The sequence below is a fragment of the Halichoeres trimaculatus genome, unplaced genomic scaffold (assembly GCF_033239565.1).
Source record: "Halichoeres trimaculatus isolate MK-OKI-2021-1 unplaced genomic scaffold, fHalTri1.1 fHalTri1_scaffold_17, whole genome shotgun sequence".
In the NCBI taxonomy this organism is placed as follows: domain Eukaryota; kingdom Metazoa; phylum Chordata; class Actinopteri; order Labriformes; family Labridae; genus Halichoeres; species Halichoeres trimaculatus.
Genome location: NW_027437195.1, coordinates 25758296 through 25891499, shown reverse-complemented (window position 1 = coordinate 25891499; position 133204 = coordinate 25758296). Strand labels below are relative to the sequence as shown.

Here is a 133204-nt window from a genome sequence, read left to right as displayed (position 1 = left end):
TCCCTGTGATCCTCCATGTGCAGTCACAACACATGTTAGTCTATGTCTACAATGTCACACCTCTGTGTAGGGTATATGCACCTGATCCAGTCTCTCAAGTGCAAATAAAGATGCTCAAGTCCACAAGGCCAAAATGTGGTTCATTTTACAGGGTGTCTGATTTCACACTTATGCAGGGATCACATAACACAATCGAGTAATCACCTTACTCACTCACTGTGTAAGATTAAATGATTAGTCTTAAACACCTGCTGCAGCTTGGCCAAAGACCACTGGAGATTAATCAAGGATGTGGTCCTCGGAAGTGGTTTGGAAAAATGACAACTGGGCGTTTTGGTTTCTATTTGTAGTCTATCTGTGTTTCAGTAAAGGTGAAGAAATCAACATTTGGAACCTGGGAACCCATCATACAGAGATTTGGCACCAAGATCATAACAGAAAGTCTGTATGAGACAAGTTCTAGTTGTTTTATGATAGTTACATGGTTAATGTTCATTTGTTGAGATTGTACTCTGCGTACCTTTAGAATCATTATTTTTCTGTCAGAAGGATAGATTATTTTGCTGCAGCTGAAATTTTATGCAACATAGAGTTTAATTTAAATTTGGACTTAGGTGAGTTGTTGAGGCTTTCAAGGTCCCATATTCTGCTCCTTTTCTGCAGTTTAATATGAATCATTGATGTCTTTATGAAAAGGTAGTAACATGTTTTGGTCCAAAAAGGCAATAAATCAAGCACAGCAGCATTGTTTCCAGGCTCTCATAGCCCCTCTGTTCAGAACGCTCTGATTTAGTGGGCGTGGCCTTCATATGTAAATGAGCCACCGCTGATACCGCCCCGCTCTTCAGCGTCACTGAGAGCGGCGCCACGAGCTCCGAGTGCACAATGTTTAGAAAACAGCGAAGCTCGTTTACCGTAACATTACAGGCTAAAACAACAGGCTAACTGCAGCTAAAGTTAGCATCCTGAAGCTAACACAGAGACAGGGGGGACACAGAGGAAAAGCTCTTCCATCTGCTCCACAGCACACAGCATTTAAAATACTCACATTTCCAGGGTCCCAGGTTTGTTGGTGGATGGTTGGTAATGCACCCGGATTCAGGACCAGTCTATTGGCTAGCCCTCTGTTGGACTGTCCAAAGTTGGAAAAGCAGTCGGCCGTGAAGTGAGTAGCACACACATGCACAGTTTTACTGAGTGTGGCTGGAACATCACCTTGATAAATGAACTCTAGCCACTTAGTCTTGTCTTCTTAGTACTCTGGTAGACATACATTTGTGATACACTGCCCCCTGCAGTTTGGAAATGGACACCAACAGACACCGGGGTGTAAAAATGTATAAAGCCTCACACGTTCTCTTGCCCGGATCTCGTGCGTCCCTCGTGTGTCCCATTTCTGTGCGTCACGTTTGTGCAGAAAGCATAACACAGCCTTAAGACTAACAGCTTGCCAAAACAGTTATGACTCATAGAAAGCCCTTTATCACCAGTGGCAAAATAGGTTAGGGACATCTTTGTGCTGGTGAAAGAGCTTTTCAGACTGAAGTTATTTTAGAACCAGGCTTTCAACGTGTTTATTTCTGCTACAAAAGTTAGCTACCTTAATGTGTGTATATGTGGTTTCCAGTCTTCCCACAGCCAGCCTCAAGTGGACACTTAAGGAACTGCAGTTTTTCACACATCAGCTCTATGTTTAGGTTGCTGTTTGCCTCTGTTGTGTCTCTTGTTTACACATCCCTCAAAACCACAGAGCTAGCTTACATTCATGATGCATCTGGTTGTGAATGCATAAACAAGGTTATTCAGAAAGTTTTCCTCCGGCCATGGCCTCAGGACTCTTCATCCTGACCTCGATCTATCAGCTCTGCAGCTCTGGTCATTGTTGGAGTTCAGGGTCGGCTTGGTTATGTTACTGCTACCTGTGTGTGGGTATACAGGTGGATCAGACAGCAGGAATCCAGCTTGGCTAGCTCCCAGCATGCAGCTGGTAAAATGAGGAGGGTGAGGATTGAGGGAGGAATGTAACCAGAGTGAGGGTGCACATTTTAAAAAGGCATTCAGAGTATTAAATAATAACGATAATGCTGATCTCTGTGTGCGGTTTAGAGTTTGTTTCACACAAACATTTTAAGACACATTTGTGAGAGTTTCACTCCTCAGGCGTGGTTGTTGTTCCTCTGTGTGTGTCTGTTTTTTAATTCAGCTCTCAGTAACACTAATAATCTTCTCCCTGTGATTGAAGCATCAGTCAAAACATTTTTGTTGCCAGGCAGATTTCTCCCAGCTGATCTCTATCAGGAGCTCTTTGTCCGGGAGCTCGACAGCTCTCTGAAGCTCAGAGGTGCTGCCGTATGAGGATATTAGACGGAACACTGGATAATTGTTTTTTCTTAGGGGGTGACGTGAACCATGCTGGCTCCTCTTCCTAGAAGGAAGGAAGTTATAATCTTCATTAATAACATCCTGTGCTCCTCTTTGTAAGCCTGGGTTAAGGGACGTATGAAAGTCTGCACTGAACAACAGGAGCCTGTAGGAAGTAAACAAGCTACTAAACAATTAACTGTTAGCATGTTGACGTAAAGTAGCTGCTGCTGCTGGCTGGATTTGAAAGTGTTTTTCTGGGATGAAGATGCTGTGATCAGAGCTATAACTTGTGTAAATTAAAAGTTTAGAGGTTAAAATCTGCATACCTGTGAATATCAAGATGATAAAAATGTCTGACAGCACAGACGGTTAAACAGAGTTTCTTTCTCCGATTAAACAAAGTTAATGGATGTGTTTTGAGTGGACTGACATCTTCTTATTACCTTTATGTAACTTGTTCTCAGCTTTCTAATTGAGACCCAGAGCAGATGTTTGGTTTCTTTGGAAATCTTTTATCAGATGGGCGTCCTGTGTGATGAGCAGGAATGTGATCTGTGGTGGGACGCTGATCTCCCACAGAGCTGCTCTCCCAGACTGACACAAGTTTGGTGTTGGATCGGACCAGCATGCCAGTGGACGGTCTGTCTCTAATTTTGACATTTTGTCATTATTTGAGATATGATACAAATAGGGGCCAGTCTCTTAGCCAGAAAACAAGTCTGTATGTAGTTGATATTCTTCATTCTCATTCATTATTTATGATTGTAAGATGAAGCTACCACTTTTCAATGCTTTTATTCTGAATGTTTTCTACTATTATAAGATGGCATTTTTTTTTGACCCTTCATCAGGGATGGGTACCAAATTAGGCCTTTTTATAGGTACCGACTGAATTCTGTCAAAAGTACCTGGTACAGATTCGCGTAAAACCAAAAGGTTCCATGTTTAGGTACCTAAATGCATCCTTGTGACAGTGAGGGAGTGGAAGAGTAGGTGATTTTCCAGACCGGACATAAACACAACATTGCAAGGTTATATATTAAAGAATAAATATGTTAAATTGAAAAACTTTGATATTTTATTATTGAACAAATGGATATAGTTTACCACATAGAGACAAAAAAAAGTAAAATAAATGGGAACCGTTGAGTACCGGCACCAATTGCCAGGTACCTGGCATCAGTGCCAAATTGTTTCAAATGTGAAAGGTACCCATCTCTACCCTTCATACTGCCTATACCAGAGCCGTCTTAACAACATCACAAACCACTGGGCAGATCAGTCGTTGGGGCCCCTTGCATGCTGCCTTTTTAAAAACTTAAAAAATAATTAGATAAATAAATGAATATATAAATAAAAACCTTTTTCATTGATCTGTGGGTTTCTCTGAAATACTGGTTCAAATGAAAATGAAGAACATCAACCAAATCAAAACTAATTTTCTGACAATGGGCTCCTCATAAGATACAGTACAGCACTGTATAGGATACTACAATAAAAGAAAGGCCGTGAGACAGTTTGTACCATACCATAAAATATCATACAAGCCACTTGAATGGCAGCTTAATGCTGCAGCTTTCTCTTTGTTGTTCTTTTTCCTCCTTTTCATTCTTTTCTCTGAGTTCTCTTTGGAGCCTGTGAGTACTTTTATATGTGTATTTGTTTGTCATTGACATCAAACTGGTTCCTTTTGTAGCAGTGTTTTACTTTTTCTGCTCCTGTGTGTGTCCTGAGATACTTCATGTTACCATTATTGCATTGTTTACACACAAAACTTCAGTTATTAGCAGTCTGTAGCATGCTGATGCTAACTGGTGCTAGGCCCAATGTTCCCTGTGGGAGGCACAGGAGGAAGGATGACATGCTGGTACTGTGGTGAGAGCTAAGAAAAGATGGTATTGCCCTGTCCTTCCACTTTGTGATGGGGATGGTAAGATCTATCTCCAACAAGATGGATGAGCTAGCTGTGCTAACCCAGCAATAGAGGGAATACCAGAGAGCAGAGTAGCATCATGCTACTCACCGACTGCTACTTGTATATTCCTGAATTTTTTGCACTATACAGTTTCTTGCACTGCTGCTGTGACTGACTTTCCTTTGGGGATTAATAAAGCTCATTCTATTCTATTCTATTCTATTCTATTCTATTCTATTCTATTCTATTCTATTAAGAAATACTGCACCCAACTGTGAACCTTTTTGAGTTGTGGTATGACTGTAATGATTGTTCAGCACATCAGTTGTGTTTTATTGGAAGACGTCAATACTGGTTTTGAAACAACCCTAAAAACAACAACAAAAAACAACACGTCTCAGGAATGTACAACTTTCAGCAGCCAAATCTCAAATCCTGTTGGTCACAGTGTCCTTGAACGCACCAACAACACTCAGTCGTTAAGAGCAGCAAAACAGACTGCAGCTCTGTCAAGAGAAACCAGACGGGTTCACCTTCCCCACAGGTCGATGCTGAACTGAGACCTGAGACCAGCAGCTGCCTGTAGGGAACGTAATCGACCTGATGGATTACTGAAGCCAGTCCCAGCATTTTTCTCAGAGTGAGACCTCTGAACACCTGTATCATCTTCCACCTGGATTAGTGTAAATGCTCCAAATATCTTCCCCTGATAGAAGAAGTCTCTTTCAGAGCTGCAGACACCTGATCGGTGTGTGTGTCGCAGAGTCCTCTCAGAACAATCCGCTCTTTGTGTGATCCTCTACAGGAGGACCGGACACCCTGTTATCTGGGTTCTGCAGAGACCAGGTACAGATGGGTCAGACTGTTGGGTCTCTGTGGGCTGTAACGCTGCACGCTGACATGGTTTCTGTGAGCCATCAGATCAGGACGACATGTTCAAGCATTTCAGATTGAACATCTGATGGTCAGTTGAGGTCACAGGACGGGAGCCAATCAGATCTCTTACTTTCAGGTTTGTGCAGAGGTGTGAATGATGAATGGTTGCAGTGGCTCATTAAGAACAGGTCTCTAACCTCTTTATTTGCTGTGCTTTCTGTCATGTTACAAACTGGAGGATAAACATCATCATCATCGTCTAACATGTCATTTTTTAGTATTCGGTGGCGCCTCGCTGACTGCAGAGGAACAACACAGGACAGGTTTTAAATGTCTTCTCTTTTCTCTTTCTGGTGTCTTGTCCTTTTCTTTCTGTCCTCCTTGTCTTCCTCTCTTTTACCTGAACCTCTCCTGAGAGCTTCAGACCTTGAGAAAACGAACACTCAAGAGAAGAAACAAGACAAGGAGTTTCATGGAAAGCAAATGCTGGGTCAACTTTTCAAATCTTCCTGTTCACACACATTCAAAAACAGAAACCAAACCCTTTACTCATAGTTTTTAAATTAGTATGACAGATATGACTGTTGGCAATAATAAATTTAAAACCAATAATTTCTTCTTCTATATGGAATAATCCTTCAATATGTATAGGGAAAAAGACATGTTTCTGGGGTATATGGTTGGTAAAAGGGATACGTGTCGTTAATCATCTCTACAGGGACCAGTCGTTCATATCATTTCAGGACCTTAAAGAACAATATGAGTTAACCGATAAAGGAGATTTCTGGAAATATCTACAGCTGAGGAGTAGTGTGAGTTCTACTTTTGGATTAGAATGGGCAGAGGAAGGAGAAAATAAAGTTCAAGAATTTCTAAATTGTCGTCACACTCTGCACTCCGCCTCACTGTTTTACAGAAATATGTCAAATATCCAAACAAGACTGTGTGAAAGCTTGAGACTAGTATGGCAGAAAGATTTTGGTAGAGAGATTAGTGAAAACACATGGCAGGATGTGATTTCAAATGTTGGCTGGGCTACAAGGGATGCAAGAAGTAAATTCATCCACTATAAGATTGTGCACAGATATTATTTTACACCAATGAAACTGTTTAAAATGGGACTGTCTCAGGACAGAAAATGTTGGAAGTGTCATAAAGACTTGGGCACATTCCTCCATGCCATATGGGACTGTCCTATGGTACTGCCTTTCTGGGAAGTGGTGCTTAAAAACATTGAGGGATGGCTTAAACGACCCCTACCAGCATCCCCACAACTATGTCTCTTAATGGATAAGGCCCTAATGCCATCAGGTCTTACTAAAGCAGAGCTTCGGCTGACAGTAACCGGTTTTATTGTTGCAGCTCGGCTCATACTACGCAACTGGAAGAGCCCATATAAACCAGACCTTGTGGAATGGTTCAAACTTATGTCAGAGACTGCTGCCTTTGAAAAGATGATTGCCAGGGTTAATAATGTTACATGTAAGACAAGTCAGGTATGGGAAATCTTTATGGATTATATAAGGGATGCCACACCTTAGAGGGGTACAGGATATGATATGATAGGAAGGAAGGATTGATATTGTTGTACAGGAGATTATATTCATGTATGCTCTGAATGTATTTGAGTTTGGAGGGTGCTGGGGGAAGGGGCTGCCTTGAAGTTGTAAGGTGAATGTTGATTCTACCTTTGTTTATGTTTGGCTTTTATTTTACTACTTTTCTTTATTTTATTTTCAATTATTATTATTATTTTTTTTTTTATTTATTATTATTATTTATTTATCTTTCTTACCCAGACTGCCACTTTACTTGTTTCATACGCGTCAAATGTGAAACTTGTTTAAAATATGTTAAAACCATTAAAAAAATTTGAATTAAAAAAAAAAAAAAAAACCAATAATTTTATAATGCTTACCCATAGCTTGTTTACTCCGATTTTGAAAATGAATCGATGCATTGTTGTATTTTTCTCTTTACTCTGTGCTCATCAAGCTGCAACCTTCAGAAATGAAGAAAATGTTGCAGTTCCTCAAGTGTCCACTTGAGGCTGGCTCCAAAAGCTCTGCAAACCACATACACACCCATATAAAAACAGCAATTATTAACATGTTTGCAGCCTGGAATTTCTTCTTTTACAAGTCATTAGTTAAAACGAATTAGAGGTTTGACATAATCAGAGAAACAGCTGATTTGACCAACAGGTGAGCACACTGTAGCTGTTAGCGATGAAGCTAAAGAGCTGCCTCAACTCTGCTTCTTTGCTTCTTTTTTGACTGACAGAAACTTGAGTTCAGCATTTTTAAATATGGTGACTGTTAACAATAGGCTACAAAACTCTACTTAAAAAACAAATTGGTGATGTCACAACGTTTACATCATAGGCACCAATTCATGTTTGAGTTGGTGGGTGCTCAAAACTTTCATGATTGCTGTATTTTTTTTTGTGTTGTTTGTTTTGTTTTGAATCAATGATCTTTAATCAATGCAACAAAAAGTATACAGTATAATCTATAGCAAATCTAAAATCCGACTTCCTACAGACTAGGAGCTGAACAATGCACTGTACTTTAGACCATCAAGAACAGAGCTGTGGGCGGGTTTGACAGTTAATGTCGTAAATCAAGACATGCTGCTCACCTAGGAGCTTATAGGAGACAGATATGATTACAAAAGTTTACAGGGACAAACTAGAAAAGTAACAACAAGTAACAACTACTGCATTGGTATGATTGCCACACGTTGGTGAACAGCACTATCGGTGGTTGCTCGGGCCCCTAAGCACCCACGAAACTGGCACCAATGGTCTTCATCCATGTTTTAAACAGATTATGGTTCACACTGTAAGACCCCTTTTTCGCGACAATGTTTAATCTGAAAACACAAGAAAGCAGTGAAAAAAATCTGCCTTTAAATGGAAACGCCAAGGGACTGAAAACGCCGTAGTAAGCATGCCAGGCCTGCAGGTGGTGCTATAACTGTCTTGTTCAGAAGCCGCTTTTGGGAGATCGTCACCTTAGTAGAGTTGAGCCGGTCATCTGGTGTATTTGGGAATACTAAGTTCAAAAGTGGAGCAACAGATGCACATTGTTTTGAAAGACAGTCATCAGATTCAGCAGCACAAGCACAACATGGTAGTCTGTGATGATCTTAACAACGGTATTGTTGTCCTGTTGGACCGTTGTATGCGCTTGCACAAAGTGGAACATGACATCAGTGTTTCCACCAAAAACGCTGGTTATCTGTTTACACGGCAACGGTGTCGGCAGCGTTTCAGAAAAATCCCACTCTGGAGGCCGTTTTCAAAAGTTTGCATTTTGGGTCAGCTGAAACACCATTTCCATGTAACCCCAAAACCGTTGTCGTGTAAACAGCCCCTAAAATGAGCTGTGTCCAAATTCTTTGTGGCCTGCATAGACCACAATGACCAAACTAGTTGCAATAGTTTGATTGACTAATGAGTACTGCATTATATAACACTGATATTGTTCTCTAGCAATGGGTAGCTAGTTGGCTAATGTGGCTAGCAACTTGGCTAGTGCTGCTAGCTAGTACAACCATCACCAAACCTCCTCAAGGATCAGTGAGTTTGTTTATCATTACAGCCTTGGAAAGAGTCACACCTTTACGACAAGAGGTGATGGTGCTCATGGGAAACAATGTCTTAACTACTTATTCCAGCCAATGGATGGTCATCACAGCGCCCATTAAGACTGGATGCAGCATTAGCATGCAAATACCTTTATAGCTGTGGGCAATTTTGTGAAGGTGTCATCATCCTTAGCTGTAAAAAAAAAAAAAAACTGACACAAACTTTCCTTCCAAGTGTATTTCAGTGAATCACAGTGCATCTCATTGGTCACTTGTTTTGAAAACGATGACATTGTCTGTAATGACCCACACGCCGCATCCCACATCAAAGGTATAGGCAAGTAAATGTTGCATTCGGCCTAAACAGGCTAAGCATTCATGGAAATTTGAATTTGTCTTCAGGCCCTACAGACCGGCTAATTCATCATCTCTGTAAGTTTCTTAGAGGTGAAATTCGAAAGATTCAGCTTGTAACTTTAATTGTTGTTGGTCAGGTTTTCATCATTCGGCTGCCTCTCTAATAAAAATAGACCAACAGTGAAGTTTAATGAGTGTTGGTTTAAGATTATAATCTCATGTTGTTGCTCACAGAGAGTCAGATTAATGTTGTTCCTGCTAATGAAGGAGAAGAGGCATGAAAACATCCAGAGCTGGTTTTAATCTGACAGGTTTGTTCTGTGAGGAGAAAACAAATGAAAGTGAATGTCTCCGAGCTGGAGGTAAATATTATCCTGAGGAAGACAAACTGTTCTTTGTGTTTCAGGCTGTAGTAGACATGTCAGCCTCCGGGGGCAGCGCTGTGGCTTCAGACTCTTAATCTGTGTTTCTTTAACCCTGAGGGACCTTTTTATAAATCTGTGTTATGTAAGAGAATTATGATTATCACAGTTAATTAACCCTGAACACTGGCAGCTTTAACGGGGAATTAAAGAGTTTCTGATTTTGTTCTCGGCTGAGCTGCGGCTTCAACAGGCTGAAAGAAGAACATCAGAGTGTTCCTGAACACTTCCTCTCACCCTGCAGACAAAAATGAGCCCCCCACGTCGAGCAGCGGGCGGCTGACTGTCACGAGAAGGAGGAAAACCTGGACTGATGCGTGTGTGAGTCCGTCTGCACGTGTAGACACCAGTGAGTGAGAGTAAGGAGGCTACTGAAGTTTCTGGAGGATGTCTTTACCCTAGTTCAGCACAAGCAGGTAGGAAGTGTGAGTATAGCTCTGTAAAAATAGAAATAATCCACACGCCTGCACATGCATGATGGGTTTCTGTTGTGAACACAGTGAAAGGAGAGAAAGTGAGACTGTGACCCTCAGACCTCCTTCTAGGAACTCAGCAGGAGGAGATCTGCTCCTATAGACTCATCTGATCCTCCCTCTGAAACACGTGCTCTCACTGATAACATCAGCCAGAGTAGTTCATCTAGACCAGGGGTCTGCAACTTTTACGTTCATAAGAGCCATTAAGCCTCAGCTTACCTGGACTAAAGTCATTCTGGAGCCACGAAATCTACTTATTCTTCACATTTAAGACAAAAAAGTGCATAAAATTCTAAACATAAGAAAATATAGCGAACATTCATCCAAAAAAGATGTATTTTGTGTTTATAAAATTTTTGATGTAATATAACTTTTTTTGTTTTGAAATATTTGTGATTTTTTTAAGGTTAAAAAATTGTAACAGCATGAATTTCATAAATTAGCAAAAATGTATAAAGTTTCAATGGCTTGCAATTAAAAAAAATGGGAAAAAAAGGAAATAAAAATCTGCAATAATACAAAAGATTTTGAGATTTAAGAAATTTGGAGAAAAAAATAGAAACTTTGCTAAGTTTAAAAAAAAATGTTGAAAAATTTTTAAAAAATTTGCTTAAAAAAATTAAATTCTCAAAAAAATGAAAATGTGCAATAATTCAATACATTTTGAGATTTAAACAATTTAAAAAAAAAATTCAATAACTTTTCCGAGTTAAATTTTTTTTAAAAATTGCAAAAATTTGCCTAATTTAGAAAAAAAACTCTTCAAAAATGAAATTGTGCAATAACTCAAAAGATTTCGAGATTTAATGAATAAAAAAAAAAAAATCAAAAAAATTGCCAAGTTTTTTGAAAAAATGGTTAACATTTAAAAAATTTGCTAAACTGTAAAAAAAAAAAAGCTTCCTTGCATGAATAAGTGAAATGGCAAACATTTTAAAAACATGCAATTTTTTTCTTAACTTGAAAACATTTCAGAAAATTGAAATTCAAAAAATTTTCAAAAATCTTTTTAAAAAATTGGAGAACTTTATTTCAAGAGGTGATGCTTATTAAGTTTAACAAAATATTAACCAATTATTTATTTTGTGTAAACGTCTTTAAGCATTAACTCCCTTTGTAAGAAAAACATTTTTTAAATTTCAGTAATATTTTTTAAAGCAAAAGAGCCACTGCAAAAGAGTCAAAGAGCTGCATGAGGCACCAGAGTCACAGGTTGCAGACCCTTGATCTAGATGCTTATTTTGTCCTATTTTTGGGTCTGACCGATGGTAAGACTCCAAAATGTTTGGAATGCTCTGGATCTCAGCAGTAAAACCAAACCCCGACCTCCTGGCTTTTCAGCTGAAGTATTAAAACCTGCAGTTCCCTGATTGTCCACTATAGTCTGTCTCAATGAATGCCAGTTCTTTAAGAGCCCAGAGTTAAAATAAACCACTATTATCTGAGTGTGTGAAGGTGTGTATGAATTCTCAATGTGTGTTTGTATCTGAATCAGAGGACAGCGTTCCTTCTTCCCAAAGGGAGGAGAGTGATCCCTCATTTCTCCTCTTCCTCCGTCCCCTCCCTCCTGTTTTTGCTCCTCATTATTTCAGCTCTCGGGTCATTAAGTCAACATAACAGAGTCGACATCAGCGACACTGAGCTGGGATTAACTCTGTGTGCGTGGAAGTGTGTGTGTGTGTGTGTGTGTGTGTGTGTGTGAGAGAGAGAAGGAGGGCGGGTGGTCTCTGCAGTAGAAATAATAGAAACAGGAGCACGTGTTTTCTCACACAGAGCTGAACTAACAGAAATAAAACCACACTGGCTTCATGTCACGTTTTTTAGCCGAGACAAAAAATTCTGACACCTGAGAGTTTATCAGCCATGATTTTACATCCCCTCTTTTTTTTTTTTTTTTTTATAACATCAAATAACTAATTCAAAGTAAACTTTATGGAAAAATAAAACCCAGTTTGACAAACATTTGTTTAACCTGTGGGGATATTTAAAAGCTAAACGTCCATTAAACTAAACTAACTAAACTGTTAGGAGCATAATTTGGTCATTTTATCACAAACCACTGAACTGTTATATTTCCCAGACTTGTCACAACACATAGAGCACAGACACAGAGAGATTAAAATACCTTGATGACATAATCCTCAGGTACGTCCCTTTGTTTTTGGAGGAACCCAGGAGCAGGTCTGTACCACACTGTGCCAGCCCTGCTTTAAAGTGATGGATGATGTGTGTGTGTTACGCACAGTTCCCCCGCTCCTCTGATCCGTTGGGAAACTTAAATCCACAGGACCACAGTGAAACTGATCAGTCACAGAGAGAGTTTAATGCAACCACAGAAGTTCATAGTTTTTAATTTTTAAATGAAAATCAGATAGGAAAAAAACAAAACAATGGTGTTTTCTAAATTAGACGATGTAGATGCTGATCATCAGATGTGTCCAGGTCAAGCAGCAACATCTGGTCTTAACCTTTTAACTTTCACTCTTAAAATACGAGGAATAATTGATTTTTTAAATCTCTGACGTTTCATCCAAGAAAAAAATGTGTTTTTTTTTTTGTTGCTGGAGCTCTAAGATTAGGAATCCAAAAAAAAAATATTTCAAGCTGTAGAGATGATCCAAATAGTTGAGCAACAAGTTTAAGGGTAAAGGGTTGAAATATGGAGCCAACATGAAAGGGCTAAAAAAAAACTGCAGTTCCTCAAGTGTCCACTGGAGGTTGGCTGAAGAAGCACCAGAAACCACATACACACCTATTCAAAGGCAAGTCTTTGGAGCAGAAATGAACACATTACAGTTTGGTTTGGTTTAAACTAAACATTTAAGCTGGACGTTTCTTTTTACAACCAGTCATTTAATAGGGTTGGGACGATTTGCTATTCTCGTGATTCGATTCTTTTACGATTTTTGCGATTTTTACTATGCTTTTTAAACACCAGACCCTGGGAAACAGTTAAATGAAGATGATAATGTCTACACACTATACCAGGAGCCATATTTTCCCATAAAACGCACATCACGTGACTCAGAGAGAAACATTTCACCCTCTGCTGGAGACATGTGGTAACTTTTTTCCAATCCAGTTTATAAACAAACAAAAAAAAAATTGACAAGGAATCCTAAATTTGGTTTTGTCAAACAAAAAATCCAGATATATCGATTTACCCCATTTAAATTGTTAAAATTATGAGTTTTGCCCATATAAGGGCATGGCTGATTTGACCAACAGGTGGGCACGCTGTAGCTGCCAAAGAGGCTAAAATCCCGCCTCTTTACTTCATTTACACAATAGACTGTATTGGCTATAATCTCTTCCACATCCTCCATCTGTTTCTGAAACAGAGTTTTGAAGCAACAGGAAATGGAAATGAGGCAGGATTTAAGCCTCCTCGCTAACATTCACGCTGCAAAAAACTGTGATCTAGTCAAGTGCTTTTGTCTTATCTTAAGTAAAAATCGTCATGTTATTCTTGTAATGAGTCACATTCTACTTATCCGTCCGGAAAAACGTCATTTCAAGTTGTTTAAAGACAAAAATGAGGTCTGAATTGCTTGTAACAAGTAAAAAAAATCTGCCAATGGAACAAAAGATAATTGCTTGAAAATTTGCTTAAAACTACGATAATGTCTTGATATAGGTAACTTTTCTCTTGTTCCTTTGGCAGATTTTTTTAACCTGTTACAAACAATTCAGACCTCATTTTTTTCTTCAGATAACTTGAAACAAAACTTTTTTTCTGAGGTAATAACAAAAGATTAAAGGAGAACAGAAAAATCTGTTTCTGACGTGAAGCTGTTTGATTGATGACATCTGTGTGTGTCAGGAGTCAGTAAATGAAGAGTGAGGCTGCTGTGAGTTTAGACTTTAGCTTTATTAGTGCTTAGAGACAGGAAGTACAGTGAAGACAGGAAATGTTTTAGTCCATTTACAGTTTCATATAAAACAACTGGAATAAAGAGATCAGCTGAGAGACAGAGAGAAAGAGGAAGAGAAGAAAGGGGTTCACATGTTGTCGGTGTCCTCTTCACTTTTGGCCGAGTTGGGAGAGCTGTGGAGAAAAATTCAACATGTTAACGAAGAGAAACAATGCAGATGTATTTCCAACTGGAGGAGGAGGAGGACAGGTGTTTGATCTCACCTGTTGGATGAATTGAGCAGCGTTGAAGAGTTCACTGCATCCATAAATAACCTTCCTCCCCTGTTTAATCTGAAACACACACACAAATGAAATAAAAAATAAAGTCTGTGACAGTGACAGAAACTTTTGTAACAGCGGTGTAGGGGTACCTTAGCGTAGTCTGCAAGGTTCTGATACTCGATGTAGTTTCCTCCTCCAACCACGAACACGATAGCCTGAAACACAGCATCAGTCACATGATCACACACTTTCATACTGGAGTGTCTGGAAACTGAGGAGTGCGCCATCGTTTCCTTTCCCTCCTTGTTTCTGTTTGTTCCCGGAAAAACTCATACATCAAAGTTCAGTCCAGAGAAACTCACCTCCTGAAACGGGTTCTTGTTCCTGGGGATGGAGCTGAGGAGGAGAAAAAGAGAAGAGATGATGGTGAGACACTCCTGAAGCTGGTTCAGCTTGTGAAGTGATTAGAAATGTGCGTCAGAGTGATACCTCTCACTGCCTCGCAGCATCTTTGGATCGAAGTATCTGTAATCGTCTGTTTCCTGCAGGAGTCAAAGACAAACTGTCATCAGACAACTGAAATATCACTCAGGAGTTAATTATTATCAGTTTAATATTTTTCTACTTTTCCACGTTTGATGCTAAGCTAGGCTAACTTCACGCTGACACGCTGACGATGTGTGTACACATCGCTTCACTCCTCACTGACGGGTTCAACTTTTCTCTGAATCTCTGTGAAAGCATCTCTTCAAATAACTCAACATCGTGCGCTGTCATACCTCCTCTACACACACACACACACACACACACACACACACACACACACACACACACACACACACACACACACACACACACACACACACACACACACACACACACACACACACATGCTCACAGATCTGATATAGGGAGAATGTGAATGTTTCTATTTCTTTCATCCTCGTCCCAGTCCTTCCTCCTCCTCCTCCTCCGCCCTCCAACACAACAGGATCTTTGTTTGTCGTCTGAAACTCCAGACGCTGAGAAACATGCAGTGTGAGTGTGAGTGTGTGTGTGTGTGTGTGTGTGTGTGTGTGTAGAGTCAAACCACTGCACAAGATGAAAAGCAATATAACATTTTCACTCTGACATCCTCGCTGATCTGTGTGTTAAACTGAGCACGAGTTTACATGTGTGTTACATTACATAATAACACTTTACCTCAACATCAGCACCTCTGTGTATTAATGTGATCTCCCAGAATGCACTGCAGTGTGTGTTAAACTCACAGCAGGAGGAAAATACTGTTTTAAAAAAGTCACCTTAGGTTCACTAACAGTGTAAGCAGAGTTTTTCTTTCATGTCAGTATTCATCCGCTGCAGAAAATAGTCCCCTGAAATTTAAGTGTGTTTCTTCAAGTTGGCTCAATCTTAGACTTTTCTGAGGAACCTGCTGAGCCTTTTTAATCTGAAATCTAAAATTAGGAGTTGGTCTAAAGATTTTCAGAGAAAGTTTGAGGGGAAGTGAGTCAGAATACCAGATTTACTGAAAGTAAGAGGAGCAGAAAGAAGAGCTGTGGGTTCAACTTCTCTTCTTACATTAATATTAGACAATGTTAATCAATGTTTCTCAGTGAAAGGTAATGGAAAGTGGTTCATATGTTTTTTTTTAATTTATTTGATGAATAATGGGAAAAGTGACAAAACAATAATGAAACTCACAGGATGAGACTTCATCTCCATCAGGTTGTCCAGGATCCGAGTGACGGGAAGGTTCTGGAAGAGACGAGGGAAGAAGAGACGAGAGGATTACATCTGTGAAGTTTTAATCATTTGTCTTCCAGGAGAAACTCAGCCAAAAGTGATGCCTGAGTTGCCTCGAAAGAGGACGAATGAAAAGTACATTTTGTTTTTTGTATCGAAATGTTTTCTTCTTTAAAAAACACCTCATACCACATCTGTGGTATGAGACACTTTTGTCCAATGGGACATACAACAGTAGCAAGAATTTAGACCAAAGGACAAACCTTGTTAGTGCAACAACAGTGCTACAAGTTATTTAGCTGCAGGTGCTGCCATTAAGTGAAATATTTTAAAAAAGTATAGAATAATGTAGCCATTGCTGCAACAATATACTTCAACCTTTAACAACATTCAGTAATTAGTGCTGAAAATTCACTAAAAGCTGAGTCTGAGACCTACTGACTCATTCTACCCCTGAGGACAAAGAGGAAAAGGGTCAGATTAAGGGTCTAAGTGTTCCCTGAACAGATGAGTCTTCAAACATCTCTTAAAGTAGAAAGGGACTCTGTGGATCGTATAGAGTTAGGTAATTCATTCCACCATTTGGGAACAACAGAGGAGAAGAGTCTGGCTAGAGATTTGGAGCCGCACTGGGCTGGGAGCACCAGGCGTCTTCCACAAGCAGAGCGTAGTGGGCCAGAAGGAGTGTAGACCTGGAAGAGGGACCCCAGGTGGGCAGGAGCTGTAATTATCAATGTTTTGTAAGCCAAAAAAAGAGCTTTGAATTTGATTGGAGCTGCCACTGGAAGCCAGTGAAGAGAGATTAACAGCGAGGTGACATGTGCTGCTTTGGGCTGGTTAAAGACCACATGTGCTGCTGCATTCTGGGTAATCTGCAGAGGTTTAAACATCTTGCACTTTTAAGGTGAATGAGCCCCAAATTATGTTTAATCAAGCAGATTTTACTACTTTTTTCATCTGAGTATTCTCATGAAATGCTTGAAGAAGAGAGACCTCTGGGTTTTGTGCCAAAATGTTTCAGTCTTTCACTTTTTCAGTTTGCTTTTTTTGAGTTTCTGTTTAAATCTTTTTGTTATTTTTGGACTCTCCAAAATATGGTGAAGATTCTATTTTTCCATCGCTGGAGACGTGAGCGAGGAAGAAATCTGTAAATCTGTGTCATCGCCTCCATCCAGTCCACTCGGAGAGTTTGTGATGTTTTGACTTCAGCTGGTCTCCGTTCAGCTCCTGGATGAAGAAAACAGACTGTGTGTGTGTGTGTGTGTGTGTGTGTGTGTGTGTGAGTGAGTGTGTGTCTGACTGTTATAAATGACTACATGTTGGTGCCAGTTTCACCCTGAAACACCCCTTCATCATCCTCCCTCGCTGTCATCATCACCGTCATAGCTGGAGTCCAGGAATGAAGAGTTTGCTGTCACATTAGGAGCGCTTCATTTAACCTTCTAGCAGAGGCAGGCGGGTGGAGTGTGGTGTTTTGATGGAGCAGCAGGTTAAATAAAGCATGCAGAGGTTTTAGACTTTAGAGTCTGTCAGAGAAAACCCTGAGAGTTTTGTTGGAGCTTAACATCGACTCATCTCTCCGATCAGAGCGGCTCTGTGGAGTCTGGAGGATGTTTACATGAAGTGATGCTGCAGAACTCACATGCTGTTTGAGCACCAGGTTCTTCACTCCCTCCATCACAAACTGAGAGCCTGTGTTCATCACTCTGGAAAACAACCTGAGGGGAGGAGAGGAGGAGGAAGAGGCAGAGGGAGGGGAGAGTGGGGAGGAGGAGGAGGAGGAGGAGGAGGAGGAGGACAGGGTTAGGCTGGTAATCTTGTATGAAATATTGCGAAGAGGTGAGCAGCAGTCTTACTTAGATCACAACCAAAAGTTTTATTAATCTGTGATAAAAAGAAACAGTTGAATCTAAATGTGTCATGAAAACATTTAACAACAGGCTTTATGACAGATTACCCCATGGGTTTGACTCCACTGTTGCCGTAGTTTGCTGGGGTGGCAGCCATCTTTGTAAACGCCCTGCAAAGTACAAGAGAAGAACAAACATGTGATGACTTTTCTTGTGTCTTGTATAATGTACCTGTGAGGAGACGTTATTAAGGATGAAACAGACTCACTTCCACTGCCTGATGTAGTTTAGAGGTGAAAGGTCGCAGCCTGCATCTGACAGCGCCTTCTTATACTGCTCCAAATCGGTCTGAAACACACACAGAAAATCTGTTAACCCCAGGCGGTCAGCACAGAAAACAAGATCATATAGATTTTTTTGCTTTTAAAACCTCAGATTTGGTGTTTTGGTGTTCGCTAAAATATTGGGAATTTGTTAGCATGTCACATCGCTAGCTGATCTTCATGCTAGTCAGATTATTTGTCTGATATTTACAATAAAAATCTCCAAAAGGCTCCAAAACTATGAACACAGTTGAGTTCAGGGACTGAATTAGCTGAGGAGGACACCGAGCAGCTCCCACCTGTCAGTCAAAGAGGCCACGCCTCCAATTCTCCCTCCCTTTAATCTTCAATCTGCTGTAAACAGGTGAGTTGTTTACAAATTCAGCCGTAGAGTTGTCAAGAATAGAAAAAAGAACTTTAGAGACATAAACTGTTTTTCTACCAGGTTGTATCATTGACTGTATATAGTATGTATGTATTGTCTGTTTGTCTGTGAACAACATAACTCAAAATGTGACCAACAGATCTTGATTAAATTTTCAGGAAATGCTCAAAATGGGATAAGGAAGAATTGATTCAATTTTGGAGGTGATCTGGATCATCATCTGGATCCAGGACTTTTTTAAACGATTCTCTATCATTGTGAGATAGGGCTGTTTTCACCATATGTGTAAATAACTCCACCATAAATGGTCAGATTGCTTTGCAAAACAATACAAGACAAGGTCACCATAATTTCTGACAGATGTAAAAATATGATCCAGATCCTGGAAATCTTCTGGATACTAAGATCTGGAATATGAAATATGTACTGGGTCATCATAATTTACAACACTGTTAGGAAACAAATTATCGTACAAACCTGCAACTAACACCAAATTGTAGCAGACAGTCTGCTGAAAGGCAGTGTAACATTAAAGTAGGACTAAAGTGTTGGAGACACTCACAATATACTTGGTGGGGGTCTGCACTCTCTGAGTGCTTTTCTAGTTTTCTTTTTTTTTTTTTTACTTTAGAGAGTCTAATCTCTTCATGGCTTTCCACTTCTGACATATTTTTACTCCCCGAAAAAAATTCTCAAAAACGGCAGCTGTCAATCGTTAAACGTGACGTAGGAAACTTTTCAGAAAAAAAGATGACTTGAATTCAAGGTAGCCAAATGATATCTTCAAATCACCACAACAATCGGATCTGAGAAAAGTTTCTATGAGGTGTATTAATTTTTCAAAGTGTGACCGCGGCCCATCTGGAATGACTGGAGAGACAGAGTTTTTGACCTATACTGCAGCCAGCCACCAGGGGGGGCAGTTTTTGTGGCGACCCTACTTTGAGCCAAGGAAGATGATGTCCATTTTTTTTACAGCCTATGGGCAGTAAAGACATTTATTTCTGCTCCTACAGTAGAACATGGGTTTCTATGGGGACTGACTCACTGCTGGAGGCAGCATCTAGTGGACACTCAGGGAACTGCAGCTTTTAGCATTTCTTCTTGCATTCTATCTGAGGTTAGTTGTGGTGCTGCTCAAAGACTTTATCTCAGCTCATTTCCAGCAGGATGAAAAATTCCCCCTTCAACTGTTTCCGACCTACAACCAGCAAAGGTGATGTAGGGTGTACTGTTTTCTCTTCAGCGGTCTCCTCCTGACGGGACTCTCAGTAGGAGCCGCTGAAAGATTACGCAACACCCGAGCCACGTGAGAAAGAGTCAGTGAAAGAGCGTGTGTGGTTGTTTTTCGTAGGCCTGAAATCCCACCACATCGCTCAGAAACTCCCACAGCGCTCTGGAGACTCTGAAGCAGATACAGCCGGGAGAAAAGGGTGAGAGGGAGGTCTGATAAGGGGGAGAGAGATCAAAGAAAAGGGAGGGAAAGGAACAGAGAGGAGGCCAGGAGGAAAGAGATGACCACAGATGACAGGAAGAAAGGGGGAGAAAGAGAGAGTGGGTGGTGATGAAGGGTGAGGAGGTAAATCCAGGGTGATCCATCATTCAGGTGGATGAAAAGAAACAGGGAGACTCATTTCTTGGCGGAGGGGAGAGCTGTCACACTGCCTGTCAGCGGGGGAAGCTGAGAACGAGCTGAAACGCTGGACTAACACTGAGAATCAGAGTTTACAGCGAAGGTCTCACAGTGTCTGAAACGTGTGTTCTCTTTACTGAATCAACCATCACCTGTTACTTGTCAGTCATCGCCTGTCAGAGCAGTTACACAAGTGGACGTGGGTGGTGAAGCAATAGATTTAGAAGAGGCGTAAAAATATGCTAAACTCCCCTCAACATTAGATATGATATAAGAAACTTTTCATGATGCTAGACTTGAGATTTTTAAAACTTTTATTTTTGATAATCTAATTGTGGATTTTTTCCTAACCCCTTAAACTTAAAAGTCATTTTTCAACCAGAAATATGGAGGGTATGCACGTGATGTCACAGCAAGTGGAAGTTGCGGCGGTCACACCCACTGAGTGGCAGAAAGAAGGAGATGAGTTGCAGGGTCTAATCTCTCGAACAACATCAAAAACTGGGGAAGAGCTGCTGCACAACTGATTGGACAAACATGTTTGAAAAACAATCAGAGCTTTACTCTGACAGGTGAATGAACTGATGGATCACTGCAATTTTCAGAAACAGTCCAGGCAACGAAAGCTGGATTTGGGGTTCCCATTTTGTGTCAGTTAAGGTTAATTTATGTTGTGTTTTTGGGTTAAATCATTCCTTAAATTACAAAGTCTCTAAATGTTAGAGTTTTTTTGATTCAGCTATATTTTTCATAACTAAAACAGATTTGTCTTTGTGTGATTATGAACATTATGCTTGACATGATTTGTAAATGGAGGCTAACCCAGTTTTCCAAGTAAGGGGGAACTCCAGCACAAGCAGCTGTATACTTAAATACTGTCGGGAAGACTATATGTCTATTAATTTCTACAGTCTATGTTAAATACCAAAAGTATGAATAGATAATACACTGTATACTGTAAATTGAATCATATAGAGGCTTTTGTAGCTTTCAGGATTTACATTAAGTGTTTTCCTGGCGTTGTAATCAGGTACAAATAAAAGCCAGGATATGATTTCTGGCCACATGCCGATGTTGGTGGACCCCTGGTTCTTTGGTAGCTTCAACAAATCAATGTCGAGTCCAACTTTCTCTAATTTCATGTCATATTCCACAGTTTTCCCTGAGGTTTGTTTTGCCACTCAGTCCAACTGAAGTGGGCGTATCCCTGAGGGGAAGTGACGTGAACCCATACCCTCTATAAAGAGCTTTAAGTACCAGGAACTTCTCTTCAAGGAATTTAATGGTTCCCACTGTTGCCGGGGTTTACACTTCACCCAGAGTCTTGTGAAGATTTTACAAATCAGGTCGGTGACAAATGGAGGAGTAATAACAGTAACTGCACTACACCTCCAGACCAGCAGAGGGCATTAAGACAATACTTTTCAAAAGAGATGATGACAAAGAAAGTGGCGACAGGCTGACATTATCATGTGTGATTTTACAGTTAGGTTGTAAGCATGGAGGAGAATCACTGTGTGCTGGTTTTGATCGTGCTACATTGCACCGGTGTTTCAGTTGGAAGAGCGACCCTGTTAACGAGAGACTTTCCCTCTCAGATGTCACTAGATGATCTTTAAACGCTTATCGAATCAAAAACTGTGTGGGATGCATTCTCACAAAACTTCTTTGTTTCAACAGCTGTTGTAAACTCGACATCCACTGACACATTCAGCTGAAGGTCTCCAGTTTACAGGGTCACTCTTTAAACTGGAACATCGGGAACTGATATAAAGACGACCAATGTTTCAGAGTTACTAAACCCCAACCAGAAGGTTCCTGGACCTTTGGAAAGTTCCCCCCTCCAAAAAAATGAGGAAATTTTACCAGGATATCAACTATCCTGGAACTAAATTTAGACCCTGGTTCCTGCTGCCATCTCACAAGCTACAGTTACAGCCTTCATTGAATTTTCACCTAAAATTTTACATTAATCAGTAACTTTTCCATACCATACCATACCCACTTTTAAAAATAACCACAGCTGTAAGCAAAGTGCTGCACAGGTAGGTTAATGCCCACTGAACTTTAAATATTTTATTTTTCTGTAAGTATTCCTATTTTTTACATTTTTATGTTTATTTTTATTTTATTCTATTTATTATTATTATTAATTTTCCCCAAATATATTTTTTGTATATATGTATAATTTATATCTAAACTTTTTCTATATTCTATCTGCATTTTCTTTATCTTCTTGTTAACTGTTGGCACCAACACACCAAGACAGCACCAACACACCAAGACAAATTCCTCGTATGTGCAAATGTACTTGACAATAAAACTTGATTCTGTTTCTGATAAAAATAAAAAGATAAAAACTGATAAGAAAACCAGCCACATAAAAGAAAACATACTAAAAAACTAAAAACATTTAAAAGCAAATAAAAGGGAATAAGATCAGGCAAGGAAACTAAGTCTCACAGAGGTTAAAAGCCAAAGAATAAACTGAACCTGTCCCACCCAGAACTCATAACCTCATCAGGTGACATCACTGGAGAAGTTTAACAGCATCAGCGCAGAGTTATTTCATTTTATTATTTTTTTTACCTCTGTTGCATGATCTATGTATGAGTAATAGGGACAGACGTAACAATTATTTCTGCAGGTGTTTCAGCAGAGATCTCTGCCCACAGCAGCTGCTGGATACCTGGACTCAGACACCGACCGACCGCCTCCTCTGAAGAGCATCTGACTCAAACTCTTCCTGCAGATTCGAGACTTCTGAAACCTGCCGACTTCTTCAATGAACAAAGCCGATCGTGGAATATGTTTGATGGATGGAAAGAGCGAAGTCCGGGTGTCTTTACGGTCACACTAAGACAAATAACAGTCACAGTCTCTGTCACTTCATGAAGGATGTGTTACCTTTTCTGCCAAGCTAAACCTCATCCAGCTGTGTTCCTGTTACAGGGACTCTAACAGGCCTCTCTGTTCTCGGAGGAACTTGGCGCTGACTGGGCTATCTTTGTTCTACTTCTGGCTCATGATGAAATTATGGATGTTGAAGAGCCAAGATGATGCTTCTCGTTAATAAAAACGAAGCCATTCATATGTATGGAGCGGTTTTGTGGACCCGAGTGTACGGCGGACTCTTAACCATCTCTAAAAACCATTTCTGCTGTCTGCCAATCCACAGTTGGTGATGTAAGCTTCCCCTGAGCTGCTCTGGTTTCAGTGTTGGTAAAGAAGCCAGGCGAGGATGATGGAAGGAAATGGAGGACAGTTACCACAAAACTTCGGTCTGATTGAATTCATCCAAAGATGAAAATCTCACAGGGGAACTTTGAGATCTTCCTGCACAAATCCTGCCAAAGAGAAGCCACCAAAACCTGATGTTCTGCTGCCGGCTGACATGGTGTTCTTGTTGGCTCTTTCTGTTTGCTCTTACTCCAAATCCGTCTTGATAAATCCCATTAGCTGTGCCGACCATCGTCGAAATAAATCTCCTGTACAGATGGTTTCTGACTATTCTTAGCCGTTTTTCCACCTTTGTCAGTGCTGGAGGTCTGAAATGTTTTTGGGGAAAGTTGCTTCATCTCGTCACGACTGAAGAGAATGAGGGGCTTTGTCTTGTCTTTAATTCCCTTGTCCCCACAGATCGTCATCCATCCTCTTTGTCTCTAATTTGTGCCTGAAGTAAACACTGAACCCACAGGAGAGTCACACAAAGTTCCCTCAACAGTCACAGTTTTATTCTTTGGTGTGAGGTTTTGTTTTGGCAGCACTGAGACGCAGTAAGACAGCGACCACAACCCCCAGGTCCTTGTATCATCTCTGCTTTTCATATAGCTCAGATAACTCTCATCATTCCCATCACAATACCTCATCCTGCAACAGCTAAACTCAGCTTAATGACTGAAGTATCGTGGACAATTGGGCAATTTTTTTACCTTTATTATCTGAAGAGAGACAGATGATATGGGGCAGAGAGTGGGGAGAACTATGGCTTTGCATCAGCCAAAACCACCAGACTAATGGCGCCTCTTTTACAGTGAATACTTTAATCCTAAATTTTACTGGTCTTCAAAATCTGATCACAATTGATTAGGGTAACCATACTTCCTCTTTTGCCCAGACATGTCCTTTTTGGTTTTACAAATATGCCCAGAGTACAGTAGTCAGTAGGTGTAAGCCAGTTTACTAAAGCAATAACACAAATTCCATTGTGTTGCCGCTTCTGCATTTGTCTTGTGGATTTTGCATTTGTTTTTTTGCTCTTGCAATCATGTAACAACTTTTGCATTTGTGTAGTGGCCCTTGCATTGTGTTCTACCTTTTGCGTTCATGTTTTGGCTTTTGCATTTGTTTTTTTGCTCTTGCAATCATGTTGCAACTTTTGCATTTGTGTTGTACCTTTTGCATTTGTGTTCTGGCTTTTGCATTCGTGTTGTAGCTGTTGTATTTGTGTTGTGGCTTTTGCATTCCTGTCGTGGCCTTGCATTTGTGTTGTGGTTTTTGTGTTCATGTTGTGGCTTTTGTATTTGTGTTTTTGGTCTTGCAATCATGTTGCAACTTTTGCATTTGTGTTTTTGCTTTTGCATTGGTGTTGTAACTTTAACATCTATGTTGTAGCTTTTGCATTCTTGTGTAGCTTTTGTATTCATGTTTTTGCTCTTGTTTGTGTTGTAGCTTTGCATTTCTGTTCTGGCTTTTGCATTTGTGTTGTAGCTTTTGCATTCGTGTTGTGGCTTTTGCATTCATGTTTTTGCTCTTGTTTGTGTTGTACCTTTTGCATTTGTGTTCTGGCTTTTGGATTCATGTTTTGGCTTTTGCATTTGTGCTTTTGCTCTTGCAATCATGTCGCAACTTTTGCATTTGTGTTGTAGATTTTGCATTCTTATGTAGCTTTTGCATTCATGTTTTTGCTCTTGTTTGTGTTGTACCTTTTGCATTTGTGTTCTGGCTTTTGGATTCGTGTTGTAGCTTTTAGCATTCTTGTTGTAACTTTTGCATTTGTGATGCAGCTGTTGTATTTGTGCTGTGGCTTTTGCATTTATGTTGTAGGTTTTTGCATTCGTGTTTTTGCTCTTGCATTGGTCTTGTGGCCTTTGTAGTTGTGTTGTAGCCTTTGCACATGTGTTTTTACTCTTGCATCTATGTTGTAACTTTTGCATTTTTGTTGTGCGTTTTGCATACATATTGTCATGTTTTGTTTGACACAAAATGCAGATTATTTGACCTGTCAGCTGAGCTGTCAGGGAGGTTGTGAAAGGAAATGTGTCAACTAAAGACAGAGGGGTGTTTCTGTATTCTGTCACAGCTGCGGTAGACGTGATGGCTTAACTACGGCATACTAAAAGGGTCAAAGTAGCGCTTGATTAAAGTGTGAATTTCTGATCTTGACTGCACATTAACAAACATTCTCCAGTTTCAAAGCAAGCGCTGTGTTTGTCTTTGAAAAATGTCTCTCCACAGACTGAAATTGAATGTTTTCAAACTGGCTGACAGACAAGTTTAAAAACCCAAACAAAATGAAAGTCAAATTCTCGGATCTTAAATCGATTCTGCTCGGTGCGTAGTGTTTGGTGGTTTGTGTAGTTGTCGTGTGTCAGGTTGAGTGTCGGTCGTCTCCTGAGGTGATCTAAATCACATTCAACAGAACAATTGAGACGTCAGAGCCAAGTGGTGACGGTTAGGGTAAAGCTGGCGCGGTGACTCATAATAAAATACGATGACAGCTCCAACAGCACACATCTGAAGACCACATCCATCAGAGCCGCGGCTTGGAAACCAACTTTTGTTTTTGAGCCTTTGGAGATGCAAAGTGGATCAGAAGTGAAAACATGTTCTTTAACTTGGAAAATATTTGAAGCTGAGTTCTGAAAGAGCCAGACTTTACTCATGGATGTTATTAGTTACACTTACTTAGCCTGCTGTGAAAGGAATCATTGTTTGGGCTGCACAATAGAAACCAAAGCACCACCAGAACAGTCTGCAGGTCTTTTGCTGCATCATGAAGTACGACACACCTGGGAAAACCTTCTCGAAATCTCAAAGATTCAACATGGGAGAGATTTGTTGGAGGCAATTGTGTTTCGGCAGAAATCCAGAGCTTTAAGGGAACAGTTGATGCATCACATGTTGAAATTTAAGCTTGAAATCTTATCGGTTTTAAGCCATTTTGTGTCAGTGTGTTTACCTGCAGTGCATGTGCAGAAGACAAGAGAAATAATGTAATTCACACAGAGTAAGGAAGAGTGTGTGTGAGTGTGTTTTACCTCTGAAGGAGCCTGTGGCGCAGTGATGTAGAAGATAAGGAACAGTCTCATTTTGTCTTCAGGGGTACCGGCTGATAAACACAGACATTTGCACACATTAGTTTAATCTGTGAAAGCAAATGAGGCTCTTTCTGTGTGTGTGAGTGTGTGTGTGTGTGTACCATCTGGATCACTGATGATGTCCAGGAGTGATTTGTCTAAAGTCGACTTGCTCATTAGTTTCTCTTCGTACTCAAAGTAAACGTCCAGTTTCCGGCTCTGAAGACACAAAAAGCATCGAGTCAGTTTACTTTCATTTCGTCCTCCAGTGCACTTTATCGTAACATAACATGTATCTGTACCTTGATGTGGTTGAGGACAGCTGTGGCCACGTTGGTGTGCAGATCGATCAGTCTTTTCTTCTCCAGCAGCTCCGGCAGAGAGCTGCAGCAGATACATTCAACATATTATTACCAAACAAATCCAGTGTGTTTTACGCCGAGAGCATCTGCAGTAAGAGGCTGTGATGTTCTGGGTTGAATGGAGTTGTGCAGACCTGACAGCAGAGGTGAGCTTGGCTGTGTTGTCTGACAGCATGCTGATGGCTCCTTCATCTTCTCCTTCTAAACCCTGTAGAGACACACAGAGCAGGGATTAACACATGGATAAAAACTGGACTTGTGGTTTGGACAACGGTCAGACTGCCACCATCTTCAATTGTTTGTGTTTTTCTGTGTGAATGTCTCACCATGATACTCTTCAGGCGTTTGACTTCGTCCTCCTGGGCCCTGTAGGTGTCCAGCTCCTCCTGGACTGACTCGGCCACCTCTGGGAAGGGACTGTGACAATAACACACCATGTTACGCCACATTTCAAACCAAATAATCTCTTATTTTATGTCTCATGATTAGAAATAAAAGAATCTTAACACAGGAAGCTCAAGTTAGTGACTCTGTCATGCTGTTATTTTAGTCTTTTTCCTGTGTAACACAAATTCACAAAGGCCATGTAGGATCCTTTAACTTTTTGTAAGAAGAGTACTTGGGACTAAAAGTTTCTGGTACTTTCAAGAAGCTTCAAGTCCCTGTGAGAACTTTCCGTTAGGTGTTGATTGCAGTGACACCGATTGCTGACATTGGCATCATCACCCACTATCTTAACTCAGAAGTAAATTATATTTTTCAGTAGGGTCTGGTGGAGGTTGTGGCTGCCTGTTGCTCTCTTTGTCTGTTTCTCGTAATTTTTTTTGTCTCTTTTTCGTCGTCTTTGTCTTTAGAGTGGGTCATTACTTTGTATGGTTCGTTTGTTTTTACTACTTTTGCTCCTGTGTTTGTCTGGAGATCCTACATGTAACCATGGCTGCATTGTTTACATGTGAACTCAGCTGTTAGCAGCCTGTAGCATGTCAATGCTAACTGGTGCAAGGCCTGATGTTTCCTCACAAGGTGAGGAGAAGGAGGTGAGGACGACGTGCTGGTTCTAAGGTGTGAGCTAAGAAGTGACGACATTGATCGTTATTGGGAACGTAAGATCTATCTCCAATAAGATGGACGGGCTAGCTGTGCTAATCCAGCAACAGAGGGGATACCAGAAGGCAGAGCAGCATTATGCTATTCACAGACATGGCTAACAAAGCTAACATCAGACACCAACGCCACATTGGAAGAGCTTCACCTGCTGTGAGCAGACAGGATCCAGGAGACAGAGACTGAACAGACTGCTGAAGAAGCTCAGTCCTGGACCCTGTGGAGGTGGAGGCTGGCTGACTGGACAATGATGGACAAACTGTCAGCATCTTTTTTCTTATGGACATTTTTACACTTTCTATACACTTTCTTACTTTTGTTATCTTGATTGCTGCTGTGACTCCTGAATTCCCCCTCTGGGATAAATAAAGTATTTTCTATTCTATTCTTTTCTATTCCATTCTAATAACAGGGTCGTAAACTACTGTGGGTGAGAGCGGTGTGCTCTTTGGATGGGAGCTCAGCATGAATGTGAGGAGAAGATGTGAGATGACAGAGACATAGCGAGACGCTGCGGTTCAGAAAAGTTCAGGCAACTCATGCTCCAACTGAGGATGTGCTGTGGTAGTTCAGAGAGAAAGAGCAGCGTAATTGTGAGAAAAGAGGATGGAGATCATGGAGAGGATCAAAGGATAGAGATGAACGCGATTGAAATAAGTGTTTTCTCTGTTTTTTTTTTTAAATCAAAAACAGGAAGAGAGACATGAAAGATGAGAGTCTGCTCTTCTTAGATTGTTTTGGTGTTTTCATGTAACAAGCATATTTTGAGATTCTGCACAAACCTGGATAGAAAACGAACTCATGGCAGAATAAATGTTTATAAAGACACAACATAAAAACCTGGACCAAAACTCTGGTGTGTGAAATTGTCTGAAAGTAAACCGTGTCCATTTCTCTGACCTGCCCTTGTGTTTCTGCCAGAACCTGTCAGCGGCAGTCAGGTCGTAGGTCTTTCTGTTCTTCTTCTTTGGTCTGGCACCGGCAGGAGATGGCTCTGTCCCCTCCTCCTCCATCACCACCCTGTTTAACTGGAAGTCCTGATGAAGAAAATTGAACAAACATGATCTTCAGTATTGGATTTCTTGCGCAGGATGGTTGTTTTGGTGAGTAAAACTGTCTGTATCTGCTTGTACCAGTGAGCCATCTCCTGTCAAATAATTGGATTTTCCTGTCAGTCAACCCTTAAAATCTTTACTGAATCTCGCATGAAACCACCAATAAAAAAACAAAGTCATCATCCTGCACATTTATGCTTCTGATTTTCCAAAGTGGAGTCTGATAAATCAACATAAAACCTGATCCGAGACCAGCAGAGGGCACACACACAGGGCTAAAGCCTCACCTGGGATGAAGTCCAGACCAAAGACAGGCTGAACAACAGCTCATCGCTGTGAATAACACCAAAGTAAATCCTGACAGAAGCCGAAAGGGAGCAGGAACCTGAATCATAATATTAGCGCTGCTATGGGAACAGAAGACGGATGAGGGCTGAGATTTAGTGCTGGGATCCTGTACCCTGCTGAGTTTGTGCTGGCCGAGCTTTTTCGACATATTTGAAGGGAAGAGAGCAGAAAGCTGGAGAGTGTGCAGCCAGTGCTTGGCCGCGGTGATATTTGGATTGACATCACCACAACAAAAACTAGATCCTGGTCGAGATTCTGGATCTTTGGATCTGGACGTTTTTCATCTGTCACTTAGGAGAAATGAAAACGGAGGAGGATGTTTCGCAGCTGTTTCCAAGAGAAATCAACAAATCTGGAGTCTGACTTCTGACTTTCTCAATGTGTTGACAGTCAACGAATTACACTACAACCTGGACAGGGAAATGTTTGTGCGATACCACTCCATATCAAATGATCCCAGTCACTGTAAAGGTCTACAAATCCCTTACAAGGACTTGATCAGAAAGAAAAAATCAGGGTCTTGTGTTTCATCAAAACTGAGCATCACTTTAAGTCGTTATAGCATAAAATATCAAATATTGGCTGTCAGTAATTAATGTTCACTTAAAGAGAAACAGGAACAGGACTAATCTGAAGTTTTGTGATGTCTGATTTAGGCGCTGTCTACTCAGCCAAAGATCCTCACTGAAAGAAGAAGCTCCACTCTGTTATACTAAACCAGAGTGGACAGATCTTAACAGTTTTGGATGAAGCGATGTCAGTTATGTCTGATTTTATGTCGACAGTTTTTATTTCACTGCAGCAGATTTTCTCCATCATAACTCAGGCTGCAGATAAACCTCAACACACACTGAATTTTCCTCCACAGAAGAAATAAAATCAGTCCTGGAGGATAAATAAAAGCTTTATGGACTTTAGAGGAGACGTGTTTTCACACTGGATTTGCCAGGTGTTATGGTGGCAGAGTGTGTGTGCGAATGTGTGTGTGCTGATGATGTATTACATAATACACCCATGTGGCTCTACATTCCAGTGCTGTCAGTATTAACCTCAGCACCGCAGTAGCTGACAGCATCCTGGCTCTGCATGAAAAAATGTGAGACGGTGTGTGTAAATGTGTGTGAGTGTACAGTGGGAATCCCTGCACACACACACACACACACACACACACACACACACACACACACACACACACACACACACACACACACACACACACACACACACACACACACACACACACACACACACACACACACACACACACACATCCTGTTGAAAAGTGAGAATGCTAAACAAAAAGGTTTGTGTCCTTATAGAGGATCTTTGTCTCTGAAAATCCTTCCTGAACAAATTTAACTGAAAATGAAGCTTGTCAAAAAATACCAAAATTTTTTTTAGCAGGAAACATTTGTGACTATGTTTATATTTTCTGAAAATTAGAAAACAACACTGTTGTTCTGTTTTTCTGCTTTGCTTGCATTAGCAGTGGACGCTCCCCTTGCTTCCATTCAATTGCTGTGTTTCCATTACAGCTGGAAGTTTGCAAAAGCCTCAATATCGCAATTAAACGTTTTTATGCTTTCGTGAGGTGGCTTTTCAGAAGTTTCAATAATGTAGTTAATCCCAAAAGTGCAATGTGAACACCTTTTTTCGCAAAAACATTTTGCGTTGTCATGACAACGGACATACCCCACCTTCTCATGTGTGTCCACTGCCACACATACAGACTCCTGAGTTCATATTGTAACAGCTCTGCTGTTAGTTGTATTCAGTGCACATGTTGATGTTTTTATCCGCCAGTAGTGAAGGCATCGGGACGGGCAGCTGTGAGCTGATCAGAGTCAAAGTGCAGCAGGAAGGAGGGGCAGAGATGTGTGTGTGTGTGTGTGTGTGTATGATGAGAGAGCAGACGAGCTGGAGATGATCATTTTCATTTAGTGTTTCGTTTATATCTGTTTTGAGTTGGTGTGATCAGAGCAGACGTCAGGACAGACGTTACGTATTATTTATTAGAACTGTGCGCAATTCTAGTCGTAATGGAAACAACGGCAAGGCACCATTGTTCCCTATCAAAACTTCTGATATATTGATTTTATTTTGCGAAAATGTTGGCGAAAACGGAAACACACCTTATGTCTCTCAATCACCGCCCTCCATCTTTTACTCCCTTCAGCTTTAGACTGAGATATGACTGAGCAGAGCATCTTTATGTTTTGATTCTCTCAAAGGTAAGAAAAAAACAGATTCCACTGTATTAAATCATGTGGTGTCACTGTGAGCTCACCAGGACGTCATGGATCAGAGCCTGATAGGTCCAGGTGTGGTGGAGGGGTGTGGCCATGTCCACGTTACGGTCGGCCAGAACAAACAAAGGCCTCTGGAAGCTAAACAGAAGAACAGACTTTAAATCAAACAATGACACAAAGAGTCCACATCAGACCTTTGAGTATTCCTGATAAAACTGCAGTGGATTGTGGTAAAATGAGTTTGATATCACTTGAGTGGGTTTGTTTACCTGAACTGTCCGGCTGCCATGTTGTCTCCAGTGAACAGACTGTTTCTGGCGTCCCGAAGGTTCTCCCGGAGTTTCTTATCCAACTTCTACAACACACACAAAACAATTTAAGACAGGCATGAAGCACAGTGAGCAGTGCGGAGGCAGGTGAGTACGTTTGAAGGAAATCAGAGAGGTAAGCAGGACACAAGACTTACCACAGCGACCATTTCTGCAGCGTTTCCTCGGGGACAGCGAATAATCGGCACGGCACCTGATCAAAAATAACAGCAACAAAAACTGTTTTAAAAAACAGATTTTCTGATTCCTCACCCTGCTTTGTGTCATCTCATAGAAAACAGTTCAGGGAATCAGTCTGATCATCCAGAACAACACTCTGAGGGTTTGCTAAATGCTTCCATCTAGTGGACAGAAATAGAACAACAGTGCCTCATCAAGGGGCTTACAATCAGAATCAGGAAAAAGACTCACTAAATTAAAAATCTCTTTTCCAAGAGTGTCCTGGCCAAGACAGCAGCAGCAAAGTTACATTTCCACCACAGACACAAATACACACTATACACAACACAGCATGAAAATGTGACAAATACCTCCAGGAATTATAAACATCATCTAGTGACAGTGACATAGGGAGTACAAGAATGAGAGAACTAACAGTTGCATGATGAGCAGGGTGTGCACATAGATCCATCAGTCTGCTGAAGACACTGTAGACACAAACAGACTCACCGAGTGTGACGAAGAAACAGAAGAGAGAGTCTACAATGGTGTCCATGATGGCCTCCATGTCTGTGTCCTTGATGTCTGCTCTGTTGATGGCTGCAGGGAGACATGGACAGATTTAATACTTTTTGTTTCTCACAGAAAACACTTTATGTTTGGCCTTTTAGCCGATTGTTTATGTTTGTGTGTTACCGTGGTAGGAAATGAGCTCCTTGTTTTGATGGCAGAGCACAAACATGTCGTCCTCCAGAGTGATGAAATTCAGGTACTGATCATACACCTAAAAATACACACACACATTCATTGTTTAATTTCCAAACGACTTCTTCTGCAAATGTGTTGAATATGAATTCAGTATTAAGAAAAACACGATAATGTTCATCAAGTAGACGTTCTCTGGTGAATGAACAGTAGTAACCTTGGTGACTTGGCTGACGGCGTTAGCAGCCAGAGCAGCGTTGGCGATGTCTTCCAGTTTACTTCTACTGATGGCAGAGATGAAGTTCAGATAATACGACTCATAGAGCTGGCTCCTCAGGTCCTAAAACTCACACACACATGTACAAATCCATCATGCAATCATAGTAAAAATTCATTGAAGGACAAGCCTATGGATGTTGTTGTGATTAAATAAGACTGTTAATGATGGTTTTTGTAAACAGTGTCAGTGTGTGTAAGTACCTGACATATCCTGGCAATGTTCTCCTCTGTGGGCATGACGAAGTAGATGGCTGGAACGTCTGGGATAGGATCTCTGTCTGAGCCAAGCAGACTGAAAAAAAAATGATGTTAAAGTTTGATTTGATAAGAACTGAAGATTCATTCAACATACAAACAGAAAAAAAAGCACAAACAAGCTACAGCCTCTGAGATGTAAAGTTGAATTTAATATGAGAGAAGAAGGGAAGGAGTGTAGGAGTATGTGTCTCTTACAGGTGCAGGGTGATGCCCATGTCTCTAAGCTCTTTGACAGACAGGAGCGGGGAGATGATGTCCTGGCCAAACCGGTCGTATACCAACACCTGGACACACAGGAAAAAAAAACAGACAACATTAAATATTTAATCACAGATGAGACAAATGACTCAATTTGGTGCCCGCAGTAGATTGCCATCGGCCCAAAGTGCAGTTTACAGACAAAGCCACAACTCTATTTAACTTTATGGAGCGTAGCTGCGTTATAAGGACAAAATACAAAAACTGTCAAACAGGAAAAAAATTACAAAGGTCAGAAATTCAGAGCAAACACTGAGATGCTTTTTAGCGAATCAAGATACAGACATCTGCAGGACATTAGGTATTTTCTTATGTTGACACAGTCCAGTTTGGACAAACATTGGTTGTATAAGTGTGTGTTTAAGTGTGTATTTTACCTTCCATACTGGCTCAGCTGTTGTGTTCTTCAGAGGAGGAGCGTTGAAGTCAAGCATTCGCTTCAGAGCGACTGCAGGAGCAAAAACACAGATGGTTAATCAAATAGTCCCTTTCTCTTACATGCAAGAATTCAATAAATGAGTGCAAAGATGTTGTAGACTGGTTAATTTTTATACAAGAATACATATGGTCTAGGTTTATATTCTAGTTTCATTATTTGTTTAAATTTTACTAGAAGTTTTTCCCAGAAGTCTTTGGTGCTGCAGAAATCTGTTTTTCTCTACTACTGAACCTCTCAGTGCTGCATCTTCTGTACTGATGGTTTGTCATGTTATTGAGTTGTTATTATAATATTAAAGAGGTTAAGGTAATGGTGAAGTACTGTGTAACTATTCAGACATAATAATTTTCAAATATGTTACATTATGATTACTTTTTAAGAAAATAAACCATCCCGTTCTACTTTTTTTCTTTTCTTTTTGGCTTGTTTTTTTTCTTCTGGGATTTTGGTTAAAGTAAATACTTCAGTAATTATTGTGTATTATCACAACACAAACAGATTAGTCTGAAACGACACATATTTATGAATGTGATATGAATTGGGTATTATTTGATGTTTTTATAATAAGAAAGGTTGAGAAAATACAACATCTATCAGATATTAAATGGTATCTTCACTAGCAGCAGCATGCTAGCTTCGCCTAGCCAGTACAGGCATTGGAAAGCTAGCAGGACCAATAGCTGATGAGCTCAACAACTGGTCAACTCTTTGGTTAACTGGTCAACACCCTTCTTAGTTCATAATTCTCCAAACTTAATATCAGTAAAAACAGTTTCTGTTTCTGTACTGACACTGAAACGTCAGCTCATCACTTGAACTGACGGCTGCTTAGACTGAGGATTGGTTAGTTAGCTGGTTAAACGGTCTAACCAGCTAACCAACTATCTGCTGTCAAACTAAGGGTTACTGTAGAACCAAGCAGTCCGTTAGCACAGCTGTCTTTCGCGAAAATGAATCTTTACAGAAGAAAAGAAGAGTTTGACAAACCGATCTGCTTCTCCCGGACGGACGCCGCCATGTTTGATGTTGTTGGTGATGACGGAGCGTCCGATGACGTGGCAACAGTACGACGTGAGCAAAACGTCAGAGAGAAGCCAAAAAATAAGACGTCTTACTCGAACTTTTTTTTCTCGATGAATCAAAGTCTCTTTCAAGATTTTTTTTTTTTAATTTAATGAGCTATTTCGGAAAGTTTTGCTTTGTAACGAATGGCAAATCTTACCCTAGAGTACTATGACTGTACCACTGTACCTAAACGAAGAAAAACGTACAGCTGTAGTATTAACAGAGGGAATCAAAGATCTATTGAGGTCTCACTCTGCTGAGTTTTCTGAAGGCAAAAAATAAACAACACAAAAAACAGCTTAACCAGAGCCAGTTGTATTCCTACTTTAATTTACAGATTGGTGACTTTCTACATTGCACTTTTTAACCTAAACATTTACATATTTCTAAGAAAGTTTTTTTTTTCTCTTATTTTAAACTCCCCTGTAATTTTGATATTTACTGTATATTTATTCATGTTGAACAGAGATTATTTGTATTCTTTTGGAAGATACTTGGTGAATAAAAAAATGATCCTGATTCTGATATGCTGGAGATATATTTACGGGTTTTGCCATGGTTCTCTAACTGCGGTCCCTGGGTCAGATATATTTCTCTGCAGCAGCTGGCATATAGTAACATTATATATATAAAAATATTTCGATACTTTTATCAATAAAAAGTGATTGCATCATAAAAGAAAAAAGGTTCTGATATATAATAATATGCAATTAAAAAAAAAATACATTACATTTTAAAACTGAAGAAATCTGGACAACAAGAGAGTATTTTTGTGTTTTTTTTATCATAAACAAGAAGAACATAGAAATTTCATACACAGCACAAAACTTTAAGCAACTGATAAATAAAGTGTAATGAAAGTAAAGGGTCTACACAGAATCATCCATTCAAGAAAATAAGTAATCTGATAAAAAGTGGCTGGGAGGACATGAAGGATGATGTGTTGGGACTGATAAATCTAATGTAACCAAGAATAGAGAGGAAAACTCTTATCAGTGTTCTGTATGAGATATGCATACTGAAAAATCTGGTTGTTTCATGGACAAAACTTGAAATCCTTTTAATCTTTTTTCAATTTTCTTTTCATTGAACATTTTAAATTTTTTACTGACTAAATAGAAAAAAAACAAAAAAAAAAACAAGAGAAATGCATGAAAACCTCAGCATCATCAACTATGTACAAGTAAAACACAACAAAGCAGCTTTTAAGGCAACGTTAAAGAATCAGCACCATTACGTCTGAGAAAAAAATGAGCAAAGATATGAAGTGGAGGAAATAATTAAGGGTTAAAGGAAACCTGCAAATCAGAGGATTTGAATGTGACCAAGAGATGAATTTAAAAGGTTTATAGATTTTTAAATTTGTTCACTGGTGACAGTAAAAAAATCTGAAGGAATAATTTGTGAAAGTTTAAAACAAAATAGTGTATTTTTTTCTGAGGAGCTTAACATATATCTGTATCTGTTCCTAACCTAGACTTCCCCTGCTCCTCCTCTAACTCTCTGTTGGGAGGAGGTGCATGTGGTGGCTGACCGCTTGCTCCATGGAGCTCTTGAAAGCCTGGTATGAGGAGGTGACGGGCAGGAGGAGGCGTTTGGAGTCAGGCTCGCTCTGAGGGAAGAGCCCACAGTCTTTCATCACTGTCTCCTTCTCTCCTTGTCTTCTTCTTTTCCGGGTCCCCTTCTTTTCAGCTCCCATTGAGGAGGAGGAAGAGACGATGGGGTGGAGGAAGGAAATGGAGGGAGCAGGGAGGAGGCCAGCTGCTGGGAGCTCCTCAGCTCCTGTGGAGAAACGGAGGAGGTCCTGAAGGGAGATGGAAGCCTTCCCAACTGAGGAGGGGAGAGGAGAGGAGCAGGAGAAGAAGAGAGAGTAAAAGAGAAGATAGGAAAAAAGAATGAGGAAAGTAGAGGACAATAGGATGCAAAGTAGGAGAGAAGGATGCAAAAAAGGAGGGTAGAAGTCAGGGGCATATAAAAAAGAAAAATAAAGAATGGTGAGAAGGAAATGAAGAAGAATAGTTGAGTAGAGATAAAAGGAGGAAGTAAGAGAGGAGAGGAGAGGAAAGGAGAGTAGGGGAAGAGAGGGGAATTAGGGAGCAGGAGAAGAAAAGAGAGTAAAAGAGAAGAAAAGAGAAAAGAAAGTGGAAAGTAGAGGGCGGTAGGATGCAAAGTAGGAGAGAAGGATGCAACGAAGAAAGGGAGAGGACAGGAGGATATAAAAAAAGAAAAGGAAGGAAAGAATCAGTAAGGAGAGAAAGGCACAAGGGAAAAGAAAGATGTGGAAAGAAGAAGTGACAATTGAGAGAAGAGAGAACATTAAGGACACAGAAGAGGAGAGATGAGTTAGGGTTTGGGACGCTTACAGACATCTTTGACCCAGTATTCATGATCAGACTGATGATATTATTCATTCATCATCTTATCCAGTGGATTATTTCATGACTGCGTACCTTCACACTCGAGCAGGAAGTGCTTCCAGAAGGTGATAACAGCTTTCTCCATTTTCAGTTTCTCCGTCTCTGTGGAGAAGCTGACAGTGAACAGCTGACCGAGCGTCTGAGCCGTGAGCTGAACCATTGCTTCACAGAAAACACGGCAGAACACTGACGGGAAGAGCTGCACCTGGATCAGAGAACAAGGACTGTCACTGTGAGAGCTGCAAAGGATGTTAAGAGTTTACAAACCATGTCTAGTAAGACTTTAAAGTTATGCCCTGCTGAACGAACCTGATTAAAGATGCCAAAAGTCTGCAGGCCCTCCCGGAACCTGGGGGGGGGTCACACAACCAGGCAATGCAGTTAATTCAGAGTCATGGATGAAAAAGAAGTAATGTAATGGATCTGAGCAGGTTAGTGTTTCTCTGTACCTCTGCAAAGGAAGCTGCATCCTGGTGATCAACATGAAGCTGATCAGATTCTCCACCAGAGCGTCTTTCTCCTCCAGGCTTCTGATTGGCTGATTGCAGCCGGCCAGCTCCAGGTACTCCCAGCTCTCCTCCATCACCGCTTTCAGCTCATGTAAAGACTCCGCCTCCGCCATCTGAAATCATCCGATTAATCATTTCATTTATATTTGTATTTCATGTATATTTGTCAGTAGAGTTAATGCTGTAAAAATGTGTTTATTTTTTACTCACCCTGCTGATTTGGCGGGTGAAGTGTGTGTCAGGGCTCATGTGTGTGACAGTGAGCGGGCGGTTAGCTGGGTAGTTGAACAGACACTGGTAGAGAGCAGGGGAGAAGAAGCCGACAGACGGACCGCCATGGACCAGAGAGAGCGCAAGCAGGCAGCCCACGTCAAAGTAGACATCATCACGAAGAGCTGCAAAAAACACACACAAGGTTGGAGAATTTTTGGATCTTTTTTTGTTTGTTTGTTTTTATGTTTGTTTGTTGGAGAGTCTGTAGGAGAGTAAATGATTTAACCAGACACAGCTGTTACATCACTCTCTGTAAAGCCGCCAAACTCCATTGAGAAAATCAGTTATTTCAGTTTAAAGCAGAGGTTCTCAAACTTTTTAGCCCATGGACCCCATTCAGGTTAGACATTTTTTCAAGGACCACCTCATTATCATAATGATGATAAGCATAATATTGATTAGAGATAGACCGATATGGATTTTTTGGGGCTTATACTGATACTGATTATTAGTAGGCAAGGTGGCTGATAACCGATATTTGAAGCTGAAATTCATTTACAGTCAAAGTGAAAATACTGGCGTAAAAAATTTTAATCAATACAAACTCTAACACTTAACTTCATTCAAATGCCTTCAAGCATTTGTTTATCAAACAGCTCCCAGGCTCAGCAGAATATTTTATACAGTTAACTGAAAACTTTAAAAAAATAAATAAATAGCCAAAGTTTTCTACATTAAATAAAATTTTCCAAAATTTCAATGTAACTGCAATAAAAACTGGACAGAATTTAGTTTTTGCTGCCTATTACAGGCATGTTGTGCAGTTAAATTAGTTTTCTGTTTGGTTTTACATGACTGATTTTAAATGAGCATCTAGGGCTTCCGTAGTGTAGACAGGGAGGAATTCTGTGCAGAGAAGCATCAGAGCCAAAACAACACAGTTTTGAATGGGTTTCATATCAGTGGTCGTATTAAAATAAAGGTTGATGCTGATATGCCCCAAAATGCCCAATATTGGCCCGATAATCGGCCCGGCCGATAATCCGTCTATACCTAATATTGATACTATTTAATAATTTACTAACAATAGAACTAACATTAATACTTTCTAAGGGATTCGTTCTGTAAACTTTGAGGGAATGTTGACTCTGAGGCAGTGCTGAAAAACATACAGTGAGGTGCCCTCTTGGGAGCAAAAAAGCATGCTTCAGTGACCTCTCAGGAGCCAAATCGATGACTGCCCTTTTGGGTGGTTAAAATATAATAAACTGCCCTCTTGGGCGGCAAAAATGAATGCTGTATGCAAAGCTATGGTTCGCGGACCCTTGGGGGTCCTGGGACCCCACTTTAAGAAACACTGGTTAAAGAACACAGGAGTCTTTGGTCCACCTCTGTCTCTTCTGGTATGTTTTTGTGCTTCTGTGTCACAGAAATATAATGTTGAATAAAAAAAAATACTCAGAGTTTAACTTGATAAATAACAAAGGAAGAGGGCAAAATGTGCAGCAGTAGATCAGCAGAATTAAAAAGTTATATTACTCATTTTGTTAAAAGCTTTTTGTGTCTTTAAAGAGCACAGCAGAACAGCTGTTTATTCTCTTTATTCACTCTTTCTAGTGATCCTTTCTGTAACGCACTTAGAGTAACAACCTGAGCCTGTCACGGAAAAACACAAGAGCTTTAAATGGACACATTTGTAAGATGTTTGACATTTGGGTCTAAATAAAGATTTATTCAAAGATAAACAATGATTCCTACCTCGGGAATCCAGTGCCAGATTCTTGGATCCCTCTGGTCCCTCAAACACTACGGAGTCCTGGATCTGTTGCACCAGAAGCTTCAAGAAGTACTGCCTCGTTGCATCGCTGTCCTGGAGGCTGCTGGGAAATACAGTTGCTTGGTCGTTTCTGAAACTGGATCAAGACAACGAAGAGGTGAACATAAAATCATATGGAGTTGTTAAAGTTTTCTTATTCCTGTGGTTGTGTTCAGCAGCTTCTCACCTCACAGTCAGAGTGTGTGTGGGGTCAAAGTCAGCCCGCCTCACCAGCTCCAGACCTGCAAACAGAGCCTGGTCCCCGTCCACCTCCACATGGACTGTTACAGCGCTGAGTTGAGGGGCCAATGCCCGCAGTAGGTCCTCAGGCGATCCACATCCAACAGGTAGAGATGGTCTGAGAGATGCAAGGGAGGGAAATATCTTAACAACACTTCTCTATAAACACATATGAACACACGGGAGATGTGTTTGTTTCATGTACCTCTTACGGCTGATGGAAGAGTGGATCGAGGACATGCGACGTTTGGACACTAGACTTCTCCTCTGACCTCCCTGAGGAGATGAAACCAATGAAGCTGCGGGAAAAATCAAATTCTATTTTAAAGTTTTAAAACAAAAAGGTACAGATTCTAAAATACCATTGAATACCTAAAGTATAATTTCTCTAACAATTCTGGAATGCAGAAGATCAATAAATAAGAGCTTGAAAGTAAATATCTTAGATTTTGGTCCATCAGAGACTCAGACCTCTCCCATCAGTGTTCTGAGTGCAGTCACTGCAGGCCCAGTCTGTGGCGTCCAACTGCAGCCCTGAACATTTCCTGTGAGTCCCTCCAGATCCACACAGCCGGCAGCGGATCACCTCAAACCACCTAAAACAAAAGCAGCGACAGTGAGGTAAAAGGAGGCACAGCTGGACTGGATGTGCAGACGATAGAACGCTAGAAAGTGTTTAACTACCCAGTCTTTGCAGAGTGTGTGCGTCCATTGGTGCACAGACAGGCGAGAGCGTCACAGCGTGTGTAAACCTCCAGCAGCTCTGAAAATGCATTTGCCTCCAACTCCCATGATGCATCCCTGCAGATAAAAGAACAGTTAAAAAGAAAACACTTTTCTTTCCTTGCACCCACAGTTTGTTGGGTTTTTTTTTTCCACTTATGGAGGCATCATGTGATATTTCCCTGACATGTTACCTCTCCGGGATGTAGATTCCCATCCGCAGCATCTCCTCCTGGAAGTTTTCTTTGTTGTTACACAGAGTGCATCTGAAGAAGAAAAGACCGGCGCTGTGGGCCTGACGCTGGCACACACACACATGGATAAAGAATGATCAGTCAAAAGAGGCAGCCAAATGAAAAATGCTGATTGTTGCAGCTCTTAAGACAAAAGAAGCAGCAGATATTTATTTTGTTCCTTTAACATCCTTGATAAAGCATCAGGATTAAATAAGTTAATGAAATAAAACACAGACAGTTTGATGATACCTGCACACAGTCCCTGTGGAACCAGCTGGTGTGGCAGGACGGGCATTTGAGGACTGAGTAGCTGAGGACTGGCTCGATGGAGTCCAGACAGATGGAGCAGGACTGAGGCAAACTGAGGTCTGAGCTCACACACACCGACTGAGAGGGACTGTGATCCAGACAGTAGGACCTGAACACAAACAGCATAAAAATCATATATATAGAGAAAATAAACTGAGAAAGGAGCAGTCTTAGTGTTACGTCTTATCATCTTATCACACCTTAAAGCTTGCCTGTATAATGAAATAAAATCTGTTCAATGTTTGGTTAGCACTCACGGGAACTCTTCAGTAAACTGTGAAATGAAGCCCAGTTTCCTCCCACAGGGGAAGTGGACCATCTTCCTGCAGCTTACAACGTTGCAGCCGACACATGCGCCCTTTTTCTTACAGTAGCAACATGACTGAAACACAGGAGTAACATAAGATAAATGCAGTACACTCAATATAACATCGTAAGGGATCAAGACAGAAAAGGAATCCCACAAGTTTTATCTTGGTTCTGAAAGTAAAAGAAAATGCCTAACCAGTCGAGACGCTCGGCGGATCTCCTGTTTGATGTCATTAATCAGGAAACCAAATACGCCTTCGTCCTCCTCTCCTCGTTGGTAAACGCCACAGGATGTCAGCTAAATTATGAAATATACTGAGGGTTATTAACACAGACACCCACGCAACCAAACACACTTTAAAGAAAAGTAGAAAGCTGAAGGTTTTAATTTTTAAAACCCTAAATTCTGGAGTACATGCTCATGAGAACACACACAGACTCACCAAGCAGAAGTAATGAACAGAGAGTTTGTGCTCTTTCAAAGTGACTTTTTCTCCAAACATAGCCGGGTCATCGTCACTGAGCTTGCAGAGAGCACAACCTGCAAAAACAAAAAGAAATATTTGCTGAATATGTGGGGTAACTTGATTTTTCCCAGAGCTGATGCAAGAAAGAAAACTTTAATACTCTTTCCAACAATAGCAGAAAAACATCCCTCATGAGATGTGACTGCAGAATTAACACCTCTGTAATCCCAAGTTTTGCTCCTTTAAAGAGAATAATGCATGACAGTAAAATATCAGTCAGATGTAGATCTGTGTGTTTCACTCACACTCCTGCTCGTTGCCAGCATCTTCAGCTTGCAGCTTCCTCCTCCTTGTCTTCTTCTTCATGTTGGTGTGAAATGAGCCTGGAGGGACAGACACAAACCAGAGGTCAGAGGTCAAACACTTTGTTCGTGCATCGGCTGCTTGTGTAGAGCTAATGCTCTGTATATTCTGCGGAAACTGAAGAACTCATACAGCAGACGCCTTTAAATTAATGTTTTTATCATGATGTGGAAATCTGCTTCATGAACAACCAGAGTTTGAAAACATTAAATTAATGAAACAGTGTAGAAAAATTGTTCAGAAGACAAGGCAGGGTTGGCAATATTTTGGACTAAAAATGTTGTTTGCAGGTCAAAATACTCTTTCAATAAGTTTTAAAAACAACCATGATAAAATCCAGATTCTGCAATAAAAAAAAGTCTTGACATATTTTCCACATATCCCTTACTAATGGAGAACATTTTGCTGGATGCAGAGTTTCCTAATGTTTACACAGCATGCAACACTGCAGAAAACTGACCACTTATTTTCTGGTATCAAAAGACAATTGAGGGACAGGTGAGGCTTTTATTAAAAAATCTGTAATGATAACACAAGTATGTCCAACATTTAGTGACTGATTTTTGTTAACATATGGAGCATTTAATGTTACTTACATGGTTAATAGATATGTTAGTAAGAGCAGCAATGAAGGCATATGGTCATTTTCACAAAATCAATCACAAACAGAAGCCTGCAGCAGCACCTGGTCCAGTGTTGTCTGTTTTTTCACAAAGGGAAAGGGGCGTCGTAGATCTGACACTGTGTATTAAAGAGTGCATAGACTCTCTGAGATAATCTGATACACTCCTGAGACTCAGAAAGTTAAAACAAAAATGTTTAAAAATCTTTCTTTCTATATATTAAGTTTTAAAATGTAAAACGTAACACTCAGTCGTAATCGTAAAGTACACATTTGGTGGCTCGGGTACCTCAGAGGAGACGTTAAATGACAACACAATGACATTTAACAGATAAAGCGATAAGGCGTTTGAAGAAAAGCTGTAAATAAAACCTACTTTATATTCAGGGTTGAAGAATATCACAATGAGGCCATTTTCGCTTCGTTTTAGGGGTGTATTCCGCTGTTTTGTGTTTACTTCTGTCTAACGCCGTCGAGTTTTTAAATTTCCCTCGTTCAAAAGTCTTCTTCGCGTTCTTTCTACACCTGATGCGCACTTTTCCGCCACAGCGCCCCCGCGCGGTATGTTGAATACAGGCTCCCAGTAGAATCTGCGTCCCTGAAATCTACCTGAAGTCATTGTGACACATGTTTATGCTCATTTTCAATTATTTCGTAACTCTGTGTCTGCTGAAATTTTATATTAGGGTAAACAGTAAATATTCATAATGATAAATCAAACTGTATTCCACTGGACAGGTTACATGTTAGAAGCTTAGTATGGATATATACAGGGCTTGACATTAACTTTTTTTGCTCACCAGCCACTGTTGCTAGTGGTATCCCTGAGTTACTGGCCACTCAGTATTTTCACTGGCCACAATTTGTTGTTGGATAATTATGTTCAATATGATTAAAGCTGATGATGACATGCTAAAGTTTACTTAAAAAGATTTACAACCTCTTTAAATGTAAATGACCCCAGTGCACACTCAAAACAAGACTACATCAATGTTAAAATCCACAGTTCCTTAATCAGGTATTCAGCTCTGATAATGTTGTGTGTAACATTGTGCTCCGTTCATATGAAAATATGCAGTCTATTAAGACATAGTAGTTAAAATAGTAGTTTGTTATTGCTTATAATAAAATGGTAAAGGGGATTAATTGAACTGATAAAAACTCAGCAAGAGACACTGTCTGCTTAAATATTTATTAACGATTGTAATCAGAAAATCATTTCTTTTTTCATGAGAACGACAATGAAGGAGAGGTAAATTAAATTTCCTCAGAGCTTTCATCATCAGTCATCTTTTTGCTTGTCTCTCTGCTCCATGTTTGAGATAAAATTCACCCCGCCAAAGTGGCCAGTGGGAGCGGCGGTGTTACCAGCCACTGCCGAAATCCACCCCCATTTGGCCGGTTGGCCGGTGTTAATGTCAAGCCCTGGATATATTTTTTTTAGTGTGTTTATTATTTAGGAAAACAAGATCTGACCAAAGCATTCACATATATTTTATTGAATGGACTGTTTTTCTTTATTAACAAATAATTGGCTCATAGCTCATCACTGTTTAACTTGTCCCCCAAAGCACCATCCTTCGTCAGACAAAGATGACTTAGTTTTCTTACATGCCTGTGGTGTTGAAACCTATATTTTCAAAAGCTGTTGTATTTAATTGCATTTTACTTAATTGCATTACATTGCATTGGATGTCCCTTTGCTGACACCTCTTGGATTCAGATAATGTAACTCTCATACATGACAAACAGGGGGCTCTACAGGACAGAGAGACATTAGAATTGTTGCTGGAACTCCAAGTGACTGCACATAGGCAGCTATAATTGATTATTTTTTAAATGTGTTAATATTTCTTCATTTTGTATTACTTAATTTGATGAAATAACGATACCTTTTCAATGAATTGATGACTATTTAGATGTGAGTTAAGGAAGAAAAATGTCTCCAAGGCTTTGTTAGCTTTGAGTTATCTTTTCAGTAGAAAATGTTTGACTTTGTTTTATAATATCTCGTGCTATTTCTTAAGAAAAGCCACTAGAAGTAATACAATTATAAAAAAAAGCCTGTAAAGTTGTTAAAACAGCCAATACAACACAAATATACAGTTCAATACGATGTGATCCAATGCAATACAATACCATACAATAGGTTATACAGGTATATGTTACAACAAGTAACAATATAAAATGCTACTTACAATATATGAAATATCATATAACATAACACAACATAATACGATATGACACAATATAACAAGACATATCACTTTAGGTTACGATATGATAGGATACATTAGATCCAGTACATCCAGTAAACTCAATTATGCAACACATAAAATATTGTATAATACAATGCGATATTATATGATACCTGCATAATATATGACATGACCTGATACCACATGGAATGACATGATATGATAAAATAGGACAACACAGGATACAACATGATGACTATATATGACACAATGCATTAGGTTACAATTTGATAGGATACAGTCAGATCCATTGGTAGGTCAGATAATGGTATTTTATGTTCGGTACAAGATATGTTACAATACTGTTACAATACATTATATGATACAATACAATACAATACAAAGTAATTACAAGATAATAAGTGGTAGAACAGGATACAATACCCTGGTTTATGATATGATGCTACAACAAGATTTCATCTGCTGGGATATGATATCATACAACAAGTTGAAATATCATAAATGAAATATCTTATAATATTTCATATATGTTAATATTTTTGTCCACTTGGAAATTTCTATTTTGGGCTCAGTTGCTGCCTCAAACTTCATACTAAGATAGAAAGTTGAACAAAAGTCAAAATGAAAACAGATAAATCATGATTTGCTTCTAATCCCCTTCATGATTTGTTTTATGCGAGTTTTTATGTTCAGATGAAAAACATTTGTTGAGAAGTTTTTGCTTTTAAAATGTAGAGTAAATTAGAATTAGAAAGTTTTTCACACACAAAAACTCATTACTTTTCTTCATAAGCCACTGTCTGTTTCTCAGAATAAAGTAATGTGTGTGTTTTGAGTGTGCGCTAATGTGTGCTTTCCCTCCTTGCTGCGTCACTGGGGGAAGGGCGGTGCCCCCAGGTAGACGCACCATCAGCGGTCACATCATCACAAACACTCACAGTCACACAGAGGAGGCAGTGTGCACACAGCCACGGAGACTCCCCGGTGCCAAACACACACACACTTACACACTCACACTCTGACACACACACATTGAAGGGCGAAGTGAACGAGCAGAAGCGCAGAGCAGCCGGAACATTTGGAAATATCGAAACAGGGAAGTTGGAGAGGAGCGCGTGAGTGTGGAAAGAAATCCGCTCGTCGGCATGTTCACCTGGGTCAAACAGGAGCAGGGAGGCCGCAATAAAGAAGGAGAGATGTACCAGACTGTGACCGAGGGGCTGCAGACCCTCTACACCAAGAAGCTGCTGCCTCTGGAGGAACACTACCTCTTCCATGACTTCCACTCTCCGGCGCTGGAGGCCGCCGACTTCCAGAGCAAGCCCATGGTGCTGCTGGTCGGCCAGTACTCCACCGGGAAGACCACCTTCATCAGGTACGAAGCATGTCCAGGAAAACCTGTCTGGGTGGGCTGAAGTGAGACATCAAAGTTTAGAGTCATCCCGGAAGGTTTGGAGTCAGTCCACATGAGGCAGAGTCACCTTTATCAGGTGTTGGGTCAGATTACAACCACTTAATTTTATCCGAACCAAACCTCTTAGGGATATCAGCGTCATTGAAGCTTTCCTGTAAACACATTGGCACACAGAAGCGGGAGGGTCTATTTTAGGAAGTAAAACAAAGGTTTCATACTCAGAGGCAAATTCGGCTCAAATGAAACCTACCACAAGTGACCTGATGTGGAGGAAAAGACCTCAGATAAGATTTGTCTTTCTGGGTCTTATCAGTGCATCCTGTTTCAAGATTTAGATGAGAGCAATGCAAAATACTTAGTTTAACTGAAAGATGTCATGTGTTTGGGGATCATATCCATACCAAACTTGTGCTATCTTGATCTGTTTTTATAAAAAGCTTCTGCAATTTTACTATGACATGTAAGAACTTGTGAAGCAGTAAAAGGTGCTAAATGAAACAAATTTTGAATGAAGTATGGATTATTATTCCTTGCAGAGTTTTGAAATTATTTAAACTTGTAAATTTGTGTCCACAGATGGGAAACAGTATAGTTGTCATTCACTTTATTGTGAAATTCTGTTACGACAGCAAGTGTCAGATTACTGTGAAAAGAGTTGCGTTTAAAAAAAGTTTTATTTTCTTCTGTTTTAAACTGGAACATGAGGGTTTGCTGGTTTTAACCTCGTGGGTCTTCTGGGAATTGAACCACTAACTTGTGTGTCACAGTCCTGCAGCTCTTTGGCCACATGAGCTCCACCCTGACATCGTGTATGGTGTGTGTAAATCTGTTGTGACTCAGACTGCCAGGGTTGGCACATCAATGGGCACCAGCTGAGGCTTATGGGTAATGTAGTTATGATGAACTCCTCAGGCTGCTAGATGAATGGGATCAAAGCTTCATGTTTGTGTTTCCATGTGTAATTTATTGCCCATTGTTGTGTGTAACCCCGTGGTGTGACCCTTTTATTCTGTAGCTCCGGCGGAGAGTCGTAATGTTTCCTGAGTTTTTGTTGCTGTTGAATCAGCTCTGAAAGTCTGACCCTGAAGCTGACTGAGGATAACTTTGAAAGCTGTTCATTTTGAGTCACCCTGAGCCCTCAGATGACACCTGGAGGTAGAAACTGAGTGTGTGTTTAACGATAAAAGGTAAATAGTCTTATTGAATCCATTAAAGTCTAAATGTCTTGTCTTGAGCTCATGAGCTCACTTTTTTTTTGCCCTGAAGGCTGGCAGTTTGTCACGAGGTTAGAAGCTGATCCTCACACTGCTAGATACCACCCTCACACACACACACTCACACACTTCACAAAGCTGCTCAACATACACACAGACTCAGTGAAACCTGCACAGAAATGCACACAAATCCCATAAACACTCACACAGGTCATGAATGTTCTCTTTAATCCTGCGTGTGTTTAATCACTGTTGTGCTGAGCAGCGTCGCTCCCAATGACTGTTTGCTTAAAGCTCAATAACTCCTCATTACCTCAATCAGACATGTGACATCACTTCCTGTTATTCTGCTGAGGCTGAGGTGATGTGATTAGCCTGCAGAAGCTGATGAGTGGAAGAGGACAAATAAGATGCACTCTGTGTTATTTATAATTCATGCATGCTAACAGAATCAGCACTAAGAGTCAGATTCAAGGATATTGTTAAATTGTTCGGAGAAAAGAACCTCAGTTAACACCATTTATTTATAAGATTTAATGAGAGATTAACAGTTTTTTCTCCGGATTCCCCGGACATCTTATACAAAGTTTATGCTGGACTCCGTATTCAAATCCATGCAAATCTTAAAGCTCAGCAGCAAACATAAAGAGCAGGCAGACACCCCCAGTTCAGACAAGTCACAGCTTTGGTTTTCTAGTGATTATTTTTTGCGGGCTTGCCTTATTTTACATTTTTCTGCTGTACACAAAGCAAAACTCTAGAGCTGAAAAACAAAGCCAAAATTGTATCTAACTGCTTGGTGGTAAATCCTTTTGTATATTGTGTCTGCAAATAGCATAAAAACAAACAGTTTTCTGATGCCAAAGTTAACTTAAACTGAGATGAGAGCTCAGGTTGGAGTCCTTCAGTATTACCTTAGGTATGTGGCAGACTGGGCCCTGAAAACTGTAGCCTAGCTTGTGTGTTTTTTTGAAGGAGCCAATTGACAAATTTGTTGTTAGTACAACTAGGGATGGGTTCCAAATTAGGTACTTTTATAGGCAACAACCAAATTCTGTCAAAAGTACCGGTTACAGATTCAGGTAAAATCAAAAGGTATCATGTTTAGGTACCTTAATGCATCCTTGTGATGGTGAGGGAGTGGAACAGTAGGTAATATTCCATGCTGGACATGAAAACAGCATTTAAAGGTAATATATTGAAGAATAAATATTTTAAATTGATGGAACAAATTGATATTTTTTACCGTATAAACACAAAAAAGTACCAAAAATGGGCACTGTTGAGTACCAGTACCGATTGCCAGGTACCAGGTATATGTATTGTATCGTTATAATGTGAAAGGTACCCATCCCTAAGTACTAGTGACAAGTTACTCATGTAACCCTGATGTGAAAAACCTTAAATAGTAAGTATTCTGTGTTTTTATAAACATGGATATAATATGGGGTGTGTATCTATCTATCTATCTATCTATCTATCTATCTATCTATCTATCTATCTATCTATCTATCTATCTATCTATCTATCTATCTATCTATCTATCTATCTATCTATATATATATATATATATATATATATATATATATATATATATATATATATGGTACTAGGGATGGGAACCTTTCACGTTTTAAACAATATAGTACTGATGCCCTGATGCCCAGTACCTGGCAAGTGGTATCGGTACTCAATGGTATCAATTTTCTGTACTTTTATGTGTCTTTATGTGGTAATAAATATCAATTTGTTTAATTATAAAATCTCAAAGTTTTTCAGTGTAACATCTTTATTCTTCAATATATAACTTTGCAATGCTGTGTTCATGTCCAGTATGGAAAATTACCTACTCTTCCACTCCTGCACAGTCCCAAGGGCGCGTTTAGGTACCTAAACATGGTACCTTTAGATTTAACGTGAATCAGTACTTGGTGCTACAGACAGAATTCAGTCAGTACCTATAAAAATACCTAATTCGGGACCCATCCCTATATGGGGTGGCAGTGACTTAGTCCATAGGACGTTGGTTTAGTGATGGGATGGTCACTGGTTCAAGTCCCAGGGCAGACAGAGATAAGGAATTGGTTTGATAGCTGGGGAGGTGTTTGCCTAAATTCCTGAGCACTGTCGGGGTGCCCTCGAGCAAGGCGCCAAACCCCCCAACTGCTCAGGTGTGTACTAAGAGGGCAGCATCATCACTCTGTCCTCTCTACACATGTTTCATCAGTGCTGTTTGTGCATGTATGTGTATATATATATATGGCATGACTCAGAGTGTAAAAAAACAGAATTTTCCCGAGCGGATAATAAAGTATATCTTAATCCTAATCCTAATCTTAATCTTAATGAAGCGATAATGCTGGATGTTCAGATTAAACATGCAGATTTTCAAACTGCTGCACAGGTATGTTGTAGTATGTTGTGAATCTGTCTGAAAACTTTTGTCTGCTCCAAAAACTAGCACGAGATCCCCACAAGATCTTCATGAGACTTGCTGAAATGATGAGATCATTGCATAAAGATCTTGGAGCTTGTTTTATGACACGTTGCAGGGTTGTTGCAAGGTCTGCCCATAGCTCAGCTGCCGACTGGCCTCTAGAGGACTGTCCAGTTCGAGGGAAGAGGGTTTGTGGAGCGGGGAGCCTTAAAGAGACAGCAGCTTAAACCTAGGCTTTCAGACAGAGGCTGAAATAAGTGTTTTCTTAAACACAAGTGTGAGAAATCAGGGATTTTGCTAAAACTGTAAACTTTTAGACAACAAGTACTACTATTATTTCTTTTTTAATTTGGTCTGTAAAACTTCCTCACGATCCTGTGTATAACTTGAAATTAGTGATACAAGCAAAAACAATCAAATCCCTAAATCTGTTATAAACTAGAGGTGTTAATTCAGGAATATTAGTGGGGTTTTAACAGGCTGATATCCTGCTGAGTTTGGCAAAGCTTTTGGTAAAGGTCTTAACATTGTGAACTGTAATCCTCTAATCGCTGATATGTTTTAACAAGCAGCTTCCAGCTTATGAAACGAGGGGTGGTGCTGTTCTTTGTTTCAGACCTTTGTAAACTGATTATCTCACTGTGTTGGGCTGTAGTGGCTGAGTAACCAACACCAGACCTAATAAAAAAATCTGTTATTTTAAACTCACTCATAAGGAAAACACAACCCACAAAGATTCAATGAAATTTCACTGATACCTAACGTCTCTGGGTGAATTTGGCTGATAGAGATCAAATCTAACAGGTTGTTTTTTTTTTATCAGTGCAGCTTTTTTACACCGCCTGCATTTTTGGACACGCTCCGTCACCTGAAGCTGCTGATAACTCCCCACACCTGTCAGACAGACCGCCAAAGCTACAGGTGACGGTGTGTGAGGATTCACTGCAGTGAGAGGAGGGTGAATTAACAGTGAGTTTTTGACCTAGATCTCAGAGAGACGAGCTGAGACCTGCAAACTGTGTCAGTCTGCAGCTCTGAGCCACAAGAGCCTCAGGTACAAGAAGTAGCAGAGGTATATGTAGCTGAAATAGGCTACTTGCATAGCATTGAAGTGTCTCTGCTGTTTACCTGGAGATGTGGGAAAGTTTGGCTTTCTTTTAGGGTTAACATTTTCCTAATACTTGATCCCATTTTATTGCTTTGGTTGAAAAATGCTGAACGTGACACATTTTAAGTTTTCCTGAACAAAACAAAGAGTGGAAGTTGCAGAGTTGAGCTAACAGAAATATCAAAGTGATGTAATGCAGATTTCAATTGAGTATTTTTCTTCTAAAATGCTGGATTGTCTTTGAGAGGGTTGGATAATTCATAACCTGAGCTGTATGGTGGCCTGGAAGGAAAGGAAAATCAACAACGGTCAGACTGACTTTGGGCTGAGGTCATTACACTTCACTAACAGTCCATTGGGCTTATCTCCTGTCTGCAGACTCTCTGTGAGTGTGTGTGCGCCTGTGAGTGTGTGTGTGTGTGTGTGTGTGTGTGTGTGTGTGTGTTGAGTACAAACTGTCGCAGGTTTTGGCAGCACACCGGCAGAAATGACCTGCAGTCAGTTTACATCCAACACAAGCTGCAGAGTGATTGTTGCTGCTGCTGCTGCTATTTGTGTGTAAATGTGTGTGTAAATTTGTGTGTGTGTGTGTGTGTTCCACTACTTCAGACCCACCCTGCCCTGAGGAATGCTATGAATCATGGGAACTAAAAAGAATGCTATGAATCATGGGAGCAGGTTGCCAGTAAAATGCAGAATCGACACATTTCTTTCTTTCTCTTCTTCAACTTTTTTCCCGGCTTTTCTTCTTCTTCTCTTCTTTAAAATGTAGCTGTTTCCAAATTTAGGGTGGTATCTTTGGATGTACTCGGTGTGAATTTCCTAAATAAACATCTCACCTATTTTAAGTATTATTTTAAGTTTGAAACGGTCTGTTTTAACATTTATTTTTTTTTGTGGTGTTTGATGGAGATAAATCCAAATAGGGATGGGTACTTCTCACATTTGAAACCTGTCAATCGAGACTCAATGGTACCAGTTTTTGGTACTTTTTTGTGTTTATGTGGTAAAAACATCAATTTCATCATTTAAAAAAAGTATTATTTTTTCCGTTCCGTATGTTTATTCTCAAAATATAAACTTGCAATACTGTTTTCAAGTCCAGCATGGAAACACAGTCACAAGGATGCATTAAGGTACCTAAACATGGCACCTTTCAGCTGCGTTTCCACCAAGCAGACCGGTTCAATTCGTCTTGGTATGGTGCGCATTTTGTGGCGTTTCCACTAATTAATCCCGGGACAGATCCTCAAATAACCGAGACGAGCCGTCCCATTTTTTGGGACCCTTTCGTATGGGTGCCAGACTGAACCGATCCGCTCTGGGAAGGTGGAGCTACAACACTGCAAGCCGTTGATTGGTCAAAAGAATCGTCACTTATCATGTGACAGCAGCCGTATTTCTCCTGGCATATCAAAGAGCTACATAGCTACAGAGAGGCGAAATGCTTCATGTCTTCCATCTATGCTCTTTGTTTACTGTGTCGCGTTTTTCTTCTTCGTTGGATTTATTAGCTGGGTAAACTGTGCCGCGCTGCTACGGCGTCACGCTATTGTTTAACAGCTGCGGCTTTCGGCATCCGGCTTACACGCCGCCTACCATGAGAGGGCACAGTTTTGCTGTGGAAACGCAGACGGGATCAGGCTTAACTGTACCAAACTGTGCCAAACCGCACTGAACCGAACCGGACTGCTCGGTGGAAACGCAGCTTTTGATTTTGATTGAAAGTACCTAATTCGGTGCCCATCCCTGAACCCAAATGTTGATATTTGAAGATGCATTACTCACTCAGCTGTCTTCTTGTCTGAATCCTGAAATATTTGGGCCGCTAAGGTTGCAAAGTGTAAATCCATGGTAGTGAGGGGAAAGAGGGAGGCACCTGTGAGCCACATTTAAAGGAGCATTTTTAACTTACAGCTTTGAAACAGTTGCTTTTTTAAAATGTGCCCTTGGAAGGATACAGCTTCCTTCCTTCTTTCTTGTTCCTCTTTCTGATTGAGATGATTTCGATCCTCCTCCTGGATCATAGACCCAGCTCAAACATGATGAGTGTTGACATGTGACATCGAGTCTCTGTGTCCGTCTCAGTCACTCTTTGATGTTCTCGTCTGGCTGCGACAAACAGGAAGACAGCAGACAGAGACTCTCTGCAGCCGTCTTCCGTCTCTTCCTTCCTTTCTCACTTTTCTTAAACCAGAGAAACCGCGTGAGAGGTCGACGAGGTCACGGCGACGATGAAAGGATGGAGGAAAGTTAGGAAGGTCATCCTCTAATCCTTGCTCTGTCTTTGTGTCTCTTCCCAGGTATCTGTTGGAGCAGGATTTTCCAGGGATGCGGATTGGTCCAGAGCCAACCACAGATGGGTTCATCGCAGTGATGTATGGAGAGAATGAAGGCGTTGTTCCTGGGAATGCTTTGGTGGTCGACCCTAAAAAACCGTTTAGGAAACTCAACGCCTTCGGAAACTCCTTCCTTAACAGGTGACAACACAGTCAAGTTTGCTACATTTATTTGTCCAAAACATGCTCGACCAGGTGCCAAGTTTTCTAACTTCTCTGCTTCAGATGCGTAAAACCTTGACACCATCTGAGTGTTAAATATTTTTTGTGTTGAACGTGTTTTGATGACAGGATTTCACATTTAAAATCAGGTAACTGAGGCACAGACGAAGTAAAACTGCTTTTTAGACGGATCCCTCTCTGCACATGCATACACACACCAACACACACACAAATCTTGGCAGCTTGTCTCACTGCTGTCACTGCTTTCCTCAAAACAATCCCAACCTGGGAAACAACCCTTTCACCCCTCACTGACATGCAAACGGACACAAAGAGACACGTTTCTTGGCTGTCAGAGTTCAGTTTAAATTTAGCGAAAAACACTGCCCTCCAAACGTATTTCCTCTGTCCAGAGATATTTCTAAAAGTGGCAACAGGAAAGGAACAGACAGTCGACCCTCAAACTCTGTGTGTGTGTCTGTGTGTGTGTGTGTGATAATGTGTACCTGAGACATTCCTTTAACCAGGAATCTCGTCTCGATGTGATGGAGGAACCAAAATAAGTTATTGTTTCCAGGGGAAGCGTGTGTGCGTCACCACGTGCCGGCGTGGCGGTTTGTTTTTTCCCGCCCGTAGCTGCTCAGAGGACTGTCCGCTAAATTTAACCCCTCACGTTTGTCCATCAAGAGGTGACAGCAGGGAGGTCTCACTCTGATGCTTTTTCACAGCCTGAAAACAAAAACATCGTCCAGATTTTAAACTTCTCCTGTGTCTCCCTGAGTGTAAAAAGTGTCCTCTACTTAAACACACACTGTTTACACACACACAGTGATCACACCCAGTTCACTTTATTACACAACAGCGTCTGCACTCTGACAGATCTTGAACTACCCGGATCCTTCCTGCCTGGAACAATAGAGCAGGCAGAGAGAGCAGCATCATTAATCACATCACCAGGTCACAAACACAACATTACAAGAATATGATGTAAATTTACAAAGGTCGGACTCTGACTGCTCACGAGTATAGATACTCAGGTATGGAGAGCAACAGCAGGAGTGACATCACAGCAGCAATAAAATCCAAATAGTTTGTAAAGAGTAAAAATATCTGCCAATAGGGAAAGACTGCTCTACTTGTCGAGTTTTTTGAACAGGAATAATGTCTTGATAGAAGAAACTAAACAAGTATATTTTTCTTACTCCACTGGCATTTTTTTTTTTTCAAACAACTCAGGCGTCGTTTTTGTCTTTTAATATCTTGAAATAAGACTTTTTTCTGGACTTGTCTGGTGAATGTGGCTCATATTAAAGAGGCTCTGAGGACTGTACTTCTTTTCAACTCTACTTTTTGTTTGCAACAGACAACTTTTTACTAGACACAATGGCCCTCATTTATCAAACAAGCGTACGCTTGAAAAGTGGGTGTACGCTCCCTTCCACGCTCAGATCAGCATTTATCAACAGCTGATCAGGCGTACGCCGTGATTGACCCTGGTACGCATGTTTTATAAATCACACGTGAACGTTGCTGTAGGATCGTTTTTACACCCAGATCTGTGCCACAAATCATGACATCATCAAGTCAAAGTTGCAGCTGTCATGTATTACAGCACTTAACATGTTACATGTTCAGGACAAATTGTTATAAAGAAATTGAATTATTTTTTTCCCCTTGCCTCCAGTTTTCTGAGGCCCCCCTGGTGGCTTCTGGCGGCCCCCACTTTAATAACCACTGCTCTAAGACATGTCAGTAACATGTAACGTTAGTGAATCCTGGTTAGCTATGTCCTGCCAGTCATCTACCAATCAGAGCTAACGTAACCTCACTCTTCATTTTATTGATAGACTCTCAAGTTTGAACAGACCACTGCAGAATAACTGCTGACTGTGGGTTGGAATGAACATTACCACAAACAGTTTAGCTCGTGTGTTAGCCTTTAGCTCGTGCTCTATCTCTAGACAGTTAGGCTCCAGTGTCCACCATCACTACAAAATTAATCACAGAAATAATTTTTAGCAGAGAAAAACACAAATCTCTCTTCTCACTACCAAACTTTGTCTGGTGGTGTGGTGTTGCCATAGAGATTTCAACATGCTGTAAACCAATCCAGTCCTGTCCGAGCCAAGAGGGAGTTGAGAAACAGCATTTAGGGATAGCCTGAAGTGGCGCTGATAATCTCATTTTAAAGTGTGGATTACGATCCTAGAAGGAAGACTTTTGCAAGATCTCTTAGAAACTCCTCACAGCCCCTTTAAGTCTTTTACAAAAACTTGGAAAGAAACACCCAGGTGTTAAAGGTGTGTAATAAACTCATACAAACTTACAGCCCAACTACTTTGCTCTGGATTTTAATCAACCAAACATCTTGGAAAATGTGCATCTTTAGTTAACTTTTCCCAACAAGATGACAAGTGGACAGCGACACAACAATACAACAGACTTCTTAAGTCCTGATGCAGTCAGTGCTCAAGGCTAGCCAGTGCAACATCATGTAAAAACATTTCAACTTCTGGATGAACTTCTGACAGTAGAAATAAGTGATATATTTGTTTCTCCTTTTTTGGTAATAAACTGAGTTTTCCTGGGTGTTGATGAAACAGGACATGTATCAACGTCATGGAAAACAGCAAAACACCAATTAACTGCAGCTCTAATCCGTAAATACTGGTGCTGACGAAATGCTCCTTAGCTATAATCACCAGAAACACACAACATACAAATAAGCTGATAAACAAACGACTGCTTTCTGTTTGGTGAGAATATTTGCAGTTAAAATATTGAGTACGTGTGGAAATATGAGGAGATTTGGGAAGCTGAGACAAGCCGAGTGAAGACTTATAAGACTTTTACCTTAGTCATGTTATTGTTCTGAAACCTGTCTTTCTCTCTTCTGTGTGTGTGTGTGTGTGTGTGTGTGTGTGTGTGCAGGTTTATCTGCTCCCAGATGCCCAATCAGGTCCTTCAGAGCATCAGTATCATCGACACGCCTGGTATCCTGTCAGGAGAGAAACAGCGAATCAGCAGAGGTATGATCTGTGTGTGTGTGTGTGTGTGTGTGTGTGTGTGTGTGTGTGTGTGTGTGTGTGTGTGTGTGTTAGCTGACTAAGCTAGCCTGCTGTTGTTTCACCGTCGTCCTTGAGCTTCTCTGACTTCCTCACGCTGAATGAATAGCGCGGTTCTCCTGAGATCCACACACTTAGAAAGCAGAGGTCAAAGGTCACGGCATCCTGTAACAGACCACTGAGCACACTGACATCATGTGAGCCTGAACAATATAAAATGAAGACAGTTGTCTGAATATCCTGATGCCAGACCTGCTCTCCTGAGGACGAACCCCTCAGGTCGAACTTTAGCACAATAACGCGTCCAACTGTTTCTTGTGAAACTATTTTCTCTCACTTCCCGTTCAGCTGTCAGTCTGTTTCCTCTGATGAATCATCGCTGCAGATTTTTAACCACAGAGGGTTTAAAGGCAGATCTGAAACCAAGGAACGACTTTCACACACAAACCAAAAGCTGCTTCCTGAGAACCAAACCGTTCCACATCTGTGGTGAGCTGCAGGATCAGTCATTCATTCACATCTCAATCTACAAACAAAACTACATTTGGACTGTGCAGAGGCTGTCTGTATAAAGCTGAAGCTCTGTTAATTCTTCAGAAACTAATCAACTCGTACAGATAACGTCTTTAAACAAATGTATTAATCATGATACAAAGATGTGAGAGTTCAAAAAAACACATGAGAGGACACAAGACTAGATTCAAGATAAGCAATGAAGCAGAAAAGTCAAGATCAAATGCAGAATGAGAAATAATTGGGACTGAATATGAAAAACAATCCTAGTCCTGATTCTGCCATTAAGAAATAGTTTTGATGTGATGTCATGTGAGTGATATTTAGAATATTTATTGATTCATTTCCTACATTGTGCTGTTGCACAACAGTTCTAACAAAGAAGCTCTTTGTCAAACGTTGAGATCACACAAATGCAGCTGTTAATGAAACTCTTGAATCTCAGGCTTTCTCCAAAGATGAACAAAAAGTGCTGCAAAGAAACTGACCCAAATGCAAAATGAGGGTAGCACCGAGTGCAGAGCTGCTATTGAATCACCCTCTATGCAGACGATACTGTCCTGTGTCGTAATCAATTTGGAAGCTTTTAAGGATGCCATTTACAGGGTGGGCCAGAAAGATTTACCCATCGTATATCTCTATTTTGTTTGCTTAGCTTTTGTCCTAGAAACTTCAAATTATGGATAGTTTCTCTTAAAAAGCATAGCTTTTGATGTACCTGAGTTCATTTGTTTACTCCTAATGATTGTCGAGTATGGCATCGAAGGGTAAGAGCGAACAGATTGTGGCCTTGAAGGAGGCTCGACTGACAACAATATCTACAATGTCATGAAAACGATACAAGGAAACTGGCAATACCACCAGCAAGCCAATCCCTGGAAGAAAACGTTCAGTCCGGACCAAAAGGGTTGTTGAGATGGTGAGGAAGAGAGTCCAAAGGAATCCTCGCAGGAGCATGAGGGCAACAGCAAAGGAAGTGGACATCTCAAGACCTTCACTGAGAAGAATCGTCAAACAGGATCTCGGACTGAAAGCACTAAAAATGCAACACAGATAACTGATGAAAAATGATGCTACAGGAGATCCAGAGTGCCGCAGAAAAAGTCTTGGTTTGGTCCGAAGTGAACAGCCAGGTGTACCTTCAAATGCTTGAAGAAAAAGTGTTGCCTTGGTGTACCAATGCTTTTGGAAACCAGTATGTCTTCACACAAGATGGAGCACCAGCTCACACATCCAATGTCACACAGGCCTGGTGCAAACAGCACTTTCCTGGCTTCTGGAACAGGAACATGTGGCCTCCGTCAAGTCCGGACATCAATCCAATGGACTTTGCGATCTGGTCTATCCTGGAGAGGGAGGTCTCAAGAGTATCTCACAGCAGTGTCACCGCTTTGAAGACAGCTCTGATGAAGTCATGGTCAAAACTTGATCCAGAGACAGTGTGGCGTTCATGCCAGGCAGTGCCAGGTTGTCTCCAGGCTATGATAAAGGCAAAGGGCGGCCATATTGAGATGTAAATCTTTTTGGTGACAGAGAATAAAGTATAGAAACTGTATTCAATGTTTGTTATGTTTGTCTGCAAGCATTTTAGGATAGTGTGGAAAAAATGATGGGTAAATCTTTCTGGCTCACCCCCCGAACACCCTGCAGAGAAAAAAAAAGACAGGTGCAGCAGGTTATTTTACGTTCCTCTCATCCCTACACTAACTAAACTATTCAAACCCAAAACTAGTTTTCCTGCTGAACTGGGTCTCTGTTGCTCCCGTGTTGAGTCAGCCGGGATGACAGCATCAGTTGAACGGACGGGAGGAGAGAAGGAGTGAAGGAGAAGGAGGGAGGATTATAGAGAGCCACAGGAAGCAGTGATGGGGCGTTCCCTCCATCTGGAAGCGTTTAGAGCTGCTCAGCTGAGCCTGAATTCCTCCTGAAGACATTCAACAGGCCACAACACACACACTTACACACACATATGCACATACTTACATTCACACACACGGAGAAGCAGGCTGACGTCAGCAGCATCTCTGACGCTTTAAACTCCATCACACACACTCAGAGTGTTCAGTCAGATCACAGCTCCTGGCACACTTCACCTTCATTACTATTCGGCAGTTTGAGCCTGTCTAATTTTTAACCTGCAGCTTCTTTACACACACACACTAACACACACATGCACACCAACTGCTGTGTGAGAGTGTTGACCAACATGTTTTTGTTTTGTAAATATGAACAAGCTGCAGAGCGGGAGTGTTTTGTGTAACTTTTTTGCATTTTCACAGTTTAGAGGGCCAGGAATGAATCTGCCTGAAGCCTGTTCAAAGCTCCCATTGCAGCGTGTGCAGTGGTATCAGCTCTTTAATGTGCATCCTGGTTAGTTTTGAAAAGGAGAACAGGAGTTTTTCCTGCCCCAGATGACAGTGGTAAACCTTGAGGTTCATAAAAGGTTTGGATGAGTGACTATTGACAGAAATAAAGTGGTCAGCACATGCAGGGTGGATTCAGTAGATGGAGGGATGGAGGTCGGAGCGTGAAGGGCAGTGGTCTGCAACCATTTTGCCTCAGCTCAACTGGTTTTAAGTCATTCATTAGCCACGAAATCTACTTTAGCTTAAAAAAAAGACAAAAAAATTAAGCAAATAATTATCCAAACCAGATTTTTTTTGGAAAAATGAGATTGTAAATGTGATGTATAGGTTTTTTTTATTTTCAATATATTTGCAAAAAAATTTAAAAATGTGGAAATTTAATTTACTCTTTTTTGCAAAATAATTTCAAACTTAATAAATTTACAAAAAAATCAAGCAATTGTGAAATATTGAAAAAATTGCAAAAAAAAACAGTTTTGACAATTAAAAAATATGCAAAAAAATTTAACATCTAAAAACTTGCTAGATTTTGAATTCAAAATTTTTTAAAAAATTTGAATTTAAAAAATCTTAAGGCTTAGGAAATATAGACATTTCTCAAACTTGCAAAATTTCAGGCATTTTTTAGAATTTCAAAAAAATTGCAAAAGTTTCTGATAATTTTGAAATTTGAAAAATAAAAAAAAATGGCTTGAATTAAAAAAAAAGAAATAAAAAATAGAATGTAAGAATTTTGCTAAAGTTAAAAAAATGACAAAATGTCGATAATTTGCAAAAATTTCTAAATTTTTGGATAGATTTTTTAATTTTATAACACATATTGACAATATTAGACAACTCATCATTTTTTTGGTTTCAATGTATTTTAATTCAGCATGTTGGCTGTTAAATGAATTTATCCACACAGGATTAAAGTCTGTGTTTTCTTTCAGATTGTTTTATTAAAACTTTTTTTTTTTTTTTAAGCTAAAAGGAGCCTCAGCAAAGGAGTCAAAGAGCCGCATGAGGCTCCAGAGCCACAGGATTCACATACTTGGTGTAGGGAGAGAGGATGGATCATGTATGTGGTTGTCAGAGTGAGAGCTGCTCAGAGTAAAGAAGCTAACAGCTCATCTCGGCCACATTTAGACACAAAACAAGAGCAAACTGCACAAAGCTGCAGGACATCTGAGTGTTTTTGTCTTTGAATGTCGTAAGAGCAGTTTGTGAATCAGACTTTGATGCAAAATTCTTGGTGCTATTAGCTTTGCTATTAGCTTCTATGATCCCTCAGTGCTCTCTATCTCTGCCCGTGTTTGTATCCTGTCATCCCTGTGTCATATTCACACACACAGAGGGTTAGAAGAAGTCCAGACCTCAAACATTAAATGTCTCCGGTGGACCTTTGGCCTTACTAAGGTAGTTAGGAATGCTGCTTTGGATGAAACGTGGGACCTTACGTCAGAATCTGGATGAAATTCTACTCTTAGATCAGCGGTTTGTTTGATACTTGGATCAAGTTTAAAAAGCTCATGAAGATGAAATGTTTTAGTGTTAATTTGTGTTTTTATAAATCCAGTTCAAAGTGTAGGTGCAGACAAATCAAATACCTTCTGCGTTCGTTAGATGTATGTTTCTCATGTCGCAGATAGAGAATCATGTTTGCTGTGCAGCTGAATCTCTGAGCCGTTAAAGAGTTTTTGTAATCTGCTGAGTTTTAAGAAAAAGAGCAAACTTACATGTCCCCTTTTCTTCTTCTTCTTCTTCTGGGGTTGAAATGTCAAAATTTCAGTGACTCACCGTTGGCTGCGAGCCTCACTTTAATTCCTTAATCCGTCTGCTTGTCCTCCTGGGCGTCCTCCCAATAATCCCTCCCTTCTTCTTGGTCCCACCAAGTCCACCAGTCTGGTCCAGGCTGGTCCTGGTTTCTGTTTTCATCAGTCCTGATTCAGTCATGAACCCAGTGACCAACATTACATCACAGCAGGATGACGTCTGCTTCATCGGGGCTGATATTTGTTTCCAAAACGTGTGAAGTGTTTCGGGTTTTAAAGGAGTAATTCAACATTTCTGCTTCCCAACCCTGTCCTTTGTTCAGGGGTTAGCTTAGCTTCACAGCCTGAATGTTTCTTATAGTGAATGCAGCTGTTTTTGGTATTTCAGTGCGTGTAATTACTCTGTTCCCTGTAAGCCGCACATTCACTTCAGCCTCCATTCATCCCTTTTAATGCTTCCTCGATGAACACATTTTTCCAAGATCTAAGCACAATAAGTAATGACACCTCAGAGGAAGTAGTATTGTTAGACTGAAGGCGTTTCCTCTCTAACAGGAGGTGGAACATGTGAGGTCATCTGTTGACCTGTAATAAGGGAACAGTGCCGCCTCATGCCAGAGAAACTCCTCCTGTTAAACCAGGAGGAGAGTCTTTCTGCCTTTCCATATATAAAGACAGCTTCAGACTTTATTTACCTCTAACCCACACTGTGTTTCGTCTCCTGGGACAAACCACCTGAGCCTGAAGGTGTAACCTGAAACTGCGAGGACTGGCCTTGTTCTCAGTGCTCACACCATCAGACCATCACATCATTTATTCATGAGGAGACGATTCCAGGCTTTAAAAACATTAACGCAGCTAATTCTGTCAGTTGGACTGTTATGAAAAGGTAGATGCAGTCTCAGGAGAGATGCTTTTTTGCAGCCTTGCTGTTTTGCTTTCACATCTTGTTGTGGAGCCTGATCACAGGTAGCTCCACCCTAATTCCTCCTCTGCTTCCTGGCCTGTGTGACGTTGAAGAAGTCTTGAAACTAGAGACTGTGAATAAATCAGCTGAGATGGAGAAACATTTTCCATACACTCACCGTCCACTTTATTAGGCACATCTGTCTAACTGCTCGTTAACACAAATTACTAATCAGCCAATCACATGGCAGCAACTCAATGCATTTAGGCATGAAGACATGGTCAAGACGATCTGCTGCAGTTCAAACTAAGCATCAGAATGAGGAAAAAAGGTGATTTAAGAGACTTTGAATGTAGCATGATTGTTGGTGCCAGATGGAAACTGCTGATCTACTGGTATTTTAACCCTCAACCATCTCCAGGGTTTACAGAGAATGGTCCCAAAAAGAGAAAATATCCAGTGAGCAGCAGTTCTGTGGGACAAAATGCCTTGTTGATGCCAGAGGTCAGAGGAGAATGGACAGACTGGTTGGAGCTGATAGAAAGGCAACAGTAACTCAAATAACCACTGGTTACAACCGAGGTCTGCAGAAGAGCATCTCTGAACACACAACACGTCCAACCTTGAGGCAGATGGGCTACAGCAGCAGAAGACCAATTTTGCCTGGTCTGATGAGTCTGGATTTCTGCTCCACATTCAGATGGTAGGGTCAGAATTTGGCCTCAACAACATGAAAGCATGGATCCATCCTGCCTTGTATCAACGGTTCAGGCTGCTGCTGCTGGTGTAATGGTGTGGGGGATATCTTCTTGGCTCACTTTGGGCCCCTTAGTACCAACTGAGCATGGTTTAAAGTCCACAGCCTACCTGAGTATTGTTGCTGACCATGTCCATCCCTTTATGAGCACAGTGTACCCATCTTCTGATGGCTACTTCCAGCAGGATAACGCTCCATGTCATAAAGCTGGAATTATCTCAGACTGCTTTCTTCAACATGACAATGAGTTCCCTGTACTCAAATGGCCTCCACAGTCCCCAGATCTCAATCCAATAGAGCAGCTTTGGGATGTGGTGGAACGGGAGATTCTCATCATGGATGTTCAGACGACAAATCTGCAGCAACTGTGTGATGCTATCATGTCAATATGGACCAAACTCTCTGAGGAATGTTTCCAGGATCTTGTTGAAGCTATGACACCAAGGATTAAGGCAGTTCTGAAGGCAAAAAGGGGGTCCAACCCAGTACTAGCAAGGTGTATCTAATAAAGTGGCTGGTGTGTTTGGCTTTGGATACAACCAGAGAAGTCGCCCCCTGCTGGACATGTGAAACATTCTGGTTTAAATGAGTCAAAGAAGATAGAGACATGGTGACAGGTGTTTAGGAGGAAGGCCTTTTGAGTTTGGAGCCTTCACATTTATAGTCAGCATGTGTGTTTGTGTGTGTGTTGAGTCCACAAACACAGAAGTGTGTGTTGCCCTGCTGTGGTGTTGTGTTTGTGAACAACAGCGCCTCAGTGGTAAAGGTTGAAACCTGATACGGGAGATGAACTGGTACAATGAGAGCAAGAGGAAGTGGTGAGGGAATATTTATTCAGACAGGTGTGTTTGTTTTTGTGTGTGTGTAATAAAATAGTGCGCCAGAGTATTTAACACTTAATATTTGTTTGGCTCTGGTACAAGCAGCTGAATTTGGGCTCGCTCTTCATTTTATTCATGCAACAAATTTAGGTTCAATCCCACCTGCCATCTGCAGTTTTTCTGTGAAAGCGTAAAAGCTTTTGTCTCAGCTCAGAGTGTCACCCAGCTTTACAGGGCCCACACCCTCAGATCATTTTACACACATTCGGAGACTTGGTGCAGCAGCAGCTGTGACGTCCTCAAAGCGGTCCTCTCTGAAACAGATTCCTCTGTGCTGGAAATAACAGATTGGGACGGAAATGTAGCGTTCGTATTTAGGTTTCAGGCTTATGTTCATCCTCCACTTCCTCTTTTGATGCAAGAGAAACCAAAGGCAGAGACAGTGATGCAGAGTTACACAAAGCTCATCTGTGAGGAGGCTGTTTTCAATTTATAAAACACAGAAGATGAAACGCGTTACTGAAAGTGTGATGAAATATTCCAGGAAAGCTTTTGAATGTGCAATTGTTTGCTTCTCTATTAATGAACATTTGGCGCAACATTTTTTGAGCTAACTCATCCAAAACTGGGTGCTCTTGGTCAACATGAGGAAGCAGGATCAAAGCTGCAACCAGGCCTGGTGCTAAAACAAAGATAACTGGCGCTTGAGACTAGCATTTCTGGTAAAAGCACATTTCTGTAATTACTAGCTATTTGAAGATTGTTGGAATAGTCTTATTCCTCTCAGAAATGTAACAACTGTCTCTGCTCTATTTCACTTCTCATAAAGGGCTGTTACGCAAAGCAAAAATAAACATGAAGAGAAACTGTCAGTTGATAAAACAAACATCACTTTTAGCCTACAGGGCAAAAACCAAGTAAGCCCTAACAGCAACAAACAACTTATTAAGAGACTGATGTCAGAAAATGTCTGGATTCAAACTTGCAAATATCCACTTTGCTTGCTTGTAAACAATGAAAGGCTTCAGGATTTAGGTTTTACAGTTCGACTCATGTCCCATCTGTTAACATGGAGGCAGCTGACTTTGGGATGGAGGGGCGATGCTGACTGTAGATTAAGTTTTTTTGATGATCCTGTGTGTGTTTTTAGGTTATGACTTCGCCGAGGTCCTGCGGTGGTTCGGAGAGCGCGTGGACCGCATCATTCTGCTGTTCGACGCCCACAAACTCGACATCTCTGACGAGTTCTCGGAGGCCATCAGAGCCTTCAAAGGACAAGACGACAAGATCCGAGTCGTCCTCAACAAGGCCGACCAGGTGAGATGAGTTTAGAGCAGACACCTTCAGGATGCTCGATGAGGCACACTGACCTTCTCTTCTTCCTCACCTGTGCTCTCAGGTGGACACGCAGCAGCTGATGAGGGTGTACGGCGCCCTCATGTGGTCATTAGGGAAAGTGATCAACACTCCAGAGGTGGTGAGGGTTTACCTGGGGTCATTCTGGGCCAAACCTCTGCAGAACACAGAGAACAGGTAGGTACTAGTCAGTCAATCACCTGGTCACTTTATTTATTCATCCATTCACTCATTCCCTCATTCCTTGATCCCACCTCAGGCGCCTGTTTGAGGCAGAGTCTCAGGACCTCTTCAGGGACATCCAGAGTCTCCCGAGGAACGCAGCGCTCCGTAAACTCAACGACCTCATCAAGAGAGCTCGGCTCGCTAAGGTGAGACAGGAAATGACACGTTATGATTGGAGTTGACCTCATGGTTTAAACCTCTCTGCCGTGTCGACGTCTGTTTGTGCAGGAATTCTGGGAATTTCATGGGATGTAAAGTGTCAGGAAATTTAAGAGAAACATTCAGAAAGAGTAGGATCAGCTTCACCTTCAGGCTCTGGATGCCTTTAGCGTAGATATCTTTGTCCTCATTAACAAATAATCTCTGTCCACACCACAGAAATATATCTGTCCACACTAAGAGGCAAAACTGAAAACAATCACCTCTGAAGCCTGCAATGCCATGCCTGGCCGATAAGTGGCAGGTTAGCAAATTGTGAAAACCACAGAAGAAGAACATTATGAGCATGCACAGTCAAAACAGGGAGAAGAAGCTGTCAACAGAGTAAGGGGATGGGGATTAAACAAAATTGAGTCGTTTGTGTGGACTTGTAACTACTTCATGAACATCATGTAAAGAACACAGAAATAGTGCGGTAAATGTCGGCCATCGTTCTTGTTGTTGGCAACCGTTGCTACAGTGACTTGTTGCTAGGCGCTTGACGTCATCTCATCAACACCGCTACTCGGATCCACTCAACCTGATATTTTTTTTATTTCTTCACTTTTTTATCCATTTCCAGGCCTTAAAGTCAAAGAAAACTGTAGCTACTGATGTTTTATTCTGAAAGGGAAACTGCACAGACCCCGAGCAGTTTTTGTTTCCTAAGAACCAGAAAGCAGAAGTGAGACTAAATTCAAAGATGAAGCGGAATAAAACCCCTGAGTCAGACTCAAACTGGATCCTATTCTGGACCTTGAACATCACTGAGCTGAAGAAACCTTGAAAGAGGGAAACTTCCTGTGAGGTTTCAGAAAACACACCAGAAGTGTGTGAAAGCTGGAGGTTGTCCGTCAGGTTGGAGGCCGTTAATGTGTTTGAAGTGTTTACGGCAGCGCTACATGTTTCTGCTGTTTGTGTGAAACATGAAAGAGACAGGAAGTTGTCCTCTTCAGGAAACAAACTTAGGACTGACGGTCATCCCTGGCGTCATTTTAGCTGTTTGGAGATAAATAGATGAAGCCATTTTTAGTCAAACGCGAAGATTTAATTCAAGCCGTGGTGCTAAGTGAGAAGAAAAGAAGATTACATCATGAAACTGACAGCGATTGGTCAGCAAAGGTTGATACTTCATGACGGCAGACTTAAGTCCACTGGAGTGAACAGGAATTTGCTAACTCTTTTTTTCACACAAACCTGGTCATGTGGGATTACCCAGCATTCCTAGCTGAGTGACCCTTAGTGGCCTCTGCTCCTTTTAACGCTCAGCTTCTCAGTTTAATCCTGGATAGTTTGGGGTAAATGCACTTGACTGCAATGGTTTCTGGGTTGAATTCACTAAAAATAGATTGCAACTGACATGAGCTGCAGATGCCTGGTTCTGCGTGAGGTCTCTGCCTGTTTGAGTTAATTTTTCTGTTTCGAGGTGGAAAAATAACTTTTTGCTTGGTTGGGTGTGGACGTTTTTATTAAAAGAATGTCAAAGTCAAGATGAACTGGGGACAAAAGAGGTAAAACTGCTCAACAGGAGACTGAGCGGCGCCGGGTCACGGGATGAACTACACCTCTGCTGAGGGATGGAGAGGAGGAGGAAGGTATGCAGGAGGGCAGGGAGGCGTCAATCCTTCATACACACCCAAAGCATTATGGGGGGTGGAAGGAAGGAAGGGAGGAAGGGAGGAAGGGCGCACAGAGGAGGGAGTGAGGTCAGTGTATTTCTGAGTCCATTAGAGCCATTTATCAATGAGGAGGAGGAGGAGGAGGAAGAACAACACCCTGCAACAGATGATAAAAGTTGCAGTGAGACAGCTCATTCATCCAGGAGGGCTCACACTTACAGAAACCATCAATATTAATAAACATAGTTCATAAACAGATGTACTACAACCTCTACATGACTGTAGGAGCGTCCATTTATAACAACAGATTAGTCTCTGCTCTGAGCTGCTTCAGGCTGTGAGAGACAAACGTTTACGTCTTATGGGAAGGAAAACGTCTGCTTCCTTTCAACAGTGTCAACATAACTTGACTAAACATTGTTTTGTCTTCTACTTTATGGTCCAAGGCAGAGGTGTCCAAATTCTTTTCAGTGAAGGGCCAAAAACAAATCAGGGTGGAGGGTCACGGGCCTAAACTAAACATTCATGTCGCAGGACATGATACTGAATATGCCCTACAGCATTGTTGCGCAAAATAAATACTCATTCAAGTAATTTTGAAAATGAAAACAGTTTTCTTTACTATATTTCATGAAACCAAAATAGGACATTTTACATCCTTTTAAAATAAAGAATAGTAATAAAACTGGACACCTATTTTAGACTTTTTTTTCCTATGGATGACTGCTATATCTACATTAATTTACATGCAAAATATGTGAAAATCGAAAAGCACTCAGAGAGCACAGACCTCCGCCAAGTATATTGTGATTGTCACCAACACTTTAGTCCGACTTTAATGTTATACTCCCTTTCAGCAGACTGTCTGCTACAATTTGGTGATAGTTGCAGGTTTGTACGATAATTCGTTTCCTGACAGTGTTGAAAATTATGATGACCCAGCACATATTTCATATTTCAGATCTTAGTATCAAGAATATTGCCAGAATCTGGATCATACTTTTACATATGTCAGAAATTATGGTGACCTTGTCTTGTATTGTTTTGCAAAGCAATCTGACCATTCATCACAGAGTTATATACACACATGGTGAAAACGGCCCTATCTCACGATGATAAAGAATCCTTCAAAAAAAATCCTGGATCCAGATCAACTCCAAAATTTAACCACTTCTTCCTTATCCTGTTTTTAACATTTGCTGAAAATTGTATCAAGATCCGTTTGTTACTTTTTGAGTTATGTAGTTCACAGACAAACAGACAAACTCCCCCAAAAATCATAACCTCCATGGTAATAGAGGTAATAAATGGGCCCCAAATTAGACAGCCCTGATCTATGGGGTTTTGATACATCCTCTATTTGTGACAGTAACTGTTTCGAAAATCAGACTCTGACAGAAAGTGACGGAGAATTTATGAGTGATCGCTTGACATATAGAAGTCCTGAGAACATAAACAAATGTATGTAAAGTTTATGTTATTGTACTGTAGTTTGTTTGTCCTCTGTCTCTGTCAGGGTTCAGTGTGCACAGAGGTTTTCCTGTTTCAGTCTGTGATCGAGGAAACTGTTACATAAACACTGATGTTGTTGAACGCAGCTCAGCTGAGGTCTGACTGCAGGGGGGCTCAGGAAGAACCCTTTGTCAAACTGGTGGACTTTGAGATGTGTGTGTGTGTGACTCTAGCGTAAATCTTTCTGTCTGTTCCCTAAAGGTGCACGCTTACATCATCAGCTACCTGAAGAAGGAGATGCCGTCTCTGTTCGGCAGGGAGAAGAAGAAGGAGGAGCTGATCATGAGGCTGCCGGAGATCTACACCACCCTGCAGAGGGAACACCACATCAGCCCCGGAGACTTCCCCAACGTCTCCAAGATGCAGGTACTAACAGAGTGACATCACAGCTGCATGATGCTAGAGAGGATTTGATCCCATGATTCACTCAGACAGAAATGTTCAAACAATATGTCATGCCGATTTGCGTCACGTTTGTACGTCTGAAACACTGTCTGAGAACAAACTGTGATTAAAGACAGCAGTAAACACATTTTTGGAGGTTTACTGATGTGAAAGTGTTTTAAAAAGGTGACTGAACTCTGTCACAGATTGAAAACACTCTGCAGCTGCTCTGAGAGGCCTGCAGAGATGCTGCACTGCAGGTGTGTGTGTGTGTGTGTGTGAGTTTCCCCAGCTACACTAGTATTTATTGGACTAGTGACGAGAGGAAGATGTTTGGGATTCTTGAGTTCCCCGGTGAGATCTGGACTCCGAGGACACACACACACACACATACTACACACGTGCTGTGTAGTGTGTGTGCTCTTCTGTGAGCAGTGTTCCTGCTCAGGGGTCAGAGGTCACAGAGGACACTGAGTCCAGCTGCAGAGAGGTTATAGTCTAAGATCTGATCACATGATCGCTCAGGTTCATCCAGCTGTGAGACATTATTAATGAACATGAAGATCCGTCAGTTTTTTGTTTTATCTTTGGTTTTTGTCGCCCCCTGTTGGTGACAAATAGGCAAAAAGTAGTTCGAATCTGTAGAATGAACCTCAAATAACTTCTCTTCTTATTAGGTCACACACAGAGTATCTCCATAAATGAAAAAGAAAGAGGATCTGTATTTTTTCTTACTGGTTTAGTGAGTCTTACAGTCTCAGAGTTTAGAGGGGGCTGTTTTTTGTGAACAGGATGGCCGCAGATCCTTGAAAAGTCTTGAAAAGACTTAAATTCATGTATCTAAAATTAAGGCCTTAAAGTATCTTCAATTTAATAAAAATGCCATGTGCTGGTCTTAAAACCTCAGCGGTCTTACATTTTACAGGGCAGGACTAGTTAATGTTATATCTTTTTTTCTATGTAGGCTGCAGCCTGAACTTTTATCTGCTACATGGACCGCCCTGTGTACGGGACTTTTATTGTGGTAGTGAGCATCAGCATGCACTGCCTGTCCTGTTTGGACTTTACTTTCGGCTCTGGTGTGCAATTTATTTACCAGACCTAAGAAAGAAGTGCCAGAGAATATCAATCTGTAACATATGGATTGGGCCATTTCCGCAAGTTAAGAAAATATAAATAAATGAAGAAAATTTTATATATATATATATATATATATGTGTGTGTGTGTGTGTGTGTGTGTGTGTGTATTTATATCAAATAAATATTAATTTATAAAAAAATAATAATAATAAATTTTATAATATAAACAAATAAAATATAAATTATGAATATATAAACATAAAAAAATATAAATAATAAATTTAGAAAAAGTTCAAATTATGAGATAAAGAGTCGTAATTATGGGTTGAAAATTCATAATTGTGAGATAAAAAGTCATAATGTAGCTTCAAAAAGGACAACGTGCCAGTTTTATTTCTAAAACAGCTCTGTTTTTTTTCTCCTTGCGGGATATAATTAGCAGTCCTTTTTTTGGCTTTTATCCCTGTGATGCAATATGTAAGACCCTTATTGCATAATGTGGCAGCTCATTACATATTGTGTTCAAGAATGTTATCACAAAATGCAGCAGATTATTACGAAATGGAGCGTTATTACATAATGAAGTGAAAATTACTTTCTGTGACGTTACAAACCTGTTTCTTAAACCATCTTCATGTGTCTCCTCCTGCAGGACATGCTGCAACACTACGACTTCAGCAAGTTCCCGTCTCTGAAGATGAAGCTGATTGAATCAGTGGATAAGATGTTGGCCACAAAGATCGCCGTTCTCATGGCGATGATCAGAGAGGAGGAATCCAAGGCGCCACCTGCGATGGTGTCAGGCGGCGCCTTTGAGGGCTCCCAGGACGGGCCCTTCGGCCATGGCTACGGCGAAGGAATCAGCGCCGGTGCCGACACTGAGGACTGGATCGTCAGCCGTGAGAAACACCGCTACGACGAGATCTTCTACATGCTGATGCCCGTCAATGGAAAGATCACCGGCGTCAACGCCAAGAAGGAGATGATGAACTCACGGCTGCCCAACACCGTGCTCGGAAAGATCTGGAAGCTAGCAGACTGCGACAAAGACGGTATGCTGGACGATGAGGAGTTTGCACTCGCCCAGCACCTCATTAGGATCAAACTGGAGGGTTACGAGCTGCCCACTGAGCTGCCCGACCACCTGGTGCCCCCATCCCACCGCAAAGACCCCACTGCTGAAACCCTGTACAACCACAGCGAGGACTAGAGCCCCAGCAGAGACTGTCCGAGCTGAGAGGAAGTCCAAATGTAAAAAAAAAAAAAAAAACAGCTGAAGGTCGTGATTCCTGCTGTGGATGTTCAGACTTCGAGGAAAACCAATCAGCTGCTGAAGTTAAACTTTTAGCGGAGCTTGTCATCATCTCCAAACATCGCTAACTCACGTCTAAGTATCAGGACAGCAGACCAAACTGACTGAAGGGAAGTCAAGATATTATGATTTTATTTTTACAAGATTTTATATATTCATTTATTTTACATATACAGCTGATCACAAATCACCAAAGAAGACAGATGAAAATTCATCCTCTTATTTTACTGCCTTGATTTGAACACTTTTATTCTGAAAGAGGACAATGTGTGAGATAAAGTATCTTGATATTTAACCAGCTTCCTGCCTTAATATCTCTAATACTGTGCTACTCCTCTGTATATCTAATCGTGGATGGGATATGTGAGATTAATTGAAACAAATAGCCTTACTTTGTTATCTCACTGCATATAGCTTGAAGCACTCTTGAAACTGACTTCCTTTCCAAAAAGTATCAAAGTTTTAAAACAGAAAAAGTTTTTGTCCAACAGAAATGAAGGTGCTTCAGTTATCAGCCCAGGCCTTTATTTGAAATAAGTATAAAAAAAAAAATCTCAGTTTGTTGCACAGACTGCCAAAAGGATACAGACTAAAGGATACAGGATAAAGCTCTCCGTTTAGCCCCTGAAATGCTCAGATAATTTTCCTTGGTGGTTTAAACATTTCTCTGCCATACATTTCATTATTTAACTTTTTGACCTTGTTAAAAAAAGAAGACAAGCTTTGCTTCTGCAGGTGTACTGACTCTTTAAACCCTTACAACCCTGATACCAGAAGGTCAGAAACTCAAAACATCCATCTTAATATCTAGATAAGGGAGCAGTTACTTTTTGTCCTCTGCAGACTTACTTCTAAAACCAGGAAGCAGTTTTTCGCTCAGAGGTCAAAGGTCAAAGTCTGTCCTGTTTAAACAGCCCGCAGTCAGGAGGAGATGACAGTGGAAATGACCGCTCGCTCTGCCACTGCAGCGCATGTTAACGTGTCCTCTGGGATGGGCAACGTCCTGAAACATGTTTAAATGGACAGTCAGTGTCTGTTGGCTTCAGTTTCCTCGCATTGTAAACAGCAGCAGAGAGATGGTGACCTTTGACCTTGCTGACTGCACACTTTCTTCCTTATGGAAACCGTATGAGCTCCTTTGCTTGTTTGTTTTTAGAGTATTTTTCCCCAGCATGGTCTCAATATTTGTAAAACTGAGGAGGGAACAAAAACAGCCAAAGTACACGGACATGTGACCAGTCAAAATCTACGACATAAACTGTTGTTTAAACAGTTAAACCTCATCGAAAGCATTAAAGATTAAAACAACTTTACTTAGCAGAGCTTCAGGGGCTTTTTACTTTTTGCCAGTGGATTTTTTCAGCTGTAGCTTCAAGGCTAAAAACATTAGCTTTACTTCGACTAAAATAAAGCTAACAAAGATAAAACAGCAAAGAGCAGGATAAAGCAGCAGACATTTGCCTTACCTCCAGCACAGTGATGTGCTAACCCCCTATCTCTAAGAAACTTCATATTTGATTCTGTATATTGTTAGCCAGTTAGCTGGACATGCTAACATCTTCTGCCTCTGTTATAGCACATAAGGATGAGATACAGATGAGTTTTATCTTCTATTGTTGCTTTAGTTTTTATTTTTTAATTCTGAAAAATTTGGAAATGACAACACTGAAATGTCCAGATTATAAACAGGTGGTAAGTCCTGCAGGCTAATGAAAGCGCTACTCCTTGTTAGCATAGCTAAGCTGTTCAAACAGGCACAGAAGAGCAACATTTTAGTGGTTAAGAGTTCAAATTCTCAAAGTTTCTCTTAAAATGTACAGATTCAACAAATGGCATATTGCTTTTCACAACAGCAGAGAGTTTAATGAAAATAAATGTGAGGCTCACATTTTTTAGATGCAATAAAACAGGACATTAGCTGCAGGGAAGCAAGTTTATGACCCTTTAAATCACATTGAGACAAAGTTTGAAGCATTTTTTATATCATTTTTATTCAGGTTAATTTTTATCATTGTTGCTATTCAACCCAAACTTGAGCTGTTGGATGTTAGCTGTAGCTTGCTGTTAAGACTAGCATGGCACAAACTATGCTATTCTTGTTCATTTTCTTGATATTTTTCCCTTTTTGTCCTTTTGTTCTGTCTGTATAATAAATCTGAGTTTTAAAAACATATTACTCCTACATATTCTCAGCTTCATCTGAGCTTTAGTACCAAAACTAATAATGCTAATGCAACATTAGCTTCCAAAGATACTCAGATTTTGTTGCTACATTTGCACTTACTCTCCATCAGTGCCTGTTTTCATTTCAGCTTTTATAAGTTGAGGAGCGTATTTAAGGTTGAGTTTGTCTAAAAATGCTCAAAGCAGTGCCTTTCCATTTTAGTACGCCTTCATCAGACGTGTTTCTGACGCCCCCTGTTCCTATGACGGGACGATTGTTGTGCTTGAGGAGTCAGCAGCTGGGCGGCCTCTGTTCAGTGCCTTTAAAACTGCAAAGAAAGACATATATAAAATAAAATATCAAATTTAAACATTACTGGTCAAAATGTCTATGTATTTCATCTCTCTAATAACTAAAGTTATTATTCCCCATCTGTGAGTTATTGTCTGTAAAATACATTTACAATCATTTGTCTGTTAGGTTGAGGAACATTGGCAGGGTGGGAAATTTGTGTTCTGTGTAAAGATACTCTTCTAAGTTACTCTGTACATTCAATGAAAATGTTTTAATTAAATCTCAATTTATCGAAATGTAAAGGATTTTTTTTTTTGATGGATTTTATATTCTTGTTTGAATTTCCTAGTGCTAAACAGTCTGTTACTCTTTCTTTCTCTCTGTTCTGTCATCAGATATGGAGACTAATAAAGTTTATTCCATTTACCAGATGTAATCTACATTTTCTGGTGTAAGAAGTGTGTTAAATTATAGGTGATATTTTTTGTTTCCTTTACAATAAATAAAGAAATTCAAAAAATAATTTAAAAGATTACAGTCCGTTCTTTCTCTTTAAAACATTTATGTAGCAAAAAGAGTGAAAACAGTTTGCCTGGTTCCCTCAAATTATCAATCTTACACACACAATCATATAAAAACACTTGCTGATAAACTCAGTTTAGATGCACAAAAAATCTGCTGGGACTATTTCTTGATAAACAACTCTGTATCCATCCGCCCTGGGAGAAAATTCAACTTTATTCTTTGATAAAAAATTGAAACTAAACAGCAATTTCCAGCTGAATGAAGATGTCAAAAAAAAAAAAACAGTTAAGCATTTAAATTATGAATTGATAAAATCTTAAAGAGGTAGACTTATCATATATTGGTGGAAGTAAAAATTGAATATTTATCAATCAGATTTGTTGGAATTAAAGGTTAGTACAGTAAAAGTGCCTTCACCAAATGAAACCTAAGACTAGAGTTTAAAAAATTGTTATGTGTCTTAAATAATCACTTCACAAACATGACTCTCGTTTAAAAATAAAAACAGGAATTATTTTTCAGAAAGCATTTCCAGTGAAAAAAGCCTCCTGTGTGTTTGTTACATAACGTCCTGTTCTCCTCAGAGCTGCAGTCAGGTGGTGCTGGCAGGACGAAGGATGGACGTGTGTCATTGCACAGGAAACACACATACACACACACACTTCTCTCTGTTTTCTTTGTATCTTGAACTGTTTCCTTCTTCCTCTCCTCTCCTGCAGCTTTGTTTTCACTCCTATATTACCTTCCTGTGAAAATAAACAATGAATACATCATTTAATGTCATCTGTCAGACCCAGCATGGAGCGTGTGCTTTGCAAAAATGAATCTAGAGAACTTAGCCAGTTTTTAATTCAATTGACGCTAATATTTCCTGCAGAAAGTGAACTCAGCTTTTCCAGGAATCCCAAACTGATACTTGACCTGCTGAATCACTTAATTTGGCTGACTCTGTGTGTGTGTGTGTCAGAGTGAACTTTGACCCCTACACCTGCTGTCAGGTGAGCAGAGCTGTTCATGCTGTAAATCCAATGGCTTCAAAGTTCACACACATGAACATGAACACACCACATGAAAACGCTTTTTCTCTTTCTGGTGACACCCTGTTCAGACCCCATCCGATCTCTCAGACTCAATGTTTGATCTCAGGTGGATTTTAAGTTTTGACCCATCTCTGTCACAGATTCTGCAACTAAAGGAATAAAGAAAGAGGAAGGTAAGACAAAAAAAAAATCTGTCTCCTGTTGGTAGGGACATCTTTCTTTTTTCCTTAATGTGTTTTGTTCTCTCTCTGTTTGTAACTCTGAGGGATTTATAGTTTTCAGGTTATTTTGGTCGTGTGTGACTCTGAGCCTCTGTTTCCCGCTCATGACATGATGTATGGACACGGGAGGATGTATAGAGTCTGTTTAAAGTGTTTGTATTGTGTCAGAAAGTGGTGTTATCTAAAGTTCACTGGCATGCTTGAAATGTGCATATCAGCAGAGACAATGGTGCTACAGCAACTTAGCTTTGCATAAAATAACAGCTGGAAATGTGAGATGATTTATCCTAATTTGGTGTCTTTGATCCAATCCCTGCTTTTTACCAAGCTCCAATACTCCAACTCATGTTACAACTTTAAGATACAATAGTGCTTTTTACTCTCTTTCTTTTTTAAGAAGACTTCACAAAATTAAGATTCAGCATTCAACAGCTCCATATGTCCATCCTTTACTACATACATTCATCTATCTACCCAGTAATCCATCCATTTATCCAAGGAGACTGAAGTTTGAACACACACACAGATTATGACAGCAGAGGAATTTTTACAGCAGTATTTTACCAAAGCTGTTTGCTCATGTCAGCACAAAGACGTATTTTAATATGGACTCAATGAGCTGACGGTAGATGACTTTCTATCTCAACATTTACAGGACTCACCTCATGTCTTTTTGAATATTTGTTAAGCTTTGATTTTTAAACAAACCTTAAAATTTTCATTCCCCATGTCATGCAGCTTAACTGCTAAGTCCTGAGTTCTTGATCCTCGTTAAAATACTCTGAAAGACAAAGGTTTAGTAGATAATAAATGTCGTAAAACTTATCTGTACTTTGTCACCCAAGACTCGTTAATTTTACAGGGTTTAGAGAAAACGTGTGGGAGCAGAAGGAAGTGGCATCGACATAAAATGTGTCAGAAGCATAAAAAGTTATCTCACACACTCACAGCAGGAGCTGGTGTCAGGATTGCAGAGTAACGCCAGAGTTCATTCAAATTTTGCATTTCTTTGAGACACATTGAATTAAATGTTGAGTTTTTTTTGTCTCTCAAAGGTTATGTATCCAAAACATGAATAGACTAATACAGACTGATGTGTTATTGTGCAGATTTACCCCCTGCAGGACATGAAGTCATTACAGTGACTCACAACTTAACCAGCTACAACTTTAATCAGTTTTTTCAATCTTATCTCAAGATTCTTTAGGTCAAACCCTGCTCACCCTAAATAAGACCCAACATCCGACAAGATAAGGAATCTTATCTCAGCTTAACCCACTATGATTATCAAGGTGGTCTAAAAAAAAAAGAAAAAGAAAAGAAAAACAGGGGATTACAACAGTCATTGCCACACATTGTTCCGAGTAAGGATGTTTTTAATTTTTTGATACTGGGAAGGTGAAGAAATGTCTGTCCTTTCAATTTTGATTGATGTTGGGGTCGGGGGCACCGCCAGGGATTTTGGGCCCCATGAAAAGAAATATTACTCCTGTATAATTTTATTAGGGACCTTTCTGGGCCCCTGTCAATGATGGGCCCCTAGAATCCACCACCTCTACCAGCTGCCCGTTTTCGGCATCCATGGTTTGGGTTAAAGAAAAAAACCTGATCGAATAGAAATGGGTTCGATTGGTCAAAGTCAGTGAGCCTGAGCCAATCACAGGAAGAGTTTCAGACTCTTTAATCTGACAATGACCATCTTAGAAAACTAAATCAGTGCAGCCTGATCCCCCCCAAAAAAAAAGCTCATAGGAAAAAATAGTATTTTTGTTGCCTTGGTGCCTGCTATTTTAACAAATTTGGTGCAATTTCATTTCCTGTTTGATGTCATACAGAACTCAAATTGACTTTCTCTGCTCTTCTTATCTTTTATGAGTCAAACACATGTTTGTGTGTGTTGTCGCCTGAATATCTTGCACTCAAACCGATATTTGAAACTTTTCTTTGTGAATTTTTTTTTTAGGATGGATCCCGACGAGGATGGGGCCGGGCGGGTCAGGGAGCTGCAGGAGCAGAGGATGACGGTCCAGAAGAAAACTTTCACCAAGTGGATGAACAGTGTCTTCTACAAAAATGGGGTGAGGCAGGAAGAGTAGAGGAAGAAAGAAGGGATATAATCTGATGTGTCACTACTTTAAATGTCCTGAACACAGTGTTCAGTGTGTCCAATCCAGCTGTGTTTCCATGCCGGCTCTCTGTCTGTGTTTGTTGTTAAGTCTACAGACAGATGCAGGCGGTGTCTTTAGTGTTATTTTGACTGTAACCAACATGAGTGCAGTGAACAGTGACTCAGCACTTTGCTTTTTCTTTCCTGCACCATGACTCTGGAGTTTTTTTTCTCCTTTTTACTTTTAGACTATCTTAGAATAAAGGATCTGAATTCAGATCTCACAGCTGTTCTTCACAAAGATTCATTATCATGACTGTGTTTCTGTCTGCTTCATTGCTCTTAGCTTTTTATGAGTCAGACAAATGATAAGTTTAGTGCCTGCAGACTTGATGTCAGCCTCATTCCCACTGTTATCAATCACGTTCTGCCTGATAACCTGCAGTCCTCCAGTTGGTAACACACTTCAAAACACACATTAATCACCAGTCATGATAACATACACAGAAAAAAAGCACACGGAGCATAAATACAAATGCAGTTCTGTCTCATGTTCTGTGGACAGCTGTGAGATTCCAGACGGTTCTTGTAGATCTGGGTTTGATTTCATGTCTTTTCTCTGATAACTGGATGACTGATGAAGCTCTGGCTGAACATGCTGCTGCTTTTCATTCCCAGAATTCCTCAGGGATTTCTGAAGGATGGCAGCATAGGAAAAAAAAAATGCTGTAAAGCTTTTAAACACATACTTACTTCACATGCTTATCCTGCACAAGGTCTGACGTGGTTTGTTTTCTATCATTCCCTATGGTCATGTTCTCTGTTATATTTAACTGCAGTAATTATTATGATCTGATCACAGAAGGGGTTGACTTCAGGAATAATGGATATAATTGACATTACATTTAGACAACAAAACAAAACAACCAAAAATAAAAAATAAAAATAAAATAAGATTAAAAAAAAAAAAAAAAAAAAAAAAAACTCAACTTCATTTTTTAAATTATACATTAAAGCATACATTGTTTGAGTAAATTTATTATATATGCTAATGTAATATATCTATATAACATAAGAAATTAGATAGGTATGAAATTATAAAGACTTCGTGATACTGAGATAGTTATCAAATAGAGCATTCATTTGTTACTTTACCATATACTGTCGCTGGTCCATTGTAACCGTACCTGCACTGGCCACCGGTGGCAGCACTGAGCACTTTGCTACTGGACACCTACACAGATACGACAACCGAGGAAGAATTTAAATTTTTTTTTACCACACCTGCGTTTTAATTGCAGGATACACTTAGTCGAGAAAATTATGAATTTTATTAGTGTAAACTCACCTAAATTCACATTTCCCACCATTATGAGTCGAAAGAGACGTTTATTTACCTCCGGTGAGTGTGACATATCATCGTTTTCACGTACATCGACGTTACGAATACTTTGGTGACCTAGCCGTTGTGGTTTGGTGTTTAACGGTCGTACGTACTCAGACGTTAACAGAAGCGAAGTCGTCGGATGAGCATTATTAACCGGCTCCTGGAAAAAACGTTGATGTTTTTTGTAACATTATTGGTGATAACTTAAAAAAATGATCCATTTACTCATATCACCTCGGTTAAAGGATAAGATATCTCTTATTATGTTCGCTTATTAACATAATTAAGGTAGCATTATATGCATTACCGTTTGTTTACTCCACAGCTAATTACTTTTTCTGATGTTAAGATATTATTCAATTTATCACGTATGAAATATATGATCATGCTATTGAAGATTAAGTAAAATATCGTTTCAACAACCCAATGTTATTATTTTAAAATATTAGTTTAATACCTAGTATTTATTGTATTTGTGAGCTTGGTAATATATATAATTTCATCATCGATGAATGAGACATGTGTGAAAATTATAATAGGTTAATATTTTCCTCACCAACACTGTATAATTCCACCTTTAAAGCTTCCTGCAGAATATTTTTAAAGTTATCTCAATCTTTTGTGATTTAAAAGTAATGTTGTGACATTTTTTTGGTCATTCTCAGGATGTGATAAACTCTGGTATCTTCATGTTGACAGGAAATCAAACCAAGGTGATCCTATAAAAACCTGCTTTGATAGCTCTGCTTCCTTTTTCAATTGTTAGGCACACACTATCAGGAGCACAGTTCCCAGAAACAGAACACCCAAACACATCACCCAACTTACTGTGTTTTGGTAAAAGTCCGAAGTACATCTCTGTGTTTGTAAAATAATTTTTTAAAGATATTTCTTCTAAGTAACAGAGTAACAGGAACTTTTCAGGACTTCAAACCAGACTAAAAGCTTTTAGGTCTGGAGCTAGCTTCATACATTTACTGAGGAGTCGTGTTGAAAATCTGCTGGACTCGCTCCGAGGCATCTCAAATCAGGAGACATTCCTTCTCAGATATGTACAGTCTAAAACAAAACACATCCAAAATTAGAATGATGCTTGTGTTATTTCTAAGAGCGTCTCCACTAGATGATGTAGCTGTGGGAGGGTGTTACCTGACCTGCAGATGAGCAGGATGTCCTGATGCAGAGTGGACGGAGACGTTATGTAACACACTTCAGGGGGAAGAAGCTCTCGACTCTTGGAATGATTTATGAGAAATTAGCTTTTTTGAAAGTGAACTTCCCACCGCGCACACACAGTGCAAAGTTCAGTCAGAGGTCTCTGTATATGGTTATGGCTCATATTATATAACATGCAGAGCTAGAAGTTGTCAAATTATTTACCCACACCTTTAAATCTCACACTTGTACATTCCTATATAAAAAAAACTTGTGTGTCAAGTTTAAGTTGTTTTTCATGTGTATCTGTACTTACAATGATGATTTCAGGTCCCAAAGAATAGTCTTAAACTTTCTTCATCTCCTACAGGAGCGTGTGGAGCTAACGGATGTTTACACCGAGCTAAAAACCGGAGTCGTTCTGATTCGTCTACTAGAGCTCATATCCAGGGAGACGCTGCCAACGCCCAGCCGTCGAAAACTGAGAGTCCACTGTCTGGAGAACAACAGCATCGCTATTGGCTTCCTCAAGACAAAGGTAGCACACCTAATTCATGGTGTAAAAATGTAGGAATCTGGCTGGTTTGAGGCATGTTTTGTAGATTTAAAACAAGTTATCTCACCTTTTCAAGTCACTTAAAGTCTAAAACAAAAGAAACTCACCTGTTGAAGCCATTCAGAATCTGTAAACTAATCAGCCAAAAATACCTCACCTTTTAAAGTCCTTTTTTAGTGCCTTTTTAAATCATTCAGAGTTTTAAATCCCCAAGAAACTTACCTTTTTAAGTCATTTGGATTCATCAAAATCAAAACACTTTACTTTTCCAAGACATTTGGGGTCTGAAACCAAAGGAATTTACATGTACAGCCATTGAAAGTCCAAAAGAAGTTTTAAAACTCTCCTTTTCAAGTCAGTCTGATAGTATAAAACTAAAGCTGACTTGCCTGCCCAAGACATTTTAAGTCTAGACCCAGAGACACTCACCATTCATGTGGTTGGTTTGGATGGGTACCAAATTAAGTCCTTTTATAGGTACCAACCAAATTCTTTAAAAAGCACCAGGTACCCCTTCACATAAAATCAAAAAGTACCATGTTTAGGTACCTAAATACATCCTTCTGACTGTGAGGAAGTGGAATAGTAGGTGATTTTCCATGCTTGACATGAACACAGCATTACAAGGTTATGTATTGAAGAACAAATTGAAAAGAATTTCCATTCTATTATCAAACAAATTGATATTTCATACCACATAAGCACACAAAAGTACAGAAATTTGGTACTGTGGAGTACCGATTCCAATTGCCATGTAACGGGAATCGGAACTGTATTGTTTCAAATGTGAAAGGTACCCATCCCTAGTGGTTGGTTTCACTCAAACTTGACACTTTTTTTTCTGTCAGATTCGTGTGGATCTAATTGGTCCAGAGAATGTGGTAGATGGGGACCGTACACTGATCCTAGGTCTTCTGTGGATCATTATCCTCAGGTTCCAGATCGGACCCATAAATCTTGACGAGGTAGGCACACAAACTTGTTTTTTTTTGCAGTTAAAGTATTGAGGCTTTACGCTAAAGTTCTCTTTACTCATGGATCCTTTGCTCAGGGGGCTGGAGGTGGAGGTAGCGTGGCTCATCGCTCGGCAAAGGAAGCTCTGCTGATCTGGTGTCAGAGAAAAACTGCTGGCTACGATGGCGTTGACGTTCAGGATTTCTCGTCAAGCTGGAGGAGCGGACTTGCCTTCAACGCTCTTATCCATGCACACAGGTAACTCCACACAGACACACACATGCACATTTTCAGCTCTTCATCTTCATATCTCACCATCCTGTCCCTCTTTCTCCATTCCAGGCCAGATTTGTTTGACTACCGCCGTCTTCACAGCGATGATCCCCGTCGTAACCTGGAGCACGCCTTCTCTTTGGCTGAGCGGGAGTTTGGCATCATGCAGCTGCTGGAAGTGGACGACATTGTGGTTCCTCACCCTGATGAGAAGTCCATCATGACCTACGTGTCCCTGTACTATCACTACTTCTCCAAAATGAAGCAGGGGCAGACCATCCAGAAGAGACTCGCTAAGGTCTGAATCACCACTTATACAACAGCGCACAGATCACGTCACATGTAGGGCAGTGTAGGTACATCTTACAGGTACAGGCAGCCATTACAATAACATATTAAATGAAAAAAGAAATTGAATGCATCATATCACATACCAACACAATGATTTCTGCTTTAGGTTTGTATAAATTAATAAGTAGGAGAAATAAAAGCTTATCTGTTTGCCAGATTGTGATGAAAAAATGTGCTGAACTAATGTCAGACCATGAGACAAGCTAATAATCCAAACAGTGGTGTCTTGCTCCCTCTGCAGGCAGCTTTAGGGACTACAGCAACACTCTGTAAAAAGCATGCATGGTCCGCACACTTCAGGTACCTGTAGAAACCTTCACTTCCTGCTTCTCCTCTGTTGGTTCACACACTCTTACACACTCAGTGCCGCTAATCCTCCAGGTCCCTCCTCCTACCTGTCAGTCAGTGGATTACTGCTGGATTAGATTCAGGACTGACAGGAGAGGAAGCTCCCTGCTGGTAGAGCTGGAATACACAGAACACATACACAAATACTGTGCTTGACTTTATAACCAAACCCCATCAGAAAACTCCAAAGAGAAACCACACAAATGTTAGGAGATGCTGGATGGCAGCACTAACTAGGAAGCTGTGATTAAAGAACACCAGCAGACAGCTTCACAAACACATGAACTGTTTTTGTTTAGAGCTGGATAGTGACTTGTGAGGTTGCTGTCGGGGGATGTTTCATGTCAGCTGTTACAGCTCCAGAGCAGCACTGTGTAGGTGAAAGTGGGCGGGGCAGCGGACGCTAAGCTAATCAGAGCAGATCACATTGAGAATAGTCAGGGCAGTCATTCACCAGGCAAACAGCTACTGAGCTAACATGGAGCTACACGCCTGTACCTGCTGTCTGCACCTGCACAGAGAGAATGGATGAGGGTAAAGCTTTGAGTTGTTTTGGTTCAGTGGAGCCTAACTACTGAGGAAAAGATTTCAGGTGATATTAAAGCAGTACAGGTGCTCCTATTTTATGTTCACAGAGCTGTTGTTGCATTAGCTCTTCTGCTTTCTTGGTTTTGTTATTGATTTGTTATTTAGGGCTTTGGGTTGACAGTACCAGATATTTTCTGAGCTGTAAAGTTCCCTTTGCCACTTTCTTTGTGGTGTAGTTTGGGAAGAATTAAATTAGCATTATGGTCTCATGGTGAAATGACATCATTACATGATTTTTTGACTGTTGTTTTCATCTTGTTGTATCCACCAGAGAAGTCAAAAACAGATAGTCTTGTGTCTTCTAATGGTTTGTATTTTTAGCTTCCTGACTTTCTGATGGGCAGATCTTCAGGGATGTTGGCTTTTTATGTATATTCATCAGGTAAACCAGGTATGCCCAGCTTCAGTGATGTACCTGGAGTCACATAATGATCGTGAACTTGCTCTAGCTAGATTCAGGTGAAAGCTGTCAGCCTCATTTCACAGCAGGTTTGTTTGAGGTGTGAACAAGCTATTTAGAAGAAACTGTCCACATTTTTTTCACTTAAGTTAAGGTTTGAGTTGATTTTTTTAAAAAATATGATTAATTTTGAGGTAATGAGGATGTATTCTTTGTGTGGCCTTGTTGGAGTAATTAAAGCTTTGCAGCAGTTATTTGTGACAAAAGGTGTGATGTTACATTAAAGGCTGAAAATTAAGATTTTGCACATTAGATGTTTCATTGTGCATTTGGAGCATGTTGATGAGGTGTTTCCAAATATGCAGGTAAAAGTTTACAGGTATCCAGCTGTGTGTCATACTGTAGCTGTATATGTTCAGGGTTAACAGCATGTCAGTTGGAGGGAGTCTGAGTGGTCAGTGGGTGAAGAAGCAGTACAGGAGCGAGTCTTCAGCCATGTCCTACCACAAGGTTTGTCTCCACAGTGTTCTGTGTTTTGTTCATTTATGATACAGAAACATGATTACTTATTAACCTCCCCTCCCCAAAACAAAAACAACAAAAAAGACAAAACAAAAAAAAACTTATTAGATCCTTCAGGTGAGATCTTTAGGCTGTGCCTTTTTTTACTAAACTCTTCTTTGAGTTCAGTAAAAAGAATAGAATAGAAAAGAAAATACTTTATTTATCCCTGAGGAGAAATTCACAAGGAGGCACTGCAGCAATCAAGAAAAAGAAAGTAAGAAAGTGTATAGAAGGTGCAAAAAGGTCCATAAGAAAATAGATGCTGACAGCTTGTCCATCATTGTCCAGTCAGCCAGCCTCCACCTCCACAGGGTCCAGGACTGAGCTTCTTCAGCAGTCTGTTCAGTCTCTGTCTCCTGGATCCTGTCTGCTCACAGCAGGTGAAGCTCTTCCAATGTGGCATTAGCTCCGTCAGCCGTCTCTTTAAAAAGCATGATGCTACTCTGCCTTCTGGTATTCTCTCTCTTGCTGGGTTAGCATGGCTAGCTCGTCCATCTTATCGGAGATAGATCTCACATTACCGATGGATGGAAGGACAGGTCAATGTCATCACTTCTTAGCTCACACCTGAGAACCAGCACGTCATCCTCACCTCCTTCTCCTCACCTTGTAGGGAAACATCCAGCCTTGCACCAGTTAGCATTGATATGCTACAGGCTGCTAACAGCTAATTTCACATGTAAACAATGTGGCTTTGGTTACATGTAGGATCTCCAGACAAACACAGGAGAAAAAGTAGTAAAAATATTACTGAAGACAAAACCAGTTTGGTGTCCACGACCAACAAATGAACCATACAAAGTAATGATCCACTCCAAATGCAAAAATGACGAAAATGAGGAAAAAATTAACAGAAAAGGAAGAGAGAGCTGCTGTAACAGCCTAGCTGATTTAGATATAGATAGAAATATAAGAGTGATTGCAAATGTTAAACATTTCTGTATCACTAAAGAACATAGTGTTTATTAAAGCAATCTTAAATCACTTGTGATGTCCCTCAAGGATCAACCCTTGGGCATCTCACTTCTATTATTACATTTTTTCCCTGATGCCTTTTTATCTGTCCTGTAACCCTGATGATATTTAGCTTTAAAACTAAACACAAAATTTAGACATTGGTTTCATGTGGTTTCATGTGTCCTTCATGTTGTCCTCAGATTGTCGGGATGCTGATGGAGCTGGATGCCATGAAGGCTCAGTATGAGAGGATGGTCTCAGATCTGCTTCATTGGATCAAAACAAAGGTACCAACCATTATTTATACACTCTGAATATGAGGTGACAGAGGTGAAGTTTGTCGGAGCTGAAATGACTGATTTTGACTGAAGGTGGTGCAGCTGAATGACAGACGGTTCCCCAACTCTGTGAGGGAGATGCAGAAGCTGATGACGGCTTTTAAGACCTACAGGACGGTGGAGAAACCTCCAAAATATCAGGTGAGATGACATCATGACAGGAAGAAGCTCTTTCACCCACCAGTTTAATTAATATATATTGCATGGTTTAGCTGACTGGATTTTCCTTTTTCTTTGTTTTACTCGTCAATTAACAATAGAGAAGAGGTGGAAAATAATATGTTTTACTTTCTTCTGCTCCTTTTTGAAAATGTGAATGAGCTTAGATCGATGATTTAACAACTTGTTTTTGGTTAGGTCTCACAGCGTTTGCAAAATTGAAAGGTTTCTATATTCCAACTTCTGTTTGATGAGTTTTTTCATGCTTATCATTTTCAAAACATTTTTTAAAAAATAAACATTTTCATTTATCCAATCAGTCAAACTGAATGTGTCTCTCATTCTGCGTCTCATAAGTATGATTACCAAACCATTTGTTTAACAAAGGCCTTTTTGTTTATCCAGTAGATGTTTATCCAATCAGTGTAATGTAATTACAGCAAAGAACCATCAGCTGTTTCCTATTGTGTTGTAATCTGTTTGTGGTTATTCACTTGTGTCTGTTGGTAGACCTTTCTTTGAACGAATGTAATCATTTTAATGTTCTTAAGACAATTACAAAGTCGGCCTACTACAATACAGGATTAAAGGGCTTATCCATCAGCAAGACCTTGAAAAACTAGTCCATGTAACAGAGTCTTTACAGGTCTCACTAAAAAATTAATCAGACAGCTGGAGCTGATTCCAAGAGCCCTAAGACCAGGAAGGTGGATCACATCAGTCCAGCTCTGTGGTCTCTTCGTTGACTGTTTGGTCATCAGTAAATACGATGTGTTGCGCTTTAGTGTCATTATAAAAATCAGGCCTTCTCTAACGCAGACTGCTGTGTAAGGAGACCCTGCCTTTGAATGAGACAGGCTTTTATTTGAGGTCATTATTTTTCTCCTAAGTAAAGTGTAAGAAATTTTGGGTTTCTTTTTTCATAGCCCCAACAGTCCATTGACAATATGTAATGGAATTTCCACTCTTCTGGGATATATTAAATGTCAACCAAAAGTTGAGAAAAAACAAAACAAAAAAAGAAAAAAACTAAACAATAATAGTGGATGCTTTTAACCTTATAAAGAAAAATATTAGTTTATTCTGGAAGAAATCTATCAGATAAAGCTCAAAAGCTCAAATAAAGAGAACTCTTACTTCTTTAGTGAAGATAAAACAGTTTGGATGGAACAACAATCCATTAGTTTCTCACAGTTTCAGAAAATTTTTTACATTTTTGTGAACTTTTCCTCTTTCTTTCTTCATTAGGAGCGTGGGACTATTGAAGCTCACCTGTTCAGTCTGAAGACTCAGCTGGCTGCAAACAACCAGAGAGCTTACAATCCTCCAGAAGGTGAGTATCACACATGCATCAAAACACAATAAGATGTATGATTTATCCTCCTTTAAATGTGTGTTAACATCTTAACAGGTAAAACCCTGAGTGACATCGAGAGGAGCTGGGTTCTGTTGGAGAGAGCTGAACACGAGCGGGAACGAGCCCTGCAGGGGGCGCTGCTCCGCCTGGAGAACCTGGAGCAGCTTGCCCAGAAGTTTGAGAGGAAGGTAAAACAGAAGCTTTTTTTTAGTCTAAGAAATACGAAGTTTGAAAGTTAAAGTCACCTCCTTGCTTTGAATCTTTAAAGGTAAGGAGTTGGTTTGTTGTCTGTCTCTCAGGCAGCACTCAGGGAGGGTTATCTGGAGGACACGCTGCGTCTGATCCGCAGACAAGACATCAGAGGACTCTCCACTCTGGAGGACGCTCAAGCGGCTGGCCGGCGCCTGGAAGCTCTGTCCACTGACGCTCTGGCCAGAGAGCCCCGCTTTGCTGCCCTGAGAGACATGGCCAAGACCATCGAGAGAGAAAACTACCACAGCAAGGAGCAGATCATCAGGAGGTGAGGGACACACTGTTCTCTACAACATCTGCATGTACATGAATCATTCACTGAATATTTGTGTGTCTGTTAGAGAGGAGAGCATCAGTCATCGGTGGAAAGACCTCCTGCAGCAGCTTCAGGACCAAAGAGGGCTGCTGGGAAATGCAGTTGAAAATCTCAGTGTTCTCAGAGACGTCGAGCTTGTCTCCCAGGAGCTGAAGGAGCTGCAGGTGAGTGTAACCCACAGACTAACAGGTATTAAAGTGTTGCTTATTCTAAAACTGTTTTACCCTCCTCTCCTTCTCTAGTCCCAGGCCAGCTCCTCTGAACTTGGCAAACAGCTCACAGAGGTGGAGTCTCTCCTCCAGAAACAGGATCTCCTGGAGGCTCAGATCTCAGCTCACGGTGAAACCATCAGCACCATCAGCAGCAGGGTGTTGAAAGTACGACTGATTCTCCTCCTTGTCTTATTTCACTGAAGTCAAAGGTCTGAGTTCCTCTTCCTCATGATGGACAACTTTTCTCTGATCTCCTTCTGTTCTCAGGTGAAAGTGAGAGATGGTCAGCAGATTCAGAGCAGAGTGAGAGCTCTTGACTCTCAGTATAAATCTCTGGTGTCCCTCAGCAGCAGCAGGTTCTGATCATTTTTCACCTGCAGCAGATTTGCAACATTTGTCTTCACTCTACACACAGATGTCCTAAATTAAATGTCTTTTTGCTGTCCTCATTTTTCTTCAACCTTCCCCTCCTCATCGTTTCCTTGACCTCCTCTCCTCCATTCCTCCCTTTTCTTCTTTTTTCCATCTCTTTCTTGGCTTCACCTTTCTACTACTGTCTTATTCTCATCTTTTTTTTTGGTTCTTCCTCTCCTACTTTTTTCTCTCCCTTTTGCTTTCCTCCTTCCCTTTGTCCTCCTCTTTTCTTATTTTCTGCTTTGTTTCTTTATCCCTTCTTTTATCTCGTCTCCTCTTCCATCTTCCTTTCCTTCTTCATTTCCTTCTTCATTTCTCCTTTCTCCCGTCCTTTCCTTCCTTCTCCTACATCACTTATTCATCTTTTTATCCCTCTTTTCTTGCTTGTTTGTCCTCTGGCCTGTCCTCTGGCCTGTCCTCTTTTCTTCTCTTAACCTTTTTTCTCCCTCTGTTTTTCCTCCGCTCCATCAGGAGGAAACAGTTGGAGGCTCAGCTGAGGTTGTTTGAATTCTTCCATGACTGTGTGGAGTTGGAGGCGTGGCTTTATGAACGCTGGTTAAAGCTCCAGACAGCCGGACTGGGGCGAGACCTGAACCACATCCAGTTGGCCCAACACAAACACAAGGTGTTCATTGATTTTCATTCATAGCCGTTGTGTGATTTTGCACCAGTGGCAACAAAAAAATCATCAACAAGAATTAAAAAATGACCCAAAGTGCAGCACACAGAAAGCAAATATACCCTAAATTTGAATAATATTCCATCAGGTTTTGGAGGCGGAGCTTCAGGCCCAGGAGACCCTGTACCAGGGGGTCCTGAGTCGAGGTCAGGATTTGCTGTCCAAACCAAACCAGCAAAACCAGCGAGCCATCCAGAAGTGGATCCAGACCCTGAAGAAGCAATGGAGCAACCTGAGAGACGAGGCAGCTGAACGCCGCAACAGACTGCAGGCAGCCGCCACGATAAAACAGGTAAAGATGGACTGACTTCAACAGACAGAAGGAAAAGAGTCCAGAGTCCTGTCATCTTTCACCTTAAGGACTTTCCCCCCCTTCATTCACCTCCTTTTCTATTTCCAACAACACTCCTGACTTCTTTCACTCTCCCCAGTACTTTGCAGATGTAGCGGAGGCTGAGTCCTGGCTAGGCGACAGGAAACCCCTGCTTACCAGCGAGGATTATGGGAAGGATGAGTCAAGCACGGCGGCTCTGCTGCAGCGTCACCTGCGTTTGGAGAAGGAGATGGCGGCCTACGGTTCAGAGATAAAGAGGCTGTCGGAGCAGGCGAGGAGCGCGGCGCAGCTGACTGCTGTGACTGTGAGTGCTGACTCCATCTTCTGTTAAATGATCTGAATAATAAACCATGCTCCTTTTGTTTTACATATTTATTTTTTATGTGCTCTATTTTAATATTTTTGTTGATTTTTTAACCCAACTTAACCAGATAAGAGTTGTACCTAGTTACCTTGCTGCAGTGATATACAGTAGATGCTCAGATTTCTTAAGAATCAACCCTTTTATTCAGGTGGAGCCTCAGCAGAAAACTATGATACAATACAGCGATTCCTCCGAAGAGGAGGAGGGGCCAGTAGCTCCTAAACCTCGTCCCAGAGGTGGTAGAGGCTCTGAAAGCTCCGCCCCTCAGAGTGAGGCTAGCAAGGCGAAAGTCCGCTTCAGATACAGCCGAGGTACACCTGTCTTCTCATGATAGTGATCCAAACTTGTAATCTCACCCCAATCAGACATGTCCTTTAATAACGTCTCATTTCAGGTCAGTTTCAGTGGGATCGTAATGAGATTGTGACCATCATCAGCACTGATCTGGATGACGACCGAGTCACGGCTAGAGACAGCCGAGGAAACCAGCAATACATCCCCAAAACCTACCTGACTGTCCTGTCGACCTCTGTACGATCACAGTTTTACAGCAGTTATCAGTAGCTGTTAAATCACTGCGCCAACTTCCTGAACTAGAAATATCCTCACTATGCACAGGCTCCACCCCCCACCCCGCCTGCCTCCACCAATGGGGATCCAGAAAGCCCGAAGAGAAAGGTGAGTCGCCCGAGGAGAAGCCGCTCGATGCGTCGCAGCACGACTGAGATCCAGACATCATGGCTGCCGGACTCGCAGTACCAGAGAGAGACTGTGGAGAGCACACAGGCCGGCCTGGACCAGGACTACAACTCCCTCTACAACCTGGTTAAAGTAAGATTTGGGTTATGTAGTTTTCCTTGTCTTTGTAGGGAGGTGGGGTCTGGCAGAGCTTGTCAATCAAAACCATGATTGTAAACTACTGTGGGTGAGAGCGGTGCGCTCTTCGGATGAGATCTCAGTATGGATATGAGGAGAAGATGTGAGATGACAGAGGCATAGAGAGACGCTGCAAGTCAGAAAAGTTTGGGCCGCTTACGCTCAAACTGAGGATGTGTCGCTGTAGTTCAGAGAGAAAGAGCCGCGTGGTCATGAGAAGAGACAACAGAGGTCAATCGTGTTAGTCTAATTAATGCGTTAAAGTGACAGCCCTAGTGCTAACATAAAAAACCCTAGTGAGAAATGTGGAGAATCTGAAGTTAAACATCAGTGTTTTTGTGTTTTTGTAGTCAAAGGCGAGGAGTTTGGAAGAGACGCTGCGTCTGCACCGATTCTACAACAGCTGCCAGGAGTTTGAGTCGTGGATGGAGGACAAGGAGAATATCCTGAACACCTTCAGCACCGACACTGACAACCTGGGAGTGGTTCAGGCCAAATATGAGGTGAAGAATAAGATATAAGAAGAGGAATTAAACATCTGAGGGTTGTACGTCACTGAAATCTCAATCGCTTTTACTCAGATTTTTGGAAAATGAGAATCTTTTAATTTTGCCTGATTTCAGAACTTCTTGACCGAGTTGGTGAGTGGGCGTGAGCGGCTGGATGACATCATCAGAACAGCAGAGCAGCTGGTGAAGAGCCGACACAGCAAACAGAGAGAGATCCAGGCCAGGCAGAGGAAGGTTTCCAACAGGTAGAAACACCAGACCAAGAGGCTCAGTCCACATACTTGAAAATCTACCAGACTTGTGATGCTGCAGCGGATAACAGCTAATTAGCCTCATCACCCAGCCACATTTAAAGACCCTGGGTCTTGATGCCAGTCTGGTTTCTGGTGTCTGCAGGTGGGATCGGATCCAGCAGCTGAAGGATGAGAAGGGACATGAGCTGCTGAGCACAGCCGATGTTCAGACGTTCCTGAAGAGCTGCGAGGAGGCAAAGGTTCAGCTGCAGGGTCAGCTGGACCGCCTCGACACTGTGGACGTGGGCTGCAGCTCGTTCACCCTGCGGACCCAGGAGGAGAACCAGGCTCAGGCCCTCAAAGACATCCAGATCCTGGAGGGCAAGATCGCTTACTTAAAGAGCATCGCTAAGATGTATGGGTCTGAATTACACAGAAAACAAACTCTCCAGAAGAAAAATGTCAACATCTTAAGGTTTGTGATGTTGTTTTCTTTCGCAGGAAGCAGGACTGCAGTCCAGCGGAGAGTGCAGCCATTGAAGAGGAGGTTCAGGCTCTGGAGGCTCTGCTTCATCAGGTTTTTGTTACAGTCTCATGCAAAATGAACTTGATTCATAAAAAATGTTGCAGTTTTATTTTCTGACGCTGTCTCCTGTTACTGTTGTGAACCAGCTGAAGCGTCAAGCTGGAGACAGACAGCTGCTCCTGGAAGTGGCCCGTCGGCTGCAGAGCTTTCAGCAGCAGGCCAAAGAGCTGCAACGCTGGGCGGGCTCTGTGCAAGACCGCCTCCTGCAGGAAGAGACGGCCACTGACGTAGCCTCAGCTGTAGCCCTGCTGGAGCAGCACCAGGAGCTCCGACTGGAGATGGAGGAGCAGAGGAGGAGGTATGGATGAACGGAGATGGATATGTTTGAGTCATTCTGTTCCCTGTGGTCTAAAAACAACTTTTACTTTATTGTTTAAAATTCTTTAAAGTTTTTTTTTCCTGTGCTCTCTCAGGCTGAAGGAGATGGGGAAGTTGGGGAAATCTCTTCAACAGGGGTCAGCAGGGGCTGTTGACATCCAGCAAACACTGGACAAACTAAGCACTGATTGGTCCAAGCTTGACAAGATGTGGAACAGTAGAAAGGAGCGTTTGGAGCAGGGGGTGGAGCTCCAGAGGCTAAACCAGGAAGGAGACAGGATTGAGGCGACGCTGTCTGGTCACGAAGCCAGACTGAGGGTCAAAGATGTTGGGGTGAGGATGCTCTACTCTGATCTCTTCCCTTGAAATCAAAATTCCTCACAGTTTTGACCCAGCAGTGAAGATTTTATGTCTCATAGAACGTGACAGACATGCTGTTTAACAATGTGTGCATTTCATTTTCTGCAGGACTCAGTGGACAGTGTTCACAGTCTGCTGGGTCGACAGGACGAGCTGGAAAGTCTCCTGAAAGCTTTGGACCAGCGGGTTTATAATTTCACTGAGCGTAGTCAGGAGCTCATCAACAAACAACACTACGCAGCAAAACAGTAAGAGCAGAGAAAGCTTAGCCTCCAAAAGACAGACCCCTGAAAGTAACTCTGATGTTTGTATAAATATTACCAACATGATCCTTCTTTTTACAAGAATCAGCATAGTGTCGTATATCGAACTTTTTATACTCTCAAATATCAGTACAAACCTCAATAATAAATATAATAATAATTATGTTTGTCTTTTAGCATTAAGGAGAGGAGCAGGAGCATCCAGAAGGCCAATAAGAAGCTAAAAGAGAGCAGCAGGCAGAGGAGGAGTCAGCTGCTGGCCTCAAAGAAATATCAGGTATCATCATTAAAGACCTTTTACAACCTTTGTCGTTGTAAAGATGCACATGAATTTGGTGACAGAAGCTGCATCTAGTTCCATTTATTCAGTTAAGTAAAACATCTTGATGTAAAACTAGAAAGCTATTATAATGTAAGAGGATTTAAAATGTTGGAAAAAACAAGATTCCCAACCAAGTTGAAGGAACGGTATGTCACAGTAAGAGGGATAAACTTATGTAAAATCTGGAAAAACACACCAAAGAGGCAAAAGTATGCAGATAAAACATGGGGATAAGAGTTGAAATAAGAGTTACTTTTTGTTTTGTGAAATTAGGGAAGTCTACATAGAAAGCTTTTATGAATCTTTGTGTTTTTTGTTGGTTGTTTCCCTTTTTTTTGATGGGGGGACAAACAAAATGTAATATGGCATGTTGGCCTGCAGCTCTTTTAAATTTTTGCACAAGGTGTTTTGTAAATAATATTTTGTGTGGGGAGCAGACATAACAAAAACATTTCCTCTTTCTGGTCCCTTTTCATTTCTATGCATAATTTCTATTTTTTTAACTAAATGTTTCATTTTTTGACAGAATGAAATAAAAGTCATATCAAATCAAAAATCAAATCAAACTCTAAGCATCATGAAAACATTTTTTTGTTACTTAGTCAGCTGCCAGGGAACGAATCTCAACCGCAGTCAAGTTCTACTAAGTTCTGTCAGGATTAGGTCCATAAAAGAGGAACTCGTGTTTTGGGGTAAATAGTGACCGCGTTAACTGGAGACCTACAGCTGAACGTGTCGAGGCTTGAGTTCTATTTCATTTTCATTGGAACTGGGGAGTGGGAATGACGTCAACTCTAGGTTAGGAGCATTCCTGTTGCCATGTTGGAAAACTTGTCATTGCAGCAACATTTCTATTCATAAACATAAAACAATACAATGTATACCACTGATTCAGTGTGACCAACACTCATCAGAAATGCTAAATTAAATGGAATATTACAGGATCTAAATTACTGTTTACACCAGGGTCAGCCATTTTTGATTGTAAACTCAGGGGTCGTGTGGATCCGCCGACTTCCCAGTAGGAGATTCTGACCCTGGGGGGCGTTCTTGTTAAAAATTCCCACTCAGAACTCATAAATCCCGACTTTCCAGTAGGAAACTGAACGCAAAATTAGTAGACAGTCTCCATTTAAAATGATCACATTTTACACTGAAACACCATCTGAGGTGTGACAGTTCCTCCTGGCCCTCTGAGAAAACCTTGCTGCTGCTCCAGTAACCTACACTGGGGCATGACTGGATCCTCAGTTTCTGGAGTAATTTGCAGTAATATGGCAGATCCCTTGTGCCTTTGTGACTGAGCTGACTGACGTACCGTTCTTACTGACTTCTTCAGATCCTTTTTTAAAAACATCTGCATGCACAACTCTGTCAGTCTTTCTTTTCCACTGCCTAGGCATTTTTTAACATTATTAAAATCAAGAAAATGTTCTTAGTTGTACATAAGAGGATTGGTTGTGACACTTTTTAAAGATGTGTTACAACCCTCCTTGCCCCTGTCAGCTGGTGTTTAGCTAGCTGTGTTAGCATAGTGGACTGGCATGAGAAAAATGCATCACATTTTGCCTGGGAAACCACAAATTATTTTGATATAATTCAAATAGTTTTATCTGGAATTGTATAAGTATTAAACTAAATATAGTCTTGGTCAAAAAATTTACTTTCCTACCTCAAAATCAGTTTTTTTTTTCTATAGAATCTGCATGCACCTGTTTCCAGCCTTGACTATCAGCATGTGTGATCAGTGGGTAAATGTTGAAATGACTCCTATCTTATCCTTGATTGGGTGATTAGTGGTGTTACAACTCTCCCCATGTTACAACCATACCCAGTCTCCCCTATTTTTAGAACTTTATGTAAATATCAAGTATCAATCAGCTCCCTTGATGTTTGGTGCTGCAGGAGTTCCAGAGAGATTCAGAGGAGCTGCTGCTGTGGATGGAAGAGAAGTTCAAGGTGGCAGAAGACGAGTCGTACCGAGATCCCACCAACATCCTCCGGAAGCTAAAGAGACACGAGGCGGCTGAGAGGGAGATGCAGGCTAACCAGGTCCGATTGGACAGACTGCTTCAGGTAAACAGCTGCTCAACGGTTAACAGTCCAACAATAACTCATCTGAGGCGCAGGAATGTGCTGCTTCATTGATGCGTGTTTCGTAACAGCTCGGGGAGCAGATGCTCGCTGAGGAGCACTACAACAGTCAGAGCATCAGGAGGAAGTCCACACAGGTCAGCAGCCGCTGGAGGAGACTCCAAGACAAGATGGCGGACAGAGGAGACAAACTGAGACAGGCGGGACAGCAGGAGCAGCTGATGGAGCTGCTGCAGGTGAACCCATAATTCAGTGACTATTCAACGTAGCTATCATTTAATGTCTGTATCAGACCCATTTATTATTATATTATAGTATTGACTCTTCCTCCTCTCTTCAGGATGCCAAGCTGAAGATCGAAGCCATCCAGTGGATGCTCAACAACGCAGCCAAAGGTCACGACCTCCGCTCCAGCCGACAGCTTCTGAAGGTGAGACACTGACGCTAATGAAAGTAGAGTTATCAGCCTGTAAAAGAGATTTCAGAAGTTTTGTTGAGTTGAAATACAACCAGTGTTTATTGTTGAGCGAGTAACTTGTGTGTTTCTGTGTAAAGGAGCATCAACAGCTGGAGCAGGAGGCCAAGGAGCTGGCTGAGAAGATCAACTCCATCGTCGGCAGAGCCAAACACCTCGCCTCCAACCACTTTGACTCTCAGAGGATCCTGAAGGAGACAGACACTTACCTCACACTGTGAGTGATTCTGAAGAGACCTGTTGACTCTGCTCCACCTGTCTCCAGTTTAAATGAAAAAATGTTACTTTAATGTTGGATGTATTTCTTATGAATGTGACGCTGACACTGGGTTTTGTTTTCAAGGTTCAAGTCTCTCCAGAAGCCTCTGGACCGGCGTCGAGCTCAGCTGGAGGCGTCCGTGCTGCTGTTTGGGTTCTATCATGACGTGGACTTGGAGCTCAGCTGGATCTCCGAACACCTTCCTGCATCTGGATCAACAGGGTACGACAAGTCTCTGGCTGGAGCCATCAGCCTCATGCAGAAACACAAGGTAAACTTAACCTTAAACAAAATCACTCATGGAAGGAAATGGTGGAATAGGAACATAAAACATTCAACTTTAGAAGAAAACGGCTTAACTAAAAAACTGCCCATGCCAACTTTGTGTCTCATAGGAGTTGCAGGCAGAAGTGAACGCTCATCAGAAGTACCTGAATCACGTCCTGGAGAAGGGGCGGAGCCTGGCTAAATCCCACAAATCAGACGGAGATGAAGTGCTCCAGAGGTGCAGTGTCACATCTATTTCAGGGATATCTGTCTTTTTCTTCAGTGTAGCTAATCTGAGAGTCTGATTCTTTTTGTAATGACAACTTGACTGTTTTTCATCTGCAGGTGCAGCCACCTGTGTGCAGAGTGGGAGGAGCTAGAAGAGGTCTGCTGCAAAAGAGCCGCTCACCTGAGCAAGGCCATCACCAGGGAGCAGGTAAGAGCAACACAGATGATCAGGTTGGAGTAAGTTTAGGTCAATATTTAAACAGAAACTTTGTTCATTCAACACCATGAGGGAGGATTTCATGTCTTGGTTCTTTTTGAAGCTGTTTGTGCTAATTTTGGATTTTAACCGGATCCTCTCCAGCTGCTGTTGGACTGCTCAGAGCTGGAGTCCAGGCTGACTGAGACACTCAGTGTGGTGAACACAGACGACTATGGGAAAGACCAGCTGGCTACACAGAGTCTTATCACCAAACACCAGGTACAACAACACACAGCAGGGACACCCCAGGGAACTATCTGTGGTCTCCTTATAGTTCTGGTTAAATTATGATCTCTAAAAGTTTAACTGAGTTGCTGTTGAACTTTTCTATTTGAATCTATTTTGCTGCATTTTCTCTTCTTTTCACAGAATGTGTGATGTTAAAGTAAATGGTTTTCTTGCTGCAGGTGCTGGAGGGTCAGCTAGAGGTGCTGGAGGTGGAGGTGGAAGAGCTGGGAGATCAGGTAGATCAGGCAGTCCAGAACTGGAGACTGGAAGAACTTAGCCGGCCTTACAGTCGCCTCAGCAGTCTGAACCAGCAACTGCAGCACCAGGCTGCTCTCAGGTAAAAAATTGACTCATATCACCTCTTCCCATTACTTTCGTCCTAGTCATACTTTAAACATTATAAGTTTGTCTAAATGAAATTCTTATACTTCACTTTAAAACACTTGTTTGAAAGCAACAACCCTGTAGTTACCTTCTCTAAAGAGGAGGCATCCTGCTTTTCCATATTGAAAGGGTTGGGTTAGATATAGGTTGGGTATAAAGAAAGCTGGTTGTTTGTACAGTAAAAAAAGAAACAACACCCCATCCTTAAACAGTTCACATCTAATTTTTTTAAATATTAAAGTATTGAATTCCAAAAAAGTTGTGACAATGAGTAGAAAAATATAGCTTGGGAAATTTACAAATCATTGTTTTCATTTTTTCTATACATAAAACAGAAAACATGTCCTATCTTCTGGAATTGGGGTTCTGCTTAGGACAGCAAAAAATACTCCTTTCATGTTCCTTTATACAGAGTAAATTAATTAGTATAATCGATTTCATTCAGCACAAAAAAGTATGTTTTAATATTACATAAAAAAAAACAACACTGTGTAATTCAGGGATTGCATAGTGGCGCCGGACCCCGTTCATGGGTGTGTACCCAGCTTCCTCTCACAGTCCAAAGACATGCTCATGATTATGAATAGCCTGTAGGTGTGAATGTGTGTGTGAAAGGTTATCTGTCTCTATTTGTCTGCCCTGACCAGTCTCGCCTGTTCATTTGGCACACTTCATGCACATGTTTTCTACCCGTGTCTCCTCTGACAGGGGTCAGAGGTTAAAGGAAGTCCTCCTCCTGCACGAGTTCAGACGGGAGTCCTCTGAGCAGGAGGACTGGATGAACCGGCAGCGACAGATAGCAGAGTCTCAGGACCTGGGCAACGACTACCAGCATGTTCAGGTGATGTATCTGCAATTTTTACTGTACAGATAAATTGAAAATATGACACATTTCTGAACTATATAGACAGATCGCTGCATTTGGATACCAGTCATTTAACAGCTGCAGAATGATGGACAAGTCTGGAACAATATGTGAGAAAATAGTGCTGCACACACCACTGGAAGCTCTGCTGGTGACCAGTTCACTTAGACTTACTTGTCACCTGTGTGTCAAGAGATCAGCTGTCTGTTGTTGCGTCACTTCCTACAGCGGACGGTGGAAGCTGCTGTAGGAAGTGACAGCCTGCAAAACATTTTTTTAATCAAAACTCTCAAAAGCTGACATCTCGTTAACACAATAACACAATAAAATTCTCCTTAGTGGTGTCCCAGTGAGAAAAACTGCAAAATAAAAGCTTGTTATTTTAAGAGACAATAGATTTTAAATTATACTATGGTCAAAATAGTGCAGTAAGTTTAATGTTAGCAGCATCAAATGTCTGTATGAGACTATTTGATTTAAGAGTTGTAGCCGTATAAACGTTTACGTTCATTAAGATCTTGCATTTTCCAAGTTTAAGAATTTAAATTTTAGCGACACAAAGTAATAATAATAATGATAAAAGTAATAATAAACTTTTATTACTATAGTACTTTTCAAAACAGAGTTACAAAGTGCTTTACATAATAAAACAACCAGTTAAAATAAATAGAAGAGAAGAAGTAAAAGAGAAATGTGAGGAAAAATATAGAAATATATAAAAGGCTAAGAACCACCACCAAATAAAGAAAAGGAAAGCATCTGTGAAAATTAAAAAAAGGTAAAAGATTCAAACAATTAAATGATTTAAAATACTGCTCATGATACTGTCAAAGAAAAAAGTTAAAAATTAAATAAAAATTAGATAAAAGCATCAATTTGATGATTAAAACATGCTCTGTGAAAAGCACATCTAGAAAAAATGTGAGAAAAAAAGAGATCAAAAAGAGGATAAAGAGTACTGTTAATGCTCAAGTATATAAGAAAACAGTCAAATCTAGTTTAAGCAGTTTCCTCCCAGTTTATTCAACTCTTCATGTAGATGGTGAAGTTTCCTGTGTTGGGCTGCCCTTGAATCCAAAGCTCTTGAAGATCCTGCAGGAACTGGGCTCATTTGGCTCACTTAACACCATCACCTTCCATGGATTGAACCTGCTCAGTGACGCATGGATCCAGGCTGTATCACTGTGGTCCTCAGGGCCTGGCTGGTGTCACTCTGTTGCCTCTTGTATGGAGCTTTTTTCTGGTTGCAAACGAGAAATAACTCTTGATCATGGACTTAGTAGTTTTTTGCTGAACAGGCCTCTGCTCACTTTGTTTGACCTCTTTTTCTGGTATGGGGTCCACATACTCCAGTCTATCAGATTCCATGATGACTCTTTCCTTCTCGTACAGACGAAGTTGAGACTTCAGCTGAGCGATCTCCTGTCTTTTTTGTTTTTGCTCCTTTTTAAGTTCACAATTTAAGAGAAACTGTTCGTTGTATCCATTGACCATCTCGTTACGCAGGGAAGCATTTGCCATGCGTAAATTCCTGATCGTCCTGTCCTTTGCATCCAGGCTATTTTTACCGCGCTGCATTTGAGACTCAAAATGAGCAACTGCAGTCTTCGTCGCTCTTATGCTGTCTTCATCCTCCTCCTCTATGTCATGATCTTGGACGTGGCGTTTGTAGAGAGCAATGACTGTAGTTTTCAGCAGCTTGTAATCCCCGATGTTGGTCTTGCACTTGTTTATGTCGTATTTGACATTTTCTTGGAAGGACTTCAGTTTGTGAATCTCTTCAGTCAGCCTTTTTATCTCCACTCCCCTGCTTTTAACTGTAACTGCAAGACTTTTCTTATTTTGGTCCATTTCATTGTAACAACTATGCAACAAGTCTTTTTCCTCCTCTGCGTTTTCTCTGGCAGATTTGTTGTCACGGTTTTCCTTCACCAGCTTTTTAAAAGTTTCCAGCATTTTATCATATCGCGTCTGTAACTCAACCTGTTCAGCGATGATTTTTTTGTTGTTTGCCGTCAGTTGTTGGTTGAATTTCTTTAAACACTGCATCTTATGATTTATCATCTCAGTGTTTTTTTCCTTCTCAGCCAGTTGTGTTTCTAAAAGCTCGGCTTTCTTTGGGAGATCATCCCTACACTGTTTCAGTTCCTCTTTTAACTCCCTCATCTCGTTCTCAAATGATCTGCTGTCAAGAAAATACTTCTTCAACAGCTTTCTGAATTTTTCCTGCCATGACGCTTCAAGGTTACTCATTTGTTTGTTATATTCTGAAACACCCCGGTTCAGATCTGTTATTTTTCCTTCAAGAGCTTTTACCTTTGTCTGGTGCTCTTTCTCTCTGGTTTTCATCTTGTTCTCCAACTCCGTTATCTGCTCTGTAAGCTGACACTTTCTTTTCATTATCTTCTTTTCCTTCGTCGTCTTCTTCTCCTCCTCCAAACTCTTTTTATTGTCTGCAAGCATGTGCTGCAGTTCTTGAATCTTCTGTTTCTGCTCCTGGGACTTTTTCTCGAAGTCCCTCGTAGCATCAGCCACCCGCTTCTCTGATTCTTCTTTAATCTGTTTTTGCTTTTTGAACAATCTGCAGCCCCTGGTTTGTTCTTTGTCTAAAGCTTCTTGCAGGTTGTCGACCTCCTTCTTGGAGGACTTGAGCTGCTCCTTCAACTGGCTCTTCTCATTTTCCTTGTTTTCCAGCTCTTCTTTTAGAACCTTGATTTTGTTTTTCAGCGAACTGTTGGCTGTCTTCTCCTTGCTCACTTCCAAACCATAGTCCTCTGCTATTTGTTTCAAGGTGAGAATTTCTGCCTTCAAGCACGAAATCATTGGGTTTTGCATTTTGAATGCAGGCTCGAACAAGTGCAGAAGTAAAACTGAAGCAGAGAGTAAAGGTCTGAAAGTGTTCCACAGAATGCAAAAATAAACATCAACAGATTTCTGAATAAAAACGGTTTCATTCCAAAGGTGGGAGACAAAAATGATGTATTGACGTTTTAGGATTTTTTGTTCAGTGATTTCAAAGGAGAAATATTACACAAAATCCACTTTAATATGGTTTACTGACAGAAATATGTGACACTGGCAGGTCTACAACACCGATCCACCCACCCCCTTCTTTGCTAGCCCCTCTTTTCTGCACATCCTCAGAACGGAATGATGCTTTCATGTCTGGCAGTTTGTTTGTAGTAAAGTTACCCTGGTAACAGAATGCTTGGGCTGCAAGTTACTCCCTGAAAGGGTGGGGTTAACCCAAGCTCATTTGCATATTATGTTCCAGAGGATGAAACAGCTTGCTGAGAAAGAAACAGAGGAATTTTCAGTAGGCCTGAATAGTCATACTGTTTTTTTGGGGGGGGGGAATAAAAATGCAGCATACATGATTTGGGTGCATCAAATTTTAAAATAAATTGACTTTTAAGTTTTTTTAAAAGAATAATATTTCACCTTTTAATGTTAATTATTTTGTTCAAAAATCTTTTTTTTTTCCCCAAGTTTAAAACTTTCATTTTAGTCTTTGTTTATAAGATAAGTTGGAAAAAAAGTTACCTTTTTCTCCAGCAGTGCACAGATTTTTTCCTCAACTATCTAACAACGTGATGTCAGATCTCCTGAATAATTTCTAAAAACTGACTCACCATCCATCATTTTTTAATGTCCAAAAATAAGAACAAGTCAAAGCGTGAGAGGTTATAGGGTTTCTGTCTCTGTATTGGGGGTTTCAGCTGCTTCGTGGGAAGTTTGAAGGTTTCCTGAAGCAGCTCGAGGTTGGAGAGGACAGACTGCAAAGCTGCAGCGACCTGGGTGCTCAGCTGATCCGCAACAAACATCCTCAGAGCTCTTCAGTGAGAGAGACGCTGCAGCAGCTCAGGTATGAAGTTTAGATCGTGTCACCTCACACCTCACTTTTTATAAAAAATTCTTTAATCGTTGAATTAAAGAACTAGTACGTGGATTTCCTTATTTGTGGCAGAAAAATGAATGTGTTTACATTGTTTGCAGTGCATCCTGGGAGGATTTGAAAAGCGTGGCCAGAGAGCGTCAGGATCAGCTGCAGAGAGCTGAGGAATGTCACGGCTTTTATCAAGACCTGGCTGACGCTCTGACGCTCATCAAGGTACCAATTTAGCTTTAGAAACGTACCTAACCAAAATCCAAAGATATGAACGGACATTCTAATGTCAAAGTACTGCTTTTCCTCCTCTGCAGGAGCGGCAGAAGAGCATTCCTGATGATGTGGCTAAGGATTTGCGTGGCGTGACGTCACAGCTGAGGAAACACGAAGCTTTGCTCCATGAGCTGGCGGCCACAGAGCAACAGGTACGGAGAGGGCATGGGATGCAGCTCAGACCTGTGACCTCCATCTTGTTTTTCCTGTTAAGACATTTTGACAATCACCTCTGTTAAAGTGGATGTTTATGTTTTCCTGTGTTTCAGTTACAGGAGCAACTGGACTCCATAGACCCTGTCCTGGACCTCTGCACACCTCAGCTTAAGCTCCGCCTACAGGAACTGCAGCAGGAATTGGTGGAGCGCTGGGAGGAGCTCCGTCTCCAGGCCGAGCGGAGAGAGGAGGAGCTGAAACTGGCGTGCCAGAGATACCTGTTCCTCAACACGGTGATGAGGACAAACAGACAAATAACCAAGCACTCTTCTCATCTTACATATCACGACTGACTCACATGTCTGTGCACCCTACAGGCGCAGGATTACCTCCTGTGGTGCAGTCAGCTGATTGGTGCCATGGCTGCTGAGGAGAGCATCAGCGACGTGGCGACAGCTGACCTCCAGCTGGCCCAGCACCAGCAGCTGTGGGCAGAGATGGAAGCCAGACAGGAGACATACCAGCAGGTTCTGGACATGGGCGAGGAGCTGCAGGCTCAGGACAGGAGACACAGGAAGGAGGTGGGGCGCACAGTCACTGGAGGCTTTGCTGTTACCTACTGTCAGAGGGGTCTAACTTCAGTTCCTACAGGTGCTGGAGAAACTTGAGGCGCTGCAGGCTGAGCGGGACAAACTGGAGCAGCAGTGGAACCAAAAACAGCGCTGGTTAGAGACGGTCCACCTGGAGCAGGTCTTCTACAGAGATGTTAACAGCATGGACAAAACTTCCAGCTCACAAGAGGTACTCATGCTCAGTTAGCTCTGCAGAGGAAATAACAAACTTCACATTTAATGTCTGATTCACTGACAATCTCCACAGATCCTGCTGCAGAATGGCACTCTGGGAAACACGGTTGATGAAACGGAGGGTTTGATCAAGCGTCATGAAGCCTTCGAGAAGCTGCTCAGCTCGCAGGAGGAGAAGGTCAGTGCTTTCCTTTTTTCCTCATTTTGGATTTTAAACTTTACTAACAGATCTGTTCATCAGAATATAACCAGAAGTATCAGTTCATCACAAAATCTACAAAAACTACCAAAGACAAGTCTTTAAAATTCAAAGTAATCCCAGGTTGTGTCTGAAATCATTCACTAATCCCTCACTCCCAACTCACTGTATAGTGGATTAGATGAAGTGGACTATATAGTTCACTCAATTAGTAAAATTAAAACAACAGTGACGTCATTACTCTTGTATCGCTCATGGACGGCTGGGGATTTACACTTTCTCGAACACAGCAAAACGGTATGAATTTCAGTGATAACTTGAAAAGCACTCAGAGAGCACAGACCTCCACCAAGCATACTGTGATTGTGATGCAACAATTTAGTCTTACTTTAATGTTATACTCCCTTTCAGCAGACTGTCTGCTACAATTTGGTGTTAGTTACAGGTTTGTATGATAATTTGTTTCCTGACCGTGTTGAAAATGATGATGACCCAGTACATATTTCATATTCCAGATCTTAGTATCCAGAATATTGCCAGGATCTGGATCGTACTTTTACATCTGTCAGAAATTATGGTGACCTTGTTTTGTATTTTTTTTACAAAGCAATCCGACTATTTATCGGGGAGTTATATACGCATTCGGTGAAAACGGCCCTATCTCACAATGATAAAGAAGCCTTAAAAAAAATCCTGGATCCAGACAGTGATCTGGATTACCTTCAGAATTTAACCACTTTTTCTTTATCCCATTTTGAAAATTTCCTGAAAATTTCATCAAGAACGGCTCATAACTTTTTGTTGTTCAAAACAAACAAACAAACTCTCCCAAGAACATGACCTCCTTGGCTGAGGTAACTAATATACTTATAATATACTTAGCATATTTTTCCACAATAACCAAATAGAAAAGTTGCATTTATTAGACTTTTTTTTTCAAATAGATACCAACCATATATTTGCGGTACGACTTATGCCGTGTTTGAGAATTACGAGGTCCAGTGAATGCATCACTTGCGATTGACTGTTCAGCGGCTAATGTCTGTGTTGTTTGTTTCTCTGTTCGGAGTTGTGAGACTGGCTCGTCCGAAAGTTAAACAGAGAGCTAGGTGTTATTCCTTGACAGTATGTGTTGTTGTTTCATGTTATGAGTATTTATCAATCATGTTATCAGCCATTTTTTCCCGTTTGAACTGCAACACATGATGGTATATGTTGTTCATATAGTGAGCATTGCTAACACACTACTTCTCAAAATGCAAAGCGGGACACATTGAGTTAAATATATAGTGTAGGACCGTGCTCATTAAGATTTTGGGCAGCACTACAAAACAGTTATTCACTATATAGTGAATAAGGAGTGATTTCAGACACAGCCCCAGTGTTTTCTAACACATCCCATGATAAGCTCCACTGTTTGCTGAAGTCATAATCTTTAACTCAGAGCTGGCGTTTGTTTCTACCCTTTCTTCTTTTTGGTGCAGTTGTCCTCTCTGAAGGAGCTGTCAGAGCGATTGAAGAAGCAGCTGAGCAGAGAGAAGAGCGGACGTGTGAAATCCAAACTTAAAGCCCTCCTCCAGCGACGGGATGGGATCAAGGAGCTGTCCGCCAAACGCAGGGAGGAGCTGGAGCTCTCCAAGATGCTGTGCATCTTCAACCGAGACGTTTCAGAGGTATCTGACCAGCAATCACATCTCTTTGCCCCCTTCTTATTTTCCTTTAATGACTCCTCAGAGTATTTTAAAATGTGATGATTTGTTCAAAGTGATCCCATGTGTGTCTTTTAGGCTGAAGAGTGGGTGTCTGAGCGGATGCAGAAGATGGCAGAGGACGGTAAAGCTGACCTCAGCAACCTGCAGGCCAAGATGAAGCTTCTCCAGAAGCATCAAGTGTTCGAGGCTGAGATCCTCGCTCACAGTCAGATCATCGCTTCTGTTCTGCTGGTAAGAAAAGAAACAAGAGGTGAGACAAATAAGACTAGATTCTGAGTGAAGGGGAGAGGTTGTGAATACAGGCAGGCTACGTTAAGACTGTCGTCCTGGTTCAATTTCTGGGAGATTTGGTAAAGACCATATTTTTGTTCTTTACCTCCAGGCTGGAGAGAAGCTGGTCTCCCTTCGCCTCCCAAGGTCTAAAGAGGTAAAGAGGAGCTCAGCAGCTCTGGAGCTACACTGGGAGGAGCTGAAGAAGGCGCTTGCCATCCGAGGGAAAGCTCTGGAGGATAACAGAGACTTTCTGGAGTTTCTGCAGAAAGTGGAAGAGGTGGAGGCCTGGATCAGACAGAAGGTAGGAGAGGAGGGACGTACAGAGAAAGGAAGAAGAAGCTACAGTGTTTCTACGAGGTGTAATCTCTGTGTCTGATCTCTCTGTGTCTCAGGAGGTGATGATTAACGTTGGAGATCTTGGGAAGGATTACGAGCACGGAGTTCAGCTGCTGAAGAAACTCAGCGAGTTCAGAGGGACGGGCGATGGGGTGAGGAGATGTTTTGTTTAGTGTCACACTCAGCTGGTTATAACCAGCACATAAAACAGTTTAATGAAGAAATGTTTCTTAACAGGATGTGACGGTGGATGACGCTCACATCACAGCCATCAACAGACTGGCAGCTCGACTGGAGAAGAGACAGAGTGATGAAGAGCTGGTGACTGTGAGGCAGAGGAGACAGCAGCTCAACGACAGGTAACACTCATATTTAACCACACTCTGTGACTTATTTTCTTCATGTAACACTTGATGTTTCGTCTTTTCCAGGTGGAGCAAGTTTCATGGAGATCTGAATAATTATAAGAAGAAGCTGGAGGGGGCGCTGGTGGTCCATGGCCTCATCAGAGAGCTGGAGGAGGTCAGAGACAGAGCCAATGAGAAGGTCAGTCAGAGAGTATTAAATTAACTGTCTCTCTTCTTGTGCAGCAGTATTTTTATGCAGCATGACGCTGTTTGCTCTGACTCCGTGCAGATGCTGCTGCTGCAGGGTCAGGATTGCGGTTTTGACGTGGACAGTGTAGAGAACCTGATCAGACGCCATGAGGAGACTGAGAGAGAGGTCAGGGTCATCCAGGAGAGGTCGAAGGTGAGTGGAAAGGGTTTTATAGACATTCATGTTTTATAAACTGCTCCTAGATGTAAATATAAATGCTCCTGCCTCTCTTCTTTCCAGGCGCTGGAGAAAGAGGTATCAGGTCACCTAAAAGATCGATCAGGGATGAGCGACAAGCTGAAGAACAAACAGAAGGAGGTCCAGAAAGTTCTGAAGACTCTGGACAAGGAGGTGAAAGAAAGGTTGGTTTTAACTTTCTCTGATTTGATAACCGTTGAAAAAACGGTGTGAAAGTTTGAGAGGACTTTTTGGACATGCCCCGCCTCAGTGAGACTGTTATTTAACCAGGAAGGAGAAGCTGCAGGAGGCTCACCAGCTGCAGCTCTTCAAAGCCAACCAGCGCCTCCTGCTGGAGTGGAGCATCAAACAGAGCAGCGAGATGGCAGAGAAAGGACTCCCCAAGACCAGAGCTGAGGCTGACCGGCTCATCGTGGAGCATCAGGACTGGAAGGTGGGAAGTGGTGGAGCTCTGCTGCACCTCTGTGCCCAAGTAGCCAATCAGAAGTGACAAACTGAACAACCTCTTCTGCCGTCATTTTGATTTCAGACAGAGATAGACGCCCGGGTCGAGCGCACAGACTCAGTCAGGGACTATGGTCAGGGTCTGATCCGGACTGGTCACAGCTCAAAGGCAGAGATTCAGAAGGCTCTAAACCAGCTGGAGGAGGCCAAGTCTGAGCTGGACCGGGCCTGGCTGAAGCGCAGCAAGACCCTGGAGCAGGCCAGAACCCTGCAGGTCAGAATCATAAAATAATAATTTTACTAACCTTTGGGTCAGTTTGAAATGCCTCCTGGGATGTCTTGTTTTATTTACTAAATTTGATTAAGAAGATGTTTTATGTTTACTGAGTACATCTGCGTCAGTGTCATAATAAAATAGTTTTTCCTGATTCTTCAATCTGCAGGTGTTCCTGGCCTCAGTCGAGCAGTGTGAGAGCTGGCTCAGCAACAAGGAGGCCTTCCTGTCCAACCAAGACCTTGGGGTAAAAACATCCAAATCTACAAACTGGCCAAGCTGCTTTTTTTTAATACATAGATCTCTGGTCGATGTTAAACAAATGCAGCTCATACTCATCCTCTCCTCTTGCTCCTGTTGGCGCAGAGCTCTGTGACAGAGGTGGAGACTCTGCAGAGGAAACAGGCTCAGTTTGAGGAATCCCTGGAGGCTCAGGTGGATCAGCTGGACCAGGTGGAGAAACTGACCCAGAAGATGATCCAAGAGAAGCACTACGACTCTGACAACATCAGAGCGAAGAGCAGGGCGCTCAAAACCAGGTTTGTGTGATCACAGAGAACTTTTCACAAGCTTTATAGTTTGAAACACTTTGAAACATCCTTTACCCACATGTGTCCTTGTTTTAGTACAGTTTCATTTCATTGACAAGTTTCATAAGCACTGACAAGAACGGCTCCCTCATCCAGGTCTTCACTCCTTCTGGCCCACTACACTCTGTTTGTGAAAGATGCCTGGTGCTCCCAGCAGTGTGGCTCTAAATCTCTAGCCAGACTCTTCTCCTCTGTTGTGCCCAAATAGTGGAATGAATTACCAAACTCTATACGATCCACAGAGTCCATTTCTGCTTTTAAGACACTTAATCTGAACTTTCTCCTCTTTGTCTTCAGGGGTAGAATGAGACTGAAGGTCTCAGACCAGCTCTTAGTGAATATTTAGCTCTGATCTTTGAATGTTGCTGAAGATTGAACTATATTGTTGCAGCCATTAATTGTGGTTAGTTATGGCTGCATTATTCTACTTGGTAAAAAAAAATCTTCCTGCACTTAATGGCAGCACAGCAGCCAATCAACTTGTAGCACTTTGGCGCACTCGCTCTTCTGTCTTAATTCTTGCTTGTGTTGTACGTCACTTTGGACAAAAGCATCTGCTAAATGAAACTTAAGTATACTGTGCTGCGCTGTGCAATTAAAGGTCTAAGATCTGGCTGCTTTGTTCAAAAACAAAAAACAAACAGCATTTTTGGAAATTTTATCAAGCTACTACATTCTCCAGTTCTCTGTTTCAGAGTTTATATTTACCTGTGTGTTTGTCTGTAGGTGGAGCCAGCTGCAGCAGCAGAGCAGGTCTCGTCATAAAGCTCTGGATCAATCTCTACAGTTGCAGCAGTTTTTATCCAGCAGCTATCAGGTACTGGACTGGACCTAATGTCATTAAACTGATGTAGCCGGCTTGAATCATGTTGGTTTACCTTGTTTGAAATGTGTGTTTTCCAGGTGTGTGTGTGGCTGAATGAGCGTAACGCTGTTGCGTTGGATGAGAACTGGAGAGAACCAACCAACCTTCAGGCCAAACTACTGAAACATCAGAGCTTTGAGGCAGAGATCCTCGCTAACCGCTACAGGATCGATGCTCTGATGAAGGTCTGTGCCTAACTTACCTGTACCTTATGAGGCAGTTAGACAGTTTCCTCCAGGTGGAATAAAACATGAACATCAATACTCCTGTTAAACCAGCAGAGGGCACTATCTGCCTTTGACTCTTGTTTGATATTATGAAGTCTCTTCTGTCTGTAAATAAACAGAGGTGGACAGAAAAGAAGGTCAAAACGGCCAAATTACTCCTGATTTGATTAAACCCTGGTCCAATGAAAAAAGTGTTTGCGTCCTGAGTGATGGTGTCCCGTCTCTGTGCAGGAAGGAGAGAAGCTGCTGGAGTCTCATTCAGCTGAACTGAAAGTTCGGCCTCGACTCAGAGAGCTGACGGACAGCTGGGACGCTCTCATCAAAAACTGTAAGAAGAAAAAAAACAGGCTGCAGGAGGCCTACCAGGTACTACAGAAAAAACAAGATTTTTATTCTTTTCAAAAACTGTTTTACAGCATTGCATGAAATCAACCCATTGATAAACAAAATGTTACCAGGAGTTTAGCTTTGAAATAAGTCAGTGAAATCATTTTCAAACTCTTTTTTTTTTTTTTTCTTTTTTCCAGGCGCTGCAGTTCCAGCGCTCCCTGGATGACATGGAGCAGTGTGTGAGCTCAGTGGAAAGGGAACTGACCAATGAGGACTGTGGAAGCGACTTACCATCAGTGAACAGACTGCTAAAGGCTCTGCAGGGGCTGGAGGAGGAGGTGGACGGACACAGAGACAGGATCCAGGTACACCTGCTGTCTGCTCTCCACATGCTGAGTTAGCTAAAGCTTGGTAAATTCTCATGTAAAAAATTCTGAGCGATGGTGAAAAAAAGTGTATAACAGTAGTTCAGAGTGCAGGATAAGAAATATTCGAGACTAAAAACTTTGCAGTTTAGGATAGTCTTAAAAACATCATGATGCAGCATGTATCTGCAGAAATCTGACCACTTATCATCTGGTATTAAGACACGATTGAGCGACAGTTGAGATTTGATTTCATAAGACTGTAGTGATGAAACAAAGATGTTTAACCACACTTAGTGATATCAAGAAAACACCAAAAAAAAGAGCAAAATTCATGACTTAAGGCCTTTGCACACTTAGTCTGCTTCTTTCATCTGAAACTTACACAATAGAAAATAAATTTGATCCCATTATATGTCTATTATGTTTGCGCACTAAATCTGAAACATTCATCGTGTGTTATTTCCCATCTGCTCAGCTCGTTTCCATGGTAGTTTGACCATTCAGAGACGCGGTAGGCTACTTGCAAAATCACATTTTCTGACATATTTTCTCTACACATTTTGGGCGATGTTTAGTTGAGAAATGAAAACGTGTATATATGTGGGTGTGATGGTGTGTCTGTACCTGAGTGTGTGTGCACGCCGCGCATACTTCAAACATACTGACAGCTGCTCAGGATCAGGATTTTTTTCAAATTTAGGATCCAAAAAACGCATCTAAAATAAAAAAAAAGACAGGGTGTGTGATGACCTTTACTTTGACAGTTTCCTTCTTTGAAAAAGTTTGAACCCTCGTGACGTTGCCCTGTATATCTCTCTTTCATTGATCAGGCTCTGGTTGAAACAGCAAAGAGTTTTCACTCTCAGGGAAACTTCCTGGCTGAGGAGATCCAGACCAGAGTGTCGCACACCATCAACAGGTCTGAAAGCTACTCTGTGAATTATGAGACATAAAAAACAGGAGTTGTGTTGGCACATTTACATCGTGGTATTTATAGCAGTTTTTTTCTTCTTCTCCTTCAGATACAACAATCTGGCAGAGCCCCTGCAGAATCGACGGGACACCCTCGAGGCCTGGCAGGTTCTGTTCCAGTTCTACAGAGACGTGGAGGAGGAGGTCTCCTGGCTGAGCGACAGACTGCCATCCATCACTACGAAGGACTTAGGGAGCTCCCTGAGCAGCTCCCAGCAGCTGCTCCAAAAACATCAGGTAGAGCCGCAGACAGGACGCTAGATCCTGAAAGAGGGTTTTGAAATAATGTCAAACAATCAGACCTTTGTTTTCTATCTTCTTTTCAGGCTGTGATGCAGGAGATCTCAGGCCGCATCCCTTTGATCCAGGCAGTTCAGGAGGCGGGGCATAGTCTGGTGAGGAGTCATCATTCATACCGAGGCACTTTTTGCAGTTTTCATGATGTGTGTGATCTAATATAAGAACGCAAATTGCAGGTCAGAGCTCGTCACTTTGCGTCTCATGACATCAGAGAACGTCTTGAGGAGCTAAAGAGTCTCCACGAGGAGCTGCTGAGGGAGGCGGAGAAGAAGGGCAAACTCCTGCAGGAGGCGCTCAGCATCCACACCTTCCTAGCCGAGGTAACACTGGCAGGAAAATGAAAAGTGTAGATTTCTTCATCAAATGGGTTTCAGCTTGATAACCTGTCTGTTTGTGTGTTCAGGTGTCAGAGTTCCAGCTGTGGGTGGAGGAGCAGCAGGCAGGTTTGGAGTCCAAGGACTGTGGGAGGAGTGAAGAGGCCACAGAAGCCCTGCTCAGGAAGCTGGACTCTGTGGATGTGGAGCTAGAGAACCAGAGGAAGACTGTGGAGAGACTGCAGGAGGGCGGAGCCTCGCTGCAGCACCTCAGACATCCCAACAGGTAAAAAAAACTGGACTGGAACGCTTAAAAACTTTGTTTTTTCTTTTAAAAGAAGAAAATCTGATCATAATGGATTTGTCCGTCTCAGCCACCTGGTCGCTGAGTCTCTCCCTGATGTCCTGGATCGATTTGAGACTCTCCTCCGACTCTCCGCCACTCGCCGAGCTGCTCTCGAGGACCAGCTCCGCCTTTATGTGTTTGAGAGAGAAGCCAAAGAACTACAAACATGGCTGACCTCCAAAAAGACTCACGCTGAGTCCAAAGACATCGGACAAGATCTGGAGGATGTAGAGGTCAGTCACACAAAAAGAAACTGGACTCTTAACTGGTGACAAAAACCTTTGGCCTCAAAGGTTTCAGGATCTTGGATCTGCCTCCTCTCCTCTTCTCCCAGGTCCTTCAGAAAAAGTTGGAGGTTCTGGTGTCGGAGATTTCAGGTCTTGGTCGCAGTCGGCTGACCTCAGTCCAGCAGCTGTGCAGAGGGCTGCAGCAGGACGACCAGGCCAGGAGGAGAGATGACGCCCTCAGCCGCCTGTGGGAAGACCTGAACAGCAGCATCAGGACCAGGGAGCAGGTAAGACATGAACAAAGCGAAGAGACCCGAGCCCGTATTCACAAAGCTTCTCAGAGTCCTCTCAGAGAGCTCCTAACTCAGCCTAAAACTTCTTAACTTAAGAGTGATTCAGGAAGCTTCTGAGAGCAACTCTGAGCAAGGAGGAGACAGAAACATTTTGTCTTAGTGATTCTTAGAGTGGTGTAAGGAAAAGGGGGTAACAGCTCTTGTCCTGCAGGAGCTACAATCCGCGAGGGAGATTCATCAGTTTAATCACGATGTGGACGAGCTGAAGGGCTGGATGGCTGAGAAGGAGGCTGTACTGGACTCAGAGGATCACGACCACGACCTGCACTCCATCCAGACTCTGCTGAGACAACACGAGGCCCTGGAGGTGAATTTTGTTTAGAAGTATGAAGTTATGGTAGCTTTGATGAAAATATCCATGTATAACCTGTCATTTCCGTCCTCCGTCAGAGGGACCTGGCTCTGATCTCTGAGGAGGTGAAGAGGAGCAGAGAGGAGGGACGGTCTCTGAGCAGACAACAGCCTCAGGCTCGACCTGGTGTGACTCAGAGGCTGGAGGAGCTGGAGGTCTGCTGGACCAGCATCCAGGACAAGGCCTCCAAACGAAGGGCCAGACTGGGCCAGGCTGAGGATGTGCAGAAATACTTATCACACCTGACCGAGCTCGTGTAGGTTTCTTCCACATCTTACAACATAGGCAGATGTGTGTTTGAAATGGTTTAAATCAGTAGTTTTATAACGTCAAGTTGTGATTTTTTGTGCCAGAAATTAAAAAGTCTTGGACTAACATCTTTCTCACTTCAGTTGTAAGTATCTGAAGCTCAGAGTAGGAGGTTCAGTCTGATGTTGGTGTTCTGTCTCAGGGCCTGGCTCAGGGAGATGCTGTCTCTAGTGCGAGGAGAGGCTCTCAGTGTGGAGGGGACAGACCTGGAGCAGCTCATCAAAAAACACGAGGAGTACCGCGTCCAGATGGACAGACAGCTGAGCAAATCACAGGCTTTGAAAGAGGAGGGGAGGCGTCTGATGGTGATGGGAAACTTCACGTCCAAAGAGGTGAGGAACACACACGACTCAAGTAAACATCTGAAATGAATCCTGATGTCCTGACCTTTCTCTTTTGTTTCTTCTCTTACCTTCAGGTGGAGGAGAGAGTGTTGGAGCTGGAGGAGCTGGAGGTGCAGCTGCAGAAAGTTTGGGAGGAAACCAGGCTGCTGTATGAGGAGGAGCTGGAGATTGCTGCCCTGCAGAGGGAGCTGGAGCAGGCGGAGCGCTGGCTGAGCTCTTATGAAAACACACTGATGGCTGAGGACTTCGGGGTGAGTCCAGACCAGACCAGATTCATGTTTGGTCCACGATATTATCAAGAACTTTTGGAGTTCTGGTTTTAGTAAACGGCATCACACCACTCTAATTTTATAATTATTTAACAGTCTACTGTCTCAACTCTGTGAACGGGTGTCAGGACATGTGTCTCCTCCCCTCAGGACTCTGTGTCAGACGTCATGGAGCTGCTGAAGAGGCAGGAAGACTTAGAGGCCATGATTCAGGCGCAGAGCGACCGCTTTATTGCACTAGAGAAGAAGAAAACACAGGTAAGGAAGGATAATAATCATGTCAGACTTTCAAAAATGAACACACGCACTTTTTTTAATCTAATCCTTTCTATCCCATCAGAGAGAGAGGAGACTGAATCTTCTTGGGAGGGAGGACGTGGACTCTGAGGACAGAAAACCTCCTGCCAGGGTTTCATCCCTGAGGAGGAATCCTTCAGATCCAAAGACCTTGAAGATGTCCTCGAGAGACCTCATTCGCAGAGTCAGCAGCAGCAGAGCGGACAGAACGACACCACCCTCTGTGCTGGACAGGAAAACCAGCCTCACAGCTTCTGCTACTCCTACACCGAGTCCGTCTCTCCGCCTGGACTTGGACTCTGGGAGACGCTTCAGTGGCCGGAAGATGACACTGGAGGCAGAAGAGGAGTCGAGCAGCTCCTCTGATAGTCCCTGCTCAAGCCCGACTCTGAAGTCCAGAACCAGACGCTCAGAGTTTCCAAAACGTCCTCAGTCTCCTCCACCCAAACCTCCCTCCTCCCCTGAAACCTCCGTCCCTTCTCCGTCCAAACACACTCCTGAAGACGAGCCTCGTCCAAGACCCAGATCCAAACCTCCTCTGGCTCCAAAACCCCGAATCCTCTCCGAGAAGCCCACAACACCTGACCCTCCTCCTCCAATTAGATCGCTTGTTGCTCCCACTGAGCCTCCTCCTCCTCCTCCATCTGTGGCTAAGAGATCCTCTCCTCCTGCATCCCCACCTTCTCCAATAAGGAGACACCATCAAATCCATTCTGATGTTCCCGATTCTCTGCTTGCTGCGACAGAGGTGACGCACATCGACTCCCTGCTTGCTGAACCAATCATAGAGGAGGACGGTGCATCAGCTGACCCCGCTCCTTTGACCGAGGAGCTGCTCCCGTCTCCTCCACAGCCACAGAGGAGGTTAGGGGATGTAGCAGAGGAGGAGCTGGAACCAGAGGTACAAACTGTGACTACATAACTGTCAGGACATCATTGGTTACTAGAAACTGATTTTGTTTCACCTGCTCAGGTAAAATCAGCTCAGCCAATCAGGATGCAGGGGACGCTGGAGATTAAACTGAAACAAGGAGGAAACAAGGTGAGAAACTTCTGACAACAGTCAGGATGAAGAGATAATAAACAAACATTTCCCTCCATTATGGAGGACAAGCTCTGTCGTGATTGGTCTGACAGGTGTGCTTTGCCTTCTTCTGATTGGCTGCTGCTGCTGTAGGGTCTGGAGCACTGGGAGGAGGTGTTTGCTGTTCTGGAGGAGGAGACGTTCAGCCTGTTCAGAGACAGAGCGGCTGCTGCAGAGGTATTTTATCTTACAGAGCTGCAGTGTGTTTTTTATTGATGTTTACAATGATCTGGAGTTATATTTAAATACACAGGGAAACAGTTTGTAAATAAAATTCTGTTGAGTTAGATTTTTATGCTGATTAAAACTAAAATTGGCCTGCTGATTCCAAAATTGCAGTCAGTTTTTTTCTACCACGTCAAGTTTTTTCTCCACAGCTTACCCTCCAGATAACCAAACTTCCACTGATTAGCTATAGTAAGACTTGCCAGCTTATTTGTGCAGTCAGAATATCTGCTAACAGAAATCTAGCATGGCAGGAATTGAGAGGATTTGTGCTGCTTTTCTCTTAACCTTGTAACCATGGGCATACCGTCGTAACTTCTATCTATTTTATGCTGTTTTTTACTTTTCAAGCTTGTAACTATTCCATCTTAGTGTTTTATTTACATAAGTTTATATTTCTTTTGTTCCAGATCATGTCTGCTGCTGTAGCTTCTCCAATAGACATACTCTTTGTGAAAACATAGTAGTGTTAAACAAACATCGCAGTCATGCCTTTTTTTTAGGTCTGGGCCAACAACAAATTTTGCTGGATGATATATTGTCCCACAATTATTGACGATAAACAATATTGACAATTTTATTTTGAGACCAAATTAACCACTAATATAATGATAATATATCATTATAATGCAATACACCCTTTCAAATGCAATAATCTTTTATTTCTCATGATTAATTTTTACAAGAGTAATTGGGATGTCAGTAACTTCACGTTTTCTAAAACAAAACAAAAAACAAAAAAAAAAAACATGCTGCTGAGCCTGGGAGCTGTTTAATAAACTCATGCTTAAAGGTATTTGAATGAAGTTAAGTGTTAGAGTTCGTATTGTTCAAAATTTTGACACCAATATTTGCACTTTGACTGCAAATTAATATCGGCTTCAAATATCGGTTATTGGCCTCCTTTACTACAAATAATCAGTATCAGTTGGCCCGGAAAAATCCATATCGGTCTATGTCTAGAACGCTCCAAACGCAGGCAACTGGACTATTCAGAGTTTGTGTAGATGTTTCTCCTCTCATCCATGAGGCTTCATCAGCTTCATCCCAAACCACAAAAACAAACACACATGCACACACCCAGGCCTTCTGTTTCTTTCATATTTGAAGATTTTTATAAAACAAGCACATCTCTGTTAAGTAAAGTATTTTTCATATTTTTCAAGAAAACAGGGATCCTATAGTTCAAAAACTTGACGTGACAGAGAAAAACTGAGATCTGTTTTTGTTAAAAACAGCTGTCAGACCCAACTCAACAAAAATTGTGTTCCCCAGTGATAGTTGAACCAGGTTTTGATTTAGAGATGTTAAAACAGCAACAAAAATGAATGATGCGGTGATAAACCCTCTAACAGTGGAGTGTGTGCTGTGTTTCCTCAGAGGACCTCTAGATGGCCTCCTATCAACATGGTTGGAGCAGTTTGCAGAGAGAACGTTTACTACAGGAGGAAGGAGCACACTTTTAAACTGATGTGAGTCTGAAAACACTTTTGTGGCCTCTTATTCTGTTTCCTCTTGAATCGTTCAGCAAACGAAGCTCCCTGTGTTTCCTAATCTGCTTTAGAGGAGGGTAAATAACGGGTTTGCAACAAGCTTTACCTCTTTTTCTTTTCTCTTCTCTGTCTGTTCCTGTGATTTAAACTATAGTTAACCCTGTGGACAAACGCTAGAAGAGTTTTTTGTAATGACATGTGTGTGTCATTCTGTGACTGTGTGTGTGTGTGTGGTGTGTGTATCTTAGACTGGAGGATGGCAGTCAGTACCTGTTTGCAGCATCCAGCAGAGACCTCCAGCAGCTCTGGATAAAGAAACTGCAGAACACCCCTGAATCTGCCAGCAGCGACTCTGACGACTCCGGGTAAACACACTAACACACCCACACACACACACTGTACCTGAGAGATCACTCCTGAACCAGTTGTGAAAGAAATATTCTTTATTAAAGTAGAACGACTAACAGCGCTCCACATCACGCTGCTGCTCAACAAAGAGACTGTGAATTTTTAAACACTTCATAAACCTGCTGAAGGATAAAAATACTCTCACATTAAACCATCACAGATTAACCAGAGAGACACAAAGAAGAAAACAGAGTGTTTGTTTCAGTGCTTGTGCAGCTTAAACGTTCAGATCATGAAAATCTGGACTGAAGAGTCAAATAGTTGGCAACACTTGCGTCATTTTTGTGTTTCTGACACCTGTGCTGAATGGATAACTTGGCTGTAAAGCAACGTTAAATCTAAGCATAAAAGTCTGAATATCTGCTTCTTTAGCTATGGCAGTAAACTCCACACTTAAATAATCTTTCTTGTGAGTATTAATTTTTACTTAAAAAGTCTTCATCCATTAATATTTAGCCCTTCCCGTCACTTTTATTACCGGCTGGATCGCTCCTGCTTTGATTGAGTCGCTCCTGGTCGTCAGATTTTAACTCCTCAGATTAATTTCGACACGGAGAGAACTGTGTTCCTGCTTTCTGGTTTGGAGTCAAACAGGACGTCTGTCAGTCAGACGTGTTCTTAAAAAGACTCAGACCCAAGTGGTTCCCTTCAAACAGCGTCAGGTAATTTGACTTTGACTTTTACATCTACCTGTTCACACTGTGCACGGCAGGGGGGCGGAGCACCTCTCAGGTGGGTGAAAGGCCAGGGAAATGAAACCCAGGCCAGCAGGGTTTTTCTTTAATGAGATACTTTGACAAGGTGAATTTTATTCAGCGGGCACACAGTGGTGAAAAACACAGCAGCACAGGACACAGATCTATTCAGGTATCATGTTTTAGATCTGGTTCAGTTTGCAGCACGGAGAAGAAATGTACAAATGGGGAAATATTTATTCAACAGGAATGTTTGCATTTACTGAAATGCTGATCATATGTTGTGTCTAAGCTGTAATGTAGCTACTAGTTGTAGTTCGGGTCTGCTGTCATGATGCTCTGAAGCTCTACCACCTGGATGTAAACAGTCACAGATGACAGATATTATGTGATAATGTGGCGTGGTTTGATGATATGTTGATTTAGTAAACAGAGATGATGAACTAGCACAAACATGAGGAGTGTAGGCTGGTGGTGCTAGCTCTGCTAGCTTTAGCCACACCTGCAGACTTAGTGAAACTTTATGATTCCTGAGTGTTAAAGCTAATTGTTTGGTCAAAGTTAAACTTTTCGGTATCGCTTTATATTAAGGTCCTGTAATAAGCATTTATTAGACCTTCGTAAGAACTTATAAGATGCTTATTCACATTATTATTTGTTTATAAGACTATATAACTGCTTAATAAGTGTTTAATAAGGTCATTGTAAGGGTTAGGCGTGAGGCCCTACAGGTTAGGTTTAGGTTCCATATACCTTATAGATTGAGTTGTCTTGTATTAACTATTACAATGACCTTATTAAACACTTATTAAGCAGTTATATAGTCTTATAAACAAAAATAATGTGAATAAGCATCTTATAAGTTATTACAAGGGTCTTATTAATGCTTATCACAGGACCTTGATATAAAGCGTTACCAACTTTTAAATAAATCAGCTGGTAATTGGACGCTTCAGAACATCAATGATTGTGTATCAAAGTCACCATCATTACTAGGGAAAGGGATGTCCCGATCCGATACACTGATGGATATCAGCACCTGATATGGCTAATTTTGGAGGATTGGATAGCATTGGATTTTGTTACGGGATGGTGACCAATCCATTTTTTACATGTTTTCAGCACCATCACGCTTTACGGCTGTTGTAAATTAAACCATGTTGCAAACATGTCCGCTGTGTAGGACTACTTCTCTTTGGAAAGCAATGATAGTAAAACAGCATCTTGCAACATTTGTAAAGTGAGGAGGTACCAACAGGGCTCACTTTAATACAACAAATATGATTCATTATTGACAACAGAATCAATTAACACAGTATGAGACTTATCAGATAAAGGTATTGGTATTGGATCGGTATCGACAAATGGTATCATGAAAAAACAGATTAAAAGTCAGAAATCTGTATCGGGACATCCCTAATCATTACCTATTTTTGATTTTTCTAATGTCTTTTTCAACAGTTTTGTTAAAAATCAGTGAATTAGAAGCTGAAAGTCAGCATGTATCTTAAATGTTTAAAAAAAAAAGATGTAATTTAAAACAGTGGAAGACTCCTTTAATATTTATTTTCGTTGTTTGTCACTAAGAGAGTCAAAGTTTGGGGATTTCAGGGGATTTTGTGAACGACACGTTTCCGAAACTAATGTTTGCTTGTTGTCGTTCAGAAGAGCGTCTTCAGTCAACCTGAGTTTGGAGAAGTTAGCCGAGACTCCGGACGATTCAGCATCAACTCGAACGCTTGACAGAAAACCTGAGAGTCTCGACAGACAATCATCTACTGAGGGCACGCCTCCTCCTAAACCCCCCCACACGTACTACAACAGACACCGCTACCTCGGGGAAGAGGAGGGCCGCAACTCAGGTGAAATGACCTGTTGTTAGCATGTTAGCATATCTAGCAACCAGGGTTTCATTGAGTCTGAACAGACTTTGTTGCTCTTTAGGTACACTGCCGCCATCTGTGCCTCCTCCTCCACCTCCTGAAACCAAAGATGACCGCACTGTGACATCCGATGACAACCCGAGCAAATCCAGGAGGAGCGTCTTCAGGAAGCTCTTCAACAAGAAGTAGAAATGTTTGGGCGTTATCAGACACAAAGATTTGCACTAAAGTAGAGACATGATGATAGAGGAGGAGGGGGTCAAAAAGCCTTATCTTATGATTTGATTTAAAAGTGCCTTATTCGACATGTTCACAAAGTGCTTCACAAGAATCTGCCCTTTGATTTCACACGTTTGTTTCAGGATGAGGTCAGATTTTTATGTCTTATAGATCTTCATTTCTCTGCTAAAGGATTTGGCCCTAAGTCAGCATTAACTTACTTCATCATGCCACGGTTTATCATCTCTTCAGATCAGATCATGACCTAAAACTGTTTGAAGAGACTTTATCTGAAGAGTTTTCCTCCTAAACCCGATCCCCCCCACCTTTTGAAATCGATCGAGGGAAAATCAATCCAAACAAATTTGTGACATTTAGGAGCAGAAAAGCTTCCTGCAGATATCGATGCTCCGTGTTTTTACAGATTTTTTAAAGGATGAACTTTGCTTAATGATTCTGTGTTTTTGGAAATGAACTCCGTTTATTTATTAATGAGGGAAAAATCCAAACATCTTCAGACTCATCCTCTCCTCCATTCAACCCGATCAATCAGTCAATCATTAAAACACGGCGTCGCATTAAGACCTCAGAGTTCAAACCCTTTGGGGAATTAAAGTCATTGAGGTGTTTGAGTGAGAGCCATTCAGACGAAGAGATTATGAATCATAAACATGTTTCTGCTCATCACACCAACACAATGTTATTTATGTTCCATGAAAACATTTTTGTATTGAGGGATAATCTGCTTCATTTGATTGATTTCTGTAACGTTTCTGCACTCAGTCTTTAGATTAAATATTTCCACACGTCACTGTTGACTTCCTGATCCTCTGCTTGTGTTTGTTTTTCTTCCTGTTTGTGGAAACATGATGAAAACATTCATGTATTGATTTATTGAAGTGGCGTGTGACCGGCCTTACTTTTCATTTCCGAGCTGAGATGAGTTCAAAGGTCAGCAGTCTGGACTGACGGGGTCAGGGAGGAGTCAGTGGCTCCATGTCCTACACGTCTGTGAGTGTTTTTGTTTTTCTATCTATACCTTTTACGAATGTTATTATTATTCAGAACGTGTTGCTGGAGGAAAACACTAGAGGGCACTAAAGAGAGCTCAGGCTGTGTGCAGAAATCGAATACGCAAGAAGTAAACAACAAGAGTTAAAATAAAAAATTAAGGAGGAAAAATGTATTCACAAAGATTTTTAACAGAAGTAGCTACAAAAGTCACTGACACGTTCAACTGAAGGTCACCAGTTACCATGGGTAACACTTTAGTCCAAAACACCAAGATTCTTTTGGCTTGGTGTGTTTGTGTTTTCTAGTCTTTCTTCAGTCAGCCTCAAGCACACATTCGACTGTGGTTTTTAACACTTGCTGACCGGCTTCATTTTTTTAAACCAGATTTTGAAGCTTGATCAGAATCAAGAAAACTTGACTCCATGGTGGAGCATCATTTCTGACAACCATCCACAGAACAATCGGACATTTTCATGCTACTTAGAGTTTGTCTGTTTGTATTTTTGTCTGTGAACGACATACCTCAAAAAGTAACAGACGGATCTTGATAAAATTTTCAGGAAATTACTTTATTGTTGCAGAAATGCTCAGATTAAACATGTTTTCCAAACTAGAAAGGAAAGTGAGCACAGTTTGCTTTAGTTTACCTTGAGCTCCTGGTCGTAAATAAATCACAAACAGGATTACGCAGCTTTTCACAGGAGTCAACTCCGGTCTTTCACACAGCAATTTTGAGGTTTTTCTCCTCAACTCTTAAAAAAAGAAAAATGTTCCCCACTAGGGGGTGATATAAGAAAAAATGTGACATAATATTTTGTGTCGGGATCTGTTTTTCGTGATGCTTGTAAAATTATTATCTCCGCCGAGGAGGTAATGTTTTCGGGAGAGAATGTTTGTTGGTCTGTGAACAACATAACTCAAAAAGTTATGAACTGTTCTTGATGAAATTTTCAGGAATTGTTCAAAATGGGATAAGAAGGAAGTGATTAAATTATGGAGCTGATCCGGACCACCGTCTGGATCCAGGATTATTTTAAAGGATTCTTTATCATTTTGAGATAAGGCTGTTTTCACCATATGTGTTTATAACTCCGCCATAAATGGTCGGATTGCTTTGCAAAACAATACAAGACAAGATCATCATAATTTCTGACAGATGTAAAAGTACAATCCAGATCCTGGCAATATTCTGGATCCTAAGATCTGGAATATGAGACATGTACTGGGTCATCATAATTTTCAACACAGTCAGGAAACAAATTATCATACAAACCTGCAACTAACACCAAATTGTAGCAGACAGTCTGCTGAAAGGGAGTATAACATTAAAGTAGGACTAAAGTGTTGCGTGGCAATCACAATATGCTTGGTGGAGGTCTTTGCTCTCTCATTGCTTTTCTAGTTCCCCTCTTTAAACATTTGCATGAGTTTAAAGTCTCAGTCTCTCATGTCAAGTTGTCTTTGGAGCAACATGATGTTCATGTAGTGACTTATGGTCCCTAAGCAAACCTTCACTGAGCTGTGTTTCCACCTCCTCATCCAAATATGGTCACCTCTGGTTTGAAAGGATGATCATTTCCCAGCTCTGAACTCAAAACTGTGCCTGGTTAATCCCTTCTCAAAATCCTGCACATTGACCTATACTCTCAGCGGATGCAGAGTTATGTGCCGCTCCTCACCGTAAGGGTACTTTTGCACATGTCAAGATCAGAAGGTTAAAAACTACTTAAGAAAAAAAGTTTTTTTCCAGGTGTGGGCTGTGCACTGACATGTCCATTCGTTCCTTATCATGTCATCTTTTGTGCTTAAGTCCTCTTCTATGTGGATTGATACCATGGTGATTTTAAACACAATAAAAAACTCAGGTTGACTTTAAGGTCAAAGGTTTTCTTGGGATTAGAAATTAAACTGGTAATGGAAACCAAATTATATTTTCCATTTCATTCTTGCTTTTTGAGACCAGTGTTTCCCATAATTTCAGCTCACCATGGAGTTATTGCTCAGTGTACTGGTACTATAATCTCATTTAAACACCAGAATATATCCCTGAATGTGGCTTTTTGACCATGTTCTGCATATAAACCGATAATTGATGAGTCATTTCTTCTCTGAAGCTGTGCCACCGTGTAACATAAGTATGCATCTCACAGATTTTACTTCACAGATTATGATTTTAACATGCATGTAAAAAAAAGAGTTAAAATTTTATTTCAACAGCTAAACCGTCAGTTTGCATCTTGTCTTTCAAATACTTGTACTTTGTGGAATGTATTTCTTTAGAAATGTACACTTAAGACCAGGAGCATCTGAACTTTTTTTAAGGGGGCCACATTTGATTTCGTGAAACTAACCAATGAAATAATTAGAATTGGGTCCATGAATGGCCAAAATTATAAAAGCTTACTATCCCTCATTATAGCTGCAGTATAATACAGAGAAAGAGTTGAAAATTAGAACCAGCCCGCCGTAAAACTGTTTTGCCTGTAACAGCTTCTTTGCGTTGTAGTTCCTCTTTCTGCCGCTGGGTGTCGCTGTCGCCGCAGTGATCCCGCTCCTTTCCTCCTCTCGGTCTCTCAGTTTGACTCTGGGGCTCCAGCCGGCAGATTGTCCGGTTCAAAAGTTTATTTTCAGCGCTTGACATTGATTGAACCATTAACCCTGCGGCGCCAACACCGCTAATGATTTTCTGCTTGTTTTTGTTCTGCAGGAGCGCGCGAGCCTCAGCCACACATCCGGGGTTTATTATTTCATCACCTGAGCACATTCATCGACTCATCTATTCATCTTTTCACTTTTCAGGGTTGTTTTTGTGCTTTACACATTCACAAATAAAGTTTAAAGATTGAACATCAGCTTCACAGCTTCAGTATCCAGTTTATATTTCTGTTCTTATTTTTTACACTAAAAATACTCTGTTTCAAACCGTGTCCTGGACCTGAAGCAGAACAAAAGTCACGAACAAAATAACCGAAATAAATACCCTAATGTGAAGAACTGTGAAAGAAAATTTCAGCCAAAAAGTTCATAGGTAAAAATGAATAAATAAATTCTACCCTGTCAGTCTGAGAGGAGCGAACAGAATTTTGTTACCATAGCCTAATACCTGGCATATACTTTTCGTTTATCTTTTTTATCCCACAATTCTGTGTATTACAATAACGTTCAAAAATTGTTTAAATAAAACTAACGATTTGTGGAAACAATGTAAACAAAATAATGAAAACAGATTATACTGTGAACATTCGTAAGTGAAACCAAAATAAACGTAAACAGAAGTTTAGGAAGAATTAAATGATTTTTATTTCCCGTTCTATTTTGAATACAAGAAAAATATTAAGAGTATCTTGCATATTAACCGAATAACAAAAAAAAAAAAATCTTTTTAGCCTTATTGAATCACGACGTTAAAATGAAAGTTATCTGGGATAACTTGAATTCACATTAAAATGTACATTTTGGAGGAGGAAAGGAAGGAAGGAAAGAAAACTAGATCTTCTGGCTTATTTTTTCTTTTGTGCCTAATTTAACTTTTCTTTACAAGAGATCTTGTGTCATTTTATAATTGACAATCTTTTACCTTGCTGCTTCTTTTAAAGCTAAAAAATGCCTTTCGTTGATTTCCGACTATAACAGTAAAGAACTGTTTAATATAAAAGCAAAAATACTACATTTTTAATAATAATAATAATACTAATAATAATAATAATAATAATAATAATAATAATAATAATACGTTCAATGTGTTCTGGTTTTATTCCACACATTTAAGTTGAATTTACCCGGAGCTTTGTCAAGGTAAGCTTCAGTATTTTGATCTAATAATAAGGCCAGAAATTTCCCCTTCGCGTTCTCTGACTGCATTTAAACAGCACCGCTGTTCTTTTTTATCATAGATTTGAGGAAATATTACATGAAAATCTTTTAAATAGATGTGTAAGCTTTTATAGTTCATTTTTTTACAGGTTGGTGTATTTTCTCTTTGAACCGTATCGCCGTTACTCCAGCTTCTCTGTCAGTCACTTCTCCTCCCCTATTGTCGGAAATCTTTTTGTCCCTCCAGGCCTCCGTCTGATTCTCGCTTCCACATTCAGCTCACGGCGACAGAAAGAGAAAACAGCAGGAGAGCAGAGAGAGACCTGCTGCCCATCAAACCCAGTTTAACCAGTTTAATGAGCAGTTTGTTCACCAGTACAGAACCGGGCAGTCAGGGGGGATTTTTTAGAGGAGAAAAATAAATCATAAAGATGTGTGTTTATTTTAAAAAACAGAACATTTTTCCGTCCAGTCTGCAAACTGAAATCACCAGCTGCCGAAGGTTCAGTCAGAAACAAACAAGGTTTAGGTCTTTGTATTTATATTTCTTTAAATTTAACTTAACCTGTGAATAGATGTAGAAAAACAAAACAAAAAGCGTTTATTTTTCCGTTAGGAGCTTAAAAGATAAATATGAGTACGAAGGCTTTAAAACACCTAATATGAGACTGAATCAACAATTACAATGATTTCAAAATTTTATCTTTTTAATACTTTATGATCTGAGTTATAAGAATGTTTTCCCCTGTAAAATGAAGTGGAACCTGTAAAAAATAAAAAAAAATAAAAACAGCAAACCGCTTTACTCAATGTAATTTGTCACAAGCCGTCAAACATTTTGCAGGTGTGTATGATCAGACTACCAATCCCACATGATCACCTTATAACCTGAGGCAAAATACAACTGTAAGCTCATTTATAGCCTTTTTGATGATTTTATTTGCAGTCTGTGCTAAAGACTTGCATTTAATCCGCTCTTCTGCGTGCATTACGGATAAAAAACTAAGTTGATGAAAACAAAATAAACGAAATTCAACAAAGAACCGAAGTATTAAAATATAGGCTAACATTCAAAGCGCTACAGAAATATTGGCCCATTAACGTTAACAATCAATTACAGGTAATAACAGTAAGGAGGCTTGAGATGTTTCCAGAATTTTCTCAGATAAAAATAACCTGAGTAAAACGATTTTCATTTCGTTACTTTCATCAAAAGGCTCAGACGATTGTTTCTCTTTTATAGACACCTAATGTGGCCCCAGGTCGACCGTTTTGAATAACTTTCAGCTCGTTTTCTTATCTAAATTTTCAGCTTTGATATTTGTGAGTTTTTCTTTTCATCTTGTTCATCTGTCTCCAGATCAAAATCTTTCAAACCATCACATTTTGGGAGGATTTCTCCCCGTGGGTGACCAGGAATCTAAAGTTTTCAACGATAAAATGATTTTTATTTTTTTTTATTTTTAAAGAAATCATAGAAGATGAATGCTGTTGATGAGGATGCAGTTCCCGCTCCCACCGCTGGGAGGCACACTGTGTCCTCTCCTCCTCTGCGCTCTTGATCCCTCTGATTTATTTGCTCACAACTTTCCCTCTGAGCCTTAAAGCCAACAATAATAACACTGAAGCTGTTTACATGCAGCCGAGAAATCAGCCGCCGTGGATGTGTTCAAACATTCACACTCAGAGGAGTAAATACGGCTGCACACCCACACCCCACGGCCTCCACCCCTTTATCCCTCCATCTCTGCACCTCACTCTTTCACTCTTTCATCCCTTCATTTCCTGGGCAGGTTCAAGAGAACCAGGGGTCTATTTTGGTTCTTGTCTTCCAGGAGGGGACAGGGGTCAAAGGTCACAGTTGGCACAGGATGGAGGTTTTAATTTCAGAAATCAAATGAAGAATATTCTTTTTTGTTTGTTTGTTTTATGAAACATCAACAAACAAGTCCACATTGAGATGAAACAGTGTAAAAAAAATAATTATATTCCTCTGACACTGTGAACCAGTGATTAGATCTTAGAATAATTCCAGTTTTATTGTAACACCTGCTGGTCTCTAAGAACCCCCAAAGTATTTGAAAATGTTTCTTTAAAACAAAACAATCCTTGACAATAATACCAATATCTGGAACCCTCAAAAGTTTCACTAATTAATAACATAAGAAAGACCCCAAAGAGGCTCTTAACTCCTGATACTCCCCTGAAATGACCTGGAACCCTCCAGAAACTCCTTTGAGACCCTCCTCAAAAACTAATAAATCTTATTCAGGACTACATAGACTCACTTAACCCATTTAATAGTCGCAGGAAATCATGAAAACTCAGATTTCCCTCTGTAACCCTTTTTAAGTACCGTGAGGAACCTTTAGGGTCCCTGGTACTGGCGAAATATTTGCTCCAAAAAAAACATCAATCCCCGTTTAAATCCACTACAACCTGCACATACAGTAAAGGAACCTCTTAAACCTACTTTGAGCTCCCAGCTTTTGAAAACCTATGACAACTTCAATAACATTTTAAACTCTGTGAAACCAGAACACCCAGAACCAACTTTAGAGGATTTTCACCCTATAGGAGCCCTCTTAGAACCACAGGAACTCTGACACAAGATTTAAAGATCTGCAAAAAAATAAAAGCTCTCTGAAACCTGGTGTTCTACCTATCACAAAAGTTTGGCATCGCAGGCCCCACTCACAGAATTTCCTGGGACTTTTAGGAGTACAACCCCCTGAGGAGGAACTTTTCATGGGGAGACTGACTACTGACTAACTGACTGCTGTCGAGACTTAGTTCCAGGGTGAAGTTACTGCTCTCAAAATACACAAAGCAACCTCTGTGTACCTGGTTCCTGGGGAGATTTCCTGCAGTTGAAAAGCACCTTTAGCTATTCTCATTGATTAGTATTTTGTGGAACAGATGGACGCCACATTCTCTTGATTAAAACATGCTCCCATGTTTCTGTTTGATGGGGGAAAAACAGCAGATGCAGAACTTTCCACATGAAAACAAAACAGCCAGTTTCACATCTGGATTCAACTTTATCCAAAACTTTAAACACTTTTATTTTTGTCCAAAGATGATGAAACCTGGTAGCTAAAAGGATAATCTGTGAGGAGAAAACTGACAAAATAAAAAAGTTTAATTCACCTTTAAATCAAGCTTATTTGGCAGAAAGTATTTTCTGCAGAATTGAGATCGTTTAAATCTACTCATAAATTCAAAGTGTTGCCTCCATGGACACCTGGAGCCTGCGTAACATCTCCTTCCACATTTCAATAACATCGGCTCATATTTAGACTCAAAGCTGACGTTTAACTCAAGTTTCATTTCATTTACAAGAAAGTTGATCACCAAACACCTTTAGCTCATCTGCAGATCTTCAGATTATCTCACTTCAGACCAAAGCACAGGTTTCCTCTACTGTTTGACTTTGTTGTTGCAGAAATACTCAGGTTAAGGAAAGTGAACACAGTTAGCGTTAGTTTACTTTTAGCTCCTGGTTGTAAATAAATCACAAACAGGATTACGTCAACCTTTCACCGGAGTCAACTCCCATTTTCACACCACAATTTTGAGATTTTCTTTCTCAACACATAAAAAAGAAAAATGTGTCCCACTAGGGGGGGATATAAGAAAAATATGACGTAATATTTTATGTCAGGATCTGTTTTTCAGGATACTTTCAAGATTATTAAGATCTTTAAGATCTTGGTGAAATTTTCAGGAAATGTTCAAAATGGGAAAAGGAAGAAGTGATTCAGTTTTGGAGGCGATCCAGATCACCGTCTAGATCCAGGACTTTTTAAAAGGATTCTTTATCATTGTGAGATAGGGCTGTTTTCACCATATGTGTATATAACTCCACCATAAATGGTCGGATTGCTTTGCAAAACAATACAAGACAAAGTCACCATTTCAGACAGATATAAAAGTACGATCCAGATCCTGGCAATATTCTGGATACTAAGATCCTGAATATGAAATATGTTCTGGGTCATCATAATTTTCAACACTGTCAGGAAACAAATTATCGTACAAACCTGAAACTAACACCAAATTGAAGCAGACAGTCTGCTGAAAGGGAGTATAACATTAAAGTAGGACTAAAGTGTTGCGCTCTCTGGGTGCTTTTCTCGTTTTGACCTGAAAAAAATGTTTGTATCCTGCATTCTGAACTTCTTTTCTTAACTTTATCGAATGTGTTTTTTGACCTCTCGCTTTTTCACATCATGATAAAAACACTAATCTAAACACTTCAGCTGTAAAAGTTGTCGAGTTTCTGCAGAATGTGCAGAGCTTTAGCTTCATACAAGCAGCCTTTGCACAGATGCAGTTTGTTGAGATGTTTATTAGACTTTGGGTTGTGCAAACTTGAACTTACAGCTTTAAGAGCTCGTGTCAACTTTCCCTTCATCCTCCTACTCTTTCTTGCCCTGTGTATAAAACCTCAGTTTACAAACGAACAGAACTTGACCTGATAAAAAGACGATAAAAGAGCCAAGTACAAGCCAAACTCTCCCCCTTTTCTCTATTAAAGGTCACACTGCTAATTGAGTTTCTAAATGTGCTGTAAAATCCAGAAAGAAATGAATGGAGTCTGGTTTGGTTTGACTTAAATCCACAGTTATTAGCTGACCAGCTAAAGGCACAAAGAAGGTCAAACGGGGAATTTGTAATTACAGAGTTTAGAAGGTGTTTGGGTTGGTTTTAAAGTCTTTGTTGGTTGGCTTTAAAACTGATAAGAAAATGAATGGAGTTTGGTTTAGTTTTGCGTCAGTGAACCTCCATCAGACTAATCCGACAGGCCGGCTGAGCTCGAGGTACAGAAAGTGAGCCGGGTCTGCTTGGATCTGATCTGAAGTCCCTTTATTCCCCCCAAGAAATGCCACTTTTTTGTTTTCTCATGCCTTCATTTCTCATCTCATCTCTTCTCTTTGGTGAATCCACCTGCTGCTTTGATTTTAAAGGTTTAATCCGCACAAATATGCCTTCAAACCTCTGAAACAGACACTTGATTCAGGTTTTTCTCTTTCTGAGACTGGATGGAGGTTCCTCTCTCCTCCTCCTCCTCCTCTACACACACACACACACACACACACACACACACACACACACACACACACACACACACACACACACACACACACACACACACACACACACACACACACACACACACTCTAGCAGTACAAAACACACACGCAGAGCAGAAGATTCCAAACTCACATCTTCAGCTTCTGTAAGCAAACCAACAACAGCAACAACAAACAGGCAGCGTGTTGAGTTCACGGAGTGTCACAGAAAATCCGACAAACAAACACCAAGCTCGACGGTCCGATCAAAAGTGACGGAAAACATCACAAAAAGCAGTAAAATCTGCGGGTCTGGGGCGGATAACACACAAAAACGCACGCAAAGAAATCAGAAGAACGTACAATGATTTTTTTTTAAACTAAGCAACTTTATTGAAATATTTTATGTTACAGTAATAAAATAATAATAATAAACATTATGACTTGTAAAAAATGTCGCTGTTACGTGTTGTTTTGACGCACTTTGAGGCAACAGTCCGCTGCTACAGGTCCCGAGTTTAAACGACAACTCCAACTGAAAGTTTATGAAAAAGTAAAGTTTTCTAAAATTTTTAAAACTTTTGTTTTCTAGAATCAGACTAATCTGAAAACTAACAAAACTTTCGCTTTATTCTTATTTTTTATTTTATTTTATCAGTTCCCCCCAAAAAACGTATGACACCAAAATCTGACTAACGTTTAAAAAACACATATAAAAGTTTTCAAAAAAAAAAAAATTGTTAGCCTTTTTAAAATAACCCAACTACAAGGCTCAAACACACATAGGCACAAAACATCCAAAAAAATGTTTTTCTATTTAAAACAAGCAGATAAACAGAAAGTGGAGGAAAAAACACACTTTTATATTTATATTTGTGCTGAATCTTATTTTTTCAGCAGTAGTTTTCTGTGATTTCGCCTTTCACTGACACTCCAAACGTGGATTAAATGATAAAAACTTCAAATGAAAGAAAAACACTGAATGTTTTGATGTGAATTCCTGGATTGAGCTGCTTTGTTCGCGTCTCTCTGTCTGATTTCTCACATTATAGTTTTATGATATCAATCATAAGACTCAGATTGAACATGTGACTGAACCTCTGCGGCTCAGTCTGAACCAAACGGCCCTGGGACGCTTCAGTGTTTCTGTGCGTGAAAAAAAAAAAAACACACACACCCTGTGGGTCCGAGCTTCGGCTGCTGCTCCGGAGGAAAGTTGGAGGCAAAGAAGAGATTTTGTCCCGAGAAAGAAACAACTTATACTTTATTTATGAATGTGGTGGTCAACTTTGAGCACAAACTAAACTTTTTTAAAAATATATTTCCCCAAATCACTTCAAATTTTGAGAGTAAAACAAAACCCATAAAATCTGAAAAGTGATTCAGGATTTTTTTTTTTTTAATCTGTGAGGTAGTTAAGTTTGCCTGCTTCAGAGTGAAAACGGCTAAACATGACGCTGTTTGGATTTAAACACTGAATTAAATCTAAAGTTTCTCTTTCTTTATGACTCTCAATCCGCCTTTAAACGTTACATTAACTGTTTTTGTATTCAGGGGCTTGTGAGTTTCAGATTACACAGTTTAAAGTGGATTTGCTTTTGTGCTGAAATGCTGAGTTAACAGCTTTACACGATGTGTTCCGGTCTGAGGATTATTTTTGGTAAAATTAAGATTCTAGTACTGAAGGTTTGTTGTTGTTGTGTGATTTGCAGCCAACATGTAACTGAGTGAACAGCTCTGCTTGGATTTAAAGGTAAACCACACGTTAATAACGTCACTGTCTCTGTTATTGAGCTCCGTGTTTAAACTCCAGATTCATCCTGCAGCTGGTGGGAATCAAACCTTCACTTCCCCTCGCGGTGTAAACCTGACACAGCTCTGCACAGTCTCGTGTGTTTATTATTTGTGCTCGCATGTTTACAGCCCGCGTGGTCACGTGGTGCAAACTATCACTGCTGCTGTACTCACACTGTTAGCAGCAGTTAATGCTAATAATAGATTTCTGGTAAATCATCGATGACTGAAGAGAATCGTCTCTAAAAATAGATCACGGGAGTACAAACTGTGGTGGTTGATAAATTTTGTTTTCAGCTCAGTGATAGTTTAATTTCAGAATCATTGAGCGTTTAAATTCGTCCAGGAAAACAGATTTAGACAACGATGATGCAGCTGTAGAAATTTCAAACGCACCAACTTTCAGCTGTTTTGGTTTCTTGCTAATTAAGAATCTCTATGTTTATCTGCCTCAAAAAGTGTTTGTCTATTTTAAAGTAGAAAATAGTTCTTTGCCAAGAAATCACAGAAATTAAACAACCAGAAATTATATCTTTTATTATAAAACTGTGGGATAATTTTACGACTTATAAAACCCCTGAAAGAACACCTAAACTGCTATTTTATGCTCAGCTTTTATAGCAGCTGTTTGTAAGGCTTTGATGGGTCACTTTTACTCTCAGTTGTTGTGATAGTTTCAGTTTTTGCAGCAGTGGCTTCCTCATTCACTGAACTGTTGTAGCTTTGTATTTTTTAACCATATCATCCATTTTCGAACCCCAAACCGCCACAAATGGTCTTTTTCATATTCAATATATAAGATAAAATCTAATTAAATTTGCTGAACATCGCTCTAAGGTTATAAATAGATTCTGATGCACTCTTTAATAACAGGATTAAGATAAACAAGCAGGAATAAGGTTTTGGTTTGGAGTCTGTCCGCGCGCCTCCTCCTCCTCGGCCTCGTGCTCTCCTTCATTCATGCTCTGGGTTTCTTTCCTCCTCTCTTTAGTCCGTTTTGTTGTGAGATTTTCCTCCTGACGTGAGGAAACTTAAACTACACTTCTTCGCGGGAGCCGCGGGCAGACATGGCACC

General features: G+C 40.9%; 4 protein-coding genes across 4 annotated transcripts; 2 read left to right on the top strand and 2 right to left on the bottom strand.

Annotated features, from left to right (window-relative positions):
• Nucleotides 1-13853: 13853 nt before the first annotated feature.
• On the bottom strand, nt 13854-34986 carry scfd1 (sec1 family domain containing 1). The gene is made up of 25 exons (XM_074692806.1): nt 34908-34986; nt 33859-33929; nt 33419-33507; nt 33167-33257; nt 32904-33026; nt 32678-32765; nt 32492-32581; nt 31960-32015; nt 31763-31848; nt 31532-31631; nt 28742-28878; nt 27064-27154; nt 26872-26945; nt 26678-26759; nt 26498-26594; nt 26337-26407; nt 18004-18083; nt 17843-17905; nt 17528-17603; nt 15844-15897; nt 14629-14681; nt 14502-14535; nt 14289-14354; nt 14140-14208; nt 13854-14049 (listed from the first exon to the last, which is right to left on the bottom strand). The coding sequence occupies exons 1-25, from the start codon at nt 34936-34938 to the stop codon at nt 14026-14028; spliced, it is 1896 nt and encodes a 631-aa protein (XP_074548907.1). The 5' UTR covers nt 34939-34986; the 3' UTR covers nt 13854-14025.
• An 827-nt stretch (nt 34987-35813) lies between these two features.
• On the bottom strand, nt 35814-43764 carry g2e3 (G2/M-phase specific E3 ubiquitin protein ligase). The gene is made up of 17 exons (XM_074692212.1): nt 43586-43764; nt 42530-42607; nt 42201-42298; nt 41954-42055; nt 41706-41830; nt 41389-41557; nt 41098-41204; nt 40865-40981; nt 40652-40776; nt 40386-40479; nt 40128-40298; nt 39883-40037; nt 38122-38306; nt 37852-38024; nt 37712-37751; nt 37436-37607; nt 35814-36815 (listed from the first exon to the last, which is right to left on the bottom strand). Exons 2-17 carry the CDS (start codon nt 42588-42590, stop codon nt 36481-36483), a joined length of 2229 nt encoding a protein of 742 aa, XP_074548313.1. The 5' UTR covers nt 42591-42607; nt 43586-43764; the 3' UTR covers nt 35814-36480.
• Nucleotides 43765-46316: 2552 nt separating this feature from the next.
• Nucleotides 46317-74831, top strand: ehd4 (EH-domain containing 4). Its single transcript, XM_074692488.1, has 8 exons — nt 46317-46803; nt 53905-54081; nt 57034-57131; nt 65436-65602; nt 65685-65818; nt 65901-66012; nt 69397-69561; nt 71312-74831. The coding sequence occupies exons 1-8, from the start codon at nt 46574-46576 to the stop codon at nt 71867-71869; spliced, it is 1641 nt and encodes a 546-aa protein (XP_074548589.1). The 5' UTR covers nt 46317-46573; the 3' UTR covers nt 71870-74831.
• A 3348-nt stretch (nt 74832-78179) lies between these two features.
• Nucleotides 78180-121235, top strand: sptbn5 (spectrin, beta, non-erythrocytic 5). The gene is made up of 79 exons (XM_074692864.1): nt 78180-78293; nt 81235-81402; nt 82269-82385; nt 82472-82632; nt 82717-82945; nt 86056-86142; nt 86227-86334; nt 87601-87685; nt 87764-87897; nt 88009-88229; nt 88303-88441; nt 88520-88654; nt 88757-88845; nt 89375-89528; nt 89671-89874; nt 90014-90220; nt 90429-90591; nt 90675-90796; nt 90878-91111; nt 91507-91659; nt 91780-91910; nt 92062-92313; nt 92400-92475; nt 92571-92782; nt 92898-93135; nt 93271-93410; nt 93603-93702; nt 95653-95823; nt 95913-96077; nt 96182-96271; nt 96397-96533; nt 96660-96846; nt 96971-97080; nt 97188-97278; nt 97432-97548; nt 97737-97894; nt 98650-98782; nt 102526-102671; nt 102803-102917; nt 103010-103120; nt 103238-103417; nt 103502-103705; nt 103776-103925; nt 104004-104108; nt 105614-105802; nt 105917-106072; nt 106224-106415; nt 106507-106602; nt 106688-106809; nt 106882-106996; nt 107087-107200; nt 107288-107409; nt 107516-107678; nt 107775-107963; nt 108133-108210; nt 108330-108502; nt 109280-109370; nt 109457-109603; nt 109877-110011; nt 110173-110340; nt 111174-111262; nt 111366-111552; nt 111642-111710; nt 111792-111935; nt 112019-112215; nt 112304-112508; nt 112610-112789; nt 113007-113162; nt 113246-113463; nt 113659-113848; nt 113935-114111; nt 114280-114387; nt 114470-115327; nt 115400-115468; nt 115604-115687; nt 117116-117207; nt 117477-117593; nt 119997-120193; nt 120276-121235. The coding sequence occupies exons 1-79, from the start codon at nt 78180-78182 to the stop codon at nt 120401-120403; spliced, it is 12258 nt and encodes a 4085-aa protein (XP_074548965.1). The 3' UTR covers nt 120404-121235.
• The last annotated feature ends 11969 nt before the right edge of the window (nt 121236-133204 follow it).

Bases quoted from the DNA above. Each gene is read 5' to 3' on its own strand.
- scfd1 (XM_074692806.1), bottom strand. From the start codon at position 34,938: ATGGCGGCGTCCGTCCGGGAGAAGCAGATCG. The intron at 26,595-26,677 runs GTACAGATACAT...TTGTGTCTTCAG, and splicing joins CTGTCCTCAACCACATCAAG to AGCCGGAAACTGGACGTTTA. The intron at 14,536-14,628 runs GTATCACTCTGA...TCTCCTCCTCAG, and splicing joins ATGCTGCGAGGCAGTGAGAG to CTCCATCCCCAGGAACAAGA.
- ehd4 (XM_074692488.1), top strand. From the start codon at position 46,574: ATGTTCACCTGGGTCAAACAGGAGCAGGGAGGCCGCAATAAAGAAGGA. The intron at 66,013-69,396 runs GTGAGACAGGAA...TGTTCCCTAAAG, and splicing joins AGAGAGCTCGGCTCGCTAAG to GTGCACGCTTACATCATCAG. The intron at 69,562-71,311 runs GTACTAACAGAG...CTCCTCCTGCAG, and splicing joins CCAACGTCTCCAAGATGCAG to GACATGCTGCAACACTACGA.
- g2e3 (XM_074692212.1), bottom strand. From the start codon at position 42,590: ATGAAGAAGAAGACAAGGAGGAGGAAGCTGCAAGCTGAAGATGCTGGC. The intron at 42,299-42,529 runs GTGAGTGAAACA...TTGTTTTTGCAG, and splicing joins TGCTGGCAACGAGCAGGAGT to GTTGTGCTCTCTGCAAGCTC. The intron at 36,816-37,435 runs GTACGCAGTCAT...TCCCCTCCTCAG, and splicing joins CTTCCTGCTCGAGTGTGAAG to TTGGGAAGGCTTCCATCTCC.
- sptbn5 (XM_074692864.1), top strand. From the start codon at position 78,180: ATGGATCCCGACGAGGATGGGGCCGGGCGGGTCAGGGAGCTGCAGGAG. The intron at 88,230-88,302 runs GTGAGGGACACA...TGTGTCTGTTAG, and splicing joins AAGGAGCAGATCATCAGGAG to AGAGGAGAGCATCAGTCATC. The intron at 91,660-91,779 runs GTGAAGAATAAG...GCCTGATTTCAG, and splicing joins TGGTTCAGGCCAAATATGAG to AACTTCTTGACCGAGTTGGT.